Consider the following 144,179-nt stretch of genomic DNA (forward strand, 5'->3'; position numbering starts at 1 on the left):
ACTAGCTAAATGTTAAAACGGAAAGTTTCGAGGCAAATTCCACGTAGAAAGTAGGGATAAAGAACTCACAAGAGCTGTAAGAAAATTTGTTTTTAAGCAATGGTTATGGCGACTAAGCTACAGAAGACGCCGATGATGAGAATGAAAGAAATATTGGAATACAGAAAGTGGGATTAAGCGGAATCCGGAGAAAACCTTCACACAGGGTGTTTGTTCAGCACAATGCCCACTAGGCGGGAGCTGGGTGGAACAGGGTGAACCATTAAATTAACAACACTTTAGTAATAATAATAATAATAATAATAATAATAATAATAATAATAATAATAATAATAATAATAATAATAATAATAAATAATGATATTTAAAGTTTAAAATTGCCCTAAAATTTGGAAAAACTTACTTAAACGTAGGAATTTCGGAGAATTGGTTCCGTACCTTCAAGGCACACCTCTGCAGCTACCCATATTTTGAACAAATGATTTCCACTAAAGTTTCGTGTAGAAAGTATTCTACTGTATATTTTAAGGAAAATAACTGTAATAAAAATAACTGAATATCACTCAACAGTAAGGCATATAATAAACTAATTTCTAGGATGTGCAGAGGTAATTATAAAAGCTTTGCTACAAAAATACCTACACAGACGATAATTCAATGAGCTCTGAAATACAAGGTAACAGAAAGCCTATAAGAGTCAGTCTACAGAGCAATTGTTACTTAAAGAATAGACATACACTATTTCGAGAATCGAGGCAAGACCAGAAATGTTTACGATACTTTTCGTCTCGCCTCGATTCTCATCTCCAAAGCGAGACGATAATTTGAGTTAGCATTGTCCCGTCTCGAATGTAAAATGTTAATTCTCATTTATTTGTTTGTTTTAGAAACGAGATGAAAAATCCCTTTTCTCGTGGGCAACATTAAACAAAACCAAAATATTCTTGCAAAATGTCACGTTTCTGTTTGTAATTGTATGACCTGAGCGATAATTAGCTCCTAGCTTTTGATCTTCTACGAGATAATAATTATTATTACTATTATTATCCATGAATATTTGATAGTTCAAGTATTGAAAAATCCGAATATTCAAATATCTGAATATCTATAATAAAACGTGTGTCATCGTCGATCAATCGTTATCAAAAATCCTAAAGTAAAAGAAGTGCCCGACGTTGATTCGAACCATGAAACTCCAGACTACTGGTCCAGCGCCTTGACCACTGAACTACGATCACTACGTGGTAAATGATTCATCTTTAGCCTCGTTACTTTAGGTTTCTTTGCCTCCGCTTGGAAAGTTGTATTTCTTAGTTTGTAAACGTCTTTCGTATTCCTTTTATGATGATATAAGAGAATAATCTTCCGCAAAGTTTATATTAATAACTTGAGTTGTTCTTAAACCTTTGGTTCAGAAGTTTGTTTCTTCTCCACAGGAAACCACAGATATGACTGAGTTAATTCTTATACTCAGCATTTGTTTCAAAGCAGTCGCCATTACCTGATCAATGATTTATGTCCGCCACGATACATATCTGTGTTTATGAAGCTTTACTATTTGAATAAGTTCAATTTTTGTCATTGATGTGTTGAAACCTGGAATATTATTCTTCTGTAATAAATCTAAAATTTCTGCTTTTTTGTTGCTGTGTGTAGGGGCTTTGCATAGTTCTACTGAATGATAGCACGCATGGTCCATCAAAGTGACGGAACTGGGCTTTATGTTTAGAAGGATTGAATTGTGAAACCGATCATAAATTTTCCTACCGTCATCTCTTCATGATAGTCATTAGTTTTCTTTTCTTTTTTTTTTTTTTTTACTGGAACAGCAGTAGGGCATTCGGGATGAAACACTCATAGGAACCTGCATGTAACAGAATGAGACGGTTGCCCTTTCCAAGAGGTGTTTTAGTTGTTCCTGAAATGATATCATCTTTGCACTCCTGCGACGCAGTATGATTTGCATTAACCCATGTTTCATCTACCCACACGACGTTTTCTCGATGCTCTTGTAAAATATCCCGCAAAACTGGCATCTTTTGGCAACATCTGTTCTTTCTAGCAAAACTTTTTGCCCAGAATACTTCTTCCACTTCAAGACAAGACCCTTCAATACCAACGATAAACTAGTTTTATACTCATCGAACAAACTACTATCCTTAAGTGAAACAAGTAGTTTTTTCCGGGTGGTAAATTCTTTTCTTTGGTATGCCGGCGGCTTGCATCTTTTTGAAATACATTCAGATTTGCTACTCTTGAAGGTCTTTTTAATTTTTTTCCGGAGTTCTTGACACCCCTGAAGACTCATTCAAATTTCTGGGCACTTTTCTTTAGTGATCCTTGACACTTTGGCTGTTCCGATATTCAAAGCTGCAGGCACTCTCTGCACAACATAAAAAAGTTGAATTAGTGGACCTCCGTTTTTCCATTTCCGCCTCAAAATATTCCTGCAAATTATACACAAGTAGACGAGATTGACTATTTGAAACAACACGTTTCTGCTTTCTGTTTGCAGGTGCTATTTTCTCTCAAGGTCCACGTTTATACGAATCAACAACAAAAATTAACTCACCCACACAATATTCACACAACACGCCAAAACAGAAGTGCTAAACAAAAGATGAGTAAAGGAACTTGACTTGAACGTTGGGAGGGAAGGGAGGAGATTGTTGAGGGAACGGCAAAAGGGAGGAAAGTGGTGAGTGAAAGTTTGGCAATGTACGGTGGTTACCATGGAGACGTGACAGGCAGTGGCGTAACAAGACGGGGGGGCAAGGGGGCATTGCCCCACCCAAAGTTCTGGTAGAAGCTATAGGGGGCGCCGAAGGCGCCCAATGATTACTTTGCTTTAAAAAAAAACAGATTGAAGAGTAAAAGTTTATGTACAAAAGCTTGTATTCACTGCCAAACCTTCAACAAAATATAGAGTGCAGTGCTTTGTATTATTATAACTAATTGAAACTTTTTCTGCTTCTTTTGTGATGATTGTCTAGGGTACCTTTGATACAATAAAATAAAGAAATAAAAATTATCTATATGACAGTCAAGCAGCGATATAAACATTTTCTTAATCCTTTCTTGCCCCTCATTATGTACGGGAGACATAAAGCTTCGATAGAATAAAAAAGGAAATAACGTTACAATGACAGAGCATTATAAATATATTAATTATTCCTTTTTCCGCCCCTGAATGTGTAGGGGCGCCTTCTATAGAACAAAAAAGGATGTAATATTACACCAAGGGTGCTGTAGATATATTAATTATTCCTTTTGTCGCCTCTGTTGTATAGGGGCGCCTTCGATACAACAAAAAAGTAAGTAATATTGCACCAAGGGCGCTGTACATATATTAATTATTCCTTTTGTCGCCCCTGATTGTGTAGAAACTCCTTCGATAGAACAAAATGGGATATAATATTGCACCAAGGGCACTGGAGATATATTAATTATTCCTTTCGTCGCCTCTCACTGTATAGGAGCGCCTTCGATAGAACAAAAAAGGATGTAATATTGCATGAAGGGCGTTGTAGATATATTACTTATTCCTTTTGTCGCCTCTGTTGTATAGGGGCGCCTTCGATAGAACAAACAACGATGTAATATTGCACCAAGGGCGCTGTAGATATATTAATTATTCCTTTCGTCACCTCTCACTGTATAGGGGCGCCTTCGATAAAACAAAAAAGTAAGTAATATTGCACGAAGGGCACTGTAGATATATATTAATTATTCCTTTTGTGGCCCTTGATTGTATAGGGGGCGCCTTCGATAGAACAAACAAGTTTATAATATTGCACCAAAGAACACTGTAGATATAATAATTATTCCTTTTGTCGCCTCTGATTGTATAGGGGCGCCTTCGATAGAACAAACAACGATGTAATATTGCACCAAGGGCGCTGTAGATATATTAATTATTCCTTTTGTCGCCCCTGATTGTATAAGGGCGCCTTCGATAGAACAAACAAGTTTATAATATTGCACCAAAGGGCACTGTAGATATATTAATTATTCCTTTTGTGGCCCTTGATTGTATAGGAGGCGCCTTCGATAGAACAAAATGGGATATAATATTGCACCAAGGACACTGTAGATATATTAATTATTACTTTCGTGGCCTCTCACTGTATAGGGGCGCCTTCGATAGAACAAAAAAGTAAGTAATATTGCACGAAGGGCGCTGTAGATATATTAATTATTCCTTTTGTCGACCTTGGTTGTATAGGAGCGCCTTCGATAGAATAAACAAAGAGGTAATATTGCACCAAGGACGCTGTAGATATATTAATTATTCCTTTGGTGGCCCTTGATTGTATAGGGGGCGCTTTCGATAGAACAAAATGGGATATAATATTGCACCAAGGGTGCTGTAGATATATTAATTATTCCTTTCGTCACCTCTCACTGTATAGGGGCGCCTTCGATAAAACAAAAAAGTAAGTAATATTGCACGAAGGGCACTGTAGATATATATTAATTATTCCTTTTGTGGCCCTTGATTGTATAGGGGGCGCCTTCGATAGAACAAAATGGGATATAATATTGCACCAAGGGCACTGTAGATATATTAATTATTCCTTTCGTCACCTCTCAATGTATAGGGGCGCCTTCGATAGAACAAAAAAGGATGTAATATTGCATGAAGGGCGCTGTAGATATATTAAATTATTCCTTTTGTCGCCTCTCATTGTATAGGGGAGCCTTCGATAGAACAAACAACCATGTAATATTGCACCAAGGGCGCTGTAGATATATTAATTATTCCCTTTTCGGCTCCTGATTGTATAGGGGCGCCTTCGATAGAACAAAATGGGATATAATATTGCACCAAGGGCACTGCAGATATATTAATTATTCCTTTTTTCGACTCTCATTGTATAAAGGCGCCTTTGATAGAACAAACAACGATGTAATATTGCACCAAGGGCGCTGTAGATATATTAATTATTCCTTTTGTCGACCCTGATTGTATAAGGGCGCCTTTGATAGAACAAACAAGTTTATAATATTGCATCAAAGGGCACTGTAGATATATTAATTATTCCTTTTGTCGCCTCTGATTGTATAGGGGCGCCTTCGATAGAACAAACAACGATGTAATATTGCACCAAGGGCGCTGTAGATATATTAATTATTCCTTTTTCCGCCCCTGATTGTATAGGGGGGGGGGGCCTTCGATAGAACAAACAAGGATCTTCTCAGCTACCGAGCAGGAAACAGACCCCGAAAAGACTAGAATACTTGCAGACATCCGCGAAAAATTACCAATTCAACACCGCAGAAGAGAAATTACGCGCAACCTATTATGAATATTTGGACAATATCATTTGCAAAATGTAGTCGACTCCATCAGCCTGAACTGAAGAAATATCGTGCAATAGAGGATGTATTTTGGAAGGTAACTTTTCTCAAGACAGTGACATTTTAAAAGAATACCACGTCAATCCAGACCGACTACAACTACAGATGCAACAGTTACTCACCACTATTCCCACTTCAAAAAATCTGAGAGACCTGCTTGACACCTTCAAAAAACTCTGTAAAGAAACATGAGAGTTGTTTCCTGAAGTGTTGAAAGTCCTTCGTCTCCTGCTTATCATCCCGGTAACATCTGCAACTGCCGAGAGAAGTTTCTCAATGTTGCGGTGTCTCAAAACTAATCGGAGGACCATAATGACCCAGGCAAGACTGAACCATTTGCAGTTCTTAATACATGCCCAGACAGGCTTGATTCACTGGACGTGAAGGAACTGTGTAGAGAATTCAATAATAGCTCCTACCGTGCAACTGTCTTCGGAAAAGTGTGAATTCTGCTCTTTGAAGTGTACAGTTTTTGTGTCGAAATGAGCTATAGGATCACAGTGGCTCGCTATTTTTTACATTAAACATTTAATCAAGTTGAAAATATATTATTCCGTTCTTGTTAAATATATTAAAAGTTGGATGTTACGTACGCAAGGGCTCAAAAAACGGATTTTAAAAAGTTTCTTCCATCGCTTTTATGCCTGTCAAATTTTGAACTTTTTTTTTTTTTTTTTGTTTAATATTTCAGCTTTAATGAAGAAAGTACTTTCCACCTTTGTTTCCCATTATAAGAAGAAAAAGAGACTTAATTACTGCATTCTGAAGAAAAATAAATATGAGAAGTTCAACAATCAAGAATAATCGATCACTCATAAGAAAAAGAAGGGCAAATATATTAACCCTTTGGGGACTTTTGGTACAATTCTGAACTGTGGCGTCGATCTTCGGATTTGATTTATATATCTCTAGTAAAGCTTTTCACATTGTGTTTTTTGCATTCATTCAAGCAGGGAAGCATGTGTTTCATGGGCATTTTGCAGTCACGCTTGCGATGCCTGGGGCAGTGACGTCACAAACATGGACGAAGGAAGAAAGAAAATAATATATTTTAGCTCTTTTTTTTTTTAAAAAAAAAAAATATATCCTAACACATCGCTATTAATCCTAGGATCATGGTCCATACCTAGTTGTGTTGGTAATAAAGAAATGTTTCCAACTGTACCACTCAAATTTCCCTATTGGGAATATCCCGTCCAAAGTAGAAACAAGGGATTTTTCAGATGTTTTTCCTTTTTCGGGAATTCTCCTCTCAGGAACATGTGAATGGTACCATTTAAAACCTACCACCACTTCAAACAAAACAAGGTACAAACCATAATCGTAGGATAAATAGTGATTTTTCAAAAAAAAATCTGAATTTCCCCTATTACGCACTTTTAGTCAACGTGTTTGGTAAAGTAGCTACTCATAATCGCTACTTTACTATTCCCGGTCATCCCTATTTGTTGTAGGATCATGGTCTGTACCTCATTTTGTTCGTATTGATGCAACGTTTCCAACGGTACCACTACCCTTGCGCTGTCATGTATCTGAGGAGATAAATTTCCGATAGAGTTAATTTTTGAAAATTTGAATTTCCCGCTTTTCTTTATACATTTTTGGCAGGAATTTCTCCCCTCAGGTACAGATATGGACATGCAAGTGATACAATTTAAAATTCTGGTTCATTACAAACAAAAAGATACAAACCATAATCCTAGAATAAATAGTCTTGGTGTTAGAGCTGATTTACTAAATTTCTCTCCCCATTTTTGGGTAATAATTACTAATGTGTTGTTATTCAATAAGCTCTAGCGTCAAGAATGTTCATTGTAGGACCATGGTTCGCACCTCATTTTGTTTGTCATGAAGTAACCCGTTTCGAACTGTACCACTGCCGTGGCACTAGCATGTATCTGGGAGAAGAAATTCTCAAAAAGATTTTTTCCTGACAAAAATATCTTTTTCCGAATTTGAGCGGGATTTTTTCACTTCTGGTACATAATGGGGAAATTTGAACGGCACAGTTGGAAACATTCCTTCATTATAAATACAAAGAGTTACGAACCATGATCCTACGATAATGAGTCTTGACACTAAAGCTTGTTGAATAACAATAGTAGATATTAGGAAAAAATAGAATAAATGAATTTTAGCACCAAGACTATTTACCCCAGTATCATAGTTCATATCTCGTTTTGTTTGGAGTGAAGCAAAGTTTTTTTTTTTTTTTTTTTTTTTTTGTAACATTCGCATGTCCGTGTTATGTACCGAAGGAAGAAGTTCGAAAGAAATGGGGACTTTTTTAAAAATCTTTTTTTCCCAATTTGGACAGGAATTTTATTGCCTTAGGTACATATTTGGGAAATCTACAAATTAGAAAAAAACTGTTTCATTCCGAATAAAACAGGGTATGAAGCATGATTCTACGATAAATTAACCACTGATTGGAAAAAGGGAATAAGTACAATTTTTTGCGATTTTAACCTGAGATAGCAGATGTGTTCCTTTAAGATAGTTGCATCGTTGAGTAGAAAATTGGAATGTTTGGGCAACTCTATGTGACCAATGTAGAAGGCAAAATCTCTCGCTGATTAGAAAAAGGGAATAACTACATTTCTTATTTCCTTCTTACAGTCACTACAGGACACGACCACAACTGTGAGACTGTGTGTAAGTAGACAACCACCAGAGCCCTCTGCTTTCGTTACGATACTTCGCCTTCTTTTTGCATTGCACAATCTATGGAGAACTTTTTGCCCCAATCAGTTACAGATTTACATGTTTTCAGTGATACAAGTGGTGGTCAAAACTGCAATCATTCAATGACATGAATGCTTTTCAGCCTGACCGTATCATAACGGTTCCCACTATACACCTATATTTGCCTGTCAGAGGTCACAGTTTTTACCATGTGACCGAAATTTTGCTGTAATCAAACCAGAACTCAAACGACACAATCGCATTTATTTACCAGCACAGTATAACCACATGATTACGAATGCAACAAATACTGATCCTCCATTTCAGGTTTACGAAGTTGTCAATGAAGAAATCTTAGATTTTAAACATTGGTGGTAACCGCTTTAGAAACCTTCAGGTAGCATTGTGGACAAAACAGTGAAATTCCAAGTAAGTAAATAGAGACACTGTTTACAAAGCAGAATCTCCAGGTTATGTCCAAGCTCATAAGTTTATCAATGGACTAAGAACTGATATTTTTCGATTACTCAAAAGTAATGTCACAAACGTTGCACTGCCAACGTCAAAGGCATACGATTGGCAAGTCTCGATCAATCAGAAAAAGATCAACGATTCTTCACAAATCATCAAATACATACCTGACCAATGCAAACAGTTTTATAGGATGATTTGTTCATGGAAAACCACTGATCAAGAAACTGTAGAAGAAGAAGATGCAGACGGATAGGACCCTATGTAAACCCATTCTACTGTGACAAGGTATTTTGCTACGTATTTTGTTCAGTTGTCTATTATATTACTTTTCTTGCTGTACGAATAACATGTGCTGTACAGAAAAACGAACGGTGACAATAACAGTGTTAGAAGCCTAATATGCGTGATAGTTCGAATACATATATCCAAGATTAACATACAACATTGCATTCAACATGTACATTTTCATAGCTTTCTATCAAACTGCACATTACATACCCTATACACAATTACAATTGCACCCAACTTTAATTGATTGGAAAAAGGGAATATTTTTTCCATTTTTAAGCTTTTCTAACCAATTCCAGGGCTGCAATACAAGATTCTTCTTGTTGTCTTAGTGTTTGTTAGTTGTTTTGCTACAAGTAATCAATTATACACTTTTTGCAACAAATACAAACAACGCCTCTAGAAGGTTTTTTAGCGTTATTGAAAACTTAGGTCTGATGCACTTATTCCCTTTTTCCAATCAGTGATTCAAATAGTCTCGAGGTAATAGCTGCTTGACTGAAAGTCTAAAATTCACCTAAAAATGTGGAAATCTCAAAAGGGTTAATGTATAGGGTTTTCTAGTTCGAACGAATTGTTTGTACAGTTCTTCGAATAATGTTTAACGACAAAAAAAAGTTTTATTAACGACAAAAAAAAGTTTTAGTGAAAATTTAGTGGTGGAACAATAACTGTTTTAAATAGTGGTTTAAGGTCTCAAAAAAAACTAAAAAAAAAAACTAATATCTTTTCCAAAAACGAATATCTTTTCCATGCTTTTTTGGCTTGGGACTTTTTTCTTTTAATATTTCATATTTAGTGAAGAAACAACAGTGTGTTCCAGCTTTCTTTTCCCATCATAGTCAACTTAAAGAAAAAATACTGTATTCTGAAAAAAAATAAAAGGTAAAAGCCACCGCACTAAGCTTTGTTGCTCCAGTTCCTTAAACTAAATCATATTATGCTGCTGTTATTCATAATGAAATAGAAGTGAAACATTTTCTTCTGAAATATGAACAAAATTATGAAGCCTTTTCGGCTCTAATATTAGGTATTGAAGAGTATCTGAAACAATAGTGTTTCTGGAATTGCGGTGATACTTTTTTCTTGTCTGTCAGTTTGACTTTAAGCAACCCAAACAACACATTTCAAGATGTATAGATTTCAAGAACTTGATATCATGGTTAGACAACAAACGTGGGACTTATGAGATGCTAGTTGTGTCAAATGAGCGAAAATTTCCGTTTTCTTTCCAAAAGCCGTTTTTTTTTAAAAACGAAAATAAAACATCTAAAAAACCCGGCTATTTTGCATCTCTAGCCCGGTATATGAATACAAAGTGCAGTTCAATCTATGTACTGAAACATTTGAAGATTAATGTGGTGTGAAAGTAAAATAAAAAAAAAAGTGTGCGTGTAGGTGTATTGTGAGAATCTGTTGATCACTTTAGAAAAAAAAATGTGGTTGTGATATGTCTTTAGCCTATGAGTTCTGGAAAGTGAGAATGTGGCTTTAGTGCCGAACGTATACGGAACAATTATGTCGTACTATTTAGTGTTAATAGTAAACTGTACTTCATACGTATCCTGACGCAAATCAAATGAGGTCTACTAGTTTTACTAATGTACAACTCTTGTGTTGAATGAATACATTGGGTGGGTGAAGAAACTGTCTTTACTTCAAGTAAGTCTAATATTTTAATTTTTCAAATGTATAGCTGTTTTCGTAAATTACAATTATTTTCCCGCACACACGAAAAAAATACATAACAGTAATACTGTAAAGATTAGTGGTAATTACACGCTGTGATGGGGAGGGGGCGCTGTTGAGAGAGGGGCGCAACAAAAAGACTTGCCCCCTCCTATATTTGAAATGTTGTTACGCGGCTGGTGACAGGTTCTGAGCCTAAGATTGGTTGACCTTCTGTGTTTTGCTTGCTCGCGGTGGCATTGTGCAAAGCTGTCAGAAATCATCGTTCATTGGCCAGGGTAAAGGTTAGTGTAAATGACACTATAGTCAGTGCATCCATTAAAAGCCATCTATGCAATTCGGGAATGTACGAAAAAAGGAAATTGGGCAAAGTACGAAAAAGGCTTTCGAAAAAAGAAAATTTTCAACTTCAATTTTCTTTGTTTCTACTCATTCGAAATCTGTTATATCATCATTATAGTATTAGGCACTAAAGTGATTTAGATGCACACTGCTCCATCCGTCTCATTTGGATCGTTACTGTTATAGAGATAACTAAAACTTGGATGTTTTTATACAATAGTGTCCCTAGTTAGTAACACTGAGTAACAAATTTGAGTTTATAAGCTTTCATTTAACATGTAAATGTTAAATATGCAATAAGCTTCCGTAGTGACATTTGAAAACACTTAACTTTATGTTGGATTGGCAATACTGTTAACCTGGTAGTATCATAGAGTATGTCCCCCTGCTGTTACTTGCGTAAGTTTTGAAACATTCTACCCATAGAGTACATACTTCAATCGAAGTGATATGAAATCCCCCCACCTAGATGTAGATATTGGAAAAGTTGTTTCAGACAGGTCAGGCCGAAAACTGTGATTAAAAACTATTTTTGGTCATATTGGATATTTCATTTATCATATTTTCCCATGTTTCATGTTCCATTGCAGACTTAAACAGCGTTGAGCGTTTTAGTACTCACCTTAGCGACACTGAAAGCTATGCATTCAACACTAATATTGATCGTTTCCACTTAGGAATTCTTGGGAGGTCTTACCCCTACAGGAAACTAAAAATTCAAGACTACCGAAACTGTCACCACTCATTTTAGGTATGCCGAAAACTACGTATTAAAAGTTAGAACCAAAACTTTTTTTTTTTTGGTTATAATTATTTAACCCATAAACAAAAATGTAAAATGCAACAAGAGAGAAAATAAAGACCAAAAGAGCTTAGGTAACGGCAAGGTCATCCCAAGCACCTTTTAGTAAGTCATGACTCACATCAATATCGAAGCAAAACAAATGCCAAAATTAAATAATATGCTGTTATCAATACTAAATTATCGATGTTAAACAAGCTTTTTATTACTACAAATAACTTCGATAGATTTCGTTGTGACACAAGTTACAAGAACTGCATAGCAAAATCTTCATGGCGAGTCGTAACTCATCTTCATCTTCGAAGCGCATCGATTCCAAAATGAAGAAATTATGTGCCATTTGAAGCAAATGAAGAATTCAGCGTTATTTCGTTACTAGAAATCTCGATAAATTTCGCTGAGAGTCACCACACGAGAAGACCATCACAAACGCTTTTTAATGAGACATGACTCACTTCTATCTTCGAAGCGCATCGATTCAAAAATGAAGAAATTATGGGCAACTTAAAGGAAATGAAGAACTCAACGTTATTTCATTACTAGAAATCTCGATAAATTTTGTTGAGAGTCACCACACGGGAAGACCATCACAAACGCTTTTTAATGAGACATGACTCACTTCTATCTTCAAAGAGCATCGATTCCAAAATGAAGAAATTATGTGCCATTTGAAGCAAATGAAAAATTCAGCGTTATTTCGTTACTAGAAATCTCGATAAATTTTGTTGAGAGTCACCACACGGGAAGACCATCAAAAACGCTTTTTAATGAGACATGACTCACTTCTATCTTCGAAGCGCATCGATTCCAAAATGAAGAAATTATGTGCCACTTAAAGCAAATGAAGAATTCAGCGTTATTTCGTTACTAGAAATCTCGATAAATTTTGTTGAGAGTCGCCACACGGGAAGACCATCACAAACGCTTTTTAATGAGACATGACTCACTTCTATCTTCGAAGCGCATCGATTCAAAAATGAAGAAATTATGGGCAACTTAAAGGAAATGAAGAATTCAGCGTTATTTCGTTACTAGAAATCTCGATAAATTTTGTAGAGAATCACCACACGCGAAGACCATCACAAACGCTTTTTAATGAGACATGACTCACTTCTATCTTCGAAGCGCATCGATTCCAAAATGAAGAAATTATGGGCCATTTGAAGCAAATGAAGAATTCAGCGTTATTTCGTTACTAGAAATCTCGATAAATTTTGTTGAGAGTCACCACACGGGAAGACCATCCCAAACGCTTTTTAATGAGACATGACTCACTTCTATCTTCGAAGCGCATCGATTCCAAAATGAAGAAATTATGTGCCATTTAAAGCAAATGAAGAATTCAGCGTTATTTCGTTACTAGAAATCTCGATAAATATTGTTGAGAGTCACCACAGGGGAAGACCATCACAAACGCTTTTTAATGAGACATGACTCACTTCTATCTTCGAAGCGCATCGATTCCAAAATGAAGAAATTATGGGCAACTTAAAGGAAATGAAGAACTCAACGTTATTTCGTTACTAGAAATCTCGATAAATTTTGTTAAGAGTCACCACACGCGAAGACCATCACAAACGCTTTTTAATGAGACATGACTCACTTCTATCTTCGAAGCTCATCGATTCCAAAATGAAGAAATTATGGGCCATTTGAAGCAAATGAAAAATTCAGCGTTATTTCGTTACTAGAAATCTCGATAAATTTTGTTGAGAGTCACCACACGGGAAGACCATCCCAAACGCTTTTTAATGAGACATGACTCACTTCTATCTTCGAAGCGCATCGATTCCAAAATGAAGAAATTATGTGCCATTTAAAGCAAATGAAGAATTCAGCGTTATTTCGTTACTAGAAATCTCGATAAATATTGTTGAGAGTCACCACAGGGGAAGACCATCACAAACGCTTTTTAATGAGACATGACTCACTTCTATCTTCGAAGCGCATCGATTCCAAAATGAAGAAATTATGGGCAACTTAAAGGAAATGAAGAACTCAACGTTATTTCGTTACTAGAAATCTCGATAAATTTTGTTAAGAGTCACCACACGCGAAGACCATCACAAACGCTTTTTAATGAGACATGACTCACTTCTATCTTCGAAGCTCATCGATTCCAAAATGAAGAAATTATGGGCCATTTGAAGCAAATGAAAAATTCAGCGTTATTTCGTTACTAGAAATCTCGATAAATTTTGTTGAGAGTCACCACACGGGAAGACCATCACAAACGCTTTTTAATGAGACATGACTCACTTCTATCTTCGAAGCGCATCGATTCCAAAATGAAGAAATTATGTGCCATTTGAAGCAAATGAAGAATTCAGCGTTATTTCGTTACTGGAAATCTCGATAAATTTTGTTGAGAGTCACCACACGGGAAGACCATCACAAACGCTTTTAATTGAGACATGACTCACTTCTATCTTCGAAGCGCATCGATTCCAAAATGAAGAAATTATGTGCCATTTAAAGCAAATGAAGAATTCAGCGTTATTTCGTTACTAGAAATCTCGGTAAATTTTGTTGAGAGTCACCACACGGGAAGACCATCACAAACGCTTTTTAATGAGACGTGACTCACTTCTATCTTCGAAGCGCATCGATTCCAAAATGAAGAAATTATGTGCCATTTGAAGCAAATGAAGAATTCAGCGTTATTTCATTACTAGAAATCTCGATAAATTTTGTTGAGAGTCACCACACGGGAAGACCATCACAAACGTTTTTTAATGAGACATGGCTCACTTCTATCTTAGAAGCGCATCGATTCCAAAATAAAAAAATTATGTGCCATTTAAAGCAAATGAAGAATTCAGCGTTATTTCGTTACTAGAAATCTCGGTAAATTTTGTTGAGAGTCACCACACGCGAAGACCATCACAAACGCTTTTTAATGAGACATGACTCACTTCTATCTTCCAAGCGCATCGATTCCAAAATGAAGAAATTATGTGCCATTTAAAGCAAATGAAGAATTCACCGTTATTTCGTTACTAGAAATCTCGATAAATTTTGTTGAGAGTCACCACACGCGAAGACCATCACAAACGCTTTTTAATGAGACATGACTCACTTCTATCTTCGAAGCGCATCGATTCCAAAATCAAGAAATTATGTGCCATATGAACCAAATGAAGAATTTAGCGTTATTTCGTTACTAGAAATCTCAATAAATTTTGTTGAGAGTCACCACACGGGAAGACCATCACAAACGCTTTTTAATGAGACATAACTCAATTCTATCTTCGAAGCGCATCGATTCCAAAATGAAGAAATTATGTGCCATTTAAAGCAAATGAAGAATTCAGCGTTATTTCGTTACTAGAAATCTCGATAAATTTTGTTGAGAGTCACCACACGCGAAGACCATCACAAACGCTTTTTAATGAGACATGACTCACTTCTATCTTCGAAGCGCATCGATTCCAAAATGAAGAAATTATGGGCAACTTAAAGGAAATGAAGGACTCAACGTTATTTCGTTACTAGAAATCTCGATAAATTTTGTTGAGAGTCAGCACACACGAAGACCATCACAAACGCTTTTTAATGAGACATGACTCACTTCTATCTTCGAAGCGCATCGATTCCAAAATGAAGAAATTATGGGCCACTTGAAGCAAATGAAGAATTCAGCGTTATTTCGTTACTGGAAATCTCGATAAATTTTGTTGAGAGTCACCACACGCGAAGACCATCACAAACGATTTTTAATGAGACATGACTCACTTCTATCTTCGATGCGCATCGATTCCAAAATGAAGAAATTATGGGCCATTTGAAGCAAATGAAGAACTCAACGTTATTTCGTTACTAGAAATCTCGATAAATTTTGTTAAGAGTCACCACACAGGAAGACCATCCCAAACGCTTTTTAATGAGACATGACTCACTTCTATATTCGAAGCGCATCGATTCCAAAATGAAGAAATTATGTGCCATTTGAAGCAAATGAAGAATTCAGCGTTATTTCGTTACTAGAAATCTCGATAAATTTTGTTGAGAGTCACCACACGGGAAGACCATCACAAACGCTTTTTAATGAGACATGACTCACTTCTACCTTCGAAGAGCATCGATTCCAAAATGAAGAAATTATGTGCCATTTAAAGCAAATGAAGAATTCAGCGTTATTTCGTTACTAGAAATCTCGATAAATTTTGTTGAGAGTCACCACACGCGAAGACCATCACAAACGCTTTTTAATGAGACATGACTCACTTCTATCTTCGAAGCGCATCGATTCCAAAATGAAGAAATTATGGGCAACTTAAAGGAAATGAAGGACTCAACGTTATTTCGTTACTAGAAATCTCGATAAATTTTGTTGAGAGTCACAACACACGAAGACCATCACAAACGCTTTTTAATGAGACATGACTCACTTCTATCTTCGAAGCGCATCGATTCCAAAATGAAGAAATTATGGGCCATTTGAAGCAAATGAAGAATTCAGCGTTATTTCGTTACTAGAAATCTCGATAAATTTTGTTGAGAGTCACCACACGGAAAGACCATCACAAACGCTTTTTAATGAGACATGACTCACTTCTATCTTCGAAGCGCATCGATTCCAAAATCAAGAAATTATGTGCCATTTGAAGCAAATGAAGAATTCAGCGTTATTTCGTTACTAGAAATCTCGATAAATTTTGTTGAGAGTCACCACAGGGGAAGACCATCACAAACGCTTTTTAATGAGACATGACTCATTTCTATCTTCGAAGCGCATCGATTCCAAAATGAAGAAATTATGTGCCACTTAAAGGAAATGAAGAACTCAACGTTATTTCATTACTAGAAATCTCGATAAATTTTGTTGAGAGTCACCACACAAGAAGACCATTACAAACGCTTTTTAATGAGACATAACTCACTTCTATCTTCGAAGCGCATCGATTCAAAAATGAAGAAATTATGGGCAACTTAAAGGAAATGAAGAACTCAACGTTATTTCATTACTAGAAATCTCGATAAATTTTGTTGAGAGTCACCACACGAGAAGACCATCACAAACGCTTTTTAATGAGACATGACTCACTTCTATCTTCGAAGCGCATCGATTCCAAAATGAAGAAATTATGGGCAACTTAAAGGAAATGAAGAACTCAACGTTATTTCGTTACTAGAAATCTCGATAAATTTTGTTAAAAGTCACCACACGCGAAGACCATCACAAACGCTTTTTAATGAGACATAACTCAATTCTATCTTCGAAGCGCATCGATTCCAAAATCAAGAAATTATGTGCCATTTGAAGCAAATGAAGAATTCAGCGTTATTTCGTTACTAGAAATCTCGATAAATTTTGTTGAGAGTCACCACACAGGAAGACCATCACAAACGCTTTTTAATGAGACATGACTCACTTCTATCTTCGAAGCGATCGATTCCAAAATGAAGAAATTATGTGCCATTTAAAGCAAATGAAGAATTCAGCGTTATTTCGTTACTAGAAATCTCGATAAATTTTGTTGAGAGTCACCACACGCGAAGACCATCACAAACGCTTTTTAATGAGACATGACTCACTTCTATCTTCGAAGCGCATCGATTCCAAAATGAAGAAATTATGGGCCATTTGAAGCAAATGAAGAATTCAGCGTTATTTCGTTACTAGAAATCTCGATAAATTTTGTTGAGAGTCACCACACGGGAAGACCATCACAAACGCTTTTTAATGAGACATGGCTCACTTCTATCTTCGAAGCGCATCGATTCCAAAATAAAGAAATTATGTGCCATTTAAAGCAAATGAAGAACTCAACGTTATTTCGTTACTAGAAATCTCGATAAATTTTGTTAAGAGTCACCACACGCGAAGACCATCACAAACGCTTTTTAATGAGACATGACTCACTTCTATCTTCGAAGCGCATCGATTCCAAAATCAAGAAATTATGTGCCATTTGAAGCAAATGAAGAATTCAGCGTTATTTCGTTACTAGAAATCTCGATAAATTTTGTTGAGAGTCACCACACGGGAAGACCATCACAAACGCTTTTTAATGAGACATGACTCACTTCTATCTTCGGAGCGCATCGATTCCAAAATGAAGAAATTATGTGCCATTTGAAGCAAATGAAGAACTCAACGTTATTTCATTACTAGAAATCTCGATAAATTTTGTTGAGAGTCACCACACAAGAAGACCATTACAAACGCTTTTTAATGAGACATAACTCACTTCTATCTTCGAAGCGCATCGATTCCAAAATGAAGAAATTATGGGCAACTTAAAGGAAATGAAGGGCTCAACGTTATTTCGTTACTAGAAATCTCGATGAATTTTGTTGAGAGTCACCACACCCAAAGACCATCACAAACGCTTTTTAATGAGACATGACTCACTTCTATCTTCGAAGCGCATCGATTCCAAAATGAAGAAATTATGGGCCATTTGAAGCAAATGAAGAATTCAGCGTTATTTCGTTACTAGAAATCTCGATAAATTTTGTTGAGAGTCACCACACGGGAAGACCATCACAAACGCTTTTTAATGAGACATGGCTCACTTCTATCTTCGAAGCGCATCGATTCCAAAATAAAGAAATTATGTGCCATTTAAAGCAAATGAAGAATTCAGCGTTATTTCGTTACTAGAAATCTCGGTAAATTTTGTTGAGAGTCACCACACGGGAAGACCATCACAAACGCTTTTTAATGAGACATGACTCACTTCTATCTTCGAAGCGCATCGATTCCAAAATGAAGAAATTATGTGCCATTTAAAGGAAATGAAGAATTCACCGTTATTTCGTTACTAGAAATCTCGATAAATTTTGTTGAGAGTCACCACACGCGAAGACCATCACAAACGCTTTTTAATGAGACATGACTCACTTCTATCTTCGAAGCGCATCGATTCCAAAATGAAGAAATTATGTGCCATTTGAACCAAATGAAGAATTTAGCTTTATTTCGTTACTAGAAATCTCGATAAATTTTGTTGAGAGTCACCACACGGGAAGACCATCACAAACGCTTTTTAATGAGACATAACTCAATTCTATCTTCGAAGCGCATCGATTCCAAAATGAAGAAATTATGTGCCATTTGAAGCAAATGAAGAATTCAGCGTTATTTCGTTACTAGAAATCTCAATAAATTTTGTTGAGAGTCACCACACGGGAAGACCATCACAAACGCTTTTTAATGAGACATGACTCATTTCTATCTTCGAAGCGCATCGATTCCAAAATGAAGAAATTATGTGCCATTTAAAGCAAATGAAGAATTCAGCTTTATTTCGTTACTAGAAATCTCGATAAATTTTGTTGAGAGTCACCACACGCGAAGACCATCACAAACGCTTTTTAATGAGACATGACTCACTTCTATCTTCGAAGCGCATCGATTCCAAAATGAAGAAATTATGGGCAACTTTAAGGAAATGAAGGACTCAACGTTATTTCGTTACTAGAAATCTCGATAAATTTTGTTGAGAGTCACCTCACGCGAAGACCATCACAAACGATTTTTAATGAGACATGACTCACTTCTATCTTCGAAGCGCATCGATTCCAAAATGAAGAAATTATGGGCCATTTGAAGCAAATGAAGAACTCAACGTTATTTCGTTACTAGAAATCTCGATAAATTTTGTTAAGAGTCACCACAGCGAAGACCATCACAAACGCTTTTTAATGAGACATGACTCACTTCTATCTTCGAAGCGCATCGATTCCAAAATCAAGAAATTATGTGCCATTTGAAGCAAATGAAGAATTCAGCGTTATTTCGTTACTAGAAATTTCGATAAATTTTGTTGAGAGTCACCACACGGGAAGACCATCACAAACGCTTTTTAATGAGACATGACTCACTTCTATCTTCGGAGCGCATCGATTCCAAAATGAAGAAATTATGTACCGTTTGAAGCAAATGAAGAATTCAGCGTTATTTCGTTACTAGAAATCTCGATAAATTTTGTTGAGAGTCACCACACGGGAAGACCATCACAAACGCTTTTTAATGAGACATGACTCACTTCTACCTTCGAAGGGCATCGATTCCAAAATGAAGAAATTATGTGCCATTTAAAGCAAATGAAGAATTCAGCGTTATTTCGTTACTAGAAATCTCGATAAATTTTGTTGAGAGTCACCACACGCGAAGACCATCACAAACGCTTTTTAATGAGACATGACTCACTTCTATCTTCGAAGCGCATCGATTCCAAAATGAAGAAATTATGGGCAACTTAAAGGAAATGAAGGACTCAACGTTATTTCGTTACTAGAAATCTCGATAAATTTTGTTGAGAGTCACCACACACAAAGACCATCACAAACGCTTTTTAATGAGACATGACTCACTTCTATCTTCGAAGCGCATCGATTCCAAAATGAAGAAATTATGGGCCATTTGAAGCAAATGAAGAATTCAGCGTTATTTCGTTACTAGAAATCTCGATAAATTTTGTTGAGAGTCACCACACGGAAAGACCATCACAAACGCTTTTTAATGAGACATGACTCACTTCTATCTTCGAAGCGCATCGATTCCAAAATCAAGAAATTATGTGCCATTTGAAGCAAATGAAGAATTCAGCGTTATTTCGTTACTAGAAATCTCGATAAATTTTGTTGAAAGTCACCACAGAGGAAGACCATCACAAACGCTTTTTAATGAGACACGACTCATTTCTACCTTCGAAGCGCATCGATTCCAAAATGAAGAAATTATGTGCCACTTAAAGGAAATGAAGAACTCAACGTTATTTCATTACTAGAAATCTCGATAAATTTTGTTGAGAGTCACCACACGGGAAGACCATCACAAACGCTTTTTAATGAGACATGGCTCACTTCTATCTTCGAAGCGCATCGATTCCAAAATCAAGAAATTATGTGCCATTTGAAGCAAATGAAGAATTCAGCGTTATTTCGTTACTAGAAATCTCGATAAATTTTGTTGAGAGTCACCACACGGGAAGACCATCACAAACGCTTTTTAATGAGACATGGCTCACTTCTATCTTCGAAGCGCATCGATTCCAAAATAAAGAAATTATGTGCCATTTAAAGCAAATGAAGAATTCAGCGTTATTTCGTTACTAGAAATCTCGGTAAATTTTGTTGAGAGTCACCACACGCAAAGACCATCACAAACCCTTTTTAATGAGACATGACTCACTTCTATCTTCGAAGCGCATCGATTCCAAAATGAAGAAACTATGTGCCATTTATAGCAAATGAAGAAATCAGCGTTATTTCGTTACTAGAAATCTCGATAAATTTTGTTGAGAGTCACCACACGCAAAGACCATCACAAACCCTTTTTAATGAGACATGACTCACTTCTATCTTCGAAGCGCATCGATTCCAAAATCAAGAAATTATGTGCCATATGAACCAAATGAAGAATTTAGCGTTATTTCGTTACTAGAAATCTCGATAAATTTTGTTGAGAGTCACCACACGGGAAGACCATCACAAACGCTTTTTAATGAGACATAACTCAATTCTATCTTCGAAGCGCATCGATTCCAAAATGAAGAAATTATGTGCCATTTGAAGCAAATGAAGAATTCAGCGTTATTTCGTTACTAGAAATCTCGATAAATTTTGTTGAGAGTCACCACACGGGAAGACCATCACAAACGCTTTTTAATGAGACATGGCTCACTTCTATCTTCGAAGCGCATCGATTCCAAAATAAAGAAATTATGTGCCATTTAAAGCAAATGAAGAATTCAGCGTTATTTCGTTACTAGAAATCTCGGTAAATTTTGTTGAGAGTCACCACACGGGAAGACCATCACAAACGCTTTTTAATGAGACATGACTCACTTCTATCTTCGAAGCGCATCGATTCCAAAATGAAGAAATTATGTGCCATTTAAAGGAAATGAAGAATTCACCGTTATTTCGTTACTAGAAATCTCGATAAATTTTGTTGAGAGTCACCACACGCGAAGACCATCACAAACGCTTTTTAATGAGACATGACTCACTTCTATCTTCGAAGCGCATCGATTCCAAAATGAAGAAATTATGTGCCATTTGAACCAAATGAAGAATTTAGCTTTATTTCGTTACTAGAAATCTCGATAAATTTTGTTGAGAGTCACCACACGGGAAGACCATCACAAACGCTTTTTAATGAGACATAACTCATTTCTATCTTCGAAGCGCATCGATTCCAAAATGAAGAAATTATGTGCCATTTGAAGCAAATGAAGAATTCAGCGTTATTTCGTTACTAGAAATCTCGATAAATTTTGTTGAGAGTCACCACACGGGAAGACCATCACAAACGCTTTTTAATGAGACATGACTCACTTCTATCTTCGAAGCGCATCGATTCCAAAATGAAGAAATTATGGGCAACTTAAAAAAATGAAGAACTCAACGTTATTTCGTTACTAGAAATCTCGATAAATTTTGGTAAGAGTCACCACACGCGAAGACCATCACAAACGCTTTTTAATGAGGCATGACTGACGTTTATCTTCGAAGCGCATCGATTCCAAAATGAAAAAAAATGGGCCATTTGAAGCAAATGAAGAATTCAGCGTTATTTCGTTACTAGAAATCTCGATAAATTTTGTTGAGAGTCACCACACTGGAAGACCATCACAAACGCTTTTTAATGAGACATGACTCACTTCTATCTTCGAAGCGCATCGATTCCAAAATGAAGAAATTATGTGCCATTTGAAGCAAATGAAGAATTGAGCGTTATTTCGTTACTAGAAATCTCGATAAATTTTGTTGAGAGTCACCACACGGGAAGACCATCACAAACGCTTTTAATTGAGACATGACTCACTTCTATCTTCGAAGCGCATCGATTCCAAAATGAAGAAACTATGTGCCATTTATAGCAAATGAAGAAATCAGCGTTATTTCGTTACTAGAAATCTCGATAAATTTTGTTGAGAGTCACCACACGGGAAGACCATCACAAACGCTTTTTAATGAGACATGACTCACTTCTATCTTCTATCTCACTTCTTCATTTTGAAATCGATGCGCTTCGAAGATAGAAGTGAGTCATGTCTCATTAAAAAGCGTTTGTGATGGTCTTCCCGTGTGGTGACTCTCAACAAAATTTATCGAGATTTCTAGTAATGAAATAACGTTGAGTTCTACATTTCCTTTAAGTGGCCAATAATTTCTTCATTTTGGAATCGATGCGCTTCGAAGATAGAAGTGAGTCATGTCTCATTAAAAAGCGTTTGTGATGGTCTTCGCGTGTGGTGACTCTCAACAAAATTTATCGAGATTTCTAGTAATGAAATAACGTTCAGTTCTTCATCTTCTTTAAGTAGCCCATAATTTCTTCATTTTGGAATCGATGCGCTTCGAAGATAGAAGAGAGTCATGTCTCATTAAAAAGCGTTTGTGATTGTCTTCGCGTGTGGTGACTCGCAACAAAATTTATCGAGATTTCTAGTAATGAAATAACGTTGAGTTCTTCATTTCCCTTAAGTGGATCATAATTTCTTCATTTTGGAAACGATGCGCTTCGAAGATAGAAGTGAGTCATGTCTCATTAAAAAGCGTTTGTGATGGTCTTCGCGTGTGGTGATTCTCAACATAATTTATCGAGATTTCTAGTAACGAAATAACGCTGAATTCTTCATTTGCTTCAAATGGCCCATAATTTCTTCATTTTGGAATCGATGTGCTTCGAAGATAGAAGTGAGTCATGTCTCATTAAAAAGCGTTTGTGATGGTCTTCCCGTGTGGTGACTCTCAGCAAAATTTATCGAGATTTCTAGTAATGAAATAACGTTGAGTTCTTCATTTCCTTTAAGTTGCCCATAATTTCTTCATTTTGGAATCGATGCGCTTCGAAGATAGAAGTGAGTCATGTCTCATTAAAAAGCGTTTGTGATGGTCTTCCTGTGTGGTGACTCCCAACAAAATTTATCGAGATTTCTAGTAATGAAATAACGTTGAGTTCTTCATTTCCTTTAAGTTGCCCATAATTTCTTCATTTTGGAATCGATGCGCTTCGAAGGTAGAAGTGAGTCATGCCTCATTAAAAAGCATTTGTGATGGTCTTCCCCTGTGGTGACTCTCAACAAAATTTATCGAGATTTCTAGTAACGAAATAACGCTGAATTCTTCATTTGCTTTAAATTGCTCATAATTTCTTCATTTTGGAATCGATGCCCTTCGAAGATAGAAGTGAGTCATGTCTCATTAAAAAGCGTTTGTGATGGTCTTCCCGTGTGGTGACTCTCAGCAAAATTTATCGAGATTTCTAGTAACGAAATAACGCTGAATTCTTCATTTGCTTCAAATGGCCCATAATTTCTTCATTTTGGAATCGATGTGCTTCGAAGATAGAAGTGAGTCATGTCTCATTAAAAAGCGTTTGTGATGGTCTTCCTGTGTGGTGACTCTCAACAAAATTTATCGAGATTTCTAGTAATGAAATAACGTTGAGTTCTTCATTTCCTTTAAGTTGCCCATAGTTTCTTCATTTTTGAATCAATGCGCTTCGAAGATAGAAGTGAGTCATGTCTCATTAAAAAGCGATTGTGATGGTCTTCGCGTGTGGTGATTCTTAACATAATTTATCGAGATTTCTAGTAATGAAATAACGTTGAGTTCTTCATTTCCCTTAAGTGGCTCATAATTTCTTCATTTTGGAATCGATGCGCTTCGAAGATAGAAATGAGTCATGCATCATTAAAAAGCGTTTGTGATGGTCTTCCCGTGTGGTGACTCTCAACAAAATTTATCGAGATTTCTAGTAACGAAATAACGCTGAATTCTTCATTTGCTTCAAATGGCACATAATTTCTTCATTTTGGAATCGATGCGCTTCGAAGATAGAAGTGAGTCATGTCTCATTAAAAAGCGTTTGTGATGGTCTTCCTGTGTGGTGACTCTCAACAAAATTTATCGAGATTTCTAGTAATGAAATAACGTTGAGTTCTTCATTTCCTTTAAGTTGCCCATAATTTCTTCATTTTTGAATCGATGCGCTTCGAAGATAGAAGTGAGTCATGTCTCATTAAAAAGCGTTTGTGATGGTCTTCCTGTGTGGTGACTCTCAACAAAATTTATCGAGATTTCTAGTAATGAAATAACGTTGAGTTCTTCATTTCCTTTAAGTTGAGCATAATTTCTTCATTTTGGAATCGATGCGCTTCGAAAATAGAAGTGAGTCATGTCTCATTAAAAAGCGTTTGTGATGGTCTTCGCGTGTGGTGATTCTCAACTTAATTTATCGAGATTTCTAGTAACGAAATAACGTTGAGTTCTTCATTTCCTTTAAGTTGAGCATAAATTCTTCATTTTGGAATCGATGCGCTTCGAAAATAGAAGTGAGTCATGTCTCATTAAAAAGCGTTTGTTATGGTCTTCGCGTGTGGTGACTCTCAACAAAATTTATAGAGATTTCTAGTAATGAAATAACGTCGAGTTCTTCATTTCCCTTAACTGGCTCATAGTTTCTTCATTTTGGAATCGATGCGCTTCGAAGATAGAAGTGAGTGATGTCTCATTAAAAAGCGTTTGTGATGGTCTTCCCCTGTGGTGACTCTCAACAAAATTTATCGAGATTTCTAGTAATGAAATAACGTTGAGTTCTTCATTTCCTTTAAGTTGCCCATAATTTCTTCATTTTTGAATCGATGCGCTTCGAAGATAGAAGTGAGTCATGTCTCATTAAAAAGCGTTTGTGATGGTCTTCCTGTGTGGTGACTCTCAACAAAATTTATCGAGATTTCTAGTAACGAAATAACGCTGAATTCTTCATTTGCTTCAAATGGCCCATAATTTCTTCATTTTGGAAACGATGCGCTTCGAAGATAGAAGTGAGTCATGTCTCATTAAAAAGCGCTTGTGATGGTCTTCGCGTGTGGTGACTCTCAACAAAATTTATCGAGATTTCTAGTAACGAACTAACGTTGAGTTCTTCATTTCCTTTAAGTTGCCCATAATTTCTTCATTTTGGAATCGATGCGCTTCGAAGATAGAAGTGAGTCATGTCTCATTAAAAAGCTTTTGTTATGGTCTTCGCGTGTGGTGACTCTCAACAAAATTTATAGAGATTTCTAGTAATGAAATAACGTTGAGTTCTTCATTTCCCTTAACTGGCTCATAATTTCTTCATTTTGGAATCGATGCGCTTCGAAGATAGAAGTGAGTGATGTCTCATTAAAAAGCGTTTGTGATGGTCTTCCCGTGTGGTGACTCCCAACAAAATTTATCGAGATTTCTAGTAATGAAATAATAATGAGTTCTTCATTTCCTTTAAGTAGCCCATAATTTCTTCATTTTGGAATCGATGCGCTTCGAAGATAGAAGTGAGTCATGTCTCATTAAAAAGCGTTTGTGATGGTCTTCCCGTGTGGTGACTCCCAACAAAATTTATCGAGATTTCTAGTAATGAAATAATAATGAGTTCTTCATTTCCTTTAAGTAGCCCATAATTTCTTCATTTTGGAATCGATGCGCTTCGAAGATAGAAGTGAGTCATGTCTCATTAAAAAGCGTTTGTGATGGTCTTTGCGTGTGGTGACTCTCAACAAAATTTATCGAGATTTCTAGTAATGAAATAACGTTGAGTTCTTCATTTCCCTTAAGTGGCTCATAATTTCTTCATTTTGGAATCGATGCGCTTCGAAGATAGAAGTGAGTCATGCATCATTAAACAGCGTTTGTGATGGTCTTTGCGTGTGGTGACTCTCAACAAAATTTATCGAGATTTCTAGTAACGAAATAACGCTGAATTCTTCATTTGCTTCAAATGGCCCATAATTTCTTCATTTTGGAATCGATGTGCTTCGAAGATAGAAGTGAGTCATGTCTCATTAAAAAGCGTTTGTGATGGTCTTTGCGTGTGGTGACTCTCAACAAAATTTATCGAGATTCCTAGTAATGAAATAACGTTGAGTTCTTCATTTCCTTTAAGTTGCCCATAATTTCTTCATTTTTGAATCGATGCGCTTCGAAGATAGAAGTGAGTCATGTCTCATTAAAAAGCGTTTGTGATGGTCTTCCTGTGTGGTGACTCTCAACAAAATTTATCGAGATTTCTAGTAACGAAATAACGCTGAATTCTTCATTTGCTTCAAATGGCCCATAATTTCTTCATTTTGGAATCGATGCGCTTCGAAGATAGAAGTGAGTCATGTCTCATTAAAAAGCGCTTGTGATGGTCTTCGCGTGTGGTGACTCTCAACAAAATTTATAGAGATTTCTAGTAACGAACTAACGTTGAGTTCTTCATTTCCTTTAAGTTGCCCATAATTTCTTCATTTTGGAATCGATGCGCTTCGAAGATAGAAGTGAGTCATGTCTCATTAAAAAGCTTTTGTTATGGTCTTCGCGTGTGTTGACTCTCAACAAAATTTATCGAGATTTCTAGTAATGAAATAACGTTGAGTTTTTCATTTCCCTTAACTGGCTCATAATTTCTTCAGTTTGGAATCGATGCGCTTCGAAGATAGAAGTGAGTGATGTCTCATTAAAAAGCGTTTTTGATGGTCTTCCCGTGTGGTGACTCTCAACAAAATTTATCGAGATTTCTAGTAACGAAATAACGCTGAATTCTTCATTTGCTTTAAATTGCACATAATTTCTTCATTTTGGAATCGATGCGCTTCGAAGATAGAAGTGAGTCATGCCTCATTAAAAAGCGTTTGTGATGGTCTTCGTGTGTGGTGACTCTCAACAAAATTTATCGAGATTTCTAGTAATGAAATAACGTTGAGTTCTTCATTTCCTTTAAGCTGCCCATAATTTCTTCATTTTTGAATCGATGCGCTTCGAAGATAGAAGTGAGTCATGTCTCATTAAAAAGCGTTTGTGATGGTCTTCCCGTGTGGTGACTCCCAACAAAATTTATCGAGATTTCTAGTAATGAAATAATAATGAGTTCTTCATTTGCTTTAAGTAGGCCATAATTTCTTCATTTTGGAATCGATGCGCTTCGAAGATAGAAGTGAGTCATGTCTCATTAAAAAGCGTTTGTGATGGTCTTTGCGTGTGGTGACTCTCAACAAAATTTATCGAGATTTCTAGTAATGAAATAACGTTGAGTTCTTCATTTCCCTTAAGTGGCTCATAATTTCTTCATTTTGGAATCGATGCGCTTCGAAGATAGAAGTGAGTCATGCATCATTAAAAAGCGTTTGTGATGGTCTTCCCGTGTGGTGACTCTCAACAAAATTTATCGAGATTTCTAGTAACGAAATAACGCTGAATTCTTCATTTGCTTCAAATGGCACATAATTTCTTCATTTTGGAATCGATGCGCTTCGAAGATAGAAGTGAGTTATGTCTCATTAAAAAGCGTTTGTGATGGTCTTCCCGTGTGGTGACTCTCAGCAAAATTTATCGAGATTTCTAGTAACGAAATAACGCTGAATTCTTCATTTGCTTCAAATGGCCCATAATTTCTTCATTTTGGAAACGATATGCTTCGAAGATAGAAGTGAGTCATGTCTCATTAAAAAGCGTTTGTGGTGGTCTTTGCGTGTGGTGACTCTCAACAAAATTTATCGAGATTTCTAGTAATGAAATATCGTTGAGTTCTTCATTTCCTTTAAGTTGCCCATAATTTCTTCATTTTTGAATCGATGCGCTTCGAAGATAGAAGTGAGTCATGTCTCATTAAAAAGCGTTTGTGACGGTCTTCCTGTGTGGTGACTCTCAACAAAATTTATCGAGATTTCTAGTAACGAAATAACGCTGAATTCTTCATTTGCTTCAAATGGCCCATAATTTCTTCATTTTGGAATCGATGCTCTTCGAAGATAGAAGTGAGTCATGTCTCATTAAAAAGCGCTTGTGATGGTCTTCGCGTGTGGTGACTCTCAACAAAATTTATCGTGATTTCTAGTAACGAACTAACGTTGAGTTCTTCATTTCCTTTAAGTTGCCCATAATTTCTTCATTTTGGAATCGATGCGCTTCGAAGATAGAAATGAGTCATGTCTCATTAAAAAGCTTTTGTTATGGTCTTCGCGTGTGGTGACTCTCAACAAAATTTACCGAGATTTCTAGTAACGAAATAACGCTGAATTCTTCATTTGCTTTAAATGGCACATAATTTCTTTATTTTGGAATCGATGCGCTTCGAAGATAGAAGTGAGTGATGTCTCATTAAAAAGCGTTTGTGATGGTCTTCTCGTGTGGTGACTCTCAACAAAATTTATCGAGATTTCTAGTAACGAAATAACGCTGAATTCTTCATTTGCTTTAAATTGCACATAATTTCTTCATTTTGGAATCGATGCGCTTCGAAGATATAAGTGAGTCATGCCTCATTAAAAAGCGTTTGTGATGGTCTTCGCGTGTGGTGACTCTCAACAAAATTTATCGAGATTTCTAGTAATGAAATAACGTTGAGTTCTTCATTTCCTTTAAGTTGCCCATAATTTCTTCATTTTTGAATCGATGCGCTTCGAAGATAGAAGTGAGTCATGTCTCATTAAAAAGCGTTTGTGATGGTCTTCCCGTGTGGTGACTCCCAACAAAATTTATCGAGATTTCTAGTAATGAAATAATAATGAGTTCTTCGTTTCCTTTAAGTAGCCCATAATTTCTTCATTTTGGAATCGATGCGCTTCGAAGATAGAAGTGAGTCATGTCTCATTAAAAAGCGTTTGTGATGGTCTTTGCGTGTGGTGACTCTCAACAAAATTTATCGAGATTTCTAGTAATGAAATAACGTTGAGTTCTTCATTTCCCTTAAGTGGCTCATAATTTCTTCATTTTGGAATCGATGCGCTTCGAAGATAGAAGTGAGTCATGCATCATTAAAAAGCGTTTGTGATGGTCTTCCCGTGTGGTGACTCTCAACAAAATTTATCGAGATTTCTAGTAACGAAATAACGCTGAATTCTTCATTTGCTTCAAATGGCACATAATTTCTTCATTTTGGAATTGATGCGCTTCGAAGATAGAAGTGAGTGATGTCTCATTAAAAAGCGTTTGTGATGGTCTTCGCGTGTGGTGACTCTCAGCAAAATTTATCGAGATTTCTAGTAACGAAATAACGCTGAATTCTTCATTTGCTTCAAATGGCCCATAATTTCTTCATTTTGGAAACGATATGCTTCGAAGATAGAAGTGAGTCATGTCTCATTAAAAAGCGTTTGTGATGGTCTTTGCGTGTGGTGACTCTCAACAAAATTTATCGAGATTTCTAGTAATGAAATAACGTTGAGTTCTTCATTTCCTTTAAGTTGCCCATAATTTCTTCATTTTTGAATCGATGCGCTTCGAAGATAGAAGTGAGTCATGTCTCATTAAAAAGCGTTTGTGATGGTCTTCCTGTGTGGTGACTCTCAACAAAATTTATCGAGATTTCTAGTAACGAAATAACGCTGAATTCTTCATTTGCTTCAAATGGCGCATAATTTCTTCATTTTGGAATCGATGCGCTTCGAAGATAGAAGTGAGTCATGTCTCATTAAAAAACGCTTGTGATGGTCTTCGCGTGTGGTGACTCTCAACAAAATTTATCGAGATTTCTAGTAACGAACTAACGTTGAGTTCTTCATTTCCTTTAAGTTGCCCATAATTTCTTCATTTTGGAATCGATGCGCTTCGAAGATAGAAATGAGTCATGTCTCATTAAAAAGCTTTTGTTATGGTCTTCGCGTGTGGTGACTCTCAACAAAATTTATAGAGATTTCTAGTAATGAAATAACGTTGAGTTCTTAATTTCCCTTAACTGGCTCATAATTTCTTCATTTTGGAATCGATGCGCTTCGAAGATAGAAGTGAGTCATGTCTCATTAAAAAGCGTTTGTGATGGTCTTCCCGTGTGGTGACTCTCAACAAAATTTATCGAGATTTCTAGTAACGAAATAACGCTGAATTCTTCATTTGCTTTAAATTGCACATAATTTCTTCATTTTGGAATCGATGCGCTTCGAAGATAGAAGTGAGTCATGCCTCATTAAAAAGCGTTTGTGATGGTCTTCGCGTGTGGTGACTCTCAACAAAATTTATCGAGATTTCTAGTAATGAAATAACGTTGAGTTCTTCATTTCTTTTAAGTTGCCCATAATTTCTTCATTTTTGAATCGATGCGCTTCGAAGATAGAAGTGAGTCATGTCTCATTAAAAAGCGTTTGTGATGGTCTTCCCGTGTGGTGACTCCCAACAAAATTTATCGAGATTTCTAGTAATGAAATAATAATGAGTTCTTCATTTCCTTTAAGTAGCCCATAATTTCTTCATTTTGGAATCGATGCGCTTCAAAGATAGAAGTGAGTCATGCATCATTAAAAAGCGTTTGTGATGGTCTTCCCGTGTGGTGACTCTCAGCAAAATTTATCGAGATTTCTAGTAACGAAATAACGCTGAATTCTTCATTTGCTTCAAATGGCCCATAATTTCTTCATTTTGGAATCGATGTGCTTCGAAGATAGAAGTGAGTCATGTCTCATTAAAAAGCGTTTGTGATGGTCTTTGCGTGTGGTGACTCTCAACAAAATTTATCGAGATTTCTAGTAATGAAATAACGTTGAGTTCTTCATTTCCTTTAAGTTGCCCATAATTTCTTCATTTTTGAATCGATGCGCTTCGAAGATAGAAGTGAGTCATGTCTCATTAAAAAGCGTTTGTGATGGTCTTCCTGTGTGGTGACTCTCAACAAAATTTATCGAGATTTCTAGTAATGAAATAACGTTGAGTTCTTCATTTCCTTTAAGTTGCCCATAATTTCTTCATTTTTGAATCGATGCGCTTCGAAGGTAGAAGTGAGTCATGTCTCATTAAAAAGCGTTTGTGATGGTCTTCCCCTGTGGTGACTCTCAACAAAATTTATCGAGATTTCTAGTAACGAAGTAACGTTGAGTTCTTCATTTCCTTTAAGTGGCCCATAATTTCTTCATTTTTGAATCGATGCGCTTCGAAGATAGAAGTGAGTCATGCATCATTAAAAAGCGTTTGTGATGGTCTTCCCGTGTGGTGACTCTCAACAAAATTTATCGAGATTTCTAGTAACGAAATAACGCTGAATTCTTCATTTGCTTCAAATGGCACATAATTTCTTCATTTTGGAATTGATGCGCTTCGAAGATAGAAGTGAGTGATGTCTCATTAAAAAGCGTTTGTGATGGTCTTCGCGTGTGGTGACTCTCAGCAAAATTTATCGAGATTTCTAGTAACGAAATAACGCTGAATTCTTCATTTGCTTCAAATGGCCCATAATTTCTTCATTTTGGAAACGATATGCTTCGAAGATAGAAGTGAGTCATGTCTCATTAAAAAGCGTTTGTGATGGTCTTTGCGTGTGGTGACTCTCAACAAAATTTATCGAGATTTCTAGTAATGAAATAACGTTGAGTTCTTCATTTCCTTTAAGTTGCCCATAATTTCTTCATTTTTGAATCGATGCGCTTCGAAGATAGAAGTGAGTCATGTCTCATTAAAAAGCGTTTGTGATGGTCTTCCTGTGTGGTGACTCTCAACAAAATTTATCGAGATTTCTAGTAACGAAATAACGCTGAATTCTTCATTTGCTTCAAATGGCGCATAATTTCTTCATTTTGGAATCGATGCGCTTCGAAGATAGAAGTGAGTCATGTCTCATTAAAAAACGCTTGTGATGGTCTTCGCGTGTGGTGACTCTCAACAAAATTTATCGAGATTTCTAGTAACGAACTAACGTTGAGTTCTTCATTTCCTTTAAGTTGCCCATAATTTCTTCATTTTGGAATCGATGCGCTTCGAAGATAGAAATGAGTCATGTCTCATTAAAAAGCTTTTGTTATGGTCTTCGCGTGTGGTGACTCTCAACAAAATTTATAGAGATTTCTAGTAATGAAATAACGTTGAGTTCTTCATTTCCCTTAACTGGCTCATAATTTCTTCATTTTGGAATCGATGCGCTTCGAAGATAGAAGTGAGTCATGTCTCATTAAAAAGCGTTTGTGATGGTCTTCCCGTGTGGTGACTCTCAACAAAATTTATCGAGATTTCTAGTAACGAAATAACGCTGAATTCTTCATTTGCTTTAAATTGCACATAATTTCTTCATTTTGGAATCGATGCGCTTCGAAGATAGAAGTGAGTCATGCCTCATTAAAAAGCGTTTGTGATGGTCTTCGCGTGTGGTGACTCTCAACAAAATTTATCGAGATTTCTAGTAATGAAATAACGTTGAGTTCTTCATTTCTTTTAAGTTGCCCATAATTTCTTCATTTTTGAATCGATGCGCTTCGAAGATAGAAGTGAGTCATGTCTCATTAAAAAGCGTTTGTGATGGTCTTCCCGTGTGGTGACTCCCAACAAAATTTATCGAGATTTCTAGTAATGAAATAATAATGAGTTCTTCATTTCCTTTAAGTGGCCCATAATTTCTTCATTTTTGAATCGATGCGCTTCGAAGGTAGAAGTGAGTCATGTCTCATTAAAAAGCGTTTGTGATGGTCTTCCCCTGTGGTGACTCTCAACAAAATTTATCGAGATTTCTAGTAACGAAGTAACGTTGAGTTCTTCATTTCCTTTAAGTGGCCCATAATTTCTTCATTTTTGAATCGATGCGCTTCGAAGATAGAAGTGAGTCATGTCTCATTAAAAAGCGTTTGTGATGGTCTTCCTGTGTGGTGACTCTCAACAAAATTTATCGAGATTTCTACTAATGAAATAACGTCGAGTTCTTCATTTCCTTTAAGTGGCCCATAATTTCTTCATTTTGGAATCGATGCGCTTCGAAGATAGAAGTGAGTCATGTCTCATTAAAAAGCGTTTGTGATGGTCTTCCCGTGTGGTGACTCTCAACAAAATTTATCCAGATTTCTAGTAACGAAATAACGCTGAATTCTTCATTTGCTTTAAATGGCACATAATTTCTTCATTTTGGAATCGATGCGCTTCGAAGATAGAAGTGAGTCATGTCTCAATTAAAAGCGTTTGTGATGGTCTTCCCGTGTGGTGACTCTCAACAAAATTTATCGAGATTTCTAGTAACGAAATAACGCTGAATTCTTCATTTGCTTCAAATGGCACATAATTTCTTCATTTTGGAATCGATGCGCTTCGAAGATAGAAGTGAGTCATGTCTCATTAAAAACGTTTGTGATGGTCTTCCCGTGTGGTGACTCTCAACAAAATTTATCGAGATTTCTAGTAACGAAATAACGCTGAATTCTTCATTTCCTTCAAATGGCCCATTATTTCTTCATTTTTGAATCGATGCGCTTCGAAGATAGAAGTGAGTCATGTCTCATTAAAAAGCGTTTGTGATGGTCTTTGCGTGTGGTGACTCTCAACAAAATTTATCGAGATTTCTAGTAATGAAATAACGTTGAGTTCTTCATTTCCTTTAAGTTGCCCATAATTTCTTCATTTTTGAATCGATGCGCTTCGAAGATAGAAGTGAGTCATGTCTCATTAAAAAGCGTTTGTGATGGTCTTCGCGTGTGGTGATTCTCAACATAATTTATCGAGATTTCTGGTAACGAAATAACGCTGAATTCTTCATTTGCTTCAAATGGCACATAATTTCTTCATTTTGGAATCGATGCGCTTCGAAGATGAAGATGAGTTACGACTCGCCATGAAGATTTTGCTTTGCACTTCTTGTAACTTGTGTCACAACGAAATCTATCGAAGTTATTTGTAGTAATAAAAAGCTTGTTTAATATCGATAATTTAGTATTGATAACAGCATATTATTTAATTTTGGCATTTGTTTGCTTCGATATTGATGTGAGTCATGACTTACTAAAAGGTGCTTGGGATGACCTTGCCGTTACCTAAGCTCTTTTGGTCTTTATTTTCTCTCTTGTTGCATTTTACATTTTTGGTTATGGGTTAAATAATTATAACCAAAAAAAAAAGGTTTTGGTTCTAACTTTTAAGACGTCCGAAAACTATGCATTTGGCACTAATAACGGTTATTTTCTATTATATTTTCACGTCACCATTTCACCCGTCCCACCAAAGTTCTAGTAGAGCAAAATTCAAAATCTCTTTCAAAGTGAACAAAAATGGGTATGTTGCGCTTTCTGACCTCACTGATCACGAACTTGATAACAAAATTGATAACTTCAAAATGGGGGATCAAATTTTTAAAAAAGGAATAAAATAACCCAAAAAATGTGTACTGGGGGTTTTCACCTAACTGATTATAAATTTGATATCAAAATGGAAAAATGAAAATGGTGGATCCAATATGGGTGATCAAAAGTGGAAAATAGATTAAATCGTATAAAAATGTAGTATGCGTTTGTGAAAATGTATAATTACACATTAAAAATCGAAATTATGTAAGAAAGAATTATTCAGTGTTAATGACGAATTAGTGTGTGAAAAGTAGGATAGAGATAAAAAAAAATATTTTTGGAGAATTAAAGTAAGAATTTACGAATGCAATTGAATTTATGAAAAAGTATACAAAATACAAAAATTTAATAATCGGCTTCACTGGAATCATCGTCAGCTGCACCATGTGAATCTCCATCCGAATCTTCAGATGAATTTTCTTGTAAATATTCCTCAGATGATGATTTAGTAGCTGGTCAACATAATAATTTTACTGCATCTTCAGATAATTTCTTAACTATCTTCTGAGGCATTTCTCGCAAATTTGAAATGTATGGATCTGATGTTGCCGTAAGTCTTAAAAAAAAAAAACACCTTACATACATATTTTAATACTACGTCACATATTTTAATACAACGTCACACAGTTTAGGTAACATATTTTAATACAATGACCACTCCTCGAAGATAGGCGATTTTCCAAATTTTCAATTATGATCTGTAGATCGATTTCAAATGGTATTTCATCAAAACAAATCTCTCTTTTATCGATAATTGGATGCTTTCACCTTTTAAATCTGAAATTAACATAATTAATATTATTAAAGAATCACTTCTTCTATTACTAAATTATTTAATTGAGTTTATTGTATATATTTCATATGAATTATAAAATAATGGAAACTAAAATATGTATGCATCGACTATCCTTTTCTATGTTATACTGAAGTATTCTTTCTCTTTCTTTATTTGTTACCCTTCACTATCTTATTTGTATGTACCTAATAAATATAATTTTTGCCTATTTTATAATAATTTTAGCTTTATTTTTTAGTTTGTGTTCAACATTAACAGAATGCTTAAATATTAATTAACTGCAACTTTTTATTCATTCGTAACGTACAAAAAAGTCGCAGCTGTTTTTATCAAATTCTTGTAGTAAATCAATTGTAGATTATGCGGTAATACAAAATTTAGTAGAATGGAGCGTCATATATAACGTTTGAGTTCAGTTTTTATCCACTTTGTTATAATTTCAACAATTTTTATATAAAATTAATGAAAATAAATGTATAGTAAATAATGTATTATGAATAATATATGATGTTAAAATGCTTTACATACCTCCCGGAAACACACCCATTTTGATTTAAGTAGATCGGATAAGTATTCAACGAACTATTTCATATGAAACTCGAGCTATATTTCTCGCGCTCATCAACTGTTACGAGACACACAAAAGTAGGTTTACTTTGACTTCCAATAATAGCTCTGGTATAAACGGCGGGCAATTTCAATGGGTAAAGTTTAGGAGATCAAGTGTTCCTGTAAGCCAGCCTCATAGAAATAGCCGAATCGGAACATCCAGTTTTACATTGTTGGGCACATTTTAGGCATTTCGTACCACTGTGCGGCATCTAAAGTATCAATATTTATCTAAGTGACCCCGAAAACTATGGATTCAGCACTAATGTCGGTAATTTTCGATCATTTTTATATGGTAGTTCCTATCTCACACCTCCTAGGTCTGCCAGTAGTACCTTACATCTAGAATACTGTTTTCTAGGCTGTAAGTATATGCATACCAAAATTTGGTTGGAATTATTCAGGCATTTCAGATTTATGCAATAACATAAACACACACTTCGAGGACATCACAGCAACGCGAATAATGCAATAAATAACATACAGGTCAATTTCTGGCACAGCACTTCAAATTATTGTTGAAAAATGATAATTTTTCAATTTTTCATTTATAATAATTTCCTTTTGTGCCCAATATCATTACGATACCAACTTAACAATAAAGCCGTTCACTGAGGCCAATATAAGTAATTGTTTAAAATTTCACATTCTTCGACGATATGTGTTTAAATATATTATCTAGAGATGTTGTAATCGCCTGGAGTTCGAGTCGCTGTTCGGGCGGCCATTTATTTGTAACCACTCCGTGTAATCTGGTCGCTGTCCGTGGCTCGTGGTACTACCAATAAGTATCTTCCTGATACTTTAACTTACCTGGACAGGACGATGAAGGACCTCTCCAAGAAAAGGTTACAAACTGTTTCCAAATCGCTCGTCGGTCTCAATAATGAGATGAGCATTAGGCGCCGAGAGGTTCGGGTGTCTCGTCTCGAAAACCTCACGGACGATCAGACGGTCATCCAGACCATAACGCACACAAACATCACTCATACAAACAACGAAAACACTGGATTAAATAACACTATACTTATTTATTAGAAAACTATTGTATTAAAAAAAATAGCGAAGAGGAATGGACACAACACTGAACACTAAATATATATAATAATTTTCGTCGCTGAAATCACACTTTCCCCTTTTCAGGCAATATAGCCCTTTATATATATATGATTATAATTCAGAAATCACTACAAATGCTTCTCTCACACCATTGACACACTTGGGGGATTAGCACTGGAAAAAAGTTGTCTGGATCGTCCCACGATGAATCCAATTGCTGTGCCGACGATCCCGCGGCGTAAATATGAATCTTCAGCAATTAAACAAGAAATTCTCCAAAGTAGAATGCTGATGTTGGACGGCGCGTGTATAACTTACGTGTACGCACAAGGTCTGCGGACCTGGGACTTCACTAGTTGGGGCTAGTCGTAATAAAACGTCCTTCACCGGCTAAATAGCTTGTGCCCCTTAACAAAAAGTCAGACTTGAAGCTCGACGCGAGATGCGTGGTTACGGCTTCCAGACCTGGAGTCAAACTCCCTGAGCATCCAAGCTCAAGCTACGGGTTGCAATGATCAACTAGAAGTGTTGGCAGTTCATTTCAAAAATCACTCAGTTAACTCACCTGTACGCACATACAAACAGAATACGGAAAAGAATTTATGTTAATTTTAGTCAACTGCCTATAATGCACTAGACACGGCGATAACTTTGGCGTGAGAAAGTACAGATAAGGGACTACGAAACAACGCAGTTGGTGCCACTTTGGTTGCTGAAACATCTGGTCAGCCCGTATTTCTCTAATCTATTATAATGTTTCCATAAGCGATTAAAGAAAGCACTTAATTCAGTTCCCAATAACTGTAGAATATACACTGTGTATATAATGAGTCAGGGAGAAACACTGAAATGGTTAGTCATTCGCTGAAATGTTCTCACCAAAAGCAACGTTTTAAATATATATATGAAAAAAACGATGAAAGACTTCTTTGTCCAATTGTGTGGGAAAGAAGCAATTCTCACCAAAGAAAGAACTTATGTGCGTTGCAGAATAAAGTATAAATCGAAAATAATAATCACAAGTCTTTACGAAATATACAGAGTGTCCACAAAAAATCCTTCTATAACCTGTTGGCGGTTATAATGTACCATAAATAATACTTTGCAAAACACCAATCAACCTGTGCTAGATGCTAGCAAAAACACGAATACTATCTGAGTGCTAATGCTAATGCTAAGGGTCAGGGTGTAGCTAATGGATGCGTCAGAAGTTTGGAGGAGCGTCAGCGGTTGAGGATATACAGGTAAGCGAGGCCGTTACATGTCTATTTTCAAATGGTATGACTTTTTTGCCGCTTGTAATTCTTTCACACTAGTAATACTACACTTGTAAACACAAAATATAGCAATATGAAACACATAAAATTTAGTACTACTCTTTGAGCAGAAAATAGCATCCAATACACTCGTTTCGGATACACATGCACTTACTTTAACCGTGTAAAGCTGATGCAATGATTTTACATTTACAAGTCTATAGTTGCAAACGTAAAATACAAATGAAGCACGTTAAGCACATTCTTAAATTTTGCAGGCAAAATTCAATACTTTGCACAGAAGGACATGCTTATGTTTATAAAAAACGGAATAATACAGCAGTAATATTAACTTATACAAATGAATCAGGATCATATCTAATTTTGACTGCTTTTAAGACTCTTGCAATCTAAAAGTCATGTTTTGTCTTGTGTGGATCATAGTGCAATTGGACGTAGCCATGGTGTTAAATCTAAAGAGAAATGTGTTGTTCATTATATCTTGCCTTGACTTTAGGATTATGATATAGTGCCTTATGCAGAGTGTTTCTTACGCTTGATTAGTGCCATACTAAAGGGTTCTACTAACATACGTTTCTTTCAGTAGTCAGTCTTGTAGTATGATCATAATCCTACTTGAAAACGACACTGCATAAGGCGGATATTGTCTAATAATACAAGAAATCTAAGGATTTTCTACCTGGCAACGCTGTTTTCCACAGCACTTTCTATGTCCGTTAAACAAGAACGTGAGCGCGCGAGTTTCCCTTTGTTCTAGGTAGTGTGCTGCTGTGAGTAAGGTCACATCTATAGGACTGGTAGTTTCAATTCTGCTGGTGTTTTATCGTGTTATATCAGGAAGGTAATATAACGACAATAGTTGAATTTTATATTAATGTCACAGAGGTAACATGTGTCTTGTAGAAAAGCTTGCACATTTAGTGAACTACGGAAATTGGTTACATCTTTCCTTTTTTGTCATATAGGTACCAATACTTGAATGTGTCCAGATCTATCTTTCTAGAGTATTCTAATGGTATTTTGCCCATTGGATGTATGTAATGTTAGTATTAATTCCGACGTGTTGTGTTCACATAATGTAGTTTGTTGTCATTGTGGTCTATAGGAACAAGGGAGCTTTGGTGTTCCTGCAAATATAGGCACGTATTACAGTGTTCTGGTGCATTGTACTTTGTCTATCGTATTATAAATGAAAGTGAATGGTAGACATTTGTGGTGTTATAACTAAAAATTAATTTGAAACGTTTGTATAATCTTCGTGATATCCCCTTGTACAGTCCGCAGCAAAAAACCTGCAACGTGAGCATATAAGTTGATTGTGAAACTGCGAAGTCTTTTGCACCAAAATAAGTATGCAGGGGAGGACGACGAGGTTTCTCCTGGCGTGATTCGTGCTACTTAGACGTTATGTTGATTCCCTGGGCAGTTAGGCGTAGTTTCACAAACTTACATGCTCATGTTGCAGGTATTTTGCTGCGGACTGTACATCAACAATGTGATGTTGCTTTGATGTTAACGAGACAATTTATCTTTTGCTTAAAGTTCGTTTGTGGTTCTGATTGCGTTAGGTCATTCTTTAATGTATTAATCTTACCACAAACCTGCCTTATTGCCTCTCTCACTTCGTGTTTTTCATAACTTACAGGTACACTTTAGAATACGCGCTCCATCTGCGCAGCAATACATAGGACCACTTTAAATGTATATTGTAAGGTAAAGTAAGATCGGGTTAGGGAAATTAATGTACCCATTTTGTTAAAATTAATAGTGTATTTTCTCTTGTGTGCGTACAGATACCAATTGCAGTAGATATAGTTAAGTTCACCTTGGATTAAGATTTTTTTTTTTTTTTTTTTTTTTTTTTTTTTAAGGATAAAGTAGAAATCAATTATAGATGCATTGTAAAATTTTGGCTTTAGTATTTGATGATCCAGTCGACTGTCAGTGCCGATTTAGGCCTTTGTACCGGAAAGTAGGTCCAGTATTTTAAAGCTTAAAAAAAGTTTCAGGAAAATCACCGTCACTACATCAGAAAGTGTTTCTGAAGAATTCCTCGGTGAACATTGACTGTAAGAGGACTTCAGTTTTGCGTTCGGTAAACACTGTGTTCGGGAATACGCCATGCATTATGTTTATCTACTTTTCACCTTTTAATCAAGGGGTCCCGTGTTCAGTTCTCGGTCGAAACACAATCCATCTTTCAAGTGTAAACCAAGTAACGATTCGAGGTGTCCCTTTAAGCGAAAGTCATCTCTGATAGCCTTGGTATTTTATAAGAATGTTAAGCCTAAACATATGAAATGAAATCAAATTATATATTTCTACTTGAATGAATGCCTGTTGTTTTATAAAGAATCCAACGTTGCTTAAATATATTGATAGAAATTGGCAAAATTTATCAAGTGCCTACGTAGCTTCTAACATCAACTTGGATTTGACTTTGTTTTAATTTTATTGAATGATATCTACATACCAAATTTGTAATTAATACATCAGTTTTAGCCGGGACAGGACGTTTGGGCGCGGACGTTTGGGCGCAAAGCCGTTTGGGCGCGAGGTACATAGTAAAAATCACAATTTACCACATATAAAGTAAGCTAGGCACTGAAAACTAAGCGCCAATCAAGATATATACATTTCCTACACTTCTATCTTTATCTCACCTCATTTATCTATATATTTTCTATCTCTATCTTATTTATTCATCTAAATTAAATAGTTTAATGCGTTTCTGGCATTTGTTGCCTAACCTCGTCATGGATTGATTTTTCGCTTGTCCACGATTCTTGTACTTCTGATCTAATTTTTGTATTATATAAGAAAGCTAGGAAATAAAGGAATCAGACGAACTGTTAATTTTCTTAATGTTAATTAAAACATATTGATTTAATTTTTGTATTTTTTTAAAGAAAGTTAATAATTACATATTTATGAATATTAAAATTTGTTTTCTTTCGTATTACGTTTGCCAAACTCTTCTCTTCCTTAAGTCCAATAAAGAACTACCAATAAAAGATTGCAGCGTAGTCGCTAACACTCTCGCCTTCGGTGCGATCGGTCCCGGGTTCGATTCCCGGTGGGGGCACTCGGTCGAAAAAGTGTAACACGCTCTTTCAGGCCAGCCACCCTGAATGAGGTTTTCCTGGGTTTTCTTCATTCACATCAGGCAAATGCCGGGGTGGTACCTAATTTATAGGTCCAGGCCGCTTCCTTCCTTCCCTTTCCCTGGATAGTGTGCTCCCTCAAACGTAACGGGCTAAATGGCCTTAGATGCCGAGAGCCCAGAAATCTAAAAATCCTATATCCTAATCGAGTTGAGGGAAAGATATTTTGCATACATGGTGTGTAAGACATATTTTGCATACAGGATGTCTAACACATTGAGTTTAGGAACTGTAGTATGCCGTATTTCTGGTATCATTTTTTTTTTTTTTTATTAACATTCCAATATAAAAATCAAAACTTAACACACATTTTTTCGTCCCATTGTAAGCATTTAATCTGCATTAAAGAAAGTGGCGAAAAAAAAAAAAAAAAACAACGATTTCTAAGTGAAAAATAATAGTTAAGTGTACATATATTGGTCATTTAGCCACTAGAAATGTGTTTGACATTCACACTTATTGCGTAACTACAGTAGAAGGCCTGCTTTAATTTTTTTAGTGGAATAGGTTCACTATGTATGTAATGCAGTCAATCATATGTAGTCTGGTCGACTTACATTTGGCTTGAAAAGTTATCAAATAAAAAGCACACTTAACTTTCGTTGAAACTTAAATTTACAAAATTTAATTGTTAATTCAGTTTTTATAATTTTGAAATTCCAGTATTTCTAGTATGTAAAACAAAATCCAGTATAATTCAAGGACTTCCACTACAGTAGACACCTTGTGATATCTTGATTCGAACTTAGTACTCAGCGCCTAACATAACGACTTTTTAACTCGCGCCCAAACGTCCAGTGCCCAAACGGCGGGGCCCAAACGTCCGCGCCCAAACGTCACGTACCGGTTTTAGCGTAGTGATTATAAGAAGTTGACCTTAAAATTTTACATGCAAATACATTTAAAGTAATAACAGGATTTTCCCAATGGCTAAGGTGGGAGTTTCCCGATTTATATATAATTCTGTATAATGTTTTACTTGTATAACTGTTTATCTTTTTGTCCTTCTGAAATGACTCTTGACAATTATATTAACAAGTAGGCCTTTGTAAAGATAAGTAAAACGTATTTTTATCAGGAGTCGTTCGTGAGTGAGTAGGCAATCGCATTTGTGACGAATTAGCCCAGTTTCGTATCGAAATGGACAATTTCTCTTAGATGTAAGTCAAGAAGCGGTTTGGATTCCGCTTTAAGCTTATGTGATCCCTTCCCTCATAACCTTGTTGTTGCATAATAACACCAAGGCGAAACAAAGTAATTTCTGTCCATATCTAATACAAACACATGGAGTAAATTATTTAAACCAAACAACCTGTTCTGGTTTTTGCCAACCCTGCTTAAAACTCATCTGGGTTTTGAGCTTTTTGTTAATATATAATTGGTACAACTAAGCTGATCACATTGAGAGTTATACTTATCCGATTTGGGACTTTGTTTGGGCGAATTAGATGCTTTCCCGTTAACTTATACAACAACATTCAACATAAGACCTTCATAAGGTTCTGAATGCACTGAATGAATTAAAAAAAAAAAAAAAACTTAGCTTGAGAAAAGTATAGAGCAAATTAATGTATGGATTATGCTTATAGCCTGTTTGAAGTAAAATAAGCAATTTTATATTTTAGAAAGTACTTTCCGTGAATAGTGTGCTCGCCGACGCCGATGAACGTCATCCCTCATAGGTTTGGCGAGTTTGAAGGCCATAGACGCCGATACTACCAGTACAGGGTTCCTGCTGATCTGGAGAAATCTATTTCCCTGACTTCTTCCTTACCTTCCCCGAGTTTCATGACAGGTGTCGGCTGACGTTGACGTATAAATATGGAACAAATGACTATAAATATTTATATATGAGAACATTTATTCTATAGAGACAAATAATGACCAATTGCTCATACGTACATTCCACTTACCACCCAAAAAAATCTGAGCAACGTTCCATGCTGTGATCATTAATGGTTGGCTAAGCTGAAATTGGTGCACACAATCAAGGAATAAAAAATGTATTTAAAATTTCCCTTACTTACCTGACCAGTAGGAACCCTCCAGTAAATATGTAGTGAATTAGTAAAACTGTTTTTTATTATTACCTTTGATGGTAACACAGGTATTCTTCAGTAAAATTTGACTTTCCAACAGCAGTTGAGTCCAGTTTCTTGTTGCTAGTCTTCAAATAAGCATTCTGTAGAATCAACACCAGCAGTAGCGTAAAAATTCTTGTCAAATTTAAAAAGCTTGATGCTCGAGTTCCGAAAATGCGTAACTCTTACTATTTCGATGTACAATAAAGCAAGCTGCATTTTTGAAAAACCCATCGTGAAAGAAGTGCTGGGGAAATTCCCACAATTGAACACACGCAGCATTGGAAGTGAATACTTCAACAATAAAACTACTTATTTTGCGCTGGAAGACATTTAATTTCATTTAGGACATATCGAAACAGTTTTTATAAAATATGAATTACATATTTAATTGTTTTAAATTAATTTTCTGGAAAGAACAGTCTTGCAACAACTACACGGGAAATTCACGTAATTGAACGTACAAAGTATAGGAAGTGAACTTCACCAATAAAACTATTTATTTTACGCTGAAAGTATTTGTGTTGCATAAGACATTTTGAAACTTCTATTTTAATAAACATGAATTATATCTTTGTTTTAAATTAATATATTTGGGGAATGTCACTGAGGCTCCTGGAATAATTCGATCTACATTTGTTCGTTCGTCTGCCTGTACCACACATACTACAGTGTACCACTTTCGGTCTTTTAAGTTTAAATTTTCAGGGTACAAGCACGAGGCACTCTAAATTTCCTGTGGAGATTTTGGCAGCATACAACGTAAAATTTCAAAATAGCAGCCTTTTTTTTTTTCAAAATAGCGTGTGTCCACGCTACAAAACACAATTTTCGGTCTTTTCAGTAGAAATTTTGAGGGTAGAAGCACGAACCATTCTAAATTTGCTGTATAGATTTTATTGGCGATCCAATGTAAAATTTCAAAATTGCTAAATTTTTTTTTTTTTTTGAAACGGCAGTGAATAGTAAATTGTTTGAGGCTGTAACAATGATAATCTTGAAATATAAATCACGTTATAACACTTTTACCCCGAAGACATTGAAATACTTCCAAAAAACCCAATTAAACCCGAAAAAAAAAAAAAACCGTATGGGCCCAGGTGGGTTGGGCTTTTTCAAACTCTGACTACAGTGTAAAAGTTATAAAGCAACCTGTGCTACATGGCCATTAAACAGCACGAATGTTATCTGATCCTCGGCAGGAGTGGAAGGGACCAAGCAATAGTGCTTTCGTAGGAAATAGGCGCGTAAACGATGATGCGTATACGCTAAAAGAGGATGTTGCAAGAAACAGTCTGTTATGTTAGATTAGTTGCTTTAACACACTTACTACTGTTAGTTATCCTATAAGATGGCTTGAATAAGTAGCCTTGTAAATAACTTTCAATGTGTTTTATTTTTCCTTTTTTTCTCATACCATCAACATTCTGTTCAAATTTGAATATGTAACTGTTGCTTCGTTTATTTTCAATACTTTCCTATGACTAAAGTCCACTTTGAGCGAAGCATTCATAGGAACTGATTCACAATAAATAGCAATACGAGAAAATACTCTGTTAATTTTAATAAAATGGGTCCCAAATTCTCTAACCCTACGCTAACCCGACCCTACCAAACTGTATGTGAACAATTTCATATCCTGTGAAAAATTGTTCTGCTTCAAGTGCACTCTTAGCCCTTCCTACATTTGCCACACTTTCTTCTCAATTTCAATAATTGTACCGCTCCATAAAACATAATAACGTTCACCAAAATACACGCTTATAAAACTCAAAATCGAAATGTCCTATCCATCACATCCAACTGCCAACTCTGAATACGAGGAACTAATTTCCACATTACTCTCATGTCAGCATATCTGCCTCAAAATATCAACATAGATAACGTTTTTATCATATCCCCTTGACGGTAGAACTTGGGGCAGGAGGAGGGGAGATATATATAAAAATAAATAAAACTTAACTCTTAAACCACCTGACCGATCTCGATCAAATTTTCAACATAGATTACGTTCGAGTGTGGAAAGTCTTTAACAGGGTTGGCTGGATTAAATCAGCTGTTTTTTCAAAAAAAAAAAAAAAACCTGCTTTAAACAAAAAGAAAAGCGAAAAATGCTTTAAATCGTGTGAACTTCGTGGTGACGTTTCCACATATGAAACCATCCGCATTATGTTTATCTACTTTTCGCCTTTTAATCAAGGGGTCGCGTGTTCAATTCTCGGTCGAACCACAATCCATCTTTCAAGTGTAAACCAAGTAGCGATTCGAGGTGTTCCTCTAGGCGAAAGTCTTCTCCGTGATAACTTTGGTATTTCATAAGGATGTTAAGCCTAAACATACTAAATGAAACCAAATTATTTCTACTTGAATGATTGCCTGTTGTTTTATAAAGAAGCCAATGTTGCTTAAATATATTGATAGAAATTGGCAAAATTTATCAAGTGCCTACGTAGCTTCTAACATCAGCTTGGATTTGACTTTGTTTTTATTTTATTGAATGATATCTATATACCAAGTTTGTAATTTAATACCTCAGTTTTAGCGTAGTGATTATGATACGTTGACCTTAAAATTTTACATACAAATATAATGAATCAAGATTTACCCAATGGCTAAGGCGGGAATTTCCCGATTTGTATGTTTTTACTTGTGTAACTGTTTCTTTTTTTCCTTCTGAAATGACTCTTGACATTTTAACAAGTAGGCCTATGTAAAGATCAGTACAACGTATTTTTATCAGGAGTCGTTCGTGAGTGAGTCGGCAATCGCATTTGTGACCAATTTGTCCCGGTTTCGTGTCCAAATGGACAATTTCTCTTGGATGTAAGCCGAGAAACTGTTTGGATCCTGCTTTAAGCTTATGTGACCCCTTCCAGCATAATCTTGTTGCATAATAACACCAAGGCGAAACAAACTAATTTCTGTCCATATCTAATATAAATACATGAAGTAAATTATTTAAACAAAAAAAAAAAAAAAAAAAACTGGTTTAAACCCAAAAAAACGGGTTTTTTGTTGTTTTTTCAATAAAAACCATGGTTTTTGCCAACCCTGGTTTTTTAATATTCTCACTTTGACGATAGAACCTAGGAAAGGGGAGATTAATATGTAAAAATAAATAGAACTTAACTCTTGAATCACCTAACCGGTCTCGATCAAATTTTCATCATAACATTCGGGCCCTGGATAATTATTATGCAGTGCCCCGCAGCATGCGGAGGGGAGAGGGATTTATAAAAATCACCGAAAATGACCAATATCAAAGAGCGCTTTAGTAATAATAAAAACGGAACATATTACTATTTTTCCTTAATTTAACCCAGCGAAATCGGGGTGCGTCTTAAATTCGAGTAATTATCGAGAAATTCTTAATTAAAGATATTATTAACGTGTTATTAAAACTACTTTGCTAGCCATAAATATTTTTAATTTTGTATTCAATCATTGTCAACAATAGTGTCTTGCGCTTGCGCAGGACGTGCGGGTTCGCTAGTACCACATTAACTTGTTCTGTTAGTGTGAATTTCTTGAAAAGTAACATTTCTTTCCTCTAAGTTATATGTATTCGTATTTTTGGACTACTCTTCGGCACTTTATCCTTGTTTTACAGTACGGACCCACGTGTTTCTAAACTTTACAAAACGTGTTTGTAATATTTAAATAGCCCTGTGTGTGGGTAATGGAAATATGTTCTTGTGGGATGCATATCTGCATTGAAATACATTAATCAGTTCAACCTGTTACGTACTGATTCGTCCGTAAGCTAGCAGTTAACCGCAGTATACTAAGTGTGGTAAAGTGAAATATCTGAAGACAGTGTGCCAACTCGTCATATTCTAGCTAGATATTTATGTAGGTTTCAAATGTGTAATAACCTGACGTGGAGTGCTCTTTAAAAAAAGGTTGAGTTTGTGGCATGGTTAACCTGGTGGTATCACGAAGTGTCAGCCCGCCTGCCGATATTTGCATGATAGTCCGCAGCAAAAACCTGCAACATGAGCATGTAAGTTTGTGAATCTACGCCTAACAGCGCAGGGAATAAACATAACGTCTAAGTGGCACGAATCACGCCAGGAGAAACCTCGGCGTCCTCCTCTGTACACTTATTTTGGAGCAAAAGACTTCGTCGTTTCAGAATAAACTTACATGCTCATGTTGCAGGTTTTTGGCTGCGGACTTTAATTTTTTTTTTTTTTTTTGTTTGTTTTGTTTTGTTTTGTTTAAAAGTTGTAACAGCGTCTGAAGATAAGTGGCCCACCCTGTATTACAAAATATCACTTGAATGCGATATGCATATTGTTACTGATTTTCCATTGACTGCGTTTAAATAAAGATGGGAGGAACCATTGTAAACTCTGCCAAATTTGTCACCTGGTATCTTAAGAGGCTCGTATTATGTTAGTGACTTCGCATGCGTATTAGGTAAGATTGATTGGTGGGATTCATTTCGTGACACCTGGGAGAACGGTGGGAAGCGGAGAATGGCGAGTAACACAAGAGTACAGCGTCGAAGGTGCTGAGCGAATGCCCCCGACGTCTTTGTTAGTCCTAAAGTGATGGTACCATTGTTCAATTTCCTTAACACTTGTTAAGTTACACTAAATATAAGTTTGACAAATAAAGTACGGAGAAACACACATTTATTCACTTGATGCTCTGCTAAGCATCACCTGTACCAGATGAGCGTAATCTCATGTTGATCATTACGCTTATTTTTTAAATTCATTGAATATAGAAATAATTTGACTAGTTTTTAATATTGAAGCATTCACTAATTTGGATACTGATTATTGTTTTGTGGGACATTGGAAGGAACAAGAAAGCTCTTCGTGGGTGGTTTCGGCAATGTCCGAACACTCGTATCCTCTTACTAGTGACATTGTAAGTAAATGTGTATCCACCAACGTTGCCATAGTTTTGGTCTCTGTTATGCTCTGATTTATGACTTACACATGTGGGTTTAAGAGGCCACTTTGCTCTTTTCTCTCCCTCGCCAACGAAAGGTACATGCTCTATTTTGAGTTAATGCTAGTAAAAAAAAAAAAAAAAAAAGATTTTTAAGTACACGACCAAATCAATATTTTAATATTTCAGAGTACACCATATTTTTGTCTGATCTATCTATAGCAAATGTCATAATTCATTCTTAAAAATATGTATTAAAATACAAAATATACATCACTTTCAACTATTAAGAGCCTGCCTTACTAAAAATAACACAAAATTTACAATTTTTCTTTTGCTTGTTTTTCATAGGTGAGACGACATAATAAAATTCAACTTACCACAATCATAGATAATGTTGTACTACAACAGAAAATATGAACCTGAAGAATTTTCAGTATTGCCATCCATAGAAATTACAATGTTTCCAGAATAACGATTTCCCTAAAATCTAGGTTAAGGCAGCGACAAGAGGAACGAACTCAACTGCATTTGATTATGTATCATGTTTTGGTTTCCTGTGTACTACTTTTTAAATAATAGTTGTATTTACTTTGTAATAAAGAAAATAGTTTTAACATACAGTTATTAAAACTAAATAACAATGGTACTTAAAAAGTAGTACACAGCAAACCAAAACAACACAATACGTAACCAAGTGCAGTTGAGATCGTTCCTCTAGTCGCTGCCTTAACTTTAGATTTTAGGGAAATTATTCTGGCAACACTGAAATTTCTATGGATGGCAACACTGAAAATTCTTCAGATTTATATTTTGTTATAGAACAACACTATCTATGATTGTGATAAGTTGCATTTCATTATCTCCTTCCACTTATGAATAAAGAAGCAAAAGAAAAATAGTAAAATTTGTATTTTTAGTAAGGCAGGCTCTTGAGGAGAATGAATTCTGTTATTTATTTATTTCGCTTATTTCAACTTTGTTTCGATAAAATTAAGAATATTAATTAAATAATGAGTAAAATATTTGCTTTTAAATGAGTAAAACAAGAAACGGCTTTTTGCAATCGATTTAGTGTCCCAAGAATACGTTTTAATCTCCTTGAATTCGCATAGTTTGAAAGTTTTAATTACAGTGAAACTATACTCACTTGTTATGTCATCAAAATGTATATGCTAAAGTGGAGGAATAGGGATTAAAATGTATGTTAAGAATAGGATATTTCGCGACATGTTGCGGAGATGAAGCAGTATATAAACTCATTATTAAAAGTAAGTGGACACTTGCTCCAGCATTTTGTGAAATTCCGCTTTAAGAGGAAAAATTCTATAATTATTTTCTCAATATGTAATAAAAGATACAGGGCACTTCACTAAATTCTCTCACTCCAATTTCTTAAAGTATATCATATTATGCTGCAGTTATTGCTTAAACATGAAATACGAGTGACGACATGTTTTGAGGAAATTTCATTCGAGGAAAATTACCTATATGAACTTTTTTATATTTGTCAAGTATGTTTTTACATAATCGCTTTGTGTTCATTTATAGAAGCAAGTTTCCACTATTCGACATGTGTGCTTGTAGTATTGCCCAAGAGAATAGATTTTGGGCTGTCTTGTCTCGAATAGTATATTTGATTCTACTGGAAGAGTTCTGTTTCGTAATGTATCTCGTCACGAAAATTTTGTTCCGTCTAATCTCGCGTATGTCTCTTTTTGTTCGATGAAGTAAAATTTACCATATTATTATTACCGGTTATATTAAAATTGGTGTAGTAAATATTTAAGAATTACCAACCCTCTGTTGATGGTGTGATTGAACTCGGTGAAAAGTAAGAAAATAAATGCATCTCTCAATATAAGAAATGTGGGTCTCAACAGCTTCTGTGAGCTCTCTCGTCGGTACGTAAATAGCGTACACACCTCCGGCGTGGGATTCCTGGCGGGAGCTCATCTTCGGATCCCACACTAAGCTATACATTCACGTTTCATATAGCCTTTGTGCTGAACGCGACGGGAAGGTTCTAGATTACTGGTCCCCCATGTAGGTTAGTAGCTGGGTGGGTTTCTTTCTGTACTAAAGTTAATACGTTTAATTTACACAGTATTGCCGAGCGAGCGTTAGCGAGTGTAGGCGGGTTAGAGCTCCGCAGGGCACGTTGTTTTCTGTCTTTATTATTGCTCAATGGAAAGGGGGACCAGTAATCTAGAACCTTGTCGAAAGCGACGCTAATCTCAAATCTTAACTAATTAACAATTTCTGCAAAATTTTCTGATTTTCAGGAAACATGTTTTATGTATGAGTCTGTGCTTGTGTGTTGCATTTGAAATTTAACTTATTCATATCGCTTGGAATTGAAATCAGTCAAGGATTAGGGTTATTTACTCTTATTATTTTTTTCTCGCTTTCTCTCTTCTTGTCATACCCTCTGTCGTATTCTTTATAATACAACTTCTCCAGAACGCACTCTTCTTCTCTTCTCTATATTTGCCAGCATTAACTCGAGCTGCTGGATGGAATTCTCTTCGTTTTATTCTTTCATTTTCAGACTAGCTTTCCGTCAACCTTGGCCTGAACACAGCACTAGGCATCTTTCTTTATCGAATAAGGAAGAGAAAGCTGGTGTCACAAGGAAAATGAGTTAAAGAAAATTAATTAGGACGACCTATGCTCTGGTGAAGAATTTTATATAATTAAATGATGTAATATAATGTAATTATGTAATAAAGTAATTAAATATAATGTAATAAAATGCAAAATATAATTAAAATACATTATTCATAAATTTCTGATCTCATGTTGCCTTATCTATTATGTTAATGAGAAAGTTAGATACTTCATCGTACATTTCAGATATTATTTGATTAGAATTCCAGAGTATTTTGTATAGATTAAAATCCCATGCTTCTTTCTCAGTAGATGTATTCACGTTTATAACTTTAAAAGAATGCACACTCCAAAGTAGGGAAGGGAAAAATAAACACATTAACCAATATTCCTGCATATGGTTCATTCCTCTCGAAAGGAAGATTTTTCCACTCAGTGTCAAATAACAACACAAACCATTCGGAGTTTCTACGCCATTTTTTTTCCGCCAAAACCTTTCTCAAGTGACAGAGAATACTCACCCTTCTGGTCGAAAATTGTCAGCTAGCTTGAATTTCTTGGCAACACTGGATTTCGGAGAACAAATCTGTTTCAGTACCATGTAGTAGGAGGAGAAGGCTAATAGGTCAATTTTCCATACCTCCCCCAAAGGTTTTTAAGATGTTTCTAAAAGTTTACCTTGTACTTTTCACCCACATCTTTGCGGTATCACGCTCCTGTTCTTACTCTTTCTCCTTTATTCGTTGTGAATGTCTTCGAATTCCAAGTATACAATCTTACATGTTGCTTTTGCAAAATGTGGTGTTTCTGAACTTCTGCATACTGCCAAATTGTGAAACCTTTACTTTGTTCAATTAAATATACTGTTTGTACTGAAGACGTTTCTATGAAACTCAACGGTATGTGACTTATCTGGCAAGAAAGGAGCAATATTAGAGACGTTGGAAATTTGCGAAACTAGTCAAGTTAGCAGTACCGTTAAGGAATTCGGTTACTGTAAGAATTTTTTTTTAATAGATATTGTAATTACTTTATAGAGGGTAAGATTATTCATTGATATTCAATAATCAGAATTGCGTTCATTATACAACAACATTCCGGTAAACACTTCATCTGTAGTGAAAATGAAGCTCCTTGTTAACGCGAGTAGAATATTGATTAGTGTTAGTATTTAACACAACACGTTAAGATAGTAACGTGGAAACTTGCTTCTAATCTCATATTTCATCAAATATTTTGATGTTTGTATTTTATGTTGTCGAATAACAGGTAATTGAGACACTTATCTTCTTTTTAGCTATCAATATGGCTGATGAAGATTGGGATTCCGGTCCTGTTGTTACAGCTGGTATAATAGTAAGTATAGTGTCATTAGTTCCATCCGACGTTTGCACTACATAATTTTCAGTTTATAGTGAGCGAAGTATTGATTTTCGTGCTTGAGACACGCTATAGATTAAATTAGAATTGACTGTTCTTAATAGTCATATCTTAGGCCACGCCTCCATTGCTTCCGATTGCGAACTGCGAATTCATGTTCCTCTACTACATCCGAAGTTTTGCGAATGCGAATCAAGTTGGAATGACTCTTTCGAAGCTTCAGTGTGAAATATTTTTGCTTGAAAATTCGTACCTTAAAGTCCTGAGAGCCTAAATAACAATATCTATTAATTTCCTTTGTGTGCAAAATAGTGAATGTCGCTTCTGTGGTAACCGCTACTATTTTCACTTTAAAATAAATTAACTAAATAAAATTACAGATTACAGAATCAACCTACTTTCTAAGAAAATTTTCTCCATGAGTAAAGAAACCAGTTTTTGCTATTTCAAACATATTTGTCAATAATTACATGTATTTGTAAAATCATTATTTCAGGATCAAAAACGAAATATAAATTGAATAAAATGTTGCGGTTCGTGTATTAATTAAATCTTCATATTTTAAAGACAAGATAGGGAGCTTTGAGTGGAAGATACGTATATTTTTCGTATCTTCCACTCAAAGTTCCTTGCTTACATTTGCCCATAATTTGTTCACGGCGTGTCGTTTGTGTAATCTGGATGAGCTTTGTTCCACACTGGAACTTTATCAAAACACAAAAGCATCGACATCTATTTTCATCTTTATTTATTTTAACTCCGCACCTCACAATGTCGTCTGCTTTCACGCAAAACAAACTTTCTTCTCCCATGTAGCGCTCAATTCCTCTATACACGACTCTCCATTCGCACGAATTCGGACGAACAATCCCAGCATGTTGGAATCGTTCGCATTCGCACCTTTTCGTCGGTTTTCGCAATTCGCAGATCGGAGCTAGTCGAGGCACTCCAATTTATTTACACGTGCTGCGAAATTCGCATTCGGAAGCAATGGAGGCGCAGCCTTACAAGGCTGCATCTATGTACGCTTGATGCCTTTCCAGCCAGCAATTATCTCTGTAATATGTGATCAGCAGATTGTGAAAAGTTTTAAACCCTCCCCAGTTGGTTTTATTAGGTAAATTTGAATTTTACTAAACTTTTTACCGATATTTAAAACCATGTTCCTAATATTTATTGAAATGGTGGTATAAGATACTTTACATATGAGAGATTTGTCATCTATGTGTGAAAGATAATTTCGGAGCAAGGACAAGCAGGTTTATGTTAACACCAGAACTACCAGGATATAAATTATGCACGAACTGCCAAGGTTGTAGTTTTAGCTTGTCTTAGTTTGAAGACTAAGTTAATTGTGGTCTGTGTCGAGAGTAGGTCCAGCACGGTGACATAAGATTTTAGGATAGGTTAGATTCAATGTTTCTGATGCTTTTTTCCTTCACTTAACCCTTAACTTTGGTTTTTAGATAACTTTAAAGGGTATTAATAAACCTTGTATATTCACTTTTCGATTTATTATATAGGTTAAAAAAATAAATGAAATAAGGACATTCTAAATATTCTGTCAAAGCTTTTATATAAAGTTCAATATGTATATACAAGGCAGTCTTGGCATATTTAGTTTTTTATTTTTCAGAAATCAGTTTTAAAATCAAAATAGTAAGATGTACTAGTATTTAGTTTTTGTCCCAAAACCAGAAGTCGTAATAGTGATAAGACTTTGTTTATTCAGGCAGACACAGCACTTTCGAATCACTTTTGTGCGTTTTTCAGACTTAATTCGCATAGAAAATACTGGTGGGTGCCAATGTACAATCTGAAGCCACATATTTTTAAAATATACTGTATGTAATGTTTTAAAATAATGTGTACGTAATCAAAACATGGAATCTTCCCTCTGAAATGTGTAATGATCTAAAGTGGAAGCTTTTATGCAGGGATTCGTCCGTAAGTGTTAACTCATGCACAACAGTACATGTGTCCTAAAACTCCTACACATAAGGAATTGCAAAGTAACTATATCTTAAAAATGTAACGGGGCAACAACTTTGTCAGCCATCGCGTCTCCGCGGAACAACACACTCCTTTGGCTTTTGCCCCCGCTAGGAATGCATGACGTTCGACTTCCAAAGGAACCTTGCCTCTACCATGAGCTGGCGGGACGGTTGTCTCCTTAAGAACCTATCAGTCGAGGATACAGGTGGTGCTGGCTCCTTGTGCATTGGACCTGGAGTCATCGTTGAGCTTCGTGACAAGGGTTGTGGTAAATAGTACATGCCTGCCTCGTTAATTCTCCAGGACAATGACTGGGAAGTAGAGGTGATTTCGGTTATTTTCACAACATGGCAAATCATCAAACTCTTTGAAAGACATACAAATTATAAATTAGAGATAGCGAACGAGGAAAAGACCGTGGAACATATGCCACGATATTTAGTTATTTAAGATGGAATTGAAAACAATTCATTCTTCGACATGTGTAGCATTGCCACTGGAACTTTTCTACCGGGGCGATCTTGAACGCAATCCAGGATGCTTTTCGCTATCGCCAACTCCGATCATATTCTTCTTTGATCTGAAGGCTTATGACATCACTCGGAATTTTACGTCAGCTGCTTGTTTGGGGAGTACAAGGTCATATGGGCTTCTTAAACCAGTCTTTTGGAGATCGATAGTTTTGAGTTTGATTAGGATCTGCACTGTGACCACTTCGTGCAAGAAAAAGGCAATGTCTTAAGTGTAACTTAGTTGTGGCGGTAAATTTTGCTGTGACACAAATAGTTGCTCCGGTTCATGGAATGTTGCATGTGGATGGCCTGGATATTTATTGCCGCTCTTGTGATCTGTGTTAATGCTGGACAATTACAAGTTACTCTGAACAGGCTTTCACGTTTGTCAGCGACCACTGGATTACTTTCTTCGTCGCCAAGATAACTCACTTTTGGCGCTTACGCATTCGTGTATATCATCGAGGCCATACGCGCTTGTCTTTTGTTGACAACATCCGATTTCTGAGTCTTCAGTTTGATCACTTGCCGTCTTGAATAGTACATGTACGAGAGCTAAACTATTGTTTACGATCACGTGATCTGAAGGTGTTGTCCCATATTTCTTGGGTGCTGATCGCATTGTCCTAAGACTATCGTAACCTAATCCACTCAGTTCAAATAAATTTTTGGAAAAAGGTGCGAAGTTCTAGAGCTAAAGGCCGTCTAAAAGTTCAATTTCAATACGCTCTATTTCGGATTAGAGAAACCGTGGACTGTTGTCCATATCAGCGTAAATGAAGTCATATATACGCAATCCAAAAGTGCTAATTTAATCAAGGTTATGCAAGGGCTTCTCTACAGGGTATGATTCTCAGACATGCTCTCAATAGAATTCTTAGATATGGTTTGATTTCGAGGTAGGTCCAAAGTAGGCAAAATACAGACTGACAACACGCTTAAATATGTGAAAGAAATAAACCAATAGATGGTCGCCAAACTAGAAGCTTCTGAGCCCACCGTACCGGTTTTGAGCTACCAACCAGAAGAACTACCAACATTTTTTAATGTTACATTTGTTTATTGCTTATGAACTTACATTTCTAGTGAATATGAAATCAAACTATCCAAGTTAGCATATGCCTAATATACACATGGAAAAGCACAACGTGCACAACCCCACGAGTATACAGTCAACTGTAAGGTGAGGCTGACAATGGCCAGTTGCACGGTAGAAATAAGCAGCAGTTGTCAGCTCGGTGCAGAAATCCCAAGGTTAGCCAACCGGAGCGTTAACGCAATCTACCGAAAATTCCCCGCGAGCTACTAATAGCTCGCGATCGGCGCTTTGGCGATCAGTGGAAGAAGTAAATATATACTGTGACAAAATAAATCTCAGCACGTGTTCCGAACACGAGAAACCGTGCAGCTGGCGGTCCTTGACATTCCAACTTTCCCCCCAAAGCATTCAGTCCACTGTTGTCAAGGCTTGCCTTTCGCCTACTTTTGACCCACTTAGATGTCTGAGAATTCTGTTCAGAGCATATCTGAGAATTACATTGTGTAGAAAATCCCTTTCACACCCATTACACATTGATGGTATATGCTTTTTTGGATTGCGTGTGTGACTTCCTTCACGCTGATATGGAGTGCCGATCATTAACTTCTGGAATTCCATATTGTGTGTGTTAAAATTTACTTTCCGATGATTTTGGACAGCCCTAGCTCTGAAACTATGCACTTTACCCCACAGGTCCATGTGATATGTACATTGGGTGTATCAGAAGTCCGGGGCCATAGGCGAACTGCGTTATGAGGAAGGATACAAAAGAATGGAAGAGTGGGGAAAATTCTACTATTAGATTGAAAACCACAAATTCCTAACAACTTCCGCTTCACATTGGTAAGGCGCGTTACGTTAAATGGAAAAACAACGTTTCTGGGTTAGCAGACTGTTCGAACAGAACGAAAGGGTACGCTAAAATGACACGGGTAACGTGCACATTTGTTGCGTGAGGGGAACCTAGACACCTCCAATTAGTTTCCTAACTATACTGTGTTGTTGGTATGGGAACAATCTACTCTACAGGCAATGTTGCTTTCTCTTAACATAGGGTGTGCATTATCACTGTGGAGCCCAAACGGCTGGTACGATTGGAAAAATTCCAACATATTAGACTGGACAACATAAATTTCTTGTATCTTTCCTCTTTTCATTTTTTCCTACCTTGACTCAACGGATTTGGCCATTTGTCTCGGATAGACTCAAGGAAGAGTTGGGCGGTGTTCTGCAACAACCATTCTACCCACAAGGAGTCAGTTTTGGGGAAATCGCAGTTATAGGTTTCTCGACCCCAAGATATTACCGTATGTAGGTTGACTTGATAAATGGCAGACTGATCGGAAACGTGTTGCCAGGATTTTTTAGTATGTTCGTTACGTACGTTCGAACTCTTCAGGAGGGTTAATTTATTTTTTAAAAAAATTTTGTGGGTTGACTCTTGACTGGTTGTTGCATAACACCGCCCAATTACGTCATATTGTAAATTCGTTCAATTTGTGTAACCCCCCCTTCCCCCGCTCGTATATCATGCAGTTGAAAAGCCTTTGTACGAACTAAGTAGTAAGCGGAAGAACTGATTCAGACTATATTCTGCACGAAAAACCTGAATTTTTAAAGAAATTTTAAGGTACTCTAATCTTTTACTTTTCATTGTTTTCCCTTCATTAATAAGTTTTCTTTGCATACTGATTAATAAGTCTTAAAATATTTTCAGTTATTTTTATTTAAAAAATGTTCTCGTTGATACAGTTAAATATTTCTGGACAGTTAAACTATTTAAATTCTCGTAGGGACTATTAGTTTCACTGGCTTCGGTTCTATATGAAGTTATCTTGAATTATTGGTTAAATTTTACAATATGTTTTTATGTTTATCAGCACTAAAGATTAAATACTTTTAATATTTACAAGATGATACATTTACATCAGTGTCAAGTTCTATAATACCAGTGCCACTAAAGTGTCAAGAGCTCTTTATCTTGCACAGTGCTACAGAATGGAGTCATTGATAGATTTAAAGAGGAAAAAAAATATATTGTATTGGGTTTGAGATGATGCAAATTTGTTTATATAGAATTCCGAACAGCAGTTGGTTCAGTCAGCGCAAAGCAAAACAAATCTCATAAAACCAAAGTATAGACTTCAAGATGTTTCGAATTATTTTTATTCCAGGATCCCATTGACCAGGGGACCTGCTGGGGAAGAGGGCGTGGCTTTACCCCGATCGAAGATACATGCAGTAGTGTTGGGAGAAAGGCATCTTCTTTTACATCTGCTGCCCCATCAGATGATGGCTGGCAAGAAACCACTACAAATGATGGTTGGAAGGAGACAGCTGATGACGGTTGGCAAGAGAATAGCGAATCAAATTCAAATATTTTCGCAGATGCGGAAGAGAGGGAGACAGGCGGTTTCGACCGAGGTCGCGGTGGTCGTGGAGGACGACGTGGTGGTAACCGAGGGTGGAAAGACAACAGATCGAACAATGATTGGCAAGAGGATACCGAAACAAATTCAAGTACTTTCGCAGACACGGAAGAGAATGAAAGGAATGGTTTCGACCGAGGTCGCGGTGGTCGTGGAGGACGCCGTGGTGGTGGCGGCCGAGGTTTTCGAGGTGGTCGTGGAGGCGATCGAGGTGGAGGCCGTGGGGGACGTGGTGGTTCCCAGGATGATCGTGGAAGAGGTGGTGGACGAGGAGGAAGAGGCAGAGGTGGAATGCGTGGCGGACGTGGAGGAAGTAATGACGAATCTGGAGAGAATCACCGAACCGGTAAGTTCCAGTCTTTGTGTGTGTGTGTATGTATGTATGTATGTGTGTGTGTGTTTGTTTGTTTGTTTTGGTTAGGGTAAACTGAAACTTGTAGAACAATTGTGTTTACTAAATTTACGTACTCTTCATATTTGAAAGCGGGAGTGAAGCTTTTGAATCCCCCGATTGGGTAGAAGTAAATATTCTAATGGTCGTTGCCAGACTTTCACATGAAAAGCTTCTTAGTTAAGAGCTTTGTTTTATTTTACTTAAGTAACTTAGTATAATCTTTCGTTAGTGAAATCTTGTCTACTACACTTGGCTGCTGGGAAGTTCTAGTTTGAGTTAATGATTTAGGTCTAGATTAATTTTGATTAAAACTTTTAGTATGAAGTTGTTGTGTATATAGATTTTATATTTTTAGTATAAAAGGACAACTAGTGTGAGAAAACAGATTAAACTCTGATATGAACATGGAATACAGAAAATTTCGAAACTTTAAGGTAATAAGATTATGCAATGTATTCGTAAACTGGAGTATCCCACCAGAGAACTCAAATTATAGTATACTGCATATGAAGCAGAACTTGACAACTATTCTGATTATATGGGGGCGCGGTGGCTCAGTGGTAGAGCGCTCACCTCCGTTGCCTGGGGTCCCTGGTTCGATTCCAGCTTGCGCAGTGTGGACTATGTTGTGGACATACCGTGCTCGTGGGTTTTCTCGGGGTTCTCCAGTTTCCTCCTACTTTCTTCATTCCACAATTTCACTCTTTCATCGTCTCCTTTAGCCTAACCGGCATAATCGTGGTACGTAAAACTTAACTTCATTTCATTTTCTATTCTGATTATATTGCGAGGCATCTTTAAGAGGTCGATTTCATGTTAAATATGCCTAGGGTTCTGTGTGGATCACCCTGATACAGTGCGTGTGTAACAGCTCTGGAGTGTAAGGTTTCAATTTTGCTCTGTGCGAACTGACTTACGCTTGTCCTACTCACTTCTGTTTCACGTGAACATTTTGGTTTCTGTGTGGAGCGTTTGAATGCATCAAATACCTGAACACACATCTCTTCACTTGTGGTCTTTCTTTATATCTATCCATTACTGTTCCTTCGCTTTTAAACATGGCGCGCGAGCGAGCAATTGTTATTCGTGTTGGCGGTCTAGTTTCATATTTCTGCCTCCATTGCCGTTCTTAAGAGCCGCACTGGCTCAATGGTAGAGCGTTCACCTGTGGTGCTTGGGGTCCCGGGTTCGATCCTAGCCCCCGCCAAGTGAACTTTGTGGTGGACAAACACCAAGTGCGTGGGTTTTTTCGGGGTTCTTCCGTTTCTTCCCACTTTCTTCATTCCACCATTTCATTCATCACTCATCATCACAGTCTCCTTTAGCCTAACCGGCATAACCGTGGGACGTAAAGCTCGAAGATTTCATTTTTTTTTCATTGTCCTTCTCGAATATACAATACCATTTCAGAGTATGCTTTTCCCGTTTGAATGACAGTTGTATTTGCGCTTTTTCTGCACTTTCTGAACTGATTGCTTGACTTCAATAAACATTCTCATCTGTTACTGATGCTAAACGATGGGCTGCAGCCTGAATCTATAGTCAACGCGAGTTAAAGCAAACTTCTTTTCTAGGGATGTACCGATACCACTTTTTCACCGATACCGATACTGAAGCGGCCGATACTGCAGATGCAGATACCGATACTTTTGGATACATTTATTATATATTATCAGGAATTTTCAGAATAATGAAATGATCAACATTATAATAAGGTATATTACATAGCCAATTCTGACATACAAAGACAAAGAGCAGAACTTCATATTAGTTCTACACACACAAAATATATTTCTCCTAAATTTAATCTTAAACAACGAAGATCTAAGAAGAGATTTAATTCCCTGCTCATGAACATCTTAAAGTTCTGTCTGGAAAATTGTGGGATTTGGCATGTGGCCACCGGTCACTATTTGGAACCAAAATGTTCAGCGTTCTCGTAGGTATTGATCAACACCAATATAATCTCTGACTTCCAGTTCCCAAGATATTGGCCAAAAAAGTTCCGATTTCGGGAGATTTAAGAAGCCATATCTTGGGAACCGTAAGTCATAGAGATGATATTGGTGTCCACACTACCTAAAAGGATGGTGAACATTTTGTTAACAAATAGTAACCGATTTCCACTGGTTATATCTTCATTTTCAATATATATACGGTGATAAAAAGCAGTGTTGCCAACAACCTCTGTTTGGGCCATTCTGTTCTTTGCCAAATAATAATAATTATTTTTTCTAACAGCCTTATATTCAATTTTGACAGTGTTTGCATGTAGTGCCAATTTTTGTGTACAGATGGCTCTTGGGGTGACTTTTTCTCTACCCCGAAGTTTCGCATACTGGTTCCTTTCCTCCCATTGTTCAAAATTTACAGTTAGGCCGCGTCCAAGCATCTTTTGTCAGTGTGTGGGAGTGAAAGCTTTGTGTGTGTAACGCGCTACCGCGATCGTGCTTGGAGGACCAAATTACATTCCTTTTCAATTGGAATAACTATTAATCTTCGGTGTACTAAATACAGTCCATTAATTTGTGTAATCCTTATTATGTGTTACTATTAAATATATGTTAAAACAACAAACCGTTGTTTGGATAAACATGTTAAATGGTCCTCTTTTCGGGCCGGATCCGTAACCGTTGTGAGCAGTTTTAAACGAACAGTGTGAACATTCTATTCTGGTTTTAAAGTGTGTCGTGTCTACAGCTAAAATGGAAACATTTGCAGTGAAAAAGCGGACTCTGAAGTCGAAAATCACAAGAGCTGAAAAAGCCGTTGAGCTTTTGACAACAAGTGAAGTGAACGCCATTCTTGTTCACAAACAAAAAGTGGCGGATCTTGAACGAGAATGCTCAGCGTTGTTGGAAGATTGTGCTTCGGTGGCAACAGATGAAGAATACACAAGGGAAGAAGTGGACATTGCGGAGATGGACAACAGGATAGTGAAACTGCGGGTGTCATTAATTGGATTACAAGTGTCACAACCCCCTCCCCCAAACCCTGTGTCTGAAGTGCAACAAGTGAGTGACATTAGGTTACCCAAACTCCAGCTTCCAGTGTTCTCAGGAAATCTCTTCGAGTGGCTTTCGTTCCATGACTTATTCGTGGCCTCTGTGCATAATAACGAGAAACTGACAGGTGCTCAAAAAATGCAGTATTTAAAAACATCGTTGCAAGGGGAACCGGCACAGCTTTTACAAGCTATGCAGATAACGGACAGTAATTATAAGGAAGCATGGGTCATGTTAAACGCGCGCTATCATAATAAGCGAGAAATAGTAAACTCGATTTTGAAACGGTTAGTTACACAACCTTCAATTAAACAGGAATCAGCAGCCGCGTTAAGAAAATTGATAGACACCACCATGGAGTGTACGCGTTCTCTTAAGGTGTTGGAACAACCAGTCGAACATTGGGATGCGCTCTTAGTGTACCATACAGCGGACAAATTAGACAACGAGACACGTAGACAATGGGAGCTTTCTTTGAACTCAAGTGAGCAGCCATCTTTTGAGCAACTCGCGGCATTTTTGAACAACAGAGCCCGCGCTCTTGCTGTTGCGGCCAATGACAAGCCGAGACAACCACCCGCCACTAGTGACCCAATGAAAGGCCGCGAAAAGAAATCAGCGTGCTCTTATGTCAGTACCGCTCAACGTACTCAAACTCTATGTGAAATGTGTAGTTCTGACCACCCTCTTTACAAATGTGCCGAATTTACCAAACGAACAGTAGAAGATCGTGTCGCGTTCGTGAAGGAGAGAAAACTATGTTTTAATTGTATGCGCAAAGCATGTTGGAAGGACAAATGTTCATCCAGTAAATGTCGAAAGTGTGATAAGAAACATCATACATTGTTACACTTTAATAGAAGTGAGTCGACGTCGAACCCAGTACAATCTCAGGAAACAAGTGTTGCCTCTCATGTGACTTCCGAAGTCAGTGTTCCTCATGTCCTATTGTGTACTGCTATCGTGAAATTATTAGGGAAGGATGGTGTGCCATATCCATTCCGGTGTATGCTCGATTGCGCATCAGAGTGCAGTTTTGTTACTGAAAATTGCGTGCAGAAGCTTGGTCTTCGAAAAATCAGATCCAGTGTGGTGATTTCCGGTATAACGGGAGCAGGGGTAGGAACTGCTAGTGCTATGGTGAATTTGAAGTTTCAACCTCTAGGCGGAAGTTGTGAAACATTCGAAACCAAGGCTGTTGTAGTGCCCAAGGTGACCTCAAATCTACCAAAACAGCCATGTCCCGAAGCAACGTGCTGGCCACAATTGACAGGCTTAAGGTTGGCGGACCCCACTTTTAATGAGGTGGGCCCCATTGACATACTTCTCGGTGCTGACGTGTTTCCGTCTCTCATGCTCGGGGGAAAGCGGGTCGGGCCCCCAGGCTCACCTATTGCTCTTGAAACGACCCTGGGATGGGTGTTATCCGGAAGTGTAGGTTCTAAAGCCAGCAACGTGACAGTGACATCATGCCGTGTATCATGTGAAATAGATTCTGCCCTTCAAAGGTTCTGGGAACTAGAAGAGCTGCCTCAGCAAACGCACTTATCCAAAGAAGAAAAGGATTGTGAGCAACATTTTCTGAAAACCCACCACCGTGACTCACAGGGACGTTATGTGGTAAGACTACCTTTCAGGGGTAGCGCGCCAGAACTAGGAGAATCACGCGAGATCGCGATTAAGAGATTATTGAACACGGAACGCAAATTAGCGAAACAACCTGTGTTACAGCGGCAGTATCGTGAGTTCATGCACGAATATCTTGAGTTGGGACATATGGAGCTTATCCCCGCAAGTGAGAAAAATGTGCACCCCGAAAAAGGTTGCTACCTGCCGCATCACGCGGTCTTAAAACCTACTAGCTCTACCACGAAAGTACGAGTGGTTTTCGATGGAAGTGCGGAAACAACTTCTGGGGTGTCCTTAAATCAAAGGCTCATGGTGGGCCTGAAGTTACAGGAAGACATTTTTCCTATTCTAGTTCGCTTTCGCGAACATCGTGTGCCATTATGTGCTGATATTAAACAAATGTATCGTGCCATACGAGTGCACAAGGACGATGTGGACTATCAAAGGATTGTTTGGAGAAACTCGCCAAGTGAAACTATACAGGACTATCGCCTACTCACCGTCACTTATGGTACCGCTCCTGCTAGCTTCCTTGCCACGAGATGTCTACTCCAGGCGGTCGAAGATGAAGGGGAGAGATACCCGCTAGCAGCCGAAGCCGTGAAACGGGATTTTTTCATGGACGACTACCTCGGAGGTGCGAGCAGTGTGAGGGACGCAATTGAGTTGCAGCAGCAGCTAATTCAACTGTTACGGGAATGCGGTTTTGAGCTTCGAAAATGGTTATCTAGTGAACCAGAAGTGCTCGAGGCCGTTCCCCCCCACTTGCGCGAAATGGATGTGCCCTTCAATTTCAGTGAAGAAAGCAACTTTAAGACTCTCGGGGTGCAGTGGTCACCTGTAAGTGACGAATTTGGTTTCAGTGTATCCATCCCTCCTCCTCCCGCTGTGTGGACAAAACGGAAGGTACTATCGGAAGTGGCCAAAATCTTCGATCCTCTTGGTCTTCTTTCCCCAGTGACTATAAAGGCTAAGATACTATTGCAATCCTTATGGAAGGAAAACTTAGGTTGGGATGAACCCCTTTCTCTTGAAACCAGTGCAGTGTGGCAAGCCTACTGTGACTCATTATTTTTGTTACGTGAGGTGAAGGTAGCGCGATGCATCATGCCATCTGACGCTGTCAGCTGATAGGTCATTGTGATGCTAGCGAACGAGCTTATTGTGCAGTGGCCTACCTACGATCAGAATGTGCAGACGGGGGTGTGGTCGTAAGCCTCATTGCGGCTAAGACTAAGGTTGCGCCCATCAAAGCTGTGTCCCTCCCCCGCTTGGAGTTGTGTGCGGCGTTATTGTTGGCTAAGCTACTAAAAACAATTGCTAATGCAATTAATTTCGATGTGAAAGAAGCTAGAGCCTTTACGGATTCTATGGTCGTGTTATCGTGGTTAGCTCAGTCACCGGACAAATGGCGAACCTTCGTTGCTAACAGAGTAGCGAAAATACAGAATACTCTGCCTGCCTCCCAGTGGGGGCATGTCGAGAGTAAGGACAGTCCAGCGGACTGTGCTACGCGGGGGGTCATGCCCCAGGAGCTCTTAGGTCACCCTCTGTGGTGGGAGGGTCCTTCGTGGATGCGCGAAGCAGTGTTGCCAGCGTCATTTTGTACTCCGGCTGCCTCAAGTGTAGTTGAGGAAGAAAGAAGAAAGTGTGTCACAGTCATGTGTGTAAACACCGAAAATGACCTTGCGAACCGCTACTCCTCCCTGTCAAAGTTGAAAAGAGTGGTGAGCTGGTGTCGGCGGTTTATTTACAATTGCAGAAACCCAAAACAGAAGCTTCGTGGTTCATTGACCGCGACAGAATTAGAAGAAAGTCTTTTGTGCCTGGTCAAGGTAGTGCAACAAAATGTTTTTTCTACAGAGCTTAAGTGTCTACAGAATGAACAGCCCCTTCCCCGTAAGAGCAGTTTGTTATGTTTGACTCCCTTTATTGACAGTGATGGAATTTTACGTGTTGGTGGAAGGTTGCAGAATGCCGAGATGTCCGTGGATAGGAAACACCCTATTTTGATGCCCAAAAAGCATAAACTTACTCGTCTATTGGTGGAATGTGAGCATGCAAACACTTTACATGGTGGGCCTCAATTAGTGCTGGCTACCCTGCGAACAAAGTTTTGGGTGCTGGGGGCCAGAAGTTTAGTGCGTGATGTCATTCACAAATGTGTACGGTGTCAGCGTTTCAATGCAAAAACCCAGACTCAAATTATGGGTTCACTGCCAGCATCCCGGGTTAATCCCGGCAAGTGCTTTTCCAAGACTGGTGTAGACTACGCTGGGCCATATGTTTTGAAAAACAGCTATGGAAGAAGCCGTATTAAGGGTAAGGGCTATATTGTTCTGTTTGTGTGTCTCGCTACCAAGGCCCTACACCTTGAATTGGTATCTGATGCCAGCACCAATTCATTTCTAGCGGCTTTGAAGCGATTTATAGCCCGCAGGGGTGTTCCAAGTGATTTTTATAGTGACTGTGGTCGAAATTTTGTGGGCGCTAGTAAAGAATTAAATCAACTGTTGAAGGCCAGCGCGCATTCCAAGGAAAATAACCTGACCACATCATTCCTCTCCGAGAGGGGAATAACTTGGCATTTTAATCACCCCTCTTCCCCTCACTTTGGTGGTTTATGGGAGGCCGGCGTGAAGAGTGTGAAACACCATTTAAAAAGAATAATGGGAAATGTAACATTGTGCTACGAAGAGATGTGCACCGTGCTGGCCCAAATAGAAGGAATTCTGAACTCGCGCCCTCTCACACCGTTGTCAGAGAATCCTAATGATCTCTCCTGTCTTACCCCTGCTCACTTCTTAGTCGAGGAATCCCTCTTGGCCCTCCCAGAGAAAGACTGCTCGTCCCCTAACCTCTCTCACCTTAGAAGATGGCAGCTGGTACAAGAGCTTGTGAGGCATTTCTGGCGTCGCTGGTCATTAGAGTATTTGTCCTGCCTCCAGCAAAAGGCAAAGTGGTTTACGCTACAAGATAACCTGAAGGTGGGCGACATGGTGATAATAAAGGAATCGAACCTCCCCCCACTACAATGGAAGCTTGGGAGAGTCAAGGAAGTTCACTCAGGCCGCAATGGAGCAGTGCGTGTAGTTACAATTAAAACAGCCCAGGGTAAACTGAAACGTCCTATTGTGAAACTGTGTTTAATCCCGTTCAATTCCGAAAATAAATAGGTCAGGCAGTGGTGTTGTGACAAGTGCATTAGCTGCTGTCCTATAATTTGTAAATAGTGTTTTCATGTTTCAGCGTATTAATATTCATTAGTCTTATGCAGTGTATGTGATTTGTGTGATTCAAGGCTTGTGAAGTTATTATTTTCTTTGAAACTTGAGCGTTTCAAGGTGGGGGCTATGTTTGGGCCATTCTGTTCTTTGCCAAATAATAATAATTATTTTTTCTAACAGCCTTATATTCAATTTTGACAGTGTTTGCATGTAGTGCCAATTTTTGTGTACAGATGGCTCTTGGGGTGACTTTTTCTCTACCCCGAAGTTTCGCATACTGGTTCCTTTCCTCCCATTGTTCAAAATTTACAGTTAGGCCGCGTCCAAGCATCTTTTGTCAGTGTGTGGGAGTGAAAGCTTTGTGTGTGTAACGCGCTACCGCGATCGTGCTTGGAGGACCAAATTACATTCCTTTTCAATTGGAATAACTATTAATCTTCGGTGTACTAAATACAGTCCATTAATTTGTGTAATCCTTATTATGTGTTACTATTAAATATATGTTAAAACAACAAACCGTTGTTTGGATAAACAACCTCTGAAGAAAATAGGCTAGATGGTCTTCAGAAATAAGCTTTCTTACAAAAAAAAAAAAAAAAAAAAAAAAAAAAGCTAGATTTTGAACAGCTAACCTATAACCCACATTGTAGATTTTAAACACACTTTTTGTGTGTAGGATTATAAGTGAATTATAGTAAAATACGAAATTTGAATTTATTCGCAGAAGACTAACAAGCAACATACATGACTAAATTACAATAAAATCCATCAACTCATCTGATTTGTGAAAATCAACAGCCATATTAACAGTTTAATTGAAATATGTCATAATCGATGACATCGCAGCTAGCAGAGGCGCTGGGACTGGATGCACCATCGTTGGATTGTGGATTGGTTATGTTTATAGCCTGCCATTTTTCGAATTTTCCATAGTACTTTTGGCAGGTCATATAAACACTTATTTCTCCGTACATCCACATGAATCATGATGATTGCATTGAGAGTTTTGAAGCTAATTAGATATGCTATTAGTTTCCTTAATAAACAAAAACAATCTTTATAGCTTGAAGAAACGAACAGCTTACTAAATTTGTATTGGAAAACTCATTCTTGTAATGAAATGTGAAAATTAAAATGATTAAAAAGTAGCAGCAAATAATGGGGCCATTACGGGAGCGACATTAAAATTCTGAGTCGATAAATATTGTTAAATAGTTGTAAATCTATGGGTGGGGAGAGAGAAGAATGAAAAAAAAAAAACGTTTGTTGCGTAATAAAATACCCTCTGTATAGAGAAATCAATACGATAATATATAATGACAAATAGGCTGTTAAAAAAATTTTTATTTTGAAAGAAAAAGTATTTTTACGATTAATTTAACGGATGAAACTACGCTGGAATTGTTGCGCTCCAAAAGATTAATTTTTGGGCCATTTCCGTAGCAATTAAAACGCAATTCATGTTGCTTTCTCAACTCCACGGGAAGACAAATAACTAATACATCCTCACGCCACGGCAAATATTATATGACACTATTTTTTCTATGAACCAGTAATACTTACAAAATCTTTACATTTCTAAATTAAACTATATACATTAAGTGGTCACTTCAAAAAAGAGGGGGGCAAATGACTACTCCTGCCCCCCTCATCGCCGCCGCTGCATATAGATAATGCAAACGGATACTACCGTTATAAATTTTTATTGTTTAAAAAATTATGCGTGCTCAACCAGGTGTTGCTATGTATACCATAAAAAAAAATAATAGATTTAAGCGAAGTCGTAAACGATAAAACTATTAACTTTAGAACTAATTGTTTTTACTAGTAAACAATTTTTACCAGTAAACCAGTAAGTAGGAGAAAATGACGACAAAGTGAGCGTCTTGTGAGTTTCTTCCATAGCATTTTCTTCTGAATTGAAACCTCTGCCTCGTTTGGGATTCAAATGAAGGGTCTGCTATCCTAACCATGGGCGCCCGAAGAGGGAAGGCAGGGTGGGGTCCGGCCCCCTGGCTCACGAAAATGTATACGTAAGATAGCAAACAACGCATTAAATACCAGACGTAATGTAGCAAGCGTGGAATGGGCCCTCCTTAGAAAATATTCTTCGGGCGTACACATGCATAAAGAAATCGATTGTACAAATAATAATAATTTAGATCAAATTTTAAAAAATCGATTAAATATAAGTCACTGTTAATATTAAACAAATTGAAGATAGTTCGGAAAATGTATCGGTAAATATCGGTGTCCACTTGCCGATATCACCAATACCGATATATCGGTACAAACTTTTTTTTTTTTACAGCTCGGTATTGACTGGTTATGGACAGTCTTGTCTTTGGCACTCGAATGCCTTATAAATTGAGTATAAATTAGAATAAAGAAGTGAAAGAATACTAAAAGAGGATTTAGTGCTTTCGATATTTTTTGTTACGTATCTTCTAAATGCCTTGCATTTGATTTTCATACGCCCACGCTGGAGTTCCTTTATTCTATCAACGTTTTACTCTTCCGAAAATATAGTTGTTCGTGTGGTAGTGACAAATGTCAAAGTGTGTGCAGATGTGAAAATATAATCTGAACTCAGCCGCACTTAGGTGCGTTGTCCAAATACTTTAGTACTTTCAGGGCTCATAGCGAGTCAGTTTTTTAACTAAATGTTACTTTTTCTCAAATTTGTCACTAAAAGTTACTTTTTAAAGGAGGTCAAGTGACTTTTTCGTGTGATTTGTTTTGCATTTGCAGTTTTCTAAGAAAAATATAAAAATGGAAAAAGGCAGAAACTTGTTACTCATTACTCTTCTGAAGGCTTCAATACTTGCTGCCATATGTGAAACTGTCAGCTTTATTCTCACTTCAGCGTTTATTCTATGTAGAGGGCAGTGGATTGTAGGTGGATGCTTAAGCTCTCAAGGTGGGGTTGAGAACCCTTCTGTGTCTATTCTTTCTTCCATCATAAGTCTTTGTTTTCTCTCGAAATAGTTAACGCTCCGCTCAACGTTGTGTGTGTTTGTTCGTGTGGTTCATCATGTTAGTCTTGTGTTATGTTTCTTGTATGTTCTTCTTAAGGGTAGGTGATAAATTTGAATATTTCACAGATTTGAGAACTCGCAACGCTAAGTTACATATAATGTCTGGGATGAAGAAATTCGGAAATAGGCCAGAACTGGTTCCACTTACTCAGAAGCTTCTTACATCTGCTAAGTTTGCTTACTGTAACTACAAAGCATACTTCTTCTTGTTCACCTCGACCATAGGTTGGTGGGCAACATCGAAATTCTCTTGCTCGAGAGAGTTGTTTTATACTTTAATAAGACCTCTTCTTCGTAACTGCATCTAGATATTCTATCCTTGGTCTTCCAATTCCTGGTTTTCCTTCTGCCTTTCCCTCTATCAGCACAATGATCCAATCTGAGTGTCGAATAAAATGGCCCAGCATGCTGTTCTTTTTTCTGTTATCTTCATGATCTGTCGTCCTTCATTAGCTTCCTTTAGTACTTCTTCATTCCTTTTCATTTCAGTGCATGATATTCGTAGCATGCTGCGTCAACACAGAAAACCTAAGAAAGAAGGAAGCTCAAAAAGTAAAGAAAAGATGAAACAAAACAAGAGGTGATGGAGAAATTGACAAAGGAAAAATGGGGGGCATAATGAGATTTTGGTCACTTTTCAACTACTTATAAGAGGCCAGACCACTATGAGCCCTGTACTTTCAACTTCAAAAATTTTGGGAGAAACTCGTGAAATGTTATGGAACCAGTTTTGTACATTACTTGAAGTAAATTGTCACGTTTTGTACTTATATACTTTTTCTTTGTTTGCTCGTTCTGGAGAGTTCCTAACTTTGTTTTATAAATTTCGTCTTTGTAATATTTGTTTCTTACCATTAGGGGAGAACGAAGAAGCTGAGAAGCCAAGGGAAACTTACATCCCTCCGGAACCATCAGAAGATGAAAACGTGATATTTGGCCATGGCATTTCCTCGGGGATATATTTCGATAAATATGACAAGATAAGTGTTAAGGTAAGTTTTTACCTGAATTCACATGTATCTACGGTCTTTTTATTAAAAATAAATAAATAAAAATAAACCAGGTCAATATTTAATGCTTTAGTTTGAAGTAAATATTTCAATTCACTGATATTATTGATGAGGACAGCTTTAAGGCAAATGGATTACCAGATTTCTGAACAAAGTTCTATCTATTCATTGAAGGTAAAGCTAGGAGAGAGAACGCAGAATCCATAGAACGGTCGAACTTTCACTATAATCTTAATGTCTTATGTAATGTTTAATACACAATATGTATGTGATGAATGGTTCTGTGTATTAGAGAACCATAATTCTTGGAAGAACTTGGATTGTTAACAGGAATAATTTTTAAAGAGAATCGTTAATCTTAGTTTCTTCTACCGGCATGAGTAACATAAAATACATGGGTTCAAGAATATTGGGTGCTGCTAGTAGGTATATCGGAATAATTGTACACCATACAGGGTGCTAGTCTTTGAAATGAACATAAACAGTTTCCTCTTGATATGTAGTCATTTTACAAAAAATAATTTTCGTATTGACCACATTTGTAAAAATTGAAATACACTTTATAAAGTTTGTAAGTAAGGTTAAAAAAAAATTGTTAATCCAATAAATGAATGTATGCAACTCTTAATGCGCCAATCGCACACACACATCGTATTAATTTTCTTGTACATTCCTTCTCTCTCTCCCAGCTTGTTCATGCTACTAAATCTGTTTTGTGTGCCATTTTCGTTGCTCTATAAATAAAAAAGATAAAATAAAATTTATAGATATTAAATATAATAGAAATTCTAAAAACAAAACAAAAAAAAAAATAGATTTTATCAAGTTGTTCAACTGTTCATTTATTAATACCAATAAAATAAGTTCATAGATTGTTTCATATTTAATATTTGAATCAGACGATAATAAAATAATTGATGCTGAAAAAAGGTGTAATAAGTTCACTTAATTTATAGACTGTTACTTGCATAGAGAAATTATCGATTGGAATATTGATCACTTCCGTCTCGTTAGCATGTTGATCGCATTTTCGTAAGTTTTCATTTCGCCGAAGGGGGGCGCGGTGGCTCAGTGGTAGAGCGTTCACCTCCGGTAGTTGGGGTCCCTGGTTCGATCCCAGCCTGCGCCGTGTAGACTGTGTTGGACAAACACCGTTCTCGTGGGTTTTCTCGGGGTTCTCCCGTTTCCTCTCACTTTCTTCATTCCACCATTTCATTCATTTCCCATCATCACATTCTCCTTTAGCCTAACCGGCATCATCGTGGGACGTAAAACTTAAAAGATTTAATTTCATTTTTTCATTTCGCCGTTATTTGTATGCCCTTTCCCGCTATGTAATCTCATCTCAGTAATCTGATATTAATGTACAATCGAACAGTAAATTACAGTTTGTATGGGGAAAGTATCTGGGCGCTAATATCTTAACGGGAACTTGTCTCTTCCGGCTCTTGTGGATAGCGTACGCGTCTTTCACGTGGGAGAGACTGCTGTGATTCCCAGTCGGTTCGTGTGGTTCGGATCTCACTCTTATATTAAAAAGTAAGCGAAAACAAAACTACGGTAGACTTCCAAATAAAGCGAATTCAATGTTGAAACAGATCTACAGATTTCTACCATTCTTACTTCTTGTCTTAATAAAGAAGATTGTCTTTTCTTAAAACTCTGAATCGATTCCAGAAATTCACTTCCGTTCTAAGACGATCAACGTTGAAACTGGAAGGGGTTAATTTCTATCGCTTCCAATTTTAATAAAAGTTAATGCAGATGAAACCTATTCTTAGGAAGGTGAATCTATTTAAAGAAAAAACATTCTGAATGTCTGTTTTTCCTATGAAGTTACATATTGAAACTGGAATTATAAGTAAACTTGATACCGCTTCGTTTTTAGTAGTGTTTGGTAAAGATGATATTCTTCTATATGCTAAATTGATTTTACAAAACACACTTGTTGCTGTTCCTTTTTTCTTCTATGACGATCAACGTTGAAACCGGAAACTTTTTTTCCACTTCCGGTCTGAATAGAGGGTTTTCAGAGGTGGAAGCTTTTCTTAGAATACTGAGTCAATTGCAGGAAACCGCTCCTAGATCTATTTATCTTGTTTACTCTATAGGAATCCATATTGAAGCAGGAAATACTAGTAAATTTCAACCATTTCCAATGTTACAAGTGGTTATGATGTTTTGACACTGAATAGATTTCAAAAACCGCATGTCGGTATCTATTAGTTCGTTCTATGCCGATCAACACTGAAATCGGAACTTTTTTTACTACTACTACTACTACTACTACTACTACTACTACTTTCGGTTGGAAATTTATAACGACTGAGTTATCTCTAGAAGTTCAGTTTAAAATGTCAAACCTTTAGTACATAATTAACTTCTTTTAAAGATAGAAATGAAGAATTGTAGTTGTTAGCAACTAAAAGGAACAGTAATGCTTGTCAACATCAGATACAAGCGAATTCGGGTAATAATTTAATTTTTCACTATATTGCATCTGTTTCCCTCCATGTCAAGACTAGCGACTTCTCTTTTAGTTGCAAAGAAGTTTTGAGAAGGTGAGTTTTTGATTGCCTGTCCGCTTAACTAGAATAAATTCTTAATAGTGAATACTACGTTCATGTTACAAGTAGTAACATTTCTAAATAATAAAATTCTGGAATGTTCACTTCCATTCCTTCTAAGTAGGAGCGGTTAATATCTACCCAGAGTATAAACATGGTGGGAAGTGAAGTTAGAAACTGATAAATTGAATGAAAATATTAAGACAAGATTATTTTGCGTCGAACATACAGCTAAGTGCGGAACAGTTACGTATCCTGTAAATGATTTATCAAACAACAATTGTAGGCATCTTCTTTGTATTTATTTTGGACTACTGACAAGATCAATACTCATATTGCCTACGTCGGTAGTGGATGTCTTTGTATAGAGTTTCATACGAACTCACTAGTCAATATGCTTGTGGATAAACTATTGGGAAAGCAATAAAACAGATCTTAAATTGGATAACCGTAATCCTCACTGAATTGGATTGGTTTGACGGATAGGATCCCTTGTCTGTTATTCTGAAGTGTTTAACATTTAAGACATAAATTTTCTAATTTCAGATAAAATGTGCTAAATAGAATGTTACATTTGTAGGTTACCGGAGATAATAAACCAGAGCCTATAACGAGTTTCGAATTATCTGGATTACGGCCTATATTGCTGAATAATATCAGGAAGTCAAACTATCAGAAACCAACTCCAGTTCAAAAGTATGCTATTCCAATACTGATGAGTGGCAGAGACCTTATGGCATGTGCACAAACTGGATCTGGAAAGACCGTAAGTTACAATTGCTTCATTTATTGTATGTAAACTTGGTTAGGAAATAATTGTCTGATACGGTGACGATGTAATGCAATAAACAAAGTAGTCATTTTAAAATTGCCTGTTTCATCTGTAGTTTGTCGACGATACCTCTAGTTTATTTATTTATTTATTTTAAGGTGAGAATAATGTGTGAAGTTTGTTTCTTGATTAATTACGTTAACAGTAGCAATAGTATTTAAGAGAAGCAGTTGAAGCGACCTTGTAATTGCCATATATATTCTAACTTTCGCTGCTGATACGAGAATATGGTAGAACTATCACACCTGCTGGTATAGCCATTCCAAGTAAAATTCTCTTAATTTTATATTTTTTAAAGTAAAATAATTCATTATTAAATTTCGAGAATATGCTGTAGCTCCCTACAATATGCGAAAATATACCCTATGAAAGAAGGTCTATTTTCGGCGGAGAAATGACAATTTTTACGTCATAAAATGGTCATGGTACGTCTCAGCTATAGTGAATGCATAGCGAATTAGGAATTTCCGAATGTTGTTTAATTTATATTGAGTCTGTTCTTTTTATTTATAATACCAAATTTAAACTGTTGGTATTTTTTTTCTCATCATATGGTAAATATTTTGCACCATCTTTTATATTAGTAAGCCTGAACTGAACACATCTGGCTATTGTCTTGATGCTCCGTGCCATTTCTGGAATAACAGGCACCCCAGCCGTATATAATTATGCTGGAAGATAGTGAAATGAGATCTAATAAAAATCCCCAAATAATTCTTCATCCACTGTGTATGACTATCAGAAACTCTTTCCACTTTGTTTCGTACTATTTTGGGGACTTTCTCTCAATTTTAATGTTGACTTTATTTTGAAAACTGAAAGTACTGTCAACTTTATTTCGAACTGATCTTAATTTGATCGTTCTCCAGAAAGTTGAATTTCATTTTTTGATGTTCAGATACTTTTTATATTTTCTGGCAATGTTCCATGACTAATATCAAATAATCCTATTTTTTTTTTCGTCTTCAGTATCTAGTAGTACAGCTAAAATGCGAATATTTCGTACATTTAATTATTTGTGCAATTATTAGAATAATTTTAACAGTACTAGAAACGTTCTATTTCAAGTGTTCCCTAGCAAAATATGTGAAACATATTTCGGCAGCTCTCTTGCCGCCCTCTTGGGGGAAACCTTCCCTTTGCTGTGGGGAAGAAGTGAATGACTTCGGCTATGTTGCTAATTTGACATTCAGTCGTTTGGTCTTGGCAAGTGAAGATCGTAGGCTACTTAGAATTGCTTCACTGCACAGGGAAGCCCGTCTATCTGGCAACCCTGTCCATATCCAACTATTGAAGGATCTTGGGCAAAGCAACTTTTTATCCCACCTGTTACGAGAGAGGTACGGGGAAAACTTGTATTGACACTGGCGCCATCAGGGGCACATTTGAAATAGAAAGTCTTCGGTATGTAGTTTTGATTTTTTTGCTTCTGAAGTGCTAAAACCATCTATTTTATTTGAAAAAACAAAACAAAACAAAAAAAAAAAAAAAAAAAAAAAACTAGTGTGCTTCAATCTCGGAAGGGGGTTTGCAACAACCTAATTTGTATACCTTTATCTTTGAAGCTTTTCGTGTAATCATGAGGCAACACAGATAGGTGTGGAAGGTTTCAGGAGAAACATAAGTATTGGTTTGTTTCGTGGAACAAAACTTCACAAAATCTTGCTAATAATTTCCTATGTTGTAGCGTATACTACTAATTACATTGAGCAATATGAGAAAGTACAAAACTGGTTTGTTGCTTATTTAATGAACGGGTGATACACTATATTTTCAGGCTGCCTTCTTGTTACCAATTATCCATAATTTATTGGAAAATGGAGATGAGGCGATCACCACTTCAGAAGGTTGTCAGCCACAAGTTATAATAGTCTCACCGACACGAGAGTTGTCTATTCAGATCTTCAACGAAGCTCGGAAATTCGCCCACGGTTCTGTCATACGTGTTGCCATTGTTTATGGCGGTACTGCTTCATTTCACCAAAGTAAACAACTGTCGGTAAGTATTAGTGTGTTAAAGATCCAAATTAGAAGTGTGCATGGGCTCGGGTTTACAGCTTAAGGAATATGGTTTAGGGTTGTAAATTTGAAAATATACAACGAAAAATAATTTACCGGTTGTAGACAGTAAGAAGTTAAATTTTGTAAGTATTAAAAACAAAAACAAAAAAAAAAAAAAAAAAAAAAATCACGCCGGAAGAGAGAAAAGTCAGCCGCAGAAACACAGTAAAACGTGTTTGTTGATCATCGGTACCAATAAGAATAGCCAATTTCCAGAAAATTGTATTCTGAAGGAGACTAATGTAAGTGTTTCTACAAATTATCAATGCATTAGTTTGTACCAAAACATTAAAACGCTGTATGTGTCATTCTCACAGTATTTGCAGTTCTTTCACGGGATAATCTCTTCCTTCCACTTATGAAGTAGACTGTCAGTCCCGGTAAATACTGAAAACGCCCATACTCTCTTTTTAGTAAAAACACCCTCTTGTGGACTTTGGAAACCGCTGCTTAATGTGTGGTGACCAGCAAGCAGCCTAACATGATGAAGAAAAAAAATGTATGTCCTGTTATCTTTTTTCAAACTTCAACCTTGATCTGATGGTCTCTTTCTAACAATGAATCTGATTGTCATTTGTTAATATCTTGCAAGTCCCCAGATGGAAGAGGATTCGAACATCACAAAAGTCTCGTATAGCGTAATAAAATCCATCTGGATATGGGACATCTTGCTACTCAGAATATGAATAGGAAGCGTTTAGTGGCACAGATGTTTTCATATGTTCGTCGATGACTGATAAAGTAGTCAACAGTACCACTCTGCTGTATTTTTGAAAGTTATTTTCAATGGGTAATCTGTTTTCTTGGGTTTATTAACGTCCCGAAATATACAACAATAAAAAATGTTTAGAAAAAGTTTTCTAAGAAATGAACAAGTAGGTATCCAACAGATGAATTTAACATCAATAGCGTAATAAGATTCAAGTTACTGCAATTCGCCCAATTTCAAGTTCACAATTTCAAATGGCAAGATGGCAAAGTTCACAATTTCATTGTATTCACTTTTCATTCGTGACCCAGCACGATATCTGCACATACTCTTGAAGAGAATATGAAGAGAGATAATTATATCAATTATATAGTGTCCGTTGCATGTTTTCAATTTGATTTTATATATATATATATATTAATTACAACGGACTCTGGATATCAGAACTAAGTTACACAAATTGAACAATTAAAAGCATACTTTTGTGATAGTATTAGTGAAATTCGAACCTGTTCATAGCTCTTTAATACTGGACGGATTTATGCTAAAAGATACTTAGTTTCAAGTTCTACCCTGTCCGGGTATGAACATAAAAATTGAGAGTGGACCCATAGTATCTGAATCGGCGGATCTCAAATTAGGATAGGGATAGTTAACTAATCTAAAAAAAAAAAAAATTTCCTCTTCGGTATTATTACTGTGACTCGACGTGAAAACTCCAGTTCCTTTCGGGGATCGTCGGTAAACCAGCAATTTCATTAAAGGAAGAAAAGATTGCATTATCAATTGCTGCTCTTGACACAAAAAAATTAACAATTGTCCCTCCATATTTATTAAATGTTTGTAAAGTAATTTCAAACCGATATTATTTCATTCTTAGTTACTTGTAACTTTGTAAACGGAATTTGTGTACTTTGAAAAGTTAAACTGAAATTGGTAGGTACTTAGTTTTGAAATACATATAAAAGAAAACTATGAAATACATGCGAAGGAAGCACGCTGTCTTAATGGCTCGAAACTGCTAAGGCAGCGTAACACTTGAGCGTGACGCCAATGGTGTCGCGAACATGGACCATGGACCGCTAATGGCTGGAAACTTGTGATATGGTCGGATTTTTCCTCGTTCATATTATTTTAAGTTACGGGCGAACACCCAATGAAGCTTATGGCCCGCATGTCTTTGTTCAATCATAAAACATTGTGGCGGCTCTGTGATGCTATGGGTCACAATATAGTAGTTTTCAATGGGGTCCTGTGCTCACGCTTACTAGTTGTCACTACCAGTGATTATGTTGCCAGTTTAGGAGTCCATATCCATCTTTTGGTCTTTCCGGGCAATGTTGCCATATTCTAGAACGACTGCGCTCATCCACACAGCTAGAGCTGTTAATGCGTTGTTTGAGGAACATCGGGATGAACACTCGCTTGGCGCCTCCAATTCCTCGACCTGCAGAAGGGGTTAATCTGAAAACTTAATTCCTCAAGAAGACAGAACACTGGAATCACTACTAGGATGTTCTTAAAATAGCGAGGAGTTCAGATTTCCAGATCTGATTTTAAATTAAAATTTCTCAATTAGCAGCATATCATTTATACCTATTGAATTAAGTAAAGAAGTATAAAATTGAGTAACGGTCGTGGGAGGGCAGAATGTGCATACACAACCGACATTTAGATTCGTTATATAATTTTGTAACCAACCGCATGAAATTTAGTATAACATGTGGTCAACTATATTGTATAACGTATGAATTAATGGAAACAATGTAAATATGTAGCTCTAGGTGTACAGTCCGCAGAAAAAAAAAAAAAAAAAAAAAAACAAACTGAAACATGAGCATGTAAGTTTATTGTGAAACTACGCCTAACAGCACAGGGAATCAACATAACATCTAAGTTCCACGAATCACGTCAGGAGAAACCTCGGCGGTTCCCCCCTGCACACTTATTTTGGAGCAAAAGACTTCGTCGTTTCACAAACTTACATGCTCATGTTACAGGTTTGTTGCTGCGGACTGTACACTGAATCTGTATGTTCTGAGCTGGACCTCTGACCAGCAAATATCGTGTACAGATGAAGTGAAGAAATGATAACGGAATGGTTATATATATATCGTAAGTGTTGCCTGTATATCGGAATTATTACTTCCTCGTTCAATCCGTTGAAGTTTATTACGGAGCATTGAAACTATCGCTTGCGCTCCTGTTGCTTGTATTCTTCCTGAACGCACACTATTTCGTTCAGTAGTTTGGTATTAAGTAGATTATCTCTTGTTAGACAAGTGTCACTGAGGTACATGATATACTCTTAGTAAAGAAAAATCTGGAAGGTATTGGTTACTTATGACTCTTAACGTTTCCATAGTACATGGTTAAGCTACTCTTGCAGTCGCGAGGGCCCTCCTTTTTACTGGACCATTTCTAACACAAGTTTGACAATCAAGTAGGTTATATATTTCTTGTATCTTCTATGAAAATGTTTCACTATTTCCATAAGGGGGAATCAGGTTTCGATCATCCTCAGATTCCTTAAAATTCAATATGCTCTTCGCCAGATTTTGATTTCGGTGAGAGCTGGAAAGAAATATTCAAATGGCATTCTCTTAAACTGAACCCCTATTTTACACTAAATATTTTGTGATTTGTTACTTGTACCGATATGACACTAACACTACCTAGTTATTACTTCGCATCAAAAGTTACCGTGCACAAAATGCACGCGCATTTATTTAATACAATACTGAGAGGATGTAGTCTATTGCTCGGTTTTCCAAGTGTTTTTTTTTTTTTCTTTATGTATTACAGTAATTTTCACAGTTCAGATCTGGAGGTCATCACATTCAAAAACAATCTAATAAATACAATTCACTTGTACATTAAATATCAGCAAGAAATGGTAGTTTGCTTGAGCATATCAAAAAACAAGACATGTAACAAAGAACGTGCGCTTACATATCATTTCAGAAATGTTACATTGTAAAGCTGTAAAGATCTTTTCGAATTATGACATTAAAATATCGTATGTAGTGTTGACCAAACTATTTGTGTGGAATTATTATTTTACAGAAAGGATGCCATATTCTGGTGGCCACCCCTGGAAGACTAATGGATATGGTTAACAAAGGTCGAGTGTCTTTCGCATCTGTGCAATATTTTGTTTTGGACGAAGCTGATCGTATGCTGGATATGGGTTTTCATCAAGAAATAGAGAAGATGCTGGGTCATACTACAATGGTTCCTACGGTAAGTATTGGTAGGCAGTATGCACACATTTCTTAGCATAGATACAGAGAATCTTATATTGTAGCATTCATATGCTTAACTGCATTTGTCTATTAAATTAGTGAGCTACATATTAAAACGCACAAGAAGCAATTGAGTAATCACAGCTCTCGCTTACCGTGCACATCCTCGAATTTTGTGCAGATATGTAATGTACGAGATTGGTGCGTGCAAAAATAGAAGTAATTTATTAGCGCAAGATCTGGTGAATATAGTGCATGGCAGTCTCCCAGCAAGGTTGCTGAAGGATCTCCCAGGTCACTTTGTCTCATGTAGCTTGGCATCGTGGTGCATGAACAGCACACACTTGCGGTTCACCAAGGACGGCCAGCTCCTGCCGCAAAGCTCAGTGCACCCTTTGCAACTGCTGAGAGTAGAGGTCAACAGTGATGGTCTGACCATGTGGAAGGAGCTCGTAATATACCACATGCCGACAATTCCATCATAGAGAGCATAACCCTTCGTGGGTGCAGAGGTGGTCTTGATATGTAACGAACAGGGTTCTTGGCGACAGGCAATGTCTGGTATGCTTGGGAATGTGATAAAGGACCCACTTTCCGTCATTAGTGAGGAAGAGATCAAAGATAGGTGTGTTCAGGTGCCGAGTGAGCAAGGACAAACAAGGCGTCACTCATTGTTCCTTGTTTATCTGCCGACAATGTGTGGGGGGTACCGACTTGCTAAACTTGTAAGACTTCCTTATCCCATGTAGGTGTAGTCTATTTCAGCTGAAACATGGAACCTTTCTGCTAATCCATCACACGTTAGACCATTGTCCTCTTCGGTGGCTGCTTTCAGGGCCTTGTCATTCATCACGTGGACGTCCACTGCGAGGTTCATCTGAAAGGCTCGCATCGCCCGAATGGAATTTCTGGAACCAATGCTTGGCGCTGCGTTCTTTCATGGCATCCACAAATGCGTGGCGCGGCGACTTCATGCAGCAGCTGACAAGCCCACTTTAAAGTCATAAAACACACGCGAACAAGCTGCTTCGACACCTTCACAGATTTTTGACACTGGACGAATTATGATTGCTGTATGCAGTGTATTGAAGGTCGATGACCAAACTTCGGATTGCTTGGGAGGCACGTGGGTCATTTCGTTACCTCTCTGAGAGCGTGATGAATGGGACATCAAAAGCGGCAAGAACCTTTTTGATTACCTTGTAGATTAACACACACACACTAAAGTTTTTCAAAGAATTGTTTGATCAGAAGGCCACTGAATATGCCATTTCAAGATGACCAATTCGGTCTGAAGCAATGCGGAATACTTTTAACAATTTCAGTAACGCTCACGGACTACTAAACTCTTGAGGTGTTCAGAACTGGAAGATGTCTCTATATACGGGAAACGTAGTCTTCTACTGCCATTACTTCACTTGCACAAACTGTTTAGTTCCATCTTCAAATGAATAACTTTTTGATGAGTAGATGATAGTAGTCAGCAACATAATTTGAGGCTAGATCAGTTCATACTAATGAAAACATGCAGCTTGGAAAGATTTGGCATGCTAATGAGGAGATCCCTATAGCTACACTACCATGGTACGTGAAGGAAGTGGTAGGAATGACTTTGGCCAAGCTATGCTAGAAGCTGCCCTGAAGATCGAGGATGGCAAGTCATGTTTGCGAAGTTAAATAACGAGCAGATAGAAGTTGAAGAAGAGAACGCTGCAGTATTACTTCTACAAGCTATCAAGACAGTGAAAAGGCCGGTAAAGAGCACAATGCAGCTTGTATATAATTAAATATGGCGCGTATCAAGGAAGTTTTTTCGAAAGTTTTTTTTTTTTTTTTTTTTTTTTAACGTTATTACGTATTTTATTAAATACTTAAAATATAAGAATTAATGAATATTGAGTGTTACAGAACCTCTTCACGTTTATTAAAAGTCCAGAACAGTAAGCATATGAAAAATATACACCTGTGATCCTACTTATTGTTTATTCTTGATTTTTCCCTGTAACATAACCGCTTGAATCCATGAATTAAATCTTCATCACTAAAGACCAGAAGTTATGGTCAAATGCATACAAGAAATCATGAATAACTAACATAGGTCTATAGTTTGGCAGTAAAGTAAGTAGATAGGCAGTATAAAATCTGGAGCACATTATACTTGTCACTGTTAATCATTAATTCAGAAAGCCAAGGAAAATTAGGAAGAGTCGGGACCCTGTGAACCCGTATTGTAGCCACGGGCTTGCAATGAAATTGGCAAAGGTCCCCTAGAAAATTGTCTTCATTTTTTGTCTGATATGCTAGAATGAAAATTCCTCTAACAGCATATGAGAAGGAGAGGGATGTCTCAACATGAGTGCAGACATTTCCTTGATCAGCTTGTCCTAAAATTTGACTTTCGTGCCCTTAACATACTTGACGGCCATCATTGTAATTTCTACAAAAGTCAGTCAAGGATCTCGCCATACACATGACTTAGCACTGCTATGACTAGATCTGCTTTGCTACTGACTAAAATAGTAATTCCAAATGAATGATCCATATAAGCAACATTCAAGAAACCCTGTGGGTGGGGACGACCTTTCCACAAGACGCGTGTTATTAGGATGCTCCATGTTTTGACATACAACATATAAGTGAATGTTACGTAAAAGTTTTAGTAATTTGAATTATTTATTGGTGTTGACGAAACCTTATTCCATCTACCCGTCAGTCTACTTTTTTCGTCCTTGATTCATAGTGTTTCCCAACAAAAAGATTATGTAGATTATTATTATTAAATATCGTACAAGAAGTGCATGGTAAGTGAGTTGATTGTTGAGCTGACCTTAGAACAGTTTTCTTAACAGAAGTTCTGTTTATTAAAGTAGGAGTAATAATTTTGAGCGATTGAAACTTTGGAAAGGTTAACATTTTCGAAGCTGTAATCAGGTTGTGTATGTGCTTACCAGAAAATTAGTGTACACTGCTTCATTTAAAGGTAAAAAAGCAATGTAGCAAATACAGAATCTATGTGAAGGGAGATTTTGCAGTTACATGTAGGTTTCTGATTTTTCTGTCGAATTTTCACATAGCCTGAAAACACCATTGATACTACAGTTTGTTTAAAAAAAAAAAAAAAAAAAAGCATCATTTAGATTTATGGCAGTAAATTTTCTTATTTGGGTCATATAAATTGTATGATACAGCATAACATATTTAATATTTAACCAGCATGTTACTGGATGTTTATTGTAACTGCTAATAGTTCACACATTTTGTCTACAATTATTTACAAAATTAATGTAAAATGAAGTACCCTTAGAACACACATTACTATATTACAAAAATATTTTGCAAGGAACTAATTGAGAAAATTCTCTTGCAAGGTAACATTAGCAAGAAAAAATATTTTTTGATTTCCAAGCGACTGAATAACACAATATCATTTTTAATACTGTCCTTCATTTAGTATTTTGTATGGTTTCGTTTAGCCTTCCTGACAGCCTGAATTCTTCTGGGCATACTGAGAACAAGATTGCGGCATGTTAACATGTCTAAATCATGGTACCAAGTATGTACAATTGCTGCCATTAGCTGGTTTTGTTTTCAAAACACCTTTTCCGCAGTTTCTTGTTCATAATATGCCACAGGTTTTCGATAGGATTTAAATCTGGTAAATTAGGAGGCCAATAGATTCTCTCTACCCATCTCCTTGAACCAATTATTGACGGAACGAGATCGGTGGCAGGGGGCATTGTCATCCTGAAAGTAGAATTTGTTCAGATTTGCCCCTGTACAATAATTCCTAACTGTTGGAATTAATCTATGATCAAGAATTTGTATGTACTTTTCACTGTTGACTGAAGCACTACAAATTCCAGTTTTCCCAGATCCTCTCGGTGTGAAGCAATTCCACAATATAACACTTGCCAAGAACTTCTGTGTCTCAGATATACAATTATTATTTAATTCCTCTCCCCTATGCATCCAAAGCTTCACTCCAGCATCGTTTCCAACAATATTAAACTTCTTTTCGTCCGAAAAAAATCACACGATCCGTCTTCTTCTGTCCATTCCCTGTACCTTTACACAAAAATGTTCCTTGCATCCTTGTTTCTTTGTCAGTTGCGGTTTCTTCGCGGCTTTGTCTTCTTAAATCCAAAAGACTTCAGTTTAGACACTACTGTTGAATGGCTTACTTTAATACCTAGCTCCATTTCCATTTGTGCAGCCAGTTGACCTGAACTCATGCTGCTTTTCTGCAACGCTAGTGACTTCAAGTTTCGATCAACCCTCGCAGATGTTTTCTTCTTCCTTCCACACCTGTTTCTAAAGGAACACTGTCCAAACTCTTGTTGTTTCTTAATGGTTCTTTGACACTGTAGACTGGTGAACGTTAACTTTTCTACCAATTTCTCTTTGACTTACTCCTTCCTTGTGTAGGACCAATATTTCTTTGCTTGCAAGGTGAAGTGTCTTTCAAGCCCATGATTCGTCAAATCAATAACAATCTATTCACATTAAGTACACTGCTTATATATTTATAAACTTCAGAACACTATAAAAGCAAACACTGCAACACCAATCAGGCAAACAATCACGCGATAAGAACAATGTGCGTTACTTTATCAATCTCCACCCGAGCTGCATATGCAGATTTTCAACGACACTAGCCAACAACATACCCTCCTGGTGACAAAAAGGGGAAACAAATAACAAAAGACTGTGTAAGAGAACCAGACGAGATTTGTTTTTATGGAAATCTATGAATGCATATCACTACTAAAAGTAACTACTGTTATTCTTTAGATGTCCTGCCATACTTTTAGTAGGTGATGCAGTTTTTTACAAACTGTAATTAACGCATCGTTCTATTGTAGTTATTTATTGCAGTAACATTTTTCTTTACAGTCTAACTGTGGGAAATTTCGCCCGGTAAGTTAAACTATGTAATTTATACCTACGACAAAATTAAGAAGGATAATGTCAGGATTTGGTTTTTGTATAATTTGTTGTGCATTACCGAGTGGATGTTGTAATGTGAAAAACTACGCAGGTTATTCGGAAAGAAAAGGACTTTTTCGCCCATAGCCTGCTTCATGGGAGCCAGTATACATTCGGTGCTTTCAGTTGGATGTGGGCAGTAATTTGTGTCGGGAAGCAGTTGGCCTTGAGTGCCTGCGATAATGAATGCACCATATAAAACTTTCACTAACTGTGAGGTAGGAGGTGTGAGGCGGTTCATACAGCAGGAAACCTGTGACTTGTGACATTAATTCATCAGCTAAAGGTAAACATATAGTCTCTCTCGAGACAAAGGGCCGCATCTCATTTTCTTAACTTTTCCTTTCTCATTATTTATTATATCGTCGTCTTTTAAGCGGTGCGGTGGCTCAGTGGTAGAGTGGTAGGAGGTAAAAACTTGAAAACTGATTGGCAGTAGATATACACTTCGTCAAAAGGTGTGCCATGGCACATGAACCATAGGGACTCACTATAATAGCGTCAGTTTATTCTTTTCACCTTCCAACATGTTTTTACGTGCATAACCTTTTCAAACGTAAGCTAGAGTTCCCTCGTGGCTAAGTGGTTAGGGTACGCGCCTTTGGCGTGGGATTTCCGGGTTCGATTCCCGGCGGGAGCTCACGTTCAGATCTGACGTTGAGCTGCAGGTTCACATCTCATGTAGCCTCGCTGCTGAAAATAAATCAAACGTAAGCCTGAAGATACTGTAGGATCGTTGATTCACTTTAAAGTTAGCGTTCCTGTGAGCAGCGAGGCTAACTTGGACCTTCCCAGCCCCCGCCAAGTGAACTTTGTGGTGGACAAACACCGTGTGCGTGGGTTTTCTCGGGGTTCTCCCGTTTCCTCCCACTTTCTTCATTCCACCATTCAGTCACTCATCATCACAGTCTCCTTTAGCCTAACCGGCATAACCGTGGGACGTAAAACTCAGATTTCATTTTCATTTCATTTTGCTAACTTGGACCTACAGCTTTAACATGGGATCCGAACCACATGAACTGCCGGAAATCGAACTCGGGTCTCAAGCCAAAGGTGCGTATGCTAACCACAGCAACGAAGGGAGCTTAAGAGTAGGGCCATGTTCCTCGAGAGTACTTTTTGGTATTTGGTATTTTTTGCAGTGAGTTGGAAGCTGTATTTTATTTTCTATAGTGACTGTAAATCACCGCTCGCGCTTTGTGCCTTATTATAATAATAACTATTTTGTTGCCTTCAAGGAATTTGATTGTTTAGATCAAATATTTGCTAGAATCCTGGCTGGATTAAAGCGACAGATTTTGCATAGTTCTTATATGCGCTCAGTACAATATATTTGTGGGGGAAGTGCCCGGTTTTCAGGTCAGCTGTTTTGAAATGCAGCGCCATCTTTGTTTTCAAGGTATCTCGTCATCGAAAATCTCTGAATATGTCCCCAGTGTTAGTTTACATCAGATAGTGTTCGAATCTGTTTTATATAAAATTTAATTCGCTACAATGTAAGCACATTATCGCTTTTGCATAATAGAAAATTTTCAACTTTTGACCATTTGTTGGTTGCTATATGAACCTGTAGTATTTTGTTGGTTTTCGTAGAATATGCTCAACACAATTAGTACTTGAACAAAAATGACTGCGTAAGAATAATATAGAAAGACTGTAGTGCGATGAAAAGAAAAATGCATTACATACAAGCATGTCGTCTCTAGATAATATATTTGACCATAATGACAGTGTAATACAACAAATGTTGGTTGACAGTCATATATACGAGTAGAAAAAAAATGGATAAATATTGTTTTTATAGTTAACTGTTCAGACTTCATTGTTCACAATGACTTGCAATGACAGCGCTGTACAGGCGTGTACAGCCTTTCACAGAAACAGCTTTTAGAGCAAGTGTTTGAGAGTTCCAGCCACTTGACTAATTCCGTATAGCATGCTTTTGTAGCTAAGTTTGAGTTTTGGCCATCCGAATGTCATTGGGATAGGTGCATCTCGGAATTATTTCAAACTATTTAGCCAGGTGCTGGATTGATAGATGCATCGATTTGTTTTGGATGAGGGCATCCTGTATGGGCAGTACGCTGTGCTTTGTGTTCACTTCTTGACTTCGTGCGAAGAGCTTGTTGACATTGGCAAGTTCTGTGATGGCATAATACAAAATGTGTGTGTTTCGCTGTATTAGCTCAAATTCCTTTTATTACTAATTAGCTAAATGTATTGTGCGGGAAAGAAATCCTTCAGTAGCTGAAGGATAACGCTTTGCCTGTTTCTTTCGTTACCAGAAGATTGTGATGTGGTGTCTGAACCTGTAAAATTACCTTTATCGAATGCAATTCTAAGTTGAAAATTCGTAGCTTGGAAAATATGACTATCAATATCACAATAACGTTTGTATTAAGTGTACATATGAAGATGTAAGTTGCACCGTTTCGTAATACTTCTAATCTAATATATGAATGTACACTCATGTCCAAAATGATTGTCGCATATCTATAACTGTCTTCTTGTAAGAATATAATGATAATGATTTTCAGGGTACTTTTAATACTGATACTATGTGTATAATCGGGAAATGTATTTTTGTGGTAAATTTCATAGGAAAAGAATTATAAATACGAAAATCAGACTGAGTAAAACAAAATGTTGGTAAATAGACAAGAAAGTTTTATTTTCGTTATTCTTATTTACTGCTTTTTTGACATGAAATTTGTCACATACATGTCTTTGCTGATTATACACAAACTAACATTATAAGAAATACCGGGCGAATTCGTTATCAAATTATATTCCTACAACATATTTATTGACATGTGACAATAATTTTGCACATGAGTGTACATTCTGTTATCAGCCTTTTCGTGATAAGTTTCGGGCATGGTTGTACTGTGTTTCGACTCCACCTTGTACGTCGTAAGCTGGGACTGCATAATTCAATAGTGGGGAAAAGTTCAATATTTCTGAATTCTGAAGGAATCTAACAATGTTTTTAGAAGTATTATTTCTCTTGTTACTTTCCTTCTCTCCCTTTCCTCTCTTTACATGGCATTGTTTTCTTCTATCTTTTCTAAATGTGTTGTCTAGTATCTATTCCTTGACAGCCGTTGAAGTTGGGTTTTTGATCCTTGGTAAGAACGCCAAGTCTTCATAATCTGCTGACGTACATGCCTCATCTAGGGAGTGCTTATGCATGGCAGGTTCATCAAATACTTTGGGATCGAAATTTGGTGTAGTGATCTTTGGCCGGAGGTAGGTAAGATAATGTAGCTTGTTGGTAGTCAGTATTAGATCTGTGTTTACTTACTGAAGTTATGGATGGTCGTCATGGGGACACTCAGATCAACTTGACGAGCTTGATATGCTGTAGAGAGTTGTCTGCATAGTCCATAACCAATTTTCAGGTCATTCTTTACATCAGATACTTTTTCATGCGTTATGTCCAGGTCGCTGAAAAAGCAATACATTGTTCCTTTTAAGTGGGCTGTTCATTTGAAACTGTTCTATCGATTAAACATCCCTTGAATATGATTAATATTGATTTACTGCATTGCGCATTTCGCTCACCACGTTTTCTCAATAGTCATGATTGAATGTGTTGATTAATTTGTCACATTCCAGAAAGGGATTCAACTTGGATGAAATAGTTTTGAATAAATTGTTGATTTGATTTTCTACTTTTTTTGTGTATAAAACCATTGTTCATTACTTGAAAATGCATGCAAAAGACCCACCTGCAACTTCTACCAGCTTATTTTCTTGTGCTTGAGCCAAAGATGCATTGCCTGCTGATCTTCAAAAATGAGCAGCAACTCTGAAACTGATCCCTGGTGCTTTGTTAGTCTTGTTGATAAAAGCTTTGCGGATGAGCTGTCATGGACTGCTTGAATCAGGTGACAACCAAGAGGAAGAGAAACTTGTGTCGATATGAGTGCCTGAATGTCCAAGGTGATCATGAGGAGTAGATACAAGTCACAATATGTATATTATTCTTGTATGATTGTCAATACGTACCGTTGTATGGTCTTTCTGTTTTCCGAATGATCCACTATATAGTTTACATAGCATCAAGATTTCCTTTCAGTTCCAAGTAAATAGAAATAAAATAATCCATCCAAGAAAGAAATCAGGAATACATGAAAAATTATCAAAATTACCGTAAAAATCGAGAAATTGTGTAGTTTGCTAGAACAATAAGTTACTATATATCTATCGTAAAATGCATACACAGAATATAAAGATACTTACGTCGTATTTGTGAAAAGACGCACCTTTGTATTAAACTATCCTACTGTCACTGATAAGTAGGTCGGCAAGTATTGTGACTACAAATTGGAAATTTATTGCGAATGTTCTTGATCGTAAGTTGTGGATAGGACAGTTTTGTGAAAAATATTTCGGGGTAAGTGTAGGGGATTGGTTATGCACGAATTCGATATGGGTGACTCAGGAAGAAGATATACGATTGACTGGTGTGGTGGTACACGGGTGAATTTTCTAGTCTTAGTAGTACTTTCATATTAGTCCCTATAACATGTACGAACATCTGAACATAGGTTGTATTTAAATGTTCTTTGAAGTATTGGAATTCCTTAATCTAAAAAAATGTATCATTGCTTTCGTGTTTCAGGGCCACCGGCAGACATTAATGTTCTCAGCTACTTTCCCAGAGGAGATACAACACCTTGCTGCGAAGTATCTGAACAATTATTTGTTCCTTGCTGTCGGTATAGTTGGTGGAGCGTGTGGAGACGTTGAGCAGAATATTTATCTTGTACCAAAATTTGAGAAGAGACCAAAGCTGATAGATCTGATTCAACAAGAAGGTCAGGATATTTCTCTTCCTGTTTCTTTTCATTGTTGAGCCAGTTGCAGTTTTCGTAGCCTTTCGCAGTCACATACATGAATTAATATAGAAAAAAAATTTAACAGATAATTTGACTAATTGTTTTACTTGTTCACTAATCTGGAGGTAAAGTTAAACCTGATAGGGAGAAACCTACAATGGTTGCATATAGAAAGTGTGCAAGTGATCATAGATTTAGGAGATAGTGTTTTCTATTGGTTATTTCCTCTCGGTACTCTCAGCTGATGCTGTAGTAGAAAAACATTTGATTGAAGGTGCGGGAGGACTTCTGCACTATGAACTATTCGACACACACGTTATTGCTGTTGTGGTTAAGATCGTTTAGTTGTTGGCACAGTTCGTGTTTGGTATCCAATAAATTGCTTCGATGGAATGTAAGTAATCATCATTTTTCTGACGAGAGGAACAAAAAAAAACTAGGGGAAAAAAATAGACCAACATATAAACGTCCTTAAACTCATTTCTCATTATTTTTGAGTATTTTAGGCTACTTTCGCTTTAATTCGGTGGTACTGACAAAATATCAATTTTAAGTCGTTCAAGGAGCTGTCTTTAGTAAATGTGAGATGTACTTTCCTTACTACCCTGTATTTTGTTGATAGTTTAGATGATTGGGATACGCAGGTAATAACTATAGACGCTAATGTTTAAGTATGTTATGACAGGTACTTTGTATTTATTCTGTGCCCCAGCCCTTTTTCCTTAACATTAATCAAGAAGGGGAGGTTTCTGTTTTATTATCGCTTGGTATTAAGCAGTTAGGAATTGCACGCCTAAACTTTTTGTTGGAACAGTTCCTTGTTTCGTCAAATAGTGTTGCACTGTTATTGGACGATTGTCATATGACCTCAGAATAAGCTTAGGCCAGGACTGTTCTTTTGTGCTTTGTATTGTGCCTGTACCTGCGCTAATGCGCTGTAGCAATAGGTGTATTTTATTCTCTAACATTGTGTAGTAATTGTGATAATATAGATTATTCTTCTGCATAATCATTTTACGACTAGTGTTTTGCGTTGCTGAATTCATCAGCGTATAAATAAGGCAAGGTCATAATTATTACGGGATATAAATCTTAGGTACAATTTACATGCTCTGCTTGTATCTTCCATTTAGTGATACTTTATCTTGTGAAATTGAGTAGTTTCCTGTGTTTAGAAGAAAATGCGAAAATCGTGTTAGACTGATATTCTTGCACCGAATAATTGCCATAAAAGACGTTATTGACAGCGTCTTCAGGGGGAAGTGGCTGTGGTTCAATAGTTAAGGCACAGTCTACCGGTTTGAAGCTCTATAATTTGAGCCCACGAGGTAGTGTGTTTTTATAGTTACCGATTTTTACGGGTCTTCATGAGCCAAAGTTTGGTAGAAATGCCATTGTTTGACGATTAAAACTGTATGGTCGCGGAAACAGTAATATTTAGTTAAGGGATAAAAGTACGGAGCTTACACAATTGTGGCAGAGGAATGCTTAGTAATGTTATGTATGTTACAACATACAGTCCAAAATATTCATTTTGAAAAGCAAAGCCACACATCATACCTCATCCGCATTGTCAAAAGTTGACAGTAGCTCAGCGAGTTGATATTGTGGGTGATGCGTAGTGGTTGTTTCAGGAGTGGCCAGGGATCAGTGATAGGAAATTCTGAAGCGATTACATTTGAAGAAATAAAGAATTAAACTAAAATTTCATCTTTAATCTCCAATCAAATAGCTACTATAGCAGAGATTTAGATGTCAGTGAAATGTGAAGATTGCCCTTTAGTAATGTAATACAAGTAAAATTTAAACTATTTCAATATTTTTTATACACTTTATAATAATAAAATATAAAGCATACATGCTAGTTCAGTCACTACTACTACTAATAGTATATAATGTTATATTGCTGTATAAAAGAACATATATGGACCAAGCAGTGCCTTGACAGGTAATACGGAGTTATATTATGAAAAGTTGTCATTCACAAGAAGAAGGCAGACTTTGGTAAGTGAACGTCGGGGCCATTTTTTGCGAGGTTGTAGCGCACAATTAAACAGTTAATATTACAAACTGGGAGAGCGCAATGGGCAAAAATAACAGAGAAAAACAGTCTTCAAAAAGTTTCCTACTCGCCACATTCTGTACGACGCGCAAGTTTATCAAGTAGCGGGACGGCAGGGGGAGTAAAGTGTGCGACACAAATGCAAAGGGTCCCGGGTTCGATTCCCGTTGGAGTCAATATTTTTGTTTTTTTGCTTCAACCAATAAAGTAGCCATTTGTAACTATAAGTAAAATATTAATTCAGCATGTGTTTATAATAAAACAATAGAAATTTTCAAATCACTTGTAAAATCTTTCAATGTTCCATGTTAACTAGCAAGAAAATTTAATCTATTCCGTAAATATACTGATATCACGAGTTGTATTATGGTTACGACAGTCAACGGCGCCGATTTCTCTAAATTTGGGGAGGCATTCATAAAAAATACATGTAACAATAAAAAATACAAAAAATACATAAGGCTCACATGAGCTTTGGGGGCCCAGCCTCCCCCAGAATCGGCGTCCTTAACGACAGTTGTTGTGTAATAAATGTTCTTGACGCTTCATGTATACATCTGTTGATAATGTGCGTTGAGGGGGAAATCCCCTTTGCTAATACTGGATGTTGCTATAACCAAAGGAGATTTCCCCCTCATTCCCCTCGTAATTCTCACACTGTCAACATATGTAGACACGAGGCTTCAAGAACATTTTTTACACCGACAGCAGTAACAATAATATTTACGGAAGAGATTAAATTTTGTTCCTCGTTAACATGGAACATTGAAAGATTTTACAAGTGATTGAAAATTTCCATTGTTTTAATTCATTATAAACATATGGTGAATTAATATTTTACTTATAGTTACAAATGGCTACTCTATTGGTTGAAGCAAAAAACAAAAAGCTCGACTCGAACGGGAATCGAACCCAGGAACCTTTGTACTTAAATCGGAGATTCTTCTCACTCTGCCACGCCGTTACTTGATAGCAGGGTGGGTTTATTTAAATCAAATTCCGAAATAATTTAAAGTGAAAATAAGTAAAGTCCCGTTTCTGTTCTGTTATTTCGATTATGGAAGATGATAATTAATACAGTGAGACTCAAATGTACAGTATATACAGCATTGTACGAAAACAAGTGTCATGCAGAGGATGATTAGGGAAAATCCCGTTTTGAATGGGTAACAGAACAATCCTGGTTTCTTCTCTTCGTAACATAGGGTTTATATTGTAAATCGTTAACTATTCCAACGGGGAAATCATCGACATTTAAGACGAAGATTCTTTTGTGTGTGCGTCTATATATTTGTTCCCAAATAATAGGGCGTATCTACAAGTGTCCTATCCCCTCTCGAATTTTTTTTAATTTTATAACTTTGGGCAAAATTTATGTATTTCGTACCGCAAGCTAGTTACAATTTCCTTAAAAATATGCCCCTGCCAAATATCAGTAACTTTTGTGAAAAAAAAAAATGTGTCACTTTGATAAGCGTTGCTGTACTTTTTCCTTAACGCGTAACCTTCTAAATTATATCACCTATTTTTAGGTGATAGGCTAAAATCTCCATTATTCGATTAAAAAAGTACCAATAAAGCTTTTTACTTCGTCTTCTCGAAGGCATTGTAGAGCATGTTACATATGCTTTCACGCCTCCTGCGTCAAGACATAGGATGTGATGACGTCATAAATTTAAAAAATATATTTTCTGTTGTGCCTATTTTAAATATTTTCTGGCGGGCCTACATTTTGCATCAAAGACAAATTCTGCATACTCGTTCAGTTCACCCTTAGTATTTCTTAGATGATTTCAAATCTCTGCATGGAAACAGGGGGGTCTAGAGGGGCAAAAATTAAAAAATAAAAAAAATTAACAAAAAATAGCTTTCTTCGCGATTTTCCCGCCTAAGATGGAGACATGTGAATGGTGCCATCTGAAAGGCTGTTTTATTCTGAAGAGAATGATGTACGAACCATGATCTTAGGATAAATAGGGATGTCTCAGGAAACTGTTACCTGAGATTCTGTTTTATACGGGAATCAGGAGATATTATTTTTCGCGGGCTTGCTTTTGCGTCTAGAAGTTTGAAATTTTGTACACACATTTACTACACCTTTAGTTTTTCCCAGTTTTTTGAGATCTGTGCGTTAACATAGGGGAGTCCAGAGGGGATCAAAATTTGAAAAAAATAAAATAAATAAATAAAATAAAATCAGAAATCCCGACTTCTCTCAAAATTTTCCGTTTCAGGGACATGATAGGGAAAATGTGAATGTTATCGTTTTAAAGGCTGTTATATTCTGAAGAGGAGGGGGTATGAACCATGATCCTAGGATAAATAGGAATGATGCTTGACTGAAAGTCTATAATTTACCAAAAAAAAAAAAAAAAAAACATAATTTAAAATTGTTAAACATTGTTTGGGATTGATATAGGTTAACGATTGGGGATTCAAAATTCAATCCCAATACTTTCACTTAAATGGCATAATTAACATTTAATACTGATTCCTAATGTTTTTTCTTCAGTTCGCGACTTGTATTATACGAGGAGAACGATTTGATTTAAATCAAAAAAATCATCAAAAATGATTTTTTTTTTTAATCCTGATTTTTTTTTTTTTTTCACACTGCTTGATAGGTTTGCGCGTCGTACGATAATGTATCGCGTAGAAAACTTTAAGATGTTTTTTCTCCGTTGTTTTTGCCCATTGCGCTCTCCCAGTTTATAATATTAACTCTTTAAATGTGCACTAGCACCTCGCAAAAGATGGCCCCGAAGTTCTTACCAGTCTGCCTTCTCCTTGTCAAATACCAGTCTGCCCTTGACGAGATATTTTTAGTTTTTGCAGAACATTCCTAAAGTAAATAAAATATCCAGTTTTTGTTAGCAAGCAGCGCCGTAGTTTTCACCCCTAAGTTCACTCTACAGCTACTTCGCACAGTCCGTGCCAGATGACAACACATCGAAAGGTTGATTTCTGGCCTAACATGCGTGGAAAGATTGTAAGCTTTCATAACATTGCGTAAAGGACGCTTTTGTGGTTTGCATTAAATATGGATCAGCATCCATAAAAGGGTAAGACGAAAGTGGAGCCAGATTTTTCATAGTGTTGAAGGCGCAGAGGGGGATATATTTTGCCGTTTAGAACTAGACAAGCATTTCATTTCAGTTTGCTGCATTGTATAGATAAAAATTTTACCAAAAAAGAAGCGCGTAACTTCTGTTCTATACAACGTATTTTCCACTAAAGTCAAATTTAGCTGAAAAGTACCTAAAATGCATTTTCAGGAAAGTAAACTTAAACATCTTCGGTGAAGCAATGCCAGATTCCCCGCTAACCTTGGGAATATTCCCAGAACGCCCGGTTGTGCACTAAATTGGAGCACATCCACTGATTTTTCAAAACCTGGCGCTGCTACCTACAGCTATATTGTATGGAATAGTGTTCCTGTCCAGTCAACGAGGAAGACTAATCCTCTGTAGATCACTAGAGACTAGGTATGCATCTCAATGTATTTCAAAGCATTCTGTTGGATTGCTGGACACTTCTGGGACTACATGACAATCACTGGCGCAGGAGAACGGATTCTGGTGCAGGGTGTATTGTTATATTGATGTCTATAAGAACTGGCTACCATCTCTTCGTGCGAGTTTTACAAACCATGTACAGTCCGCAGCAAAAAACCTGCAACGTACGTTTATTGTGAAACGACAAAGTCTTTTCCTCTAAAATAAGTGTGCAGTTGAGGACCCCGAGGTTTTTCCTGGCGTGATTTGTGTCACTTAGCGTTGTTGATTCCTTGCGCTGTTATGCGTAGTTTCACAATAAACTTACATGCTCATGTTTCAGGTTTTTTGCTGCGGACTATACAACATCCAAAAAATAAAAAAGGACTCTTCACGGTCTCATGATCTCAACCCAGTGGAACAGCTGTGTGCTTTCATGGCGCAGAAATGAGAGATAAGGCGAGTGAATAGAAACTAGGCGGATTTAGAAGCCTATGTTTTGAAAGTATCGCAATAATCTCTGTCCCAGTCTTCCCTTGTTACGAACATTCAGGAGCGACTGCGTGCTGATTGCAGCACACGGTGATTACTCTAAATTTTAGTAGTGTTTTGTTTTGCATTTGGTGGTGACCATGGGTTTTCTCGATGTTCTGTAGTTTCTTCCCAATTCATGCCATCACTTTCATCAGTCAGTTGCATTTATCACTCTTCTTTAGCCTTAGTTGAATAACAGTTTGACTTGAAATCTTTAGGTTTCTGCCGCGGCGTCACCCTAGAGTTCGAATGCATACAGTAAGAGTTCACGTAACAGACGTAGTTAAGCACTCATCGCCACTGCCATTAAAAATTGACTGAAGATACTGAGGGAGTTTCGGCCTCTGTTAGTCTTCTTGCCACACTTCCTCTTGGTCCAATTTTACCTTGTACTTCCCATCGATCACGGCGTACACACACGCCTGCTGTTTAGGTTGTGGAAATATTGAAAGACTTAATGATTTTTCCGTATATTTACATATTTTTAATCCTTATTATAGAAGCGGAACGTCTGTCCGTCACGCTAATTTTCAATAGTTCAGTTAGGCTAATGGTTGCTGACTGCTCTGCCTTCTACCTGACACCAAGGGATGTCGCTAGCCTGCATGCAATTTGCAGACTAGCTGAAGGTTTGAGGGAGGGAAATCCAGTAGTTAATCATAAGATTTGGTAATGAGTTCGCGAGATAACATGGTACATTAGTTGATTTATTATGAGCGCTTTTTCTTTTTAGTGTCTTTGTACAACAGATGGTGGATAACTAGTTATGTACTAATTATGATTTTAACTCGTAACAGATCGTTTTTGATCTTGAGTATCTCAGTTCATACATAAACTGAGTTTCTTCGCAGGTGCTGAAAAAACTTTAGTATTCGTGGAAATGAAGAGAACTGCCGATTTCATTGCTGCTTATCTCTCTCAAAATGATCTTCCGACCACTAGTATCCATGGTGATAGGCTCCAGAGGGAGCGAGAAACAGCCTTAGATGATTTCAAAAGTGGTCGTATGTCAATTTTGGTGGCCACTGCTGTAGCTGCTAGAGGCCTTGGTATGTATTATTACTTTGGTTCTAAATAAAATTTTCTGCAATATTCTGCTTAGAGTGTGTTTCTAATCCTCTGTAAAATTTTTGTTTATCCAGGGTGTCTACTGATACATCGAAATACTGGAATTTTGATCCACATACTGGAAAAATTATGAAATATACAAATATTATTCTTTATAATCTACCCTGGATTTTTGAACGCCAAAAGTCCAGGGTAATAAGTCTTACATTATAACTAGAATAGAATAATACGTGATTAATTATATAAGTTATTATATAACTTAGTAATACATTTAGATAATACAAATAATGCTGTTGGCTCACTGCATCAAGCCTCCGAGCAGGATATCTACGACCATGAAAGTCATGAATTAAGGTTGTCGGTCAAAGGAAAGTAGTGAAATTTAGCTTCAGATCATGAAAAAATGATTTTATAGAACAACAATACTTACGTAATACAGTACAGTTACTGAAATAATAAATTGTGATTTTCTCCAGCGATCTGGCGTTAAGAGGTAACACTATCTCTCTTGGAGTTGCAGATAGTCACTCATTTCCCGTTTCTACTAATACTGTTTTCAGTTTGCGCTTTTTTTCTTTCCTTGTATTTTCAATATCTCACGTATAATAACATGAATGCATTATATTATATGCAATGCTTCAAGTACAGTATACAGGCTGCAAACTAGTCAGTAAAATCAGTACAAGTATCCAAATGATGGGAAACCGAGGACCAGGTTTAATGCTTGGTATGGATGTGGCATATTGCTTATGTAAAGATTTCAGCGCTTTGATGAGCAGCTACATATATTTAATCATTTGTATTTCAAAGAAATCAAGGCTAACTAAATTTATTAAACATAAAATATTCATTGGGTAAAACAATTACAAACCTGAAATTATCAAGGTTGTGATTTATTCCTAAAGAACTTTAAAAAAAGAATCATTGTATTAGGTACTGGAATTTTGAAATTGAAACTTTGTAGATACCCTGTTGTGCTTGGAAGGTGAGGGATGTTCGTAGGAAAAAGTAACTTGAGTTTTGTATATTACACTAAGAGGGATAAGAATCGGTTTAGACATTGATTTTATCTGTAGTAGGAGTACTACACATTTAACATTTTTGCATATGAAATCATGGAATGGTACTTACTTTAATCTGTAAAATCTTTAGCATTAGGTTTCTGTTTTATACATTCGGCTCTGAAAGCAACGTTAACTCAATACAAAATAGATACGGGGTGGCTTACGAATAGTTGACTCACTTGAAACCAAATTCCTCACTTGACTTCCAAATTTATTTTTAAATTTTAGCACAATTTAGTACAGAATAGTGTGTTCATGGAAAGTATTTTCACATTATTACTTACTAGCAGCGTTCACCCCGCTTCGCTGCGGTCACCCCGGAACGCAATAAACGTTGTTACTTAGATAATTTTTACTTTTTCGCTTTCAAGTGATATGATAAAAACCATAGAAGATTGCAGTAAATGTTAACATTATATCGCCTGTCATTTATGTTAACCCGCCCCGCTTCGCTGCGGTCACCCCGGAACGCAATAAACTTTGTTACTTAGATAATTTTTACTTTTTCGCTTTCAAGTGATATGATAAAAACCATAGTAGATTGCAGTAAATGTTAACATTATATCGCCTGTCATTTATGTTAACCCGCCGAGTGACACGGTCATGCGGGTTGCATATAAATACGTTTATTTTTATACCTATGATGAACTAACAAAGGATTTGTACGTTATGGACACTTGAATGGTCAATTATCTCAAGACACTGGTAATTAAAAATTAAAGTGATATGATAAAAACCATCTAGGGTCCAAATCCTAATAACCCCCCAAAAATGAAAGAAATTGGTTCAGCCGTATTAGCGTGATGAGCTAACAAAGGATTTGTGCGTTCTCTTTTATATAATAGATTCGGTATGTTTTCGTACAACTTTGCGACACATGTCTTTGCGAATTTCAGTATCCGACCTCATATTTCTATGATGTTGGTTGGCTTGTACGGGGAAAATATTCTCAAACAGCCTCCATTAAAAAAAAAATCGTGCAGATTTAAATCCAGGCTTAAAGACGTTCGAAAGAAACTTCCATTTCTTTGGGCTGGATATCAGCTAATCATACAATCACGAAACCTGTTCAAAAATCTAATGCAATATTAGCGGTATGAGGGAATTGATAATTTACTTCATCACGCCTATTGGTATGCCGCCTGTCGATATTTCCAATAACTACAGAGCTGACTTTTGTATTTTTAAGCGCCAATACAGCCTTTTTCTTTATAAATTTCAAGTGTACCAACTGTTCGTTCAGCAGCTTCCATTCACACAACAAATAGATTTCCAGAATTAAACCCTACTGTGAGGTCCTGTCAGATTACCTATGATAAATTGATGGTGAACAGTTAGGTGCGTAAGTTTTCTAGGATTAGTAATATTCTCACTTCTGTTCTTCAGTTTATGTATGTCATGGGACGCTAGTTTAACTGTTGCTTTTCGGGTTCGAACCTAGACTCTGAAGGAAAGTTATTTTATATACCTATAGTAAATTTGTTTTATTCTCATTTTCCAGATATCAAGAACGTAAGCCATGTCATTAATTATGATCTGCCTAACAACATTGAGGAGTATGTCCATCGTATTGGTCGTACTGGTAGAGTTGGAAACCGTGGTAAAGCTACAAGCTTTTATGATCCTGATGTCGATAAGCCACTCAGTAAAGACTTGTTAAGAATTTTACAGCTGGTAAGCAATAGTGTTCTTCACGAGTGATGTACTTTTATATAATATGCATGGATTTGGAATTTCCCAGTGGGTATAGATACCTATCACTGCGCTTAATTCTAGTGAACTGACCAATAGCACAAAGGCAAGCAGTGTGTGAAAATCGGATAATTTTCTTTAATTCTTTTCATTGCTTTTTTTGCATGAAATGAGTGAATTTTATTTTCAAATGGCGAGGAAACATTTAAGATAGGTCTGAACTTCAGGAAAAATAATTTACTGCTGCCAGAAAGAGAGAGAACTTTGAATTCGAAATTTTGTCAGTGAGGTTCCTAGGTCAAAAAGCAGTTATTCACATATTTTAAATATCATACAGTAATCGTGACTAAATGAAGCAGCACTTCAGCTAATAAAATACGAAAGTGTGATGTTTGTATTACGTATGATTTCAACTAAAAATCTGAATGGAATCTCAATCAACGTCATTGTAAACTCACAATGATTGGAGGCTACATATAACCGTTATATTTTAGGGATCTGGTCAGAAGAGTTGGAAGTTTAATTAAGAGTAGTTTTAGTTCATTGGAAGCAAGAAATAAATTTGAGGAAATATCGGGGGAATACTATGATTTCCATGAAATGAGATTATTCTACAGTTCTGTAGTGTAAGTCAGTGTTTGAGTTAGGTGTCCATCAAAGAAGTCTATACCTTCTTCTAAAAGAATATTATTTTTCTATTAATCTGGCACTTAATTTTCAGAAATATTAACAGTACACTCTAATCCAGCCGTGCCCTACTTCAGCCCTTCCAATAATTCAGTGTTTTATGGTAAACTGAATGTAGAGAGGGTCGTGATTTCACTAGATAGGCGGACGGGTAGGTCACCATCCTTCCAGCGATTTCTGGAATCCATCACAATCTGGTCTGACACTCGCCGGGGCCTACTGTAGTTTAAGGTTCATTGGCATTAGTTGATTGCCTTAGATTCGCTTATCAAATACATGCAGGGGTTTACTTTAAATATAACATATGTTGAGGTTGTGATTAATAATGCGGAAGATAAGAATAACGCAAGAAGATTGCATTATTTGAACAACAGTAGTAGGGTAGTCTTAGAAATCTTACAGTAAGTTATTTTCTTTGTAGTTCATTTCGCGCATAAATTAATAAAATAATCATTATAAATAAATCAATAAAATAATAATCGTTGTAAGTTAAGACATAAGTTCATTTTATGATCGCAGGATTTTGTAAACAATCATTCTTTTAAAAAACAGTTTGTAATTGAGAATCATGGCTTACTGACTGCAACATATGCTTTATGTGCTGTTTTGTCAATTTTCGTTAAGGATGCCGGATGCAAACCTGAATTGTAGTTTGCATCCCACTGTAGTAGGTTCCGTCTCATAGGACCTTATTACTTACAAGAGACGTTGGTTGAACCAGTTGCAGTCCCCACTACAGGAAACCTTTTCTGCACATACTTCACACGGAAACTAGTTCATACTTTTAACATAGTACAAGTATGTCATTGCACGTGTTATTATAAAGACTAGCTACTAAACTGCAGTGTTCTATAGGCTTATATGGATATATTTCCGTACTTTTTATTGGTTAGGTTAGGGAGGCATGGTGGCTGTGGTAGAGCTTCTGTGTCTAGGGTTGCTGGCTTGATCTTCGGGTTTGTGGTGGACAGCATCGTGTTCATGGGTTTTCTCGGGAATTCCCATTTCCTCCCACATCCTCGTTACACTTATTCTTAGCCTCAAGGGCATATTCGTAGGACGTTAAACTCAAATATTCATTTCACTTTTTATTAGATGAATTTCTGCACAAATTTGGCGATGGGCAAAATAGTGTTTATAGTGGACGGAACGGATAATTTAGTGCAGTAGTATAATCGTGCAACGCCGTTATTTAAATATATTCTCACGTCCAAAAGTAAATCTGCTTAGAGAGAGAGAAGGAAATATATAGATAGATAGATATTAGGGATGGCCAAGTCCGGATTTCGAAACTAATTGCTATATTATACACAACCCGCATGTAAAATTACTCTTCAGTATAACTGGGCGAAAGATAACCCAGAACACTACTTGTACGAACAGATCAACGAAGAGATTTCAGAACAGCACGTATGCCCAACAGCATTAACACGTCTCGATCCAGCATAGGTATTTGAAATGTAGATTCAAATATATGGAAATTATTGTTCAGTATTTTTCATACTTAGGTTAGATTGACCAGTATTTTCCTGTATTTAGAATTGTACCGTTTTTAGTTTGAAACGTTAATAAACTTTTATATGGCAAAGGTCATATATATATATTTATATTTCCATTTCGAGATCTGGAAGTAACATTTGGGAGTCAGTATGCTCTGACTAGGTGTCGTGTAGTTGAACGAGCATCATTTATGGATACCCTGTTTTCAGAGAAATCGTTATATTGATTTCAAAATCGATGTAGATGTTAGATTCCTTAATTCACATTTATTACTTTTTTCATTTTGAGCAAACTGTTTGTGTTTTGTAGGCTGACCAAAAGTTCCCAGCATGGTTGGAAACTGAAGCAAGTGATGCCACCTCAACTTCCAGTTCATCCTTCAATTCAAGGTCTAAATTTGGAGGGACAGATATACGAAAGGTATGTTCATTCTTGCTTGTCAATTTGATAAAGTTAATTGACAGTTGACACGATTTGAAGTTTACCTTCGGACAGTAAACCTTGGGTAAATCCCAGTAAAAAGCAAAAACTACTTCCAATCGATGTAAATTAGTGTTCTTAATTGAAGTTACAGGTATGAATTATCCATCAGTGTTACTTAGTTCTTCCCCTACTGGTTTCCACGTAAATGTGTAGTTGCTCTTATGAGACATTACGGAATTACTAACATTACAACTGCACATTAGCGAGAACAGACCTCTGAAGATTGACATTCCTTGGCAAAACAGTAAATTAACTGATGTAAGTGGTTTATCCAGTTCTTCCCTGCATTGAAAATACCGTGGTTTAAAATCACAAGTGGCAGTAGTGATTTCCGATGATTTTTCAGCACAGAAATACTTGAGAGGTATTTATTGTTGAAGGTTGGGAAAAACCCAAGATGAACATTTAGATGTTACGAGAAATGTGAATGAAATATACTTTTTGTACAGGTTAAGATTGTATGCCGTTCAGACTACTGCAGCTTCTGAATAACCTTTGGTGCACCAGGGCTGTTCATTTAATTTCCGGACTGATACTGTAAAAGGTCATAGGAACGATGAGTTAGCATCTGTTTGTGCTTGTCCTTTCTAAGCAGGGTGGATTGATTTAAATCAGTCTGATTTAAATCAAGATTTAAATCACTTGATTTTTTAATAAAAATCGGTGATTTAAATCAAAATTCCGAAATAAAATAATTTAAAGTGAAAATAAGTAAAATCCCGTTTCTGTTCTGTTATTTCGGTTACGGAAGTTAATAATCATAATACAATGAGACTCAAATGTACAGTTTGTACAGCATAGTATGAAAACAAGTGTCATGCACTGGATGATTAGGGAAAATCCCGTTTTCAACGCGTAACGGAGCAATGCTGCTTTCTTCTCTTCGTAACAATGGGTTTGGGTTTTCAAATCAGAACTATTCCAACGGGGAAATCACCATCGACATTCAAGACGAAAATTCTTTCGCGTGCGCGTCTGCTTGTTTGTTCCCGGATAATAGGACGTATATAGAGGGGTCCTATCCCCTCTGAGATTTTTTTTTTTTTAAGATTATAACTTTAGGCGAAATTTATGTATTTCCTGCCTCAAGCTAGTTCCAATTTTTTTAAAAATATGCCCCTACCAAATATCAGTAACTTTTGGAAAAAAGTGACATTTTTGATAAACGTTGCTATACTTTTTCCTTAATGCTTAATTTTTTAAAATTATATTACCTGTTTTTATTCTATTAAAAATCTAATCTTCATTATTCGATTAAAAAAGTACCAATAAACCTCTTTACTTCGTTTTTTTTTTTTTTTTTTTTTTTTTTTTTTTTTTTTTTTTTTTTTTTTTTTCAGGACTGAAGGCATTGTAGAACATGTTACATATGCTTTCACGCCTTTCTGCGTCGAAACACAGTGTGTGATGACATCATAAATTTAAAAAGACATTTTTTGTTATGCTTATTATTATTATTATTATTATTATTATTTGGCAGGCTTACATTTTGCATTCAAAAGACTGAAATTTTGCACACTCGTTCAGTGCATCCCTTAGTATTTTTTTTTTTTTTTTTTTTTTTTTTTTTTTTTTTTTTTTTTTTTTTTTTTTTTTAGATGTTTTCAGATCTCTGCGTGAAAACGGCGGTCCAGAAGGGAAAATGTAAAAAAAGATATTTTTAACGAAATAGCTTTTTCCACGATTCAGATGGAGACATATGAATGGTACCGTTTGAAAGGCTGCTCTATTCTGAAGAGAATGACGTACGAACCATGATCCTAGGATAAATAGGGATGTTTCAGGAAACTGTTACCTGAGATACTGTTTTATAAGGGAATCTGGGGTATTTGGGGGATATTATTTTTCGCGGGCTTACTTTTGCACCTAGATTGAAATTTTGCAGATTTATTTAATGTACCCCTTAGTATTTTTCAGTGTTTCAAATATCTACCTTAAAACAGAGGGTTGGTCCAAAGAGATAAAAACTAAAAAGGATATTTTTAACAGAAAATCCCTTTTTTTTCGTGATTTTTCCGCCCCAGATACACGATGGAGACATTTGAATGATACGATTTGATTTTTTTTTATTCTGAAGAGAATAATATACAAATGACAGCCCTAGGATAAATAGAGATATCTGAGGAAATTTTTATATTACATGCGGGTTATCTGGGGCATTGTGGGGATGTTCTTAGCTCATTGTTAAATATTTCCCCGCCCTTACTATTCAAGATAGCTTGAAATTTTATACACAGATTTAGTACACCCCTTAGTATTTCTCAGTTGATTTTGAGATATGTGCGTTCACAGAAGAGTCCAGAGGGGATCAAAATTTGAAAAAAAAAAATCAGAAAAATCCCATTTTTTCTCAACTTCCCGCTTCAAGGACATGATAGGGAAATGTGAATGTTACCGTTTCAAAGGCTGTTCTATTCTGAAGAGAATGAGGTATGAACCGTGATCCTAGGATAAATAGGGATGATGATATAGCTGCTTGACTGAAAGTCCATAATTTTCCTTTTTAAAAAAGTCATAATTTAAAAGGGTTAAAAAACATTGTTTGGGATTAACAGAGATTAACAATTGGGGATTAATTCAAAATTCAACCCTAATACTTTCACTTAAATTGCATAATTAGCATTTAATACTAATTCCTAATGCTTTTTCTTCAGTTCGCGACTTGTAATTTACGAGGAGAAAGATTTGATTTAAATCAAAAAAATCAACAAAAATGATTTTTTTTTTTTAAAAAAAAAATCACGATTTTTTTTCCACCCTGCTTCTAAGGTACTTTCGTGCTGCACCTACGCACAGATTTTGTCGTTACCATCGTTGCAGGCAGGCTTGGAACACCGTGATTTTTTTCGTGTTACACTGGATCGTCAAATAATTTTCCTTTTAAGGTGGATTTCAGTGTAGAGGCCAGGAAAGTCATGTGGAGTAGGCAAGTACGGGGATTTATGACGGTAATGTCGCCATACGTGAAATGACACAGGGCATTGTCATGATTGTAAAAAATATCCTTAGTGTTCATATTCCTGAAGTAATTCACTATTGAACTTCCTAACATACGACCTTTTTAAGTTTATTACATGTTACCTGACTTTTTCATCTTACCCTGTAAAATCCTCTAGTACAAGTTTCGTTCGCGGTGCCCTTCTACTTTTTGTCCTAATACGTTTGCGATGCCCTGACTTACGGAAAAGTTAAGAATCTGTGACAACACTAGAAGAGGGAAATAGAAAGACTATCGTTCGCCCCGGCAGACGTATAATGTTGTAATATAGGTGAAGTAAGATTATATATATATAAAATTTCCGGTATACAAAAATTTACTGTCCCTGCGATTGTCCTACCCAAGAAATTAAAACTTGTATCGTCACTGTTAAGGATCTACCAGTGGATTCCTGTACCATTTTTTTCCGAATTTAAAATACTTTTAACTGAATATTTTACAGGTTAAGAAATGGTTACTGACTCGATGAAGCAATCTATACAACTTAGTTCACTACCGTTGACTACGTAGGTCTTGTAGATATGATTGTAGAACATTTACTATGTTGGAACTAAGATGTGAAAAGGAGAAAATTTTCCTTATAAAGTTATTGTTTACAACAACGATATTAGTATTAGTCGAGATTATAACTACTATAACAACACGGGTTAGTAGTAGTAAAAAAAAAAAAAAAAAAAAAAAAAAAAAAAAAAGTAATCAAATGTACACTCGTAACCCCTTCGGACAAAGGTGGCCAAAGTGGCACACATGGGTGTCACTTTTTTAATCCTCTCCTGTGTGAACACTAAGATATCTGGATATTATTTTTGCAAATATGATTGGACCATAGTTTATAATATTAGTTTCTTTTTCTTCTGGGTGTCAAATTTGCTTCTCAAATTTCACCCCAGTCAAAAATTCGAGAATTTTCGAATTTCCTTTACTTATTTTTTTCCCTGCAGCTTCCTTCGCTGTAGAGAAACCTCCTTAAGACTTGCCAGACAGATACCTCGGATGGATACCTAATTGTTGGCATTAATTGGACGGGCCTGCGCACAGTGTTGCCAATTAGGGAAATTAAAATTTCCCTAAATTTTGGCAAAAAAAAAATAGAAATTTTTGTTTATAAATCCGTACCTATGCGTCCGAGTGCAAGTCAACTTACGCCAGTCAAACATTTGTCCATACTGAACAAACACGGGCACAGATAGTTACAACGGGGTAATTAGGGGACGTACGAAAAATTCGTATTTAAGTTCTAACCCTTGATTTTTCTAGTTTTTCCGTACTTTTCTCTTTACCGTAATATATTTTTGGTAATTAGAAGCTTTGTTCCTTAAATATCGCCATGATAATTGTAGGATATATTAGTGGTGTACCAATGTCTAATTTAAGATAGTTTCAGTCTGTCTGATAGCAGTGTTGCCAGCTACAGAAAATTTTAATTCTAGATTTTGGGGAGAAATTTTGGGAAAATTGTTTTGTCTATTATTTCCCTCTTGTTGGCTACATCGGAACAAACGTACCAGTATCTGAAAGTCTCGTCCTTGCCCTACGCAACGCACTATAGAAAGTTTCAATAGGATAATTACGGGAAGCACAGTTGAGGCTTACAACACACCTTGTTCTCTAATTGGAAAGATAACTGATTTTTTTTTATAAGGTATAATGAGATTTTTTTTTACATGTTTACTTTATTAGATATCGTCACAATACTTATAGGATATATTAGAGGGATATCAAAGCTTATTTTAAGATAGTTTGTATGTGTCTGACAGCTACAGAAAAATTTAATTCCAGATTTAAGGGGGAAATTTTGGAAAAATTTCTTTTTTCTGTTATTTCCCTCTTGACTACATTTAAACAAACGTACCAGTGTCTAAAAGCCTCGTCTTTAGCCTACACAACGCACAATAAAAAGTTTCAGTAGAATAATTAGATGTAGTACAGTTGAGATTTATAATAAACCATGTTCTGTAAATGGTAAGAAAATGGTGAATTTCTGAGGGAGAATTTTTTTTTAATTTCATGCTTGCTTTGTTAGATATAGTCATGATACTTGTAGGATATATTCTTGGAGTACCAAAGTTTTTCAGATAGCTTTCGTCCGTCTGATGGCATTGTTTCCAGCCAAAACAATTAATTCCCGATTTTAGGTCAAAAATTTGAAATATTTCCCTTTCCCCTCTTATTTTTCTCTTGCTGGCTACATTGAAACAAACTTACCACTACCTGAAAGCTTCTCTCTTTGGCCTAGAGAACGCACCATAAATGTTTCATTAGGATAATTAGAGAAGCTGTAGCCCCGGCATATCTGTTTATTTTTGCTTCTGAGGCGTAAAAAGTGTCAAAATTTCATGTGTATGATGATAGAGAATTTTTTCTTTCCCTCTTTGAATGGAAACCAGCGACTTCAGGATCTTACTATACTTTGTCAATGCACTAAAGAATTTTTTTAGGTGACTTGAACCCATTTGGCAGCAGTAGTGCTAGATACAAAAAAATTAAAATTCGGTTAGGTTCTTGTAAATTTTCACCCCTACATTTCCACAATTTCCCACCCGTTGACAACACTGCAATGCAACTTACATGAAAAAAATAACCACATCCATTTTCTTAAAAACAAGGCCTTAACCATATCAATCGAATATATGATTTTTGAGCAATAAGTCACTAAACGGAAAATGTGTTAAAACTACAAAAATGACCTGGGTTCGAAAGGAATAATCACACAATTTTGCTCGTATAGGTACAAAGAAACAAGCGATTTGTAAATTGCGAGGGCTTAGACTCAAGTTCTGTTGATTATTTCAATAAACTGCAACATAAATCAATAAATAATAGTTGCCAAAAAAAGACATTTGAAAAAAAAACATGAAAAAGAACGATATTTTTATTGAAAAAAAACTGCACAGAAAAAAAAAAAACTTTTTTTTACAACACTAATAGCCAGCATGCTCGTCAGGGTGTTAACCTAACTCCATTAACGAACTCGACCAAGAAAACAGTTCTAGCTGTTCACTGAAGAAAGAAAGAGAGGGAAAAAAAAAACTTTTCGTTCAAGTTATCGTTTGTGTTAGCATATGTTCATGCGTACTAACCTTACAATCTTAAAGGACGGATTGAGTATAGCCCGCTCCCCCCAGTGATTTTTAACGAATCATAGTGATTCTAACGATTCATATTAGTTCATAATGAATCGGAATCGCATGTTATAAAGATTTAAGATGTAAATCTTGTGGTAAGGAGGTTTTAGTATAAGTAGCAGTAGTAGCAGTAGGGGTCTAGTAGTAGTAGTAGTAATAGTAGTGGTAGTAGCAATACTAGTAGTAGTAGTAGTAGGAACGGGTTAGAAGCCCCGCAGGGGTTGGTTGGGTTCTGTTCTCGATATAGGCTAAGTAGTAGTAGGAGTAGTAGTAGCAGGAGGAGGAGTAGTAGTAATAGTAGTAGCAGCAGTAGTAGGAGTAGTAGTAATAGTAGTAGCAGTAGCAGAAGTAGTAGGAGGAGTAGTAGTAATAGTAGTAGCAGTAGCAGCAGTAGTAGTAGCAGTAGCAGCAGCAGCAGTAGGAGGAGGAGTAGTAGTAATAGTAGTAGTAGTAGTAGCAGCAGTAGTAGTAGTAGTAGTGGCTCTTCCAGTTCCGGTGACAAAGAACTGGGGGGAGCGGGCTATACACAAGCCTAAAGGACCACTAGCGTGATCCTAATTACTTGAGCATAGTCAAACCAATGCGTATATAATTTTTCTGATGACACGTAACAAACTAGACCTAAATTTTTCTTTGATAGAGACTAACATTCTAACAACTTGTAAACTTCCTAGTTTTCGAACAAACGGCCATAGGTTGCAGATGTTGAGGCATGGGTGATCAACTCATTGACAGATTTATCTTACCCCGACGACTAACCCAAAATTCGAAATTCAGAGCACTAACCAACTTTAGATGTTTCCATTAAACTTGGAGCAAGTTTTTGTTCCGTTTCTTCCATTGCAAATCTTGTAACAATTGGTATGTTGTTAGTAGCATGTACACTTATGTCCAAAATTATTGTCGCATGTCTATAAATGCGTTGTTCTAGGAATATAATTTGATAACGAATTCGCCCGGTATTTCTTATAATGTTAGTATGTGTATAATCGGCAAAGACATGGATGTGGCAAATTTCATGTCAAAAGAGTGGTAAATAAGAACAATAAAACGAAAATAAAATTTTCTTGTCCATTTAGCAACATTTTATTTTACTCATTATAACTTTCGTATTTATAATTCTTTTCTTATGAAATTTACCACAAATATACATTTCTTGATTATACACACACACACTAAGTATTAAACGTACCCTGCAAAATCATTATGAAATTATATTCTTACAAAAAGACAGTTATAGATATGCGACAATAATTTTGGACGAACATCGTTAACTCTCTGGATCGGAGTCGTTCATTAACGTCGAATTTTCATCGTAAAAGACTGTTTAAAAATCTTCGCATGCTGAGTTGAAAAAAAAAAAAAACTTTTCCAGAGAAAAAAGTTATTGTGAAACTTTCAGACTAGGATTTGTCTTCATCGGTTTAAGTTGTGAAAGCAAACTAAGTGTAGTTGTTTTGTTTTCCAGATGGGTGGTGCAAGTCATGAAACATTCCATGCCGAGTCTATGCATAGTGCTCCTGAATGCCTGGAACCTGAAGAAGAATGGTAACGATTGACCTAAACATTCCAACACTTGAACTGTGATCAAACCTGTGATACGGTTTGTATATTCTTGTTGTTGAGTTGAGGACGATCCATTTGTGATTTTTTTGAAGTCGTTAACCAGTATTGTTTGTGAGTTTATTTAGATTGTCAGTTTTGTGTTTTATTGAACTCGAGTAATCATTATGGTGCTGAAATGATGTAGAAAACACTTGTGCGTTGTAGCTTCTTGCACTTATTAATAGTGTGTGAGAACGTGTATTAGTTCGCATTTGTTCTTCCATTTCCTTTAGTATATTTGTTTGATAAGGAAGCAGCTGTCCGTGAGATGTGAAAAAAAGTGTATCAAGTGGGTAAAAAAGAGAATTTTCGTAGCAAGAATAATATCTTGAGATAAAGAAAACTTAAAGACTGGACTTTGTTTTTAACTTTTTGTTCGTGTTTTTTTGTTTTTATTAATTACAAGACTGATGATAGAATATTCCAGTTCAAAGTGCAAATATTTTATGTAAAGAGTTTCAAGTGTTTTAACTTCTAATGTAGAACACTTTCGTTCTTTCAATTTTATACCGACTTTACTGTATTTTCTGAGTTGTTTCATTAGTTTTGTTTCTAGAAGACATTCAGTTCAAAGTTTCGGTGTTTTTAAAAGTGCAAAGTGAAGATCAATTGTAAATCACTTGTGAAATAACTGAAGTTAATGCGATACCAAAGAAAGTTACTTTAAAGAAAGGAGGAACTAAAAGGTATATTCAAATTCATTCTGTCGTACTGACATTTCTCAACACTACCAGCATTACAATACTCGAAATTTGTCACTTTTTGCCCGTGTAGTAGTTTTTTTTTCTTGCCATCTTTTTCATTCAAATATGTAACCGTTTAGTTTATTGAACTTGTTTTTCAATTTTTTTTCTTTTTACATACAGTCTGTGATACTATGCTAGTTCATGGGGAAGTATGCCATTATCAGTTGCATTTCAGGCACAGAAGATACTTACTTGTGTAAACACATTCCATCTTAAATAAAACTTTATAGTACTAGTAAATCAGACATAATTTAGAAGCTCTGAGTGGGTATATGAATATATATATAAAAAAATATGCTTTTAGTTACAGATATGTAGAATTCTTAAGTGTCATTATTCTTACATATATGTTCTTATTGCCATTATCTGCTTTGTAGTAATATTCGTTACTAAATGCCAGTGAGATAGTGTGATGAATAAAATTACAAGTTTGTGAGGAGAATTTTTTTCAGTTTTAAGGAAAAAAATAGAATTTTATATTAAGAATATGAATCTTAATTCAAGTAATTTGTGCACTTTACATAAACATTGTCATAAAACAAATGCATACTATCCCCTCGTATGTTAAGATAATGGTTTCAAATGTTATTTTACATACATATTGTGAAATGAATACATACTGTCTTCTTACAAGTTAGGTGCCTGAAATGTACTTCGTTAAACCTTGTTTTCAATAAGGTTAATCACTGCTGAGTTAGAAAAAAAGTTAATTGTATTCAGAATTTATTGTACCGAATGTCAGCAAATAAAGTGTTGCAAAATGTGTTATATTGATTAACTGAGTTTTAAATTTTTAAGGGTTATATAATGATTACCCAGAAATCTTAAATGCATGACCGAGATACCCTTGGAATTTAATATTTGGAGCAGGTAAGTAAACTGTATATTGGGACATATGTAGATTGCACATCGCAATTTTCGTCACAACTGTTGCTAGTTTTTGAGTCCACTACTCCTCTGAAGTAGCTCCCCAATGGTCATCGTATCAAAGCACTGCCTAGATTCTGCGCAGTTTATTTAATCAGAATCGTTAACTAGCGAGGTTAGGATGTTAACTAATTGCTTAAACTGACAAAATTGGGAAAACAAATATCTTTGTTCTAATTTTCATGGCTATACAAACATGAATGGATTTGAATACGCAGTCTCTTCCTCACTGTCAACAGTGAAGAAAGGAAAAAAAAAAAAAAAAAAAAAACTAAGTTCCTGTAAATGAAGGCATATTTTTTCTGTAGTACGTAAATGAAAAACACGAGATTAGAAAAAAATATTACAGCTTATTAGTCTTGTAAATTGGAAAAAAAAAACTTATTTTTTCAGAAATGTAAATTTTTTAAGAAAAAAGTCTCTTTTTTTTTTTTTTTTTTTTTTTTTTTTTTTTTTTTTTTTTTTTTTTTTTTTTTTTCAGATAGTCATTTGTAATGCATCTTACGTCTATTTAAGTATGAAATATTTTTATGTAGATGTAATCACCGTAAAATGCAACATAAATTAAACGCTAGATACTGATACGCTACAAATATTTTACAATTTACATGAATACCATACCTATTAACAATTCGGGTTTCAGCAGTTTTCATCAATATCAACTAAGAAATAAAAGTAGAAATGAAATTTGGTTTTTTCGTGAAAACAGGCCTTTAATAAGTATGAAAATAATGTCACTAACCGTATAAAAGGCAAATAACTTGTCTAAAGCGGTAAAAACTAATACTAATTTGCCTAACAGTATTTTTCTAAATATCATACATAATCTGTCGACTAGATTATATATATATATGCGGAGCCGGCTCTACCATATATGCAACACGTGCATTTGCATGGAGCGGCAAGTTTGTAGGGTCCGGCAGAACCTGTCATAAGTATATTATTTAAATTAAATATTTCTTGTTGGTCAGGATGATGGTAGTTACACTTACTAAGCTGACCTTCAATTTGAATACTACATTCATAAATTATGTTTAGGTTGCATTAGTTTAAGGTCACATGGGCAATGCTAAAGCAAATGGTCGAATAAATCCGAGCACAAATTGCTTGTTGTCAAATGCAAGAATTCAATTCTCGAATAGTAGCGAATATCTGTTCCCTTTAGTAAGTTATCACAGTTTTGATATAATAACTATTCTTGATTTTGTCAGAAACCAGTTCCTTATCATTGAAGATAGAAACAATTTTTTTTTTAAAAATGTTAACAGATGTAGAAGAAAAATCAACAAATAAAGATAAGAGCTAAGTTTAGTTGCACTGGAATTGCAAACTGATACATTAAGATTGAAGCTCGATATTGAATTCTAGAAAAAGGATTACCATCTTTCCTCTGCAGGTGTTTGCTTTATCTTTCACTAACATAATAGATTAATATTTAAAGAAGAAAACACAACGGGATTGCATTTTTAGTGAGTACAGAGCGCGAGAGATAGCATGAGCTATGAGAAGCGGGAGGTAGGAAGAACGGTAATCGCTGCGAGGGTGACAGTGGAGAGAGAGAGAGAAGATTTTTTGGTAGTGTTTCTAACCCATGCCGATACTAACCTCCAACTTAAGTAACAACAATGGATAATAACTACTTAACGCAACTTATATATATTATGATAGGCTTACCTGTGGCTTCAGGTATTTATAAAGGTTCAATACCGTCCATACAATCCATCTCATCATCGTAGTCTTCCGTCTCGTCGTCACTTTCTTCAGAAGAGTCACTATTACTGTCACTGTCCTCGGCTAAGTTTGTTGTAACGTTTTCAGTAAGAACGTCTGAGGTTCCATTTGCAAATATGCTTGTTCACATCTTCGTACTTTATCACACCTAGCCTTCCACTCTTCCGCTGTTATCATTGTAAATTTCTCTTCGGCGAGTTTCATCGCATCGATAATGGAAACTGGTATTTCTTGCTGCTACGTATTCTTTGACTTCAGCCCAAATCAACTCTATCGGGTTAGATCAGAATGATACAGAATCAGAATGCAAACGAAGAACTGTATGTCCATATTCAGCAAGGAGCGAATCTACTTAAATGTCCGAAAACGAGCTTTATTGGCTTTGATTAAATTATAGAGTTCTGGTTTGTACATATTTTCTCTGAAAGGAATATTGTGTCTTACAAGCCAATCGATCAATACAGCTTTACGAGATGATGATGTCGGTGAAGGATCTAAACAGACATTGTGATAGGTGCGTTGTCTATCACAAGAACTGAATTACTTGGCAAGTTAGGAATTCACCGTGACTTCAACCTCTTTTCATAGTTTTCATAATTCATGTCGTCGTGGTAATCGCCAGATTTCGTTCCAGAACATTACTAACGCGTCTGGAATGAAACTGTTTTCTCCGCCAGCATGCATGATTATTATGCGTTGTCCTTTAGAAATTGGTGTGAGTAAACCTGTATTCTTCTTATCGCTCCACGCGTGTTTTGTGTGCGATGAATGCAAGTCAGTCTCATCCATGAAAATTATGGGGCGGTTCTGCGTTCTGTAATGATCTATTACTCGCAAATAAGCCAACCTCTGTGACCGAAATTCATCTTTTTCAATAAGTAGTCTTCTATTGTTTTCAGCCTAAATCCATCTAAATCCTAAGGAACGGATTATTTTCCGTAAAGACCAAGTGCTTCCATTAAAATTAATCTTTTCTCGAAGTACTCGCAACAGTGATTTTACAGAAGGTCGTTGACCGTGAACAATATGAAATGCATTAATTGTTCGACGAATAACACATTTGTCAAAATCATCCACTGAGATTTGTTTTTCGTTGTGCTCGCTTCTTATTCGGAGTAGAAAAGCTCGTTCCCGTGATTTTTTTTTTCCGCTCACTCAAAACACGTTTTAGTGTACTTACTGGAACACCGGTAGCTTCAGATACTCGCTTTTGCACTTGTTTTACATTAATTGGATTTCCACTGTCAGCCTCTTCATAAAATCATAAACATTAACCAAAATATCTCTGCTTTGGCTGTGAATTACTTTCGATCCTCCAAGTTTTCCGCTCTTTTTACCCTCCATTATGATTTTTTTTTAGAAAAAGGAACAAAACAGCACACAACAGACTAAAATAACACAGAACTATGCACAAAGAACCACTCTTCACTGAACACTCTGTCTACTTCGGCTTCTGCATGTGTCTCTTAAGACGCCCCCACGTGTGTCATAAATCACCCCGGGAGGGAGGGTACCAATAGGACCACTTTGTTTTACCAGAGAAAATGACAAACTTCCCTGTATGAGAGGGGAAGGAGTTGACAGGTCTGTAGTCACGATTTCCTTAAGGCTAGGACATGAGTCGTGGTCCCCAGAATGAATGGATTGCAAATATAGGTAGTGTTATCTGATATAATTTTTAGTTATTGTAGCTTACATTACGATCATCATGTATTTAAAAAAAATAAACGAGTAAGGAAACCTTTAACGGACCGAGTGCACTTTTACATCTTAATAAATATGCTACTTTATTGTTCAGATTTTTCTAAATGAAGATGAGAAATGCAGGCTGCAGATTGATTCAAAGTGTCTTTGTCATCCCTTCCCGGAAATACTTCAAATTGCCAAATTCTAAAGTACGGCCGCTGTATCTCTGGCTCTGACAGCTATGCAAAAAAGAAAGCGAGGGTTGATACTACATTAACACACCCCCATAAGGTCCAATGAGTGGCCGAGCTCTCACCGCGTTGGCATGGAAACCAGACGTTGTTGCCGCTCCGTATTGTTCCTTTTGTTTGTGCATAGTTCAGTGAAAAGTGCTTTGAGATCGTGTTTGGTTATTGCAACTTTTTTCTTTTCTTTGTGTGTGTGTTTGGGTGTGCTGTTAAGGAGTGTTGTTATTATTTGGTGACAATGGCTAGTTCTTCAGAACCGAAGCCAAACAAAATAGTGTATAAAGGACAAATTGGCAACATTGTTTTGTCCACGTGCAGAACTGTCAGAGCCAGAGACATAGCGGCCGTAGTATAGTTCACCGCTGTGACAGTTAGCAACACTATTACGATTGTCTGATCCTTTCAAGTGTTGGTGGCGGATTTCAAGGTCATAGCTCATGCTATCCTCGCGCCCTGTATTTAAGCCTTTGAGTGCGACTGCACTTACTCTCCCCTTCGTTCATGCTGGAGTAGCATACTTAAAATCATGACTTTTTAAGATTTGTTCTTTCTGGAGAAAAGGGGAGGCGGCAAATTATGCCATTGCACGGGCGACAAATTGCCTAGGGCCGGCCCTGATGATATGTATATACAAGATAAGAATATAGGATGACACAATTTTAAGCAATGCAGGCTGTTTCAAAATTAATATTAATGTTTTGAAACTTTGTAGTATCTATTGCAATTAACTTACAATTAACAATATTATATCAAATGAAAGAGCAACTCAGTTTTGTACTCACGCATGTACATGCATTGTTTCTTCTCTCAGCTGTTAGAAAGAGCAAGTAGCAAAGATGGAGACTAGAGAGCAGAAAGCTTTTTGTGTTTTTATAAAGACTGAATCTGTACAGTGCAACCGTCTGTGTGAAGAATATGAAGGAGATTCTTGCAACTACGTCCTTATCGTTTGTAGTTATTACAGGTGTCAAGCCTACAGACTACGGTTTACGTGCCAATTTCGCAAGTGAAATATTACTGCATAACAATGAAGATTTCCTGGATCGTGTAGTCTTCAGTGATAAATCGACATTTCACCTAAGAGCTAATGTGTGAGCACTCATAATGTTCACATCTGGCGGTCAGCAAATCCTCAGGAGATCGTACAGTTGAAACGAGAGACCCCTAAATTGAATGTGTTTTGTGCCATATGGCGGAATGCTTATGGGCCTTTCTCACCTATCGACTAAATCAGCGTTTCCCAACCTTTTCCAACTTGCGGCACACTACAGGTGTAACTTGAATTCTCGCGGCACACCCATATATATATTACTATTATTATTCATAAGATAAAATATCGTAGTATTTTTGTGTGATTACTGATATCCTTCTTACAAAGAAGCAGCTCGATCACTGATTTTTCCTTGTGGTAAATCATTATGCTTATTTTTCATTCTAATTTTAAAATAGAAAACAATTGCAATGAAATATAGGACTTGGGTTTTTAAAAATCCACTTTCGAAAACTGTATCTAACCTTTAACTAAAAGGGAAGATCATTATATAACTAACAAATAAATAAATAAATATACTTTTAAAACACAAATGTAGGTAATTTGTATGCATGTTTACTTTGTTGAATTTATTGAATATGTTAAAATTTCAAGTTACGAAATAGTCTGCAACAAGAAAAGCAATAATGGTCATGACAATGATAAATATGTTTTTCAACATTAAAAATGTACAGGAAAGTAACACAGCATGAAACTTAAAATTGTAGATTTATAGTAGAGGTTCATAGTAATGTGAAATACAAATATACATTTTTCCCTATGTCTTGCAATTTGGTTCCTATAAAATTAATAATTTGTTTCGATTTCCTCGCGGCACACCGGTTGGGAAACGCTGGACTAGATATGTGCCATGTGATGAATGAATCTCACATCGAACACTTGTAGCAAAGACTGATGTGCTCTTTTACTTGATGTATTGTTTATAATTGTACGTAAAATGTAATAAGTACTACGAAGACTTAAAACCCCGATATTCATTTTGAAACACCCTGCATTTCTCACCAACAGTGTTGGAACTAAGATGTAAAAAAGGAGAGAAAATTTTCCTTATGAAGTTATTGTTTACAACAACTAGTGGTGTGAGGTGGAAAATTTTCCGTTCTGAAATATCAGTAATCAAGTAACAATTTCTCATAAATCATAAAGTTGGTTGAATTCATGTACAGAAATGTAAAAAAAGTGAAAGATCGTTTAAAGAATGTGAAAATTTTCATGGCTCAGACAGTTTTCAGTAGTATGTAGGAACAAGTTAAAAAAATTTTCATGAATCGAAATATTTTCTGTCTTATATGGAAAAATTGAAGAACTTTTTATGAGTCGAAAAATTTTCATCATTTTGAAGCAAAAAGTAAAACAACTTTTTGTGAATCCGAAAATTTTATTGCTCTATAGAAACAAGTGAAAGGAATTTTCATAGATCGGAAAATTTTCATCACGATGTAGAAACAAATGGAGAAAACTTTTCATAAGCCGGATAATTTTGGATTTTATGTATAGTGATAAGAGGTGGAAAATTTTCCACTATATTTAACTGCACATTCAGCTACAAAATTTAATTTCTGTAGAGGAAATTTAGCAAGAAATTATAATTTTCCAATTAGTTTTCGGGAACCGGAAAAGTTTCTAATATTTCAAATTGGGAAGTAAACTTTTACACAGTGTTTCTATCTCTCTCATCTGCGAGCTCCTTCGTTGCTAAGCGGTTAGCATACGCGCCTTTGGCATGGAAGACCTGGCTTCGATTTCCAGCGGGAGCTCATGTAGTTCGGATTTCACGTTAATCAGTTGGTCCCGTCTTATATAGTCTCGCTGCTGAAAGTCACGTTAAACTCAATTCAACTCCTCTCTCTCTCTCTCTCTCTCTCTCTCTCTCTCTCTCTGTTTTTTTTTTGTATGTGTGTGTGTATGCGAATTGCAGAGAACATGAGTTCGTAGAGTACAAATATCCCATTCTATTATTTAAAATTTCAATTTATGAAAAGTCATGAATGTTTTCCAATTCATAAAAACATACTCCACTTATTCCTACATCGTTGTTTAGCTGTAGAATTTATTGGTAATAAATATTGTCTTAAAAGTTTCATGAAGTGAAAATCTAACGATTCTTCATTTCAAGAATGTTTCAAAAACTTCAATGCGTTCTTTCCTCAGAATCCACCTTTGATCGTACAATATTAGATTTCGTCAGTTTAATACGCATAAGACTGTTTTCTAATAGCTTTACTACTTTTATAGATCTACATTCTGCAACATTTATAAGTAAGTAGATATAATAGAGAAACACTATGTAAATTTTTACTTCCCAACTTGAAATATTAGAAAATTTTCTGGTTCCCGAAATCTAATTGGAAAATTATAATTTATTGCTGTCTAATTTTTCTCTAGAGGAATTGTACATCTCAATGTGCAGTTAAATATAATGGAAAATTTTCCACCTAACATCACTATACATAATATCCAAAACTCCGGATTATGAAGTTTTTAAACTTGTTTCTACATCGTGATGAAAATTTTCCGATTCATGAAAATTCCTTACATTTGTTTCTACAGAGCAATAAAACTTTCCGATTCACAAAAAGTTGTTTTACCTTTTCCTTCAAAATGATGAAAATTTTCCGACTCATAAAAAGTTCAATTTTTCCATACAAGATAAAATATTTCGATTTACGAAACATTGTTTTACTTGTTCCTACATAGTACTGAAAATTGTGAGAGCCATGAAAATTTTCAGATTCTTTAAAAACTTTTCACTTTTTAACATTTTTATACATGATTTCAATCAATTTTATGAATCCTGAGGAACTGTTACTTGAACACTGATATTTGTTAAGAACGGAAAATTTTCCACCTCACATCACGGCTATACAACGATGTAAGAATAAGCGGAGTATGTTTTTATGAATCGGAAAATTTTCATCACTGTGGCCATAACCTGGTGAGTGCCATTCAGCTCTAAGGCCTTGTTGCTATATTTAATTTTCCCTATAGCATATTCCAGAACAAACTTGAATAATAATGGCGACAGTGCATCTCATTGTTTTAATCCATTCTGTATGTGAAAGAACATGGCAAAATATTTTTCTATCCGGACTTTACTTTGAGTTTTATTTAAACATATCTTTACTAATCTAATTAGCTATTTTGGTATGCCGAGTTCGGTAAGAATATTGTACAATATTTCCCTCTGAGTCTTGGACCTTTCTGAAATTAAACTCTTGATGTACCCGAGTGTTGTATTCCCATTGTTTTTTCGAACATAAAGAAATGGGAATTCATTCCTTTTCTTTTTTATAAAGTTATAAACTAACTATACGAAAGCAACTATTTTCCTGTGAAATTCGATCTTGAATGCATATCCCTAGATTTGTTTCTGCTGCCAATAATGCCAACTGTCACTACAATGCCTGCCATCAACAACACAGGGAATAGTCGCGGATTGATCGTGCGACTCTTCCTGCCCATGTTCATCTGGGCTACATGTATACGATCAGTTCCACATTTAGAACCTCGGCAACCCCTTCCCCCAACAAATATGTTGGCACCCGCCCTCTTCCTTTGATTCCAAATTAATTGAAGGGGTGTGGAGACCATTCCTGCCATAGGAAAAGAACCGTGTTGTATCGTTACTGAGTAGATGCGGAGTGCTTCTTTGTTAATGTAGATGACTGTTTTGTATTTATTACAACATAGATTTGAAGGGCGCTGGCTTCTAACTAACGTAAAAAGTAGTAGAAAATGGATCGATCTGGGACAACATAGAACAACATTAGCCAACTCAGGAGCCCCTGGGAAATTGACCACCGTACACCGTGAGCCTACGGTCTTTTACGACCTCCATTTTAGGGGTGAATTTAATCCCTTTTATGAGCACTTTTAAGGAGGTGTATTCGTTCTCTTTTATGACTACTTTTTAGGGGGGTGAACTCGTTCCCTTTTACGAGCCCCCTGAGAAATTGACCACTGTACACCGTGAGCCCACGGTCTTGTATGACCTCCAATTTAGGGGTGAACTCGTTCCCTTTTATGAGCATTTTTTCAACATAGCAGACAATGAACATAGCAAAGGGGTACGAACACACAACATAGAAGGGGTGTATTCATTCCCTTTTATGAGCATATTTTTCAACCCCTACGAACATTAGACTACGTAACATAACAGAAGAGCAGATAACACATAAGAGTACGTAACATAAAAAGGGTGTACTCGTTCCCTTTTATGAACACATTTTCCAACCCTTATTTTAACATAGCAGAAATTACATAGCACAGCTAATAAAAGAGCATGGCTTATTTTCCAACCCTTATTTTAACATAGCAGAAATTACACTGAGACTATGAACATACAGCAGAACAGATAATACATAAGACTCGTTCCCTTTTATGACCACATTTTAAGGGGTGAACTCGTTCCCTTTTATGAGCATATTTTTCAACCCCTACGAACACATAACAGAAGATCAGATAACACATAAGAGTACGTAACATAACAAGGGTGTATTCGTTCTTCCAACCCCTACGAACACATAGAAGATCAGATAACACATAAGAGTACGTAACATAACAAGGGTGTACTCGTTCTCTTTTATGAGAATATTTTCCAACCCTTATTTTAACATAGCAGAGAATAGAGGTGTACTCGTTTCCAACCCCTATTTTAATGTAACATTATTTTCTTTTACGGGGGTAGCAACACCCCCAACCCTCCTCCTTTCTCATCCAGGGCTTGGGACCGGCAATGGCGGAGTTTAAAAAAATAACATCATCATACTCTCATAAATGAATAAAGCATAATATCATTAGCATCAATAGTGGTAAGTGAGAATTTGTTTAAAAAATCGTGTAATGAATAACCAGATGCACGACATGCTAGATATAGGAAACAGTAATGTCCACAAAATTGAGATAAATCACCTTGAATACGTCTATTATTCCATGTATAATACAGACAGTTTCGTTTTAAAAACCTTATATGATGTTGTATATAGGGAGGTATACCATAGCTATCGAAATACTCTCCCACACACATATTAGATATATAAACAGCAACCCAATGTTCACCAGGCTTATCACTAGAATCAGTATTTATAATTATGGCGGCTGGAAATGTATGAATAAACAAAGGTAACTCATCAGCAGCATACACACCAATAAAATGATCTTTAGGCAAATTTTGTTGTAATGCTTCATAAAGCTCAATTGTATTTAACATTTTTTTCTTTAATTAATATATATTTTTCTCTGGAAATCAATTTCTAATTCTGAAGAGAATTCACCATAAATAATTGTTGTTACAGGAGATGGCAGTGCTTCTTTAAAATGAACCTCTAAACGTACACTTCCTTGCCGTTGTGGACTAGTATGAAATGCAGCACTTGCGCTTGAATCAAGAGTTAAATCAAACACCAGTAGAGTATAACCATTAGGATATTCAGCGAGTGAAATATTATTACCTTGATTAGAATAATAAATACCTGAACCTGTAAATAACGTAGAATATGCTTGTACATATAGCTTATTATCAAAACCTGGTTGTAAAGGTTTGAAGGGCATTGGATTTCCATCAACATACAGTGTAAAAAGTGACATACTAAAATGTTGAAAATTGAATGGATTTGTTTGATAAGTACCATTGAAAACAGTATTAGTAACAAAACCAATAATAATACGTTTAGGCACTATGCCTGAAAACAGATCTGGAAGTGTACTATCCATAATTCATTGTGGCAGAGTTTCTGTCTTCACCTGCACTTTTGTTAGGATATTTTATTCTAAATTTAGGATTTTGTAATACTTTATTTTGTGCTATTTTAACTGCTGGTGATACATCAACCTTTTTCACAAGTAATGTTGCATCTGTAATTACAACTTTTCCATCAGCATCTGTGTCGCCCATTAGACAAAATGTAGGTTTAGCTGGAATTAGTTTAATACGCAATTGTACACCATCCAGTAAAAATTTCTCCTGATTGAAAATATCAGCATGAATATAACCCAATAATTCAAATGACTGACTTAAAGCAGTGAGAAGAAAACGTTGTTTAAATCCTACATTAGCATCGGCCACACTGTCCATATGCCCTGCAGTATCTTTAAACCACATTGATGTTTGAAGATGCGTTGTTTTAGCTTCAGCATTATAATTTAGTAGTTTTTCAATATACGATCGATATGGATATGTATGTGAAGAGTAGGAAATAAGTTGATTATTTAAATATAATTGCACTTCACTGAACATTGCATTGAGAAAATCATTTACAGGGCCGATTTTCTTATCGGCAGAAGTTAAATTAGAACCATCTGATTTAGTAATTTTACCTTTAACATATAACATTGTGTGCGGTAAGTCAATATAGTCATCCCCATGACCGGGGACTACAAATTCTATTGGTGCATTATCAGTTATCGAAGCCACAGGCTTATATGGAACTATTTTATTACCTATAATACTGGTTTGAGTGGGTAAACCAGCAAATAAATCTAATTCTGATTTCATACACTCACACTGCATTTTTTCTCTTTTCTTACTATTAATATTCACACATGGTAAAATTTACAATACCATATTACGTCTACGAAAATGTAATTTTACACATACACTGCCATATTGGAAAGGAAGTGGATTACCTGTACTATCTCTTAAATCAATAATAATTGGATCAAATTGTTTACGTTGCACAGTGACATAATGAGGATTATCAAAAATATGTACATTATTAATACCATGCTCTGTAATATTTGTATTTATAATACGTAACAATGGAGCTACGGTGTCACCCACCATTTGTGGTTCTACAATATCACTGTAAATATACATAAGTGTAGGTAGCGCTTTTTGTAAATCAGGTGGATAACGAGCATGATGAACAACTGCAATATCTTCTTGTTGAATATGATCAAAACCTAGTATTCTGGCTAGTTCAGGAGATAGGCGTATTTGTATATGCTTCTCTTGATCTTTTATTACTCTATTAACCTCAATTCGTTTCACTGATGCTTTGACTTTTAATTGTAAATTTAATATATCACTTTTATGATTAATTTGAGATAGAATATCATCGACATGATAATAGTGGCCTGGTAAGATTTGAGTTATGTTCCAGTTTTTTGTATTCATGAGACGATAATAAATATTATTTGTATATTTGGAAACATTCTGAAATGGACTTGTATAATGTACTTCAACAACAGCTGTTTCCCACACTCCCTTCTCCAGTACAATAGGTTGATATAATTTAGTAGTATAACAAGCAAGAGTATTTTGAGGAAAATATTTCATAGAACTATTGCTAGGAAGTGTGAGATAAAAACTATCACTTTGCTCCATAATTAATCAATCAAAAATATCTTTGGATCTTTTTATCCGTTTCACACCACGACCACTAAAATGAACTTTCTTTCTTTTTCTTCTTCCACTTCAATAGGTCTATTATTATCTAGTACATCTCCTGCTACATTAATTCCTGTACGTAACAATTCTTTACCAACAGTTTTTGCACCTTGTTTTAATAAAGGAAATACAGTACGAAATAAACCTCCTAGAAAACTACCAATGCCATAACCTTCTTGATATGCTGTACCTCTATACACGTTATAATCACCTCCAGCTTGATGTATGTAATAATTAAGGTAGGGCTCATTCATCTTTCTTTCTTTCTTTCTATATACTTAAAAATATCAATAGATTACAATAGAATATTAGTATTATTGCTTATAAGTACACCATTTGCGTTTACGGGGTGGAGGACCATCTTCTTCGTCCTCTTCGTCTTCTGTTAGGTTTCTAATATAATCTATTCGTTGAGGATTACCAATGTACTCTAAGGGTATATTGGCTTTTGCTAATAATGTAGCAAAAGGTTTCCAGCCAGCAACTGAAATATTTTTCTTACGACATCTAACAAAATCGGATATCAAATCCACTATATTTGCACCTGGAATTAATTTATATCAATATTCACATTTCCATTATCGTCCCATTGAATATTTGGATTTTGTTTCAATTTACGTAATAAAGGTCTCGCTTTACGTTTACAAATTTCAGGGAGAGTAGATATTATTTCATCATCATCCTCCTCATCCTCTTCTTCTTCTTCTTCCTCCGTAGTAGTAGTAGTAGTAGTTGTTGCTGTTGTTGTAACTGCTGCCGGTTTTTGAATTATATTTAAATATTTTTGTAAGACTTCTCTATATTTTGTCCATTTTTCTTCTGCATTTAAACTTTTATTATTTAAAATTTCTTTCATTTCATCATCAAGATTAGATATCGTTTGATAATTATGTAATTTTTCTGGTGAGATTAAAATAAGTTTTTGTGCGTTTTGCATAATTATTTAATTAAACTAGATAGTATACCTCCAATAATAGGTGCAAGCAAAGCAGTAAGAAAACCACCTTTTTGCATAATTATTCGTTTTTTCTTTTGTTTTAATGACGGACCTTTTTTCACCAAATATCTCAGTTCCTTTTTATATTTTTTTAGCTTATTTATCTCTGTTTTATTTAATGGAACATTTCCCTGTAATACGTTATAGGAACATTCACAAATAGAGCGAATTAAATCAGGATCTGCATTTTGTAAAATTGCCTTACGTGCTTTCGGTTTTGACTTTGCTAAAAGTTTTAACAAATATGCATTTTCCTTACTAATCATTTTTTTACGGCTATTAAAGCATAAATAGTTGTTAGAATATAAACCATATTACAATTATTTTTTTACAGGTACATAAACATAATTAAAAGAATCTGTTGGAAAGATATTTGTTCGAACTCGCTGCTCATCAGGAGTATTTTGTTTTAAATCAAAGAGTAAATAACCATGTGCAATTCGAGTTGCATCTTGATATGCTTCTTGAATAAATTTTGTATTACCTGGATACAATTGTCGTGCGAGATAATTAATTTGAGCTTGGTCTCTAGGATTTTTAAAACAAACAATATAATGACAATTTAACGAAATATCCCGCATTCCTTTTTGTTGATGGAAAATATTCTGTGTTATAAATATTACACTTATATTTCTATGATGGCTACCCTTAGTAAAAATATCTACAATCTGATGGTCACACTCACGCATTAAATCATCAATAATGACAAGATGTGGACCTTCGTGTGCTTGAAATTCATTATTTTGAGGTAAACCTTCTTTAAACGTGCAGTTTGAAAGAGTATCATACAACGGCTGCCATTCACCATAACACCATACAATGTTTTTAAATAACTTACTATAATGGTCAAGAAATGTTTTAACAAAATATGATTTTCCACAGCCTGTAGGACCTGCTACCATACATGTAAAAGGAATTTTCCAGTCCATCTCTATTACAGATATATTGCTAGAATTTAAAATACTTGTGACGACATGCTTCACCTATAAATTCTTGACTTCTCTTTTTTTTACAATATAGTATGTTTTAAATCAATCCAAGAATTTTCACTTTTTGTCAGACCTAACCATTTCACATAGGCCTTATTATTTTTCTTTCGCAACACTTTTTCAATTAAATATGTTTTTGGAAATTTCGTTAATTGTAATTCGTGTCCGTAAAATCTTCCTTCAATAGGTTTATTATTTGAGTCTACTAAGTGATATAACGGAGGATTAGTGAAGAAAACTTTAGCAATTCGAAAAATTTCTGTACTCCAATTGCGTGTAAAACCTCTATCAAAACCAGGACGCTTAAGTTTACTAATTCTTACATATTCACCTATCTTAAATTTACTTTTTCTTTTTATCACAGAAAACTTTTTGCAATAGATGTTTGTCAATAGATGTTTTTCATTTTCTTTTTTAATAGCGTCGATAGGTTTCATTTTAATAGTGGAATGAATAGTATTATTATATTTATGTAGTAATTCCGACAGAATGCCAATCCATTTATAATTTCCCTGCAGTGTAAATTTTCTCCACATTAAATTACGTAATGATCTATTAAATCTTTCAATAATACTTGATTTCACATCACTGTACGTGGAATAATGTTTAATGTTATTTTGGTTCATCGCCTTCTGAAACTCTGAATTATAAAATTCTCGACCCCTGTCAGTTTGTAAAAATTTAGGGCTTTTGTTTGCTTTTCTCAGTACTGTTATAAATGCTTGTGTAATTTCTTTCCCAGTTTTATTTTTCACAGGAATAGCCCAAGCATATTTAGAGAATGTATCTATCACAGTTAATAAATATTTGTAATTTCGATTAATTTTTGCTAGACCTTTCAATTTTCCACTATTCATTTCAACTAAATCAGCTTGCCATAAATCATGAATCCCTTTCGTTATAACGGGTATTCGAGGATAGTTTCGTCTTGCACTTTTATGTAATTCTGCAACTATTTGTTCTCGAACTGATTGTGACATATTTTTTAATACTAATATATCCAAAAAAATATATCATATTTACAATATACAAATCGTACATGTTAAATCTTTATTATGATACCCCCAAGGAACAGTGTGTATATTACAATTTAAAATTTTTCTTTTGTCATCATACGGATCTAACGCTAACTTTGTCACCTGATTTGTTGTTAAATTATGGTATTTACTTTTAATTTCAAATTGTGTTTTATGAATCGTTTCGTTTTGAAATAGACATGATTTATAATCGTCAAACGTAATTTGTTTTTTAACTACATTTTTCTTGATCCCTTTACATTTTTTCAATTCTTTATTTTCACCAGTTTTTATTGCATAATTTTTTGCTCGTAACCCAACATATTCAATCATAGGAACTCCACCTAATTCGTCTTTCATTTTACCCAAAATGTGTTTATTTTTTGTGCTATATAAAGAATTATTTTCAGGATAATATGAGGTATCAAAATAGTCATTCATATTTTTTATATCGTTATAAATATTGTTAGTTTTAATATAGTAAATGAAAGAGTCAGTATCCATATACGCAATTCTAATTTTATCCCCATATCGAGGTTTCATTATATTATAGTGTAAGTTATATATTGCTAATTTTGATAATTCTAAAACTGTCGCTCCTACGTAAATTGGTTTATTAAGGGTTACAGATTTTTTTACCATATGAAACAGGAATATTTCCGGGAAGATTCCCAAAATGGGAATTTATCCGGGAATTTATGTACAATCAGAAAGAAAATTGCATTCTATTACTATATTATGATTTCAAAGTGGAATTCATTTTTATATCACAGCATACTATGACTGTTGTCCACAGGTATAAAATGATCCTTCTTCGCCTTTTCTGGTCAGTACAAATTCTTTCCTTTTTCTGCTTGGCACAAAAAATAATACTCCATTCAAATTAGTTTTTTCATTTGTTTGAATGGCACAAAAGTACAGAAATTCTGAGCTAGTTAAAATGATCCTTCTTCGGTTTTTTTGTTTATTTGAATACTACTGAGCTGGTTAAAAAGGCATTTCACGCTGGTACAAAAAGTAGGACACCTAAACAAAACGTATATAAATTCTGAGCTGCTAGTTAAATTGGTCTTTTTTCGTTTTTTCTTTCGTTTATTTGAGTAGTACAAAATGGTATAAAATACTCAGCAAGTTAAAATGAAAAGTAGAACACCCAAATTTGTTCTTTCGTTCATTGAGCTAGTATAAAGGTACCTTCTTCGATTTTTCTGGTTAGTACAAAAATAGGTCACTCAAATTTATCCCATCGTTTGTTTAAATAGTACAAAAAGGTACAGAAATTCTCAGTTAGTTAAAATGGGTCTTCTTCGCTTTTTCTGATTAGTACAATTTTGTTCTTTCGTGAAAATCATTTGGTTGATACAAAATTAAATAGCTCAATCATATTTATGCCTTCGTTTATTAGACTAGTTTAAAATGATATAAAATGATCCTTTGTTTGTTGAAATAATACAAAATGGTATAAAATACTCAACTTCGGTTTTTCAAATGCATTACTTCGTTTAATTAATTTTAGAGTTGACACAAGTTATAATTCCTTTGTTTATTTGAATACTCCAAAATGGTGCAAAACTAAATACTCCATTGTTTATTTGAGTAGTACAAAATTGAATAGGTCACTTAAATTTATTCTTTCGTATATTTAAATATTCAGCTAGTTCATTTTTTCTCGTTGGTATAAGAAGTAGAACATCGAAATTATTCTTTCGTTACAGAAATTATGAACTTGTTAAAATGGCTCTTCTTCGTTTTTTTCCTGATTGATACAAAAATAGAACATTCCAGTTGGTACAAAAGAAAATATTCCGTTCGAATTTTATTAATTTTTCACTCTTTTTTGCCCTGTAAAAAACTAAATACTCTATTCCTTCGTTTATTTGAATAATGGCCCTTCACTTTTCCAGTTGGTACCTAAGGAAATAATCCAATCAAATTTTTCTGGTTCGTACAAAACTAAACACTCCATCCAAATTTGAGTATCTGAGTTAGTTAGAAAATAGTCCTTCTTGCTACAAAATTGGAAATCTCACTCAAGAGACCTTCGTTTGTTTAAATAGTACACTTCTGAGCCGGTTAAATTTATCCGATTGTTTGTTTATTTAAATAGTACAAAATGATTTAAAATACGCCGTTATTTCTCATTGGTGCAAAATTGAATAGGTTACTCAAATTCACCCCTTCGTTTGTTTAAATATTAGAACATGGTCTAGAAAAAATGGCATTTTTCATTGGTACAATATTCCTTCGTTTATTTAATTAGTACAAGAAGACATATAATTCTCAGCTAGTTAAAATGGCATTTCTCGTTGGTACAAAATTCAGTAGGCCACTCAAATTTATTCCTCCTTCACTTTTTCTGCTTTGTACAAAATTTATCCGTTGCTCCGTTTACAAGCTCTCGATGGTCATTATTTTGGAACTTGCAGTGATTGATGAACTATTACTAAATGTGGAAACACTACCTCAATATTTGGCTCCGTTTTCGAGTTTGACCTCGATGGTTGACACTTTTGAGACATGTGGTCTTTGGTGACCGATTACTAAATGTGGAAACAGCACCTCAATATTTTGCTCAGTTTTCGAGTCATTAGTTTTTAAGTATGTTGACCTTTGACCTCGATGATCATTATTTTGGAACTTGTAGTAGTTCGTGGTCGATTACTAAATGTGGAAACAGCATCTCAATATGTGGCTCAGTTTTCGTGTTATTAGGTTTTAAGTATGTTGACCTTTGACCTCGATGATCATTATTTTGAAACTTGTAGTACCTGATGACCAATTACCAGATTTGGAAACAGCACCTCAATACTTGGCTCCGTTTTCGAGTTATTGGGTTTTAAGTACTTTGACCTTTGAGCTCGATGGTCATTATTTTGGAACTTGTAGTAGTTGATAACCAATTACTAGATTTGGAAACACCACCTGAATATGTGGATCCATTTTCGAGTAATTAGGTTTTAAGTATGTTGACCTTTGACCTCGATGGCCACTATTTTGGAACTTGTGGTACCTGATGACCTATTACTCAATGTGGAAACAGCACCTGAGTATGTGGCTCCGTTTTCGAGTTATTGGGTTTTAAGTATTTTGACCTTTGACCTCGATGGCCACTAATTTTGGGACATGTAGTACCTGATGACCAATTACTAAATGTGTCTCTGTTTTCGAGTTTTAATTTTTGACCTTGATGGTCAGTACTTTTTTGATGACCAATTGCTAAATGTGGAAACAGCACCTCGATATGTTGTTTCGTTTTCGAGTTTGACCTTTGTTCACGATGGTCAGTAGTTTGAGGACATGCTTATGTCATTTCTGCTATGTTAAAATGTTCAAATAGGGGTTGAAAAAGTAATCATAAAAGGGAACGAGTTCACCCCCTAAAAAGTGTTCATAAAAGGGAACGAATCTTATGTATTATCTGCTCTCCTATGTAATTTCATTAGGGGTGAAAAAAATGGTCATCAAAGAGAATGAATGAATACACCCTCTAAAATGATTATTTGTAGACCGTGGGTGTTCGATTGTAATCTTTGCTCGTTATGTTAAAATAAGGGTTGGAATGAGTTATGTATTCTTATGTCATTTCTGTTATGTTAAAATAGGGGTTGAAAAATATGCTCAAAAAAGAGAACGAGTTCACCCCTAAAATGGAGGCCTGCTATGTTATGTAGTCTTCTGCTCTTATATGTGTTCGTAATCTTATGTTACCTACTATGTTAAAATAGTGCTATGTGTTATCTGCTCTTCTATGTGTTATCTGCTATGTTCAGAATAGGGGTTGGAAAATATGCTCATAAAAGGGAACGAGTACACCCTTGCTATGTTATGTGTTCGTAATCTTATATGTTATCTGCTATGTTAAAATAGTGTTATATGTTATCTTCTCTTCTATGTGTTCGTAATCTTATGTGTTATCTCCTATGTTTAAATAGGGGTTGAAAAATATGCTCATAGAAGGGAATGAATACACCCTTGTTATGTTACGTACTCTTTTGTGTAATCTGTTCTGCTGTGTGTTACGTAGTGTTATGTGTTATCTTCTCTTCTATGTGTTCGTAATCTTATGTGTTATCTCCTATGTTAAAATAGGGGTTGGAAAATATGCTCATAAAAGGGAATGAATACACCCGTGTTATGTTACGTACTCTTATGTGTTATCTCCTCTGCTGTATGTTACGTAGTGTTATGTGTTATCTTCTCTTCTATGTGTTCGTAATCTTATGTGTTATCTCCTATGTTAAAATAGGGGTTGAAAACGAGTACACCCTTGTTATGTTATGTCTTCGTACCCCTTTGCTATGTTCATTGTCTGCTATGTTGAAAAAGTGCTCATGAGAGAGAACGAGTATACCCTTGTTCTGTTATGTGTTCGTAATTCAAATAGGGGTTGAAAAATATGCTCATAAAAGGGAACGAGTTCACCCCTTAAAATGTGCTCATAAAAGAGAACGAATACACCCCTAAAAAGTGGTCATAAAAGGGAATAAATTCACCCCTAAAATGGAGTTGTCTGCTATGTTGAAAAAATGCTCATAAAAGGGAACGAGTTCACCCCTAAAATGGAGGTCATACAAGACCGTGGGCTCACGGTGTACGGTGGTCAATTTCTCAGGGGGCTCGTAAAAGGGAACGAGTTCACCCCTTAAAAGTGGTCATAAAAGAGAACGAATACACCCCCTTAAAAGTGCTCATAAAAGGGATTAAATTCACCCCTAAAATGGAGGTCGTAAAAGACCGTAGGCTCACGGTGTACGGTGGTCAATTTCCCAGGGGCTCCTGAGTTGGCTAATGTTGTTCTATGTTGTCCCAGATCGATCCATTTTCTACTACGGTAAAAAGATCCCTTAATTTGCTCTTTTTTAAGTTTGTAACTCAAATTGTTTTGAAACAAGGTATAACTACTAAATTTCACGCCCTTAAAAGAGTTTGCGCTCTAGGCATGGACTTATTTGGGCTAATCGGAATTGCAGCCCTGTACATAATATTATATTTATTGATACATTTTATTGCAGAACAATATCAAGAAGTAAAACGAGGGAAAACGAAATACTGTAGACCTTAAAGTCATGAAGAATGCTATTCAAACTGTTTCATATCGCCTGATACAAAACATACGTATCTAAAAGATAGTCATGCAAACTGTGTGAGATAGAAAATTTGTAACAAGGTGTGTAATGTAAAATGTTTACCAAAAGCCGAATTTATTGTTTTTTTTCCCCATAATTCCGCCTGCATGAAGTGAGTGATCCAAGGTACATTATGTTGTAATCACTGGTACAGCCACTTCCTTAAGACCCTAGACCTAAGAAAGAAAGAAACATTTCGGGACCCGGAGAAATCTGCCAATTACCAAATGCGCCAAACGCGAAAATGACCAAATGTGCCAATTGTGAAAATGGACAAATCTTCCAAACGCAAAAATGACTAAATGCGCCAACCGCGAGAATGGACAAATCTGCCAATTGACAAATCCGCCAATTACCAAATCTGCCAAACGCGATAGTTCAGCTAAAACATATCTTAGTTTCTCTTAGCTACTTTGTGCACAGCGGCAAATAAACTACCTTTTTTGATAGTTCAGTTATTTTAATTACATTTCGAAATAACATGAAGAATTAACCTACACGAAATCATATTAAAACGAATGTGGTTTATAATCTTGTAGCTTTCAATGTCATGACAACCAAACTAGAATGAAAGAAAGAAGTTTTCGTATTTCATAATGCTGATTCTTTTAAATGTTGTGAATAAAAGTCATTTCAAACTTCAAATCGCCTACTTCATTGCAATATATATATAATAGAATTTAGAAAAATAACGTTTATTTCTAATAAATCCATTTTTTGTGTGTGTTTTGCTATATTTAAAAAGTATGCCAACTAGTCCCACAATATCAGCCAACCAGCCCCTTAGTAGGGATCGGTTGGCATACTCCGTTTTAAAAGAAAGAAAAAATTATTTCTCGAAAACTGTAAGCAACAAAACAAAAACAAAAATTGAATTTATTAGAGGAAACATTGGTCTTTCCGTACACATCCATTCCATTGTAATACAGTGCTCATAAAAAATAAAGAATGAAAAGTTCGCCAACCAGCCCCGGTCTCCCCGGTTGGTTACTTTCTGAAGACAGGAGAGACATATGATGTACAAGTTCAATAAATCGTACATGCTCTAACGCAATGAGAGATCATTTGCTTGTAATTATGTGTTAATTTTCATGAATTTATAACTGTTAAAAATGAATGTTCTTGTCATTTGCTGAAGTGATTGCCCCCTTTCTGCACTGAGATTATATTTTGGGGGCGTCGACCTCTTGGACATTACCACATATACATGTTACAGTTAACAATACTTCTTAAAATGGCGTAGTTGCGAGAAATTTTTAAAGCGATCGTTGCTTGTTTTTGTACTTTTGACACTTGGCCAACAGTTTTTGGTAGTTGCGATTACCACATATACTCCTAATTTCACGACTTTTAGCAGTATGGCCAACTTTAACATTCATTATCATATCTCCTAAACGGTGTAAAATATCAAATTGCTGTAAACGGCATTATGATCATTACATCTTTTTGAAAATAATCCACGTAATTAGATGTGATACTTATCTCAGCTCTTTTTCGAAATAAAGCCCTTTCCAAGAAGTCAAGGTTTGAATTCTTTGTAGCTTTTTTCTTCTGTTTGATAGAAATACACCATATGCTGACCACAGTATTCGACATTAAGGTGCTTTCGATGTGCGATGCGTCATCACTGTTGTGGAGACCTCCAAAATTGGGAAGTTTCTGGATTTGTATGATATTATAGCATAATTAGTTTGCAACACTGAACAATAAAAGTGGTATTGTTTGTTTTCGATTTGTATGTAGACTTAAAGTTTGTAATAACTTAACGTAGTGCTATTCAAAAAATACAACTTTGTGTTAAGTTGGCAACACTTTTCATCCGGTGATATTAACCAATACGTGGCTAGGTGCCACCCTTCCTACAGTTGCTTCATGCAAGGTTTCGCTTCCCTCCCTCTTTTAGTTTTTGTTATCATGGTTGGACATTATAAATGACGCACCATATATATATATATATATATATATATATATATATATATATATATATATACATATAAAGTAGTATTGGCCTCACCTGAGGACACTTTTGGCCCCTGGGTCCCTGCCTCAGGACCCATGGTCCCTGGCCCGGGGTCAATAACCTAGGGGTACTTAGTACCACCCCTCTAAATTTTGGCAGGGGAACCTAGGACCACCCCCTTAAATTTTGGAAATTGCCAAATCTAAAAATTTGCTATGTTAGTCTAGGACCATAGTATGTACCACTATCAGTATTGGGGTCTATGTCGTTCCTTTTCATGGATAAAAAAATTGCCAAAAATTCAAATTTCGGGGGGTTTTTGACCTAATTTATCCCCTTTGATGAGGTGTTATTATCCTATATAGTTATATGGGCGTATACAGGGGTCCATTCTCTTTCATAAGATATGGGTATATTGCTGCACCCCTTTAAAAATTTGGGAGGGGTACCTTGGCCCACCCCTTCAATTTTGGAAATTGTCAAATTTAAATATTTGGTATCATAGTACTGGACCCTAATATGTATTATGATAAATTTGGGTGGTCCACCTCGTTCCCTTTTAGGGGTACAAAAATGCCACATTTTAGTACAACCACGTGTTTGGTTTTTGGTCGATTTTATACCTTTGATGAGGTCCTACTACCTTATATGGTTATATGGTCATGTATAGGGGTCCATTCCCTTTCATGAGATATGGGTATATTGATGCACCCCTTTAAATTTTTGGCAGGGGTACATTGGCCCACCCCTTAAATTTTGATAAATGTCAAATTTAAATATTTGGTATTATAGTATAGGACCCTAATATAGATTACTATAAATTTGGATGCTACACCTCGTTCCCTTTTAAGGGTACAAAATTGCCAAAATATAAACGTAAGCAATACATTGTACCACGTGTTTGGTTTTTGACCTAATTTATCTCCTTGGATGAGGTCCTATTACCTTATATGGTTATATGGACATATACAGTGGTTCATTTACTATTATAAGATATGGGTATATTGATGCACCCCCTTTAAAATTTTGAGAGGGGTACCTTGGCCCAGCCCCCTAAATTTTGGAAATTGCTCAATTGAAACATTTGATAGTATAGTATAGGACCCTAATATAGATCACTATAAATTTGGATGTTCCACCTCGTTCCCTTTTAGGTGTAAAAAATTGCCAAAATATAAACGTAAGCAATACGTTGCACCACGTGTAGGATCCTTAGGGTGTCAAATGCTAGTACGGTCACGTGATCGATGATTTGGATTTGATGTGCGACAGGTCCCTGGTCAATGTTCTCTAGGAATTAGGTGGACACTGAACAAGATTCCTGGCATTTATAACTTTTTTCAACTTTCGAACTAAAAAAATCAAACCAAAGTTTTCAAAACAAAAATTGAAACGAAAACTTTTAAACAAAAAAAAATCTTGAAACTAAAAAAATTTCAAAAAAAATTTGAAACGAAAAATTTTGAAAAATTTTCAAACAAAAAATTTTGAAACAGAAATTTCAAAAGAAAAATTTTCAAACAAAAATTTTGAAACGAAAATATTTTCAAAAAAATTTGAAACGAAAAAATTTTCAAAGTAAAGAATTTTCAAAAAAAAAGTTTGAAACGAAAAAAATTTCAAACTATAAATTTGAAACAAAAAAATTGTAACCAAAATTTTGAAACAAAAAATTTTCAAACTAAATTTTTGAAACAAAAATTTCAGAAACAAATTCCAAACGAAAAAATTTTCAAATAGAATTTAAAATCAAACAGTGATCAACTTTCACGGTTAACCGTTAAACTTTATCCGGTTTTTAACTTCGATTAACAAATAAACGGTTTTCAACTATTCGATTAACAAATAAACGGTTTTTCCGTTTCTCGCCAACATTTACCAGTGAGTGCAAGAATTTACAAACTAAAAAAAATTGAAGTCACTTTAAATACGCATCATATTTGAAACAAGGTGTTAGTGTTCATCATGGATACACAGTGGAAACATCCGTTTACCTGTATTCTCGCAGGACCTAGTGGGAGTGGAAAAACGTATTTTGTGAAGCGATTACTGTCACATCTCCCAACCATGATCAATGCGAAATTTCGTAAGATATACTGGTATTATGGAGAATGGCAAGACGTGTATGCAACAATGCCGTTTCCAGTAGAATTTCACGAAGGACTTCCACGAATGAAAGATTTTCAGCTTCAAGATTTACCACATTTGATTATTATTGATGACCATATGCGAGAAGTGAATAGTGATATTGTTGATCTGTTCACGAAAGGATCGCATCATCGAAATATTAGTGTGATTTTTATAACACAAATATTTAATCAAAGTAAAGCAAGTAGAAATATGAGTTTAAATTGTTCGTATTTGGTATTGTTTAAAAATCCACGTAACAAGTCACAAATCATGCATATGAGTTATCAAATCATGCCTGAGCATCCACTGTTTCTACAAGAAAGTTATGCAGACGCAACAAGAAATCCATATGGCTATTTACTGATGGGTCTTAAACAAGATACACCCGATGAAATGCAATTTCGTAGAAATATTTTTCCCGACGATTTGCATCATTACGTTTACGTATCAACAAAATATGTTTAAATTTTTGTGCATGTGAAAGGAATGACTTAGTCTGTCACGATGTCTCCTACAGTGATACACGCTGATCTTCTACGTGCTCTGCACAAAGCTAAACCAAGATTGCGTAAAGCTATTATTGCCAATGCAGACGCTTCATTAATTCATAGTATTTGTGAATGTTGCTATAATGTCTTAAAAGGCAATGTTCCACTGACAAGTGCGCAGAAGTCAAGATTAAAGTTTTACAAGAACACGCTCCGCTATATCGTAGACAATACAAAATCATTGGATAAAAAGAAGAAACATTTAGCCGTACAACAAAGAGGATTCTTACCTGCATTACTTGCACCTATTGTAGGAAGTGAGGTGAGGTGATTTTGAGTTTTAACGTCCCGTTCAGCAGCGAGGCTATATGAGACGTGGACCTACTGATTAATGTGGAATCCGAACCACATGAGCTCCCGCCGGGAATCGAACCCGGGTCTCCCACGCCAATTATTGTAGGAAGTGTGTTATCCCGTATTTTGTTTAAACAATAAACATCATGGAACATAGCAAGAAGGTGGTTTTAGTGCCACCAGAAATGCTTCAACGAACGGATGCATCATCAGCCCGTGTGAGTGAAAATCGAGAATCTAGTCTCGATGGTGAAATGCAATCTATATTGAACACATCGTATCCAAGTTACGAGGAAAAATGGAATCAGTACAATAGAATATTAGAGAAATATCTTTATGTGATACGTAAACAAGAAGAACCAATACCACTTACAATTACATCAATAAAACCTGATGGTGACGTTCCGAATGTTGACGATAGCACGAAGCAAGAAATTTTAGCCACAATACCACAAATGTATCGTAAGAAAGCCGAACTACTATTCCGTCGTTTAAAACAAGATGACACAATTACGTGGGATTACAAAAGAACAGTGTACATCAACGAAAATAAATTACATGGATCCAATATTGTAGATTTAATGTGGATGTGACTCGACCGAGGAAACATTCTAATCCTCAAGGCTGGGAATTATTTTGCAACTACCTTGCATCATCAAACACACCTCAAGAAATGATTGGTAATCCACGAAGATTAAACTATATTGTCAAGCATAATAGTACAACAGCATCTGAAGGATCTGCACCACCAAAACCGTCACCTGAATTATTTTCTTTCGGAGAAGAAGAAGAAGATGATGATGATGTTTTAGAAGTCCGACCAAAAAGAAAACGTATCATTCCACAATGGTCAACGCACAAACCATGAACAGAAAGTTGAAATCCATTTATTACAATCCAGCACATCCTGCATCATTTTCTACAGCAAAGAAATTATGGCAAGCCACAGAAAAATCTATACCTCTAGCCAAAATAAAACTTTGGTTATACAAACAACCTACCTACACGTTACATCGTCCTGTACGTCGTCGTTTCCGTAGAGATTTTTATCTTGTCAATAAAATTGATGACCAATGGGAATGTGATTTAAATGATTTACAATCACTTCAAAACTATAATGACAATTACCGTTATATTCTTACAGTGATTAGGGCCGCGGTGGCTCAGTGGTAGAGCGTTCACCTCTGGTGCTTGGAGTCCCGGGTTCGATACCAGCCCCCGCCAAGTGAACTTTGTGGTGGACAAACGCCGTGTGCGTGGGTTTTCTCGGGGTTCTCCCGTTTCCTCCCACTTTCTTCATTCCACCATTTCATTCATTACTCATCATCACCGTCTCCTTTAGCCTAACCGGCATAACCGTGGGACGTAAAACTCAAAGATTTCATTTTTCATTTCATTTCTTACAGTGATTGATGTGTTTAGTCAGTACGGGTGGGCTGTACCACTAAAATCGAAAAGTGCCGAGGATATAGTGAATGCATTTGAAATGATTTTCCAGGACAGGAAACCAATTGTGCTACGTAGTGATCAAGGAACTGAATTTACCGACAAGACAGTACAAAAGTTTCTCAGGAAACACAACGTGCAACATGTTACAACAAAGGATCCAGATATTAAAGCCAGCATCGCAGAAAGATTTAATCAGACATTGAAACATCGTATGTGGAAATACTTTACCAAATATCAAACATACAATTACATCAAAACATTTCCTTTACTTGTAAAAGCATACAATGAAAGTCGGCATTCCAGTATTAAAATGGCACCTGCAAACGTTTCTCAGGACAATTTACTGCAGGTGTCGCATAACTTATACGACAAAAACTACAGCGTTCAAAACAAGATACGGATTTATCTGTTGGTGATACTGTTCGTATTAGTAAAACAAAACGTATCTTTGACAAGGGTTACCTTTAGAACTGGACTTGGGATATATTTTGAGTTAAAGCCATTTTACCTAGAAACCCACCAGTGTATCGACTAGAGAATTTAAATCATCAACTCATCGATGGTGTTTTCTACAGAGAAGAATTACAACCAGTACCGCTCCCTTAAACGTTCCTCATCGATAAAATATTACGTACAAGAACAAAAGGTCACAGAAAGGAGTATCTCGTCCAGTGGAAAGGATATCCTTCCTCATTCAATTCGTGGATCCCTGCAACTTCATTGAAGAAGAAGAAGAATGGAACCTGATCAAGATTTTTACGCTACACTTCCCAGTAATAGTTCCATGGATTATTTTCCAGAAAATACATTGACTTCATATATTACGAAATTACAACGACGTGTAGAGTTTCGCCAGAAATGGGATGTGGCAATTGTAGAGATTCATTATCCACATTCTTTGCTGAACATTAACAGTAAAAACAATAAAACATATTACAAATCATCAAGTAGTAGTGATCAGGAACCGTGGAAGTTTGTAACGATCCATGTATACTATTATAACAATATACGGGATCTTATTTATGCAATTAATATACATCATAAAGAAACTAATTTGTTTATATCTCATGACGCAACTAATAATATATACCTCATAAGACATCCCAATAAGGAAATCCATACTTCTGTACAATTCTCACCAAGTGTTAGTTTAATGCTTGGATTTGAACCGAAAAGTGATTTAAAAGATATGCAAGAGGGACAATATACACCGGATGTATGATTAGGCTTACCATCACAAATGTACGTCTATTGTGACATTATTGAATCTGTCATTGTTGGAGATACAATGATACCCTTGCTACGAATTGTCAACATGGATCCTGTGAATCATACTTTTGGAAGTCATGCAGTACAAATCTTTAATCCTGCACATTATGTTCCGGTGGAAAAAATGAATTTTGAGCAAATACAAATCGATATAAGGGATAGCACAGGTCATCGTATGCCATTCACCTTTGGAACGGTGTGTACAAAACTACATTTCCGTTGTCATCGTCATGACTGATCCGTATTTGCAATACTACCAAAAACAAGCGTTGTCCGGTATCGGCAACGTCTATGTGGGAAGTCCCTATCAAGCAGGACATGGCATTGGAAGTTTCCTTAGTGGCTTATCTCGTTCAGTGTTACCACTTCTGAAGCAAGGAGCTAAAACTGTGGGAAAAGAATTATTAAAATCAGGTGCCAATATGATTAATGATGTTGTGATCTCGAATCGACCGCTGGAAGAATCGTTTCATCAACGTATGCAAGAGGCAAAAACAAATTTACAAGAAAAAGCTAAAAATAAGTTGAAAACTATGCCGGGAAGTGGATATCATAAACGAAAATGGGATGACTGCTCTCAGTTTGAGGTTGACCTTCCAACGATCAACAACACCATCAATCCTACAAAGAGACGTAAATTATCACATAAGAAGAAGAAGAGATCATTGGCATCGTCACCAGATATTTTTGATTAATTCAACGATGGCTTTCTTACATCATCAATCCTGTGAATGTGTAAATAGTGAATTGGACATTTTTTCAACGTTACCCACGCAAACCAGTGTTCTGGACAATCGTATTATAGGCTACAAACCAATTAGTTCAATAGCTGAAAATTCACCTCCTGTCACCACGGCATGGCGCGTCCTCAGGTTGCGGATCGAGGAGAAGGCCTCTAGATATAGAGGTTAGCTGCGAATATACTGAATAAGCAGTCGCGGACAGACGACTAGGAGTGGTCCTCCAGCTTGGGGGTTTGGGTAAGGCTAACACCCTCATCCTGTAAAAAAAGGTACTTGTTCAGAAACATTCACAAAAGCCTCGGACAAGGACTGATAACTTGGCACGACATCAGCAAAAGAAAATGGACATGAGATTTGGAACATGGAATATTAGAAGTCTTTATAGGGCAGGCGCGTTAAAATCTGTAACGAGTGAGTTAGAGAAATACAGGATGGACTTAGTAGGAGTTCAGGAAGTTAGGTGGGAAGGAAATGGATCTGAGAATTCCGGAAATTTTACGTTCTTTTACGGGGAAGGAAATAAAAATCACCAGTTAGGAACAGGGTTTTTCGTTCACAAACGAATATTACCAGCAATTAAACGGGTTGAATTTGTTACTGACAGACTTTCTTTTATTACTCTTAAGGGACGGTGGTGTGATATTATTGTTTTAAATGTACATGCTCCAACTGAAGATAAGGATGACGATATAAAAGACAGTTTTTACGAAGAAGTGGAACGGATATTTGACCAACTCCCGCGATACCATATGAAGATTCTATTAGGGGATTTCAATGCGAAGGTAGGACGAGATGATATTTTCAAACCGATTATAGGGAACGAAAGTTTGCATAAGGAAAGTAATGACAACGGTGTTAGACTCGTGAACTTTGCAACATCCAAAAACCTAATCGTGAAGAGTACAAAATTCCCACATCGCGACGTTCATAAATACACTTGGACATCACCAGACGGAAAAACACATAATCAGATTGATCACGTTTTAGTAGATAGAAGAAGACAATCTAGCATAATTGACGTCCGGTCGTTTAGAGGGGCTGATTGTGACACTGATCACTACCTGGTAGCAGCGATAATACGGGAGAGATTATCGTTGAATAAAGGTAATACTCAATGTCCGAAAACGGAGAGATTTAATTTAAAGAAATTAGAAGAGAGCCAGGTAAGAGAGGAATACCAGATTGAAGTTTCGAATAGATTCTCGGTTTTAGAAGACTCGGAGTGCACTAGTGTTGAGGATACTTGGATTGAAATTAGAGATAACATTAAAAGTTCAGCAATAGAAAAATTGGGACACGCGGAAATACGTAGGAACAAACCATGGTTCGACCAAGAATGCATTAAACTAGCAGAGAAGAGAAAACAGGCAAAATTACGGTGGCTACAAAATCCGAATGAAATAACTACACAAAATTTCGCAGATATCAGGCGGGAAACTTCCAAAACTTTTAGAACAAAGAAACGGGATTTTTTGAAAGCTAAAATTAAGGAACTTGAAGATAATAGTAAAAATAAAAATATTCGAGACATGTATAAGGGGATCAGCGAATTTAAGAAAGGCTATCAACCTCGTGCTTATATATTAAAGAAATCTGACGGAACAGTTCTCACTGATACGGATAGTCTCTTAAATAGATGGAAAGATTTCTTTAACGATTTGCTGAACACGCAGCCAAAAACTAATGTTCGTGGAGAAAAGGAGATACACACCGCAGAACCGTATATTCCAGAACCCAATCGAATAGAAGTGGAAGCCGCTATAAAGAAATTAAAGAAACACAAATCTCCGGGTGTTGATGAAATTCCGGCTGAGTTAATTTTAGCTGGAGGCGAAAAATTGTCGAACAAGATACACAAACTCATTCTCCTTATCTGGAACAAGGAAGAATTGCCACAAGAGTGGACAGAGTCAATCATTGTTCCAATTCACAAGAAAGGCGACAAAACTGACTGTAATAATTATCGAGGCATTTCTCTTCTGTCAACATCCTATAAAATCCTTTCAAATATTCTGTTAGCAAGATTGACCCCATACGCAGATGAAATTATTGGAGATTATCAGTGCGGATTTAGACGAAATCGATCAACTATCGACCAAATATTTACCATTCGCCAAATACTCGAAAAGAAGTGGGAATACAATACCCCGGTACATCAACTATTTATTGATTTCAGAAAGGCTTACGACTCGGTTAGGAGAGAAACATTATACAACGTTCTTACAGAGCTTGGAATACCGAGAAAGCTAATTAGATTAATTAAGATATGTTTAAGTGAATCCCAAAGTAAAGTCCGGGTAGGAAAATTTTTGTCCACGAGCTTCCACGTCGAAAATGGCCTGAAACAAGGAGATGCGTTGTCGCCATTATTATTTAACTTTGTGCTGGAATACGCCATAAGGAAAATCAAAGATAGCAACCAGGGCCTAGAGTTGAACGGCATTCACCAGGTTATGGCATATGCTGATGATGTAAATTTAATAGGGGATGATAGGAGAACAGTAGAAATAAATGCAGAGATCTTATTAAACGCTTGCAGGGACATGGGTTTAGAAGTAAATGCAGAGAAAACTAAATACATGGAAGTGCGTCGGGACCGTAATACGGCAAATTGTGGAGGCGTTAAAATATTAAATAATACTTTTGATAAAGTGGATACTTTCAAATATTCCTAAATCTAAAACAACCTCCCATAAAAATTCACCACTTGTGAGACTTTGTAAGAAACATAATGATATTATAAAATCTGGAATAACCGTGGATTTTACGATGTCTTTGGAAAAGTATATAAAATTAATTCAATTGTTTTTGAACCCTGCTTATGTAATGCAATGATTATGTTATTGCATTCAAAAAAGAAAAAAGTAGCCTGCATGAATGTTGCTATTTTAGACTTTTTTCTTTTTTTCTGTTCTTTTTCTAATATTTATTTTAATCTAATAGATTAGTTAGCAATTTCACAATTGTATATTTGAATTTGTATTCACCTGTTGTAATTGGAGCAATTGGCTCTGTAATAGGTGTGTGTTAAATAAATAAATAAATAAATAAATAAATATTTAGGATCAATATTAACAGACGAAAATCATATTCACGAAGAAATTAAATGTCGACTAAAAGCAGGGAATTCGTGTTACTATTCGGTTCAAAATCTCTTGTCGTCGCGAATTCTGTCGAGGAATTTGAAGCTTAAAATATATAAAACGATAATCATGCCTGTTGTTCTGTATGGTTGCGAAACATGGTCGCTCACTCTGAGGGAAGAACATAGACTGAAAGTATTTGAGAACAGGATCCTGAGAAGAATATTCGGACCCAAGAGGAACGAGAATGGGGAATGGCGGAAGCTTCATAACGAGGAACTACATAGTTTATACGGTTTACCCAACATTGTTAGGGTCGTCAAGTCTAGGAGGCTTAGGTGGGCAGGTCATGTAGCTAGAATGGAAGAAAGTAGAAACGCTTTCAAAGTCTTGACTGGTAGACCCATAGGAAAACGACCATTAGGAAGACCTAGGCG

The 144,179-nt window shown here is 36.1% G+C and overlaps 1 protein-coding gene across 1 annotated transcript; it reads left to right on the plus strand.

Moving 5' to 3' along the window:
- The first annotated feature begins 39,073 nt into the window (after positions 1-39,073).
- LOC145688099 (ATP-dependent RNA helicase vasa-like) lies at positions 39,074-111,882 on the plus strand. The gene is made up of 12 exons (XM_081761834.1): positions 39,074-39,229; positions 52,446-52,504; positions 58,249-58,849; positions 70,655-70,788; positions 73,954-74,139; positions 75,983-76,204; positions 80,042-80,218; positions 89,834-90,029; positions 96,992-97,189; positions 99,774-99,946; positions 102,461-102,571; positions 110,226-111,882. Exons 2-12 carry the CDS (start codon positions 52,454-52,456, stop codon positions 110,307-110,309), a joined length of 2,133 nt encoding a protein of 710 aa, XP_081617960.1. The 5' UTR covers positions 39,074-39,229; positions 52,446-52,453; the 3' UTR covers positions 110,310-111,882.
- The last annotated feature ends 32,297 nt before the right edge of the window (positions 111,883-144,179 follow it).

The sequence above is a fragment of the Thermobia domestica genome, chromosome 6, assembly GCF_964235325.1.
Source record: "Thermobia domestica chromosome 6, izTheDome1.hap1.1, whole genome shotgun sequence".
NCBI classification, from domain to species: domain Eukaryota; kingdom Metazoa; phylum Arthropoda; class Insecta; order Zygentoma; family Lepismatidae; genus Thermobia; species Thermobia domestica.

Bases quoted from the DNA above. Each gene is read 5' to 3' on its own strand.
- LOC145688099 (XM_081761834.1), top strand. From the start codon at position 52,454: ATGGCTGATGAAGATTGGGATTCCGGTCCTGTTGTTACAGCTGGTATA. The intron at 58,850-70,654 runs GTAAGTTCCAGT...TCTTACCATTAG, and splicing joins TGGAGAGAATCACCGAACCG to GGGAGAACGAAGAAGCTGAG. The intron at 76,205-80,041 runs GTAAGTATTAGT...ATTATTTTACAG, and splicing joins ACCAAAGTAAACAACTGTCG to AAAGGATGCCATATTCTGGT.